General features: G+C 36.9%; 2 protein-coding genes across 9 annotated transcripts; one reads left to right on the top strand and one right to left on the bottom strand.

Moving 5' to 3' along the window:
• Positions 1-18,954: 18,954 nt before the first annotated feature.
• Positions 18,955-113,064, bottom strand: B4GALT5 (beta-1,4-galactosyltransferase 5). Of its 8 annotated transcripts, XM_074210222.1 has the most exons (13): positions 60,909-74,684; positions 47,285-47,368; positions 46,712-46,786; positions 43,761-43,847; positions 43,532-43,583; positions 38,305-38,439; positions 29,916-30,029; positions 28,660-28,784; positions 27,429-27,545; positions 25,689-25,876; positions 24,651-24,773; positions 23,118-23,219; positions 18,956-22,438 (listed from the first exon to the last, which is right to left on the bottom strand). In XM_074210222.1, exons 3-13 carry the CDS (start codon positions 46,718-46,720, stop codon positions 22,291-22,293), a joined length of 1,200 nt encoding a protein of 399 aa, XP_074066323.1. In that variant the 5' UTR covers positions 46,721-46,786; positions 47,285-47,368; positions 60,909-74,684; the 3' UTR covers positions 18,956-22,290. The 8 variants fall into 8 exon arrangements, with proteins under 8 accessions (XP_074066321.1, XP_074066323.1, XP_074066322.1 ...); XM_074210221.1 differs by lacking the exon at positions 60,909-74,684 and having other exon boundaries at positions 47,285-50,336; XM_074210226.1 differs by lacking the exon at positions 60,909-74,684 and having other exon boundaries at positions 18,959-22,438; positions 43,761-45,904; positions 47,285-50,328.
• LOC141489180 (uncharacterized) lies at positions 100,407-118,769 on the top strand. Its single transcript, XM_074189986.1, has 3 exons — positions 100,407-101,311; positions 102,876-102,958; positions 107,566-118,769. The coding sequence occupies exon 1, from the start codon at positions 100,407-100,409 to the stop codon at positions 101,154-101,156; it is 750 nt and encodes a 249-aa protein (XP_074046087.1). The 3' UTR covers positions 101,157-101,311; positions 102,876-102,958; positions 107,566-118,769.
• Positions 118,770-142,453: the final 23,684 nt, after the last annotated feature.

Here is a 142,453-nt window from a genome sequence, read left to right on the forward strand (position 1 = left end):
AAGATTAAAGTACAAAGACTCGGCTGGAAAAATAATTTCCTCTGGAAAAGCAAACCACCTCTCTTTCCCTGCTTCTAGGTTCTCCCAAATTATCCATTAGATCAATTTTTCCCAAACACAGTATGTCTCTCTTATTACAGTCTTAAGATGGTATGGCACAACTGCACTATCCTGCCCACTGTCTCCAGAATCAGATATGTCCCTCATCCTGGAATTCAAGACCCCCTGTTGTTCGGTCCTTTCCACCCATATTCTACATGGACCATCTGAACCAATCATATTAGTCTGCTTTGGATTTCTCCAGTCCTGTTCCTGCATTATTTTTTAAATGTTATTTTATTTTTTACATGCAAAGATATTTTTCAATATTCATTTTTGTGAGATTTCGAGTTTCACTTTTTTCTACCTTCCCCCTTTTCATCCCCCCTCTCCAAGACTGTGAATAATCTGATATAGGTTATATATGTACAAACATGTAAATCCTGTTCCTTTTACCATCATTTATTAGGTGCTTACTATGTGTCAGATACCAGTACTAAAAGCTGGAGGTACAAATATAGTAAAAAAGATAGTCCCTGTTCTCAAAGAATTTACATTCTAATGGAGGAAGACAATATGTAAAAGAGATGCTGAAAATCTGTGGAGCCAAGTCCAGAGAGTCAGAAATGGAGGTAAGGAGAGGAATGTTTGCCTGGGTCTTTGCCTTCCTCAAAATGCAGGTTCTGGGAGAACTCACAAACGGAAGAAGATGCAGGGACAGAGGAATGTTCCAGGTCACAAGAATTGAAGGTTACAAAATTATTGTAAATGATCATCAATAAAGAGTCAACTATAGACAAAATAAGGAATAAAACTTTACCATAAGCCCTTAGCATTCAACAAAATAGAACTTCAGCTCCTTCATCCATCCTTCCCAGTCCTTCCATTCATTCATTCATTCTTGCTCTGGTTTCAATATTCTTTCTTAGAAAGGAGAAAGGGAGAATGGGTAGGTGGATGGGTTGACTGATTGAATGAATGAAAAAGTATTTAGCTTACTAAGTGCTAGGCTGAACTGGAGATACAACTATAAAAACAAAGCAATCCTTGCTCTCAAGGAACTTATCATTCTAATGGGGGGAGGGGGAGGCCACAGAAGGATGAACAGTAGCTAGGGAAGGTACTTTCATCTGGAAAATTATGGGGACAAGGTGAGCCAAAGGGGATGGGTGAGGAGTGCCATCAGGGAACATACTGACACTCTCCAATGACAGTGTAAATTTGATCAGTATTCATGACTGGAGACATGGAAAGGGTGACATGGAGGAAGAGCAGGGAGCAGGTGATAGACCAGGCTGTGGAAGAGATGGCCTGAGAGTAAGGAATGAAATGGTGAATTGAAGCATGGAAGTCTGAAGTCACTAATCAGAATGGCAGAGACCTGGGGCAGAAATTTCTCCTGGATGTTACTTAATCACTAGACTCTGTCCTTTTCCCTTTATTCCCTTTCTCCCTTATCTCTCCAATATTCATTTGCTTTGGATCTTTAACCATGGATAGGCCACATTGCCTGCTTCATTCTTTTCTATCTCTAAGCAAATGAAAAATATCAGAAGACACAGTAGGCCAACTAGATTTCTCCAAATTTATAATAGTTAGAGTTTTGGCTGCTCTACAATAATCACTTGATCTTTCCCTGTCTGGCTCTAATACACCCCTCAAAAGAGACATTCCTTCCTCCTTCCTTACTTTCCTAAATTTTCCTTAATTTCTATTCCCTCTCCCAGCAGATGACTTCCCTTTTTATTTCATAAAAACCTTGACTATGCTGAATTCCCTAATTTCCCCTATATTATACTCAAAATCCTTCATAGAGGAGCAGCTAGGTGGCACAGTGGATAGAACACCAGCCCTGGAGTCAGGAGGACCTAAGTTCAAATCCGACCTCATTTAATAATTACCTAGCTGTGTGGCCTTGGGCAAGTCACTTAACCCTATTGCCTTAAATAAAATAAGAAATTTTTAAAACCCCTCATACCACCCCACACCCACATAAATATCCACATTCTTTCTCTTTTGTTCTAGCCTTTGAAGAAGAGGTTGTTCTACTCATTACCAGGAGAATAAATCACCCCACATCATTTAAAGTAACTAAAAAAAAATATTCAAGTCCTTATTCTTCAATCAGGTGAGGACAGTTTTACTGAATGAATTGATAAAAGGCATTAAAGTAATGTTCTCCCTATTACACCCTATAAATCTTCTATAAACAGTGAGCTGGTTCAGAAGCCAGGATCTGAGTGTCTGGAAGAAAGAGAAGTCCCAGCCAAGAGAGAAAATCTTTGGAGAGTGGAGTAGAGCCCCTCTGAGGATTGGAGGATCTGAACTTCTCCTTGGTGTCCTATCCCAGAGTTCCCTGAATAGCAGTGACTGGCTGAAGGGTCTGCATCTTCTGAGGATGTAACTGAGAACTGAGGAGTAACAAAGAAAAAGCAACTTTGGGGCTATACAAGGGACCTTTCAGAAAGCTATACTATATCTAGGGGGAATTTTGAGAAAATTCAGAAAGGGAGAAATGGACTTCCAATAATTAAAAATTAGCCCTTTGCCACATAAAGCTAAGACTGAGGCTACTTTCCTAGAATCCTATATGTATGTATTGTGGGAGATTTTGTCAGAGGTTTTTGGTGGGAAGGGAATATTTTGTACCAGCTGTTCTTACCTTAGTAAATACTCATTGCCAAAAGCTCATAAAATCAGGCTGGCTCATTGATATCAATTGATAATCCTGGAATGTGGGGGCTTTGTGAGCATTTTATACACATACAAACACACACACACACACACACACACACACACACACACACACACACACATGCATTTATGTTGTTTTTTTCTTTCTTGAAGATGACCATGACATTAGGGAAGTGATAAGCACATGAACTGGATCTGAGTGAGAGGGTGCAGTGCTAAGTCACCAACCTCACTTTCTCCAAAGCTAACTGGGTTCAGGACCAGATATGGATCAGGATGATTGGAGCTGACCCTGGATGTGAGGTAATCAAGGTTAAGTTACTTGCCCAAGGTCACACAGCTAGTGTGAGAACTCAGGTCCTCTTGACTCTGGGGCTGGTGCTCTGTCCACTGCACCACCTAGGTGTGTCTTACAAGTAAGTGTGTGGATCAATGTGTGTATAATGACTATACATATATAATATATATTTATATATTTATATTTATATATATAAAAGATTCATAACTAGGTCAACTGTTTTTTTTTTCTCTCCTCCTATCTTCATTATCTATCTGCTTCTTTCTACTTTCTACAAAAAATGATGAGGGCTACACTTTCCTTAAAAAAAAAATCTTCACTTCATCCTCACATCTCCCTAAACTATCATCCTACAGCTTTTCCTTTACACATTCAAATTGCTCAGCCAGAATCATCAACACCCTCAACCCCCAATCTCTTACCACCCACTCATTTCTCAACCTCTAGCAATGTAATCTGGTTTCTACTATAGTGAAACCTCTCTCTGAGGCCACTAAGGATCTCTGAACTGTTAAATCACATCTAAATCTACCTTTATTCAGACATTCATCCACTTTAGTCTCTCTACAAATACTGACAATGTCAATTCTTCCCTGCTCTTGCTCTATTCTTTTTTTTCTCCTTTTCCTCCTCTCATGTGCTTCCTCCTCTCTTCTCTCTTCCTCCTCCTCCTCCTCTTCCTTTTCCTTCTCCTCTTCCTCTTGCATACACTCTGTTCCCTTGACTTCCATAAAAACATTCTTGTGATTGTCCTATCTATGTGATAATGGGCAAAGTCAAGCCACTGGTCAAAATATAGTTTGAGTGATCCCTATATTTTAACTTTGTTCACCCTTTGGATACTGTACTCAGCCAGACTGCAGGAGAGGGCAAGGTTCACTTCTCTATAGCCTACAGACCAATACCATTATCAAATTAATCTCTTACCATAGGACTACTCCCATCACCTTACTCTACGTCTACTATAGTCTATAAAGCAGTGTTTGGATTTAGTGTTTGATTCTTTGAAGTACTAAGAAACACCTTTTCATCTTATTTCCTGATTTTGCCTTTTATTGAGTTGCTCAAGACCTAACCACCAACCAGAACAGGATTTTCTTTTTAACAGTAACATCCCCTCAGTCATTATCGTTACAATGTCTACCTCCTGTGCCTAAACATGTTGTTCTTCCAAAATTCTATTTGTGTCCTTTTATTTTTTCTTCCTTCAGTCTCTGCCTAGGTACTCTGAGGCAGCTGAATGATTCTTGGAGTAGAATGTTGCCTTTAAGAGTCAGAATATCTGAGTTCAAATCCTAACTTGGGATACTTGATAGTTGTGTGATCCCAAGCAAATCATTTAAGTTTTCTCATCTCTAAAATGGAAATAATAATAGAACAATGACTTAAAGTGACCTTGTCCCCATTCCCAGACCCAAGAATTGCCTGAGACTGACCAGAATTCCTTACTCTCAGCCTTAGATTATTTTGTAAATGTCCCAAACTCTCCCCTCTGGGGATACTCTAGCTTTCTCTACTTTCAGTTATTATGCAAGCAACTTATTGAGTGAAACCTAGAGATATCCCCCCCCCCCCCGCATTTGCAGCCTTGCCTTTCTGAGAATTGTACACACAACCCTCCCCTTTAGTACCCTAGAATAACTGTTTCTGACATCCCTCTGGGTACCCTAGTACTTACTGTGCATCACCCTGAGCTGCAACTCATTTGCCCCAATTAAGGATCTTAATTTTTGCAATATTGCTTGGCCTCTCTAATCCAGATTGATAATACCTATTATTATTATTATTATTATGATTATTGTGATCAATAACACATAAAGTGCTTTGTAAACCTTAAATCACAATATAAATGCCAACTTTATTTTGTCCCTTTCCAAGTTCATTTCTTTTTTTAAAAAATACATCCAGTTCTGCTTAATTCACTTTGCATCATTTTATAGAGGTATGTCAAGTAGTCAACAAGGATTTTTTAAACACTTCTTATGTACCAGCAACTATGCTAAAGTCTGGGAATACAAATAAAAGTAGAAAGACAGTGCTTACATTGAATGGGGGAAGGTGACCCTGAAAAAGAGGTGATGAAGAGAAGAAAACATCCAGAGAGTCAGGGGGTCATCCTGTACAGAAATGAAAGTTTGAGTGCTGTTCCTCCCCCTCAGGTTGCAGGTGAGACCCAGAGGGAGGAATGAGAGAAGTTTGCCACAGTAAGGCAAATGGAACATCTGCTGGAGAGGAGTGCTGTGGAGCTAAGGTCTGAAGGTCAGAGGTCCACTCGGTCCTTGAGGCCCATTCTCTACCTTTCCCAAGAAGCTAGCTGAGGCAGCAATTAGTCAGAGGTTCCCAGCCTACTAGATGAGTGAGTCAACCGTCATTTTCAAACTGAGTTGTGCTGTCTTTGCAGAAACTTTCTGGAGGAACAAAGTCTTGATCTACTCATTTCTTAGAATTCTTGGATCACAGCTGCCTAAGTATTATGTGCAAACTGCAGGGTTCTAGGAAAACAATGGGTATAGATAGCCCTACAGCTAATTTTTAAAAATTGTGTATTATTATATTATTTTTGTTTACTTTTATTGATTCAATATTAAAGGTGAAATGCTATCTGCAATTAAACATGTTTTACCTGTTCCAATGAGCAGTTGATTCCATTATGCTGAGGTCTTATGATTAGGGTTCAGGGAACAAAGCCAAGTTAAGGAAAGAGGTGGGGTTGGCCACAGAGTTCAAGAGGTAGATTATAATTCCTTAAATCCCCTAGATTGTACCTGAAAGAGGTACAAAGATAGAAAGTCTCTGTCTCTCTGAGAATAATTTGTTATTGTTCAGGAGTTTTCAGTCAAGTCTGACTGACTCTCTGTAAGGCTTTTTTGGCAAAGATACTGGAGTGGTTTGCCTTCTCCCCCCCCCCCCCCCCCCCAGATCATTTTACAGAAAAGGAAACAGAAGCAAACAGGATTAAGTGACTTGCCCAGGGTCACACAGCTAATGTCAGAAGTCCGATTTGAACTTTAGAAGATGTCTTCCTGACTCCAGGTCTGGCACTCTATCTGTTGTACCACCTATATGCTCCTTTAATATATATTAAGTTTAATATAGGTAGTTTCAACATTGCCCTGCTTTTTCTTTGTCTCTGTTAAACGGAAATTTAGGTTTGCCTGGGTCAAATGTTAGGCACAATTTAGTGACTTTGGTAGTTTCTAAAGTATTTCTCTTAAAATTTTAGCTTTCTAATGTGAAAATTTTCCCTATTGAGGGAGTGGGTAGAGGACCTAATTCATTGTTCACTTTGATAGAAATAAATTATATCCAACATTATCCTTTACTTTTTTTTTTCCACTTGGGAAGCAGAACTCTACTTTAGCATAGAGTTAGAAGTCAAGAAATAGGCTGGCAACTAAGCAAATAGTAGGAAAAAATTCTGACCACAGAAAGTTACTATGTTGCTAACAAATACCAAAACACATTTAGAAGACAAAAGTCAAACTCCCTGCATCTAAAGCCTCAAAGAAAACTAAGAATTGGTTTCAGGCCATGCAAGAGCTCAAAAATGAATGTTAAAAATTATGTTTACATGTAAATGGAAAAAATCAAATACTATTTTTAAAAATTGCTTGTACATATCCTAGTAAATTTGCTCCATTAGGGAGTGTGTGTTACTTTCATAGAAGTATTTAAGTTCATAGGTATTATATATTTTTAAGTATTATATATTTAATTATCAATACTATTATATTTATATATATTTAAATATCAATACTATTATATATTAAGTTAGAGCTGGAAAAGACCTTAGAAGCCATCAAGTTCAACCCCCATGTTTTACAGAAGAACCTGAGAAATATAAAGTCCAAGAGAATTGCTAAGGTTTTCATAGCTAACATCTGTGACAGGATTTTAACTCAAGTTTTCCTTACTTGAAGTTGTCAAGATACTAGGAGACACTGTGCTTTCCAGAGCTAAGGCCCAGCAATAACACCAATCCCTTGTGCTCACCCTCTGGATGATCTCAGCTACAGTAAAACCCCAGAATGGGGACTTTTGATTTCTTTATTTCTCTAGGAATCCTGGCCCAACTGCTGGGACTGCAAAGCAATCAATCCCATCTCCTGAAACTGAACAATCCCTGGTCTTATAGGTGCTAAGTAAACTGAACCAGGTGCTCCACTACTTCTCCAGACACACTAACTCTGGTTCTGTACCCTGCTGAATGATCACAGGGTTCAATGACCCTTAAGACTTGAGACAATCACAAGGCTCAGTGGTTAATAATTTAGAGATGGTTCCCACAGGACCAAGAATGCCTCTTTTGTCTCCAATATGTCTTCAGTGGGAAATATTTATTCAAAATTCAAGAATGTATGGGGTAATACCTTTTTTGTGGTTTTGATGCTTAAAAAACCCTAGCCTTGCCATAAGCCGTAAGCCTTCCTTCTCAGTTGCAAACTTTTTCCTCACTTTGAAATTAATTGTTTAATTACTGACTCTCTTGTCTCCAGTCTACTTTGTTTAGTTCTGGCAGTCTCAGTCCAGTTGAAAAAAATCCAGCACTCATTACTTCACACTTTCTCCTTTGAATATTTCATATAGATAGATAGATAATAGATTTACTAAAAATATTTTCCCAATCATTTTTTTAACTTTAGAGATACTGCTTTATGCTGCACAAATTCATTTGTCTAATAATCAAATTCAACAATTTTGTCTGATACTTTTATTTCATTTGATAAAAATATTCTTCCTTTTCATGACTGAGGAAATTTTTTCTTTTTATTGGTAAATTTTGTTTTAATGAAAAAAGAAAAAGCCTTTGTTGTTGATTCTTCATTTTAAAAGAAAACCAGTGACATCAGCAGGATGATGTCTTGACTTGCAAGTGAATTGGATTTAAGTGAGGCAGAATTGTGCAGTCAGCCTCACCCTCTCCTCCAGTCATCAGAGACCAGTGGCAAGACAAAAATCAAGCTTAATCCAACAAAAATGACATGCAAAGGGTGAATCCAGATGTGGATGGGAAAAGGAAGGCCATTTGCATTAGCTTTGTATTGATTGCCTCTTATGTTATGGTGAAATAATATTCCATTATATTCAAAACTACTCACCTTTGGGGTGATTGATACTAGGTATACACTAGGTATAAACAGACAAAAATAAACCAACCCCAGCCCTCCAAAGGTTTATGGTGCATTCAGTTTCCCTTCTCCCTCCTTGCAACTTTCTGAGACAATGAATATATCTTTCAAACTTTGAAATGCTACATAAAAGCTTATTATTGTTATTATTATTATTATTACTATTCTGCTTTTTTAAAAAATAGTGCTTCTATTACAAGTTTTGTTTATCCAGATGCTTTCTTCTTGTCAAAAACATCCTTACCTAATATCATTGGATCAAAAGATTTAAACTCTCTTCTAAATTTCACTGTTGCATTTAAGTCATTGATTGTCTAAATGTTATGTGGATATAATTTTGAAGGTCTTATACAATTTAGTGCTTAAGCTGTAATTTTTTTCATGGTGATCTTATTCTAAATGCTTGTCACCAGAACTGAAATATGTAATGATCAAATGTCCCATGAAATAATGTTTTTTGTTGCCTTTAGACATAAAATAAGCCCAATTCTTAACTCCTTTTTTGTCTGTCCAAGTTATGAACTATACTAATTGTGAACAATACTTTCATTTAGCTGAGATTTCTTTCCTCTAATTTCATAAAACTGTAAAGACTGAAATGATTCAATTCCTGTGGAAGTAATGGTCTCCCCTTAGTCACTGGAAATTTTAGAGTACCTAAAACTAAACTAAGATGTATTAGGTGTGGGGCATTGTATACATATTTTCAGTTTTTTTTTTTCTAATTTAATTATCAATTTTGTCACTTGTTCTTTTTTTCTTTCTTAATTTTTTTTGTTATATAAAATAGTTCTCTGGGAGAAGGAAGAGAAAGGATCCAGGGGAAAATTTTGGTGATATGTTTAAAAAATTGGTATTCAATACAACTTATTTTTCAAAATAAAGGTTTTAGCCAAAAAAAGGGATGATCCTGAGCATCCTGTGCCCTCTTTCCCACCAGTCTTCCCATCATTTACAGAAATGGAAGGGGGCTGCATAGGACTGAAAGCCATTTTATAGTTTTCTATGTTTCATGGGTCCCAGTGATCAATGAATTCATCCCTGAATGGCTAGTCTACAACTGGTGATGAGTTTCTTCAGAAAGCAGAATGACTATTGTTAGGATCACACCTATTGCCTTTTCTAGAATGGTAAAATCTGGCAGAATCTATGTTCTTCTGTTGGGTGTCTGAGGATCACCTTCAAACCACGAAGAGGCATCAGAGGAAGACTTTGTAGAGGTAACAGGAATACTTTCTTTTCTTTTGGATTTTTTTTTGCAAGGCAATCGGATTAAGTTACTTGCCTTAAATCACACAGCTAATTAAGTGTCTGAAACTAGATTTGAACTGCTCCAGAGTCAGTGCTCTATCCATTGTGCCTCCTAGTTGCCCCAAAATACTTTAAGAAATAAATTAATAGGTCAAAGGCATAGTAAACACTGAATATAGAATATGAAATTGCTTCTACTTAAAAGAGACAGGATAAAAACTAATTTTGATGTAGAAATCCTTTTTGAATTAGCACTTCATGTAGTCAGATCACAACTTAATGGAGCAAAGAACAGAAATAGCAAAAACCCAGAAGAACAATAGAAAAGATGTAATTGGAAAAGATATTATTGAAACAACCAATTCTAAACTAATTAAGCAAATTACTAAAAATTTTTAAATGGATAATGAATGGGAAATAGAAATGGCATCAACACCAATTATAGTAATTTTGTCCAAAAGTTGAACTGGTGTAAATTAATTAGATCTAAGGATGAAGCCTAGCCATTCAGGGATGAATTCATTGATCACTGGGACCCATGAAACATAGAAAACTATAAAATGGCTTTCAGTCCTATGCAGCCCCCTTCCATTTCTGTAATGATGGGACAACTGGTGGCAAAGAGGGCACAGGATGCTCAGAATCACACCATTTTTAGACTATAAACCTTTATTTTGAATGTAAATTAACAAGGAAACAAAAAAAAATGCCTTAGCAACTACAACTAGCTTGCCAAATGGCAAGAGATGAAGGCAACACTCATTTAGAATATAAACTCAACTTGCTTGTAAAAGCTTACAAAAGATGTTGAATACTTAAGAACGATGTGAAATCTCATGAAGCAGAGAAAAGTAGGAAAATATGACACAGATTGAAACAGTCGATAGGCAGGTGTTTCCAGCATTGTTTTATAATTTGGAGAGTCGACAAAAAATGGTGACTGAACTCTAGTAGCTTCCATTCTACCATGAGAGACATGATGTACATCTAAGTATATAAAAGATATAAACAAAACAAACACAAGCCCTCTTGGAGGAAAGATACTTGTTTCTGAAAAATCAAGAAACACCTTGAAAGATGGGGCATTTGAGTTGAGACTAGAAGGGAACCAGGTATTCCAAAGGACTGAGAGAAACAGGAAGAACATGGCAGATTCGCCAGTATCATAATCAATCCAGCACTGAGTTCATGGATCAAACAACAAAAAAAGGTTCATGTATCATTGGGTGCCTAGGTGTGCAGGGGAACAACATGTGGTATCCCCTATGTGGAGAGATATGCCCTCATAGAGCTCAGTCATATTCTGCAGGTCCCACTCAGGTTGCTATTACCTTGTCCACTGGGTTTCTTTATTTAGTTCCCTTTCTAATTGTATTGCACTACTTCCTTCCCTCCTTCCCCCCCCCCCCAAAATGTCACAAAGACAAAGCAAGTGAATGTAGCAAAAGGAATTTTATTCTAATGAGTTCAATAATAACAGTTCCAGATTCGGGAACTGAAAATGAAGTCAGTAGAGCTGAGTGAGGTTAACAAGGAAGCAGAAACAGGGCTCTGAAGGAAAGATGAAACCACCTTTGGTCCTAGGCCAAAACTGTGGGTTTGAATACAAGCCTCAGTTCCCTAAATACACAGGCACACCTAGCTTATTTGTTACTGGGGAGGGGAGGGGGGAAGAAACCATAAAAAGACTGGTTTCCTGGGTCACTAACAGAGTAATGGCATGGAATTTAGGGTAGGGCATCAGCCTTCAATGAACATCATTTTGACAAGGAAATTTTCATCAGTCCCCACCCAGTGGCTACAGGATTCACACTCCCTTACTCCACCTTCTCTTTATCAATCCCAAATTTTTATTATCAGTGCTGTCATTCTACATTGTAGTCAGAAAGCTAAATATGAGAGCCAGCTCTCAATCTATTTAGTTGTACACTCAGGTAAATCATAATCTCTTCAAACTTCAGTTATCTATAAAATGGGTGTATTCGCCCCATTGACATCTTAGAAAATTAGAATTACATATTGATATACATATGTATATCATTTTATAACCAAAATCCTACCTAATACTTAGTATGCTTCCAAAAATAAACTCTCATAAGGTAGGAGTTATAGGTAATATGAGTGTGGTGTCTAGATTCAGTGGCTTCTTAATCCCTAGTTAATTCATGAAATTCCTATGATTTTTTCAGCAGTACTTGGGAGGAGCAATGCAGTAGAATGCAAATAGTGCTAGATTCTGGTTCAGATTCTGATTTAATACTGTGTGACTTTAGGCAAATCAATTCTCCCTATCCAAACTTGTTTAATCAGCTGAAAAATAAGGATGATGTTGCTTACATTACCTACCTTACTGGGCCATTCAAGCATTAGCTGTTCTACCTACCAACTCCTCCTCAACTCTTTCTTTTTGCATGTCTACACATCAATTCAATCAATTCAATCTTCTTCCAAGAAGTCTTCTTTTATCTTTATAATCCCTTTCTTATTCAGACTTCACATAATACTTTGCCTTTCTCCAAGTGACTATACCAAAGGAACTGCTTTCTAAACTTTGTCCTAGTATGGATTTGAGTCACCATTATTTTTATCCATTTTTCCTGACTCAACTCTGGAAGGACAGAATGTAAAATCCTAGAGAGCAGTCACGGTTTTTTTTGTCTTTTTATCCTTCTCACAATACTTGGTGTATAGGTGGTTTTTATGAGATTGCTTGCTTGATCACATAATACAGACCAAATGACCTTCTAACTTGATTCTTCCTAAACTTTTTTTTTTAGGTTTTTGCAAGACAAATGGGGTGAAGTGGCTTGCCCAAGGCCACACAGCTAGGTAATTATTAAGTGTGTGAGGCCGGATTTGAACCCAGGTACTCCTGACTCCAGGGCCGGTGTTCTATCCACTGCGCCACCTAGCTGCCCCCTAACTTGATTCTTTAAGGAATTAAAATTGTATTCACTCTCACACTGACTGGCTCATAGCTACAATAGCTGTGATGTCTTACCTCTGTGGTTTTATTCCCCCATTGTACCTGGGAACTGGACCTTAGCCAGTTTTCAGTAAATCCTAAATGACCTGAAGAGAGAACTTCTGGGCTGGGCCCCCAAGATACATCCCTACCTATTAAATGAGACCCAGTTTCCATCATCTAGATGTCTATCACCAAGTATTAGAATTAATACTTGTGGTTTGGATCAACCTAACAGGTCCCACCCTGCTTTTGTTGATTCTGCCCTCCAGGAAGACACCCAAAGTATACTGCCTAGGAAGAGACCTAGTGACCATAATAAGCATGGGCTAAGAAAGTATTATAAACTCCTAGAGGTCTACTAATGGCCAGAAGAGATCTAGAACCTCATGTCTTACTTAGGCCTTACATCAGATAGAAGCTGGCAAGAATTGGTACAACTCCGCATAATAGATGAGTAGCAGCTCATTTTTCCATGCCACTTGATAAGTTACCCTTCTTCAGAATTCTGAATTGGGTAGCTTATTTTTATCCCTATGTTACAGATAAGGGCATTGAGGCTTAGACAAGGACTCAGTTGCAAAGCTAATAATTAGCATGAATGGAACTCACATCCAAGTTCCCAGATTCCAAGACCAGAACTTTACTAGACCCCACCCCTTACAACACAGCATTTTGTTTCAGCAAGTAGACAAGATACTTTAAAAATTCCATGGAAATTTAATGCTAGAAGATATTTTAATCCAGCAGCAGTCTTTCTCATTTTATAGAGGAAGAAATGGAAACCCAAAGATGCTAAGCTCTAATAGGTCAGTGACAGACCTGGGACTCAAACCCAAGTCCTGTGACTCCAAGTTTATGAAAACAAGAAAGATGTGTTTGGGCAAGTTATTGCAAATAACCCGCTTGCAGGTCAGGAGAATGGTAAAGGGACAGAGTTCGAGAAGCCAAATCAATTGGAGTAAGAAAAGGCTGGCTAAACCAGGAGACCTGAATTAATCCAGGTAGGTCCCATGGAAAAGCATTGAACTTCACAGCTTAGATCATTGTTTCAAAATATGTTAACTAGATGTCTGTAATTCCATCAAAAATCACAGCTAGGTGGCAAAGTGGATAGAGCACTAGCTTTGACGTCAAGAAGACCCATGTTCAAATTTGACCTCAGATATCTACTAGCTATATAACTTGGACAAGTTACTTAACTACTGTCTGCCTCAGTTTCTTCAATTGTAAAATGGGGTTGTTGTGACTATCAAGAGAGAAGATATTTTTAAAGTGCTAACCACAGTTCCTGGAATATAATACACACTATGTAAATGCTAGAAAAGCTATTTATTATTTATTATTATTATTATTACTCACATTTGGAAAGTACTTCAAAAATTAACAAAACTTTTGTTATTCCCACCTCTATTGAAAAGAAACTGAAGCTCAGAGAGACTAAAAGACCTACCCCCAAATCATTTGAGATATTGAGTGGCCCAGCTGGGACTAGAGCAGGTTCTCCTGAATCCTGTTATAAATTTCGAGCACCTTGAGAACAGGGATTATTTCCTTTTTATTTTTATTTTAGTTTTTTTCAAGGAAAATGGAGTTAAGTGGCTTGCCCAAGGCCACACAGCTAGGTATTTATTAAGTGTCTGAGGCCAGATTTGAACTCAGGTGCTCCCGACTCCAGGGCTGGTGCTCTATCCACTGCACCATCTAGCTGCCCCTTTCCTTTTTATTTTTGTATTCCCCATGTTTTATAATGTGAAATGTAGCAGGTGCTTAATAAGTGCTTGTCTACTATCAATTGCCACTACAGAAGGTGGCTGCTCCTCCAGGTTAATACAAGCAAGCTCTACTTTTTAAAAGAATGAGGAGTCCAGATATGGAAGGCAAGAATTGCACTTAGTCTTTTGCCATCTGAAAGTGGAGGTGACTCTGACTTGGATCATTTCACCTCTCAATCTTAGTTTCCCCTCATCTGTAAAGTGGGGATAGAAGTACACTCCCTTGCTTCATAGTAACTCATTTTTGAGTCAGTGCCGAAGGTTGGAAGATCTATTTCACCGTTGAGGAAATGGAGGACCAGACATGAGAAATTGGTCAATGTGGAGCCAGGAGTAAAAGCTAGATCTCTTGCCTCCCAGATCACTGTTTTATCTACTTTACCAAATCTGTCTTTCTCTTTTCTTATTTGGAGTAGGGAGACGAATGATGAAATGGGGATCAGAAAACCTGACTCATATTGACTATGCAATGGATAAGGCATTAAATCTATTTAATATGTAAAATAAAAACAATAATGCCTGCACAATTTACTGCACAGAATTATGAGAAAAGCCATTTAAAAAACCTTAAAGTTATTATGAGTTATTTGTGAATTCGGAAGCTCTGCTAATAACTGGCATCTTCCCAAAGCCCTTGAGGCTTCATAAATAATAATAACTTATGTTGCAGCTGCAGAGGAAAAAAAAATCTGCAAATTGTATTTGAAAGGAAATTCATATGGACACTCCATTAGTTTTTATCAGATCATCTTTTGGGGGGAGGGGTGTTGAAAGGCAGTGGGGTTAAGTGACTTGCCCAAGGATACACAGCTAGGTAATTATTAAGTGTCTGAGGCCGCATTTGAACTCAGGTCCTCCTGATTCCAGGGCCAGTGCTTGATTCACTGCTTCACCTAGCTGCTCCATCAGATCATCTTTTAATAACACCACTAAAAAGCTACCTTAGGCAAGAAAGTTGACTGTTCCCCAAGCTTAATCAAATTCTATTCATAAATCATTTCTACAACATAAGTGATGGAGGTTTAAAGAATTGTACAAGGATGTTTGTGGTGCCATGAATTGGTCTAATCATTCTAGAAAGAAATTTAGAAATATACTCAAAAAACCATAAGGAATCTGTGAACCAATGATGCCACTACTAGGTCTATTCCTCAAAGAGATAAAATAAAAAGAGTCCATATGTACCAAAAAACATTCATAGCTTTTTGTGGTGACAAGGAACTGGAAATTAAGGAATCCATAAAGAAATGGCTAAACAAATTATGATGTATGAATTGATTCTACATCCTAAGAAATGATGAGAGACTGTTTTAGACAAACCTGGGAAGACTTATGAACTGAGGTAAAGGGAGAAGAACCACAAAACCCAGAAAACTATACATTAAGAAAAACAACCAAGAAAAACTTTAAAACAGTAACCAATGATTAGTCAAGATTTCCAGAGTACCAGGAATCAAACACTCTGAACACTTCCTGACAATTAGGTGATAAACTCATGATGCAGAATGAGATATAAATCATTTTGAAAATGATCAATTAAATGTTTTGCTTGACTATGCATATTTAATAATAATAATAATATTTGGGGGTGGCTAGGTGGTGCAGTGGATAGAGCACAGGCCCTGGAGTCAGGAGTACCTGAGTCAAATCAGGACTCACACTTAATAATTACCTAGCTGTGTGGCCTTGGGCAAGGCACTTAACCCCATTTGCCTTGCAAAAACCCCCCTAAACAACAACAACAATAATAGTATATTATTAATAATATTGATATATTATATAATTGATTTATAATAATATAATAATATTTGTTCTTTTCTTCCAATTGTGTTGTAAGGGAGGACTTAAGGAGGAGAGGGCCTAGAGACTTACAAAAAACAACTAGTAAGAAAAGAGAGTTATTTGGTTCTTTTTGTGGTAATAAGGTACTGGAAACTAAGGGTATGGTCATGAATTAGGGAATGACTGAAAAGCTACAGCATATGATGGTATAATACTGTTTTAAGAAATGATGAGGGGGATGATTTCAGAGAAACTTGAAAAGACTTAAATGAAATGATACAAATAGAATAGAATAATTTCCCCAGTAACAATAATCTTGTAAAGGCCACTAACTTAGAAAGAATTAGGAACTGATCAGCACAATGACAAACCACAATTTTGGAGGACTCTTGATGATACATGCCCACCTCCTATCCACTTCCAAAGAGGTATGATGGACACCAAGCACCAATGAGACATTTGGTTTTGGTTGTGATTATTATAGGAATTGGATTTTCTTGACTACATACAGATGGTTTGTAACAGGTTAAAGAAAAAAAGCTATTGAAACATTTAAAATAAAAGCACAAAAGAGAAGGAAGATTAGCAGGGAGCAAAACAAAGACTTTGAAATATATGATGAATTTATTTTATTCTTAGATGGAGAAGAAAACAAAACATGGCAAACTTTAAAAGGTATAAGTTTTTTTCTGTTCTGTAGATAGAAATACTCTTGATTTTTGATATTTAAATTTCAAAGGAAAAACAAACAAAAAGAACCATACAAGAAAGTGAAAAATCTTGGTATTTTGTTTAACCCTGTATATTTTAAAGTGTTAGGTCTATAGAAGCAGATGAAGACAATGGAAATAATTAAAACTTTTTAAAGAGTAATCCTGGACATCCCTTTGTACTTTAGCCCTTTCATGACTATCTTGTGTTGATGTTCACAACTCTAACTATTCTCATAGTTCATATGATCAATAGGGAATAAGAAATAAGGAAATACTTTAAGGAAACTGAGCAATGAGAGAGGTGAAGTGAAGGTAACACCAAAGAGAGTTCCATTTGCCCAAGGTCACACAGATTGAGTAGCTGGGCATGATCCAGGTCTCCTGTTTCCTAGTATTACAGTGTGTCTTTCTCCTCCCCTATGGAGGAAGGGCAGGTGGTTAAATTCCCTTCATAAACCAGAACACATTTTATGATTCATGTTTGATTCCTATTTATCTTCACAGGGAGTGCCAGAAGCAAGGACAAACCATACAGAAAAGGTTATACCATTTGTGCAATGTCTTGAAGCAGCTGGGGGCAGACTGCTTTCTCTAGCATTAATTCCTTCTTGCATCACACCCTCAAATTTATTTCCCGTAGCCCTAAGGCAGAAAGGTCTTTCCTCTTTCCGCCTCCTCATTCCTACAGTAGAGCTTGGGCTTCTGCCAAAGGAAGAGTGTAGGTGGCCTTAGAAAAATGAGGCAGCAGCAGTAGAATTACCAGGTGGCCAAAGAAGGAAGGGGGAAGGGCAGTGATTTTCCCAAAAGCACAGATTACACAGATAGGCAGAGACAATGTATTTTACTGAAATAAACCCAAGTTCCAGAGCCAGTTGGTCTACCATTGCTATGTGTATGACTCTGGGGAAGCCATTACCTCCTTCTTCCTATCCCGTCAGCCTCATTTTATTAAGTTTTTGAATCTGTAAATATATTGATAGAAATCAAGGGCAAATGAATCTCTCTATAAGACAAGCCAACTGGAAAGCAAAAGTGATTGCAGGGGCCCTAAATACAAGCTAATAATTGTGCAAAATATTTTTCACTATATGTGGTGAATGGCAGAACAGAATCTAATTCTTAAACTGGACTAATTGTGCCAAAAACAAAGAGGCATTTCAAAAAATATTACACGAATCACAGAATAACAGGGCTATACGAAATCTTAGTCCTTTCTCCTCATTTTGTAGAGAAGGAAATTGGGGAAAAGAGAAGGAAATAACAAGTCATCCAGAAAATTTATAAGAAATCCCAGATGAGTATCCAAGTCTCTTGATTCCCAATATAGGAGACTGGGTTTCCCAAGTCCTTTATTCTAAACCATCTTCCTGGCAAATAATATCATCACACCCCATTCAGCTTTGAAAAACAATCCCTATTCATATTTTTTATTTTAGGATTTTTTGCAAGGCAAACAGGGTTAAGTGGCTTGCCCAAGGCCACACGGCTAGGTAATCATTAAGTGTCTGAGACTGGATTTGAACCCAGGTACTCCTGACTCCAGGGCCGGTGCTTTATCCACTACGCCACCTAGCCGCCCCCCTATTCATATTTGAACTGGTGGTTCAGTTAACTCGAGAGGAGGAACAAGCTTTCTGACTGACCCAGAAAAGAAAAGGCAAATACCCTACATTAGGACTTTTCTCACTAACAATATTCACAAAGATCTAGGGGGAGGGGCAGCTAGGTGGTGAATTGGATAGAGCACCGGCCCTGGAGTCAGGAGTACCTGGGTTCAAATCCGGCCTCAGACACTTAATGATTACCTAGCCGTGTGGCCTTGGGCAAGCCACTTAACCCCACTGCCATTTTGTTGAGAGGAAAAAAAAAGATCTAGGTGGAAGGAGTTCAAGTGGAGATCCAAGTTCGAATCCTGCCTTAGACAGTGAGCAAATTCCCTTAGACTCTTTCAAACCTCGATTTCCCCATTTGTAAAAGGAGATATCAGGGTGGTTATGAGGGTTAGATGAAACAACATACATAAAGCATTATATAAATGCTGATTTTTCTGTTTTTTATTATTATAAGGTGCCCCAGAGTAATAACTTTTCTAGTTAGTCATCACTAATCAGCAAGTCCTCTTCTCCCTCCCACATCCTCCCCAAATGAAAAAAAGTAAAACCCAAATTCTAAGCAGCAAATAAGCAAAGCAACCTCCCTACCCTGGCTGTGGGTACAAAAAACATCTCTCATGCTGCCCCCTGAATCCATCAATTCTCTAGATAAAATTTTTTGAAATCATCTTGTTCAATTCCTCTCATTTTTCAGAGAACAGAATGGAGACCCAGAGAAAGAAACTTCAAAAATCATACCTATTGTCAGTGGTGACACCAAGGGCTGGAATAGGGATCTCTGGTTTTCCACTATAGCAGTCTGCCTCTGGAGTCAGGAAATAGCTCCATGCAGATCAGTGCCTGGTTCATGGTAAGTACTTAAATGTTGACTATACTACTCAAGGTCTACTCGTCTCTTCATCTTAAAGAGTTCTGGATGTGGTGGACCAACTCCAACAAAAGGAGACAGGATGAATGTTGTGTGGCCTACACAATGGAGACAAAGCTCAATTCAGGGATCCCAAAGAGTAGGGAAAGAGATGGAATTCTGCAAAGAAAATAATAATACTAGACAAAAAGCCAGATCCGCACAGAAAGTGATGACACCAAAGTCTCATTCTTGAGTGTGTACTTTTTTTTTACTGAAAAAATCATTCATAAATTAACATACAAAAATGTACAAACACATGAGTAAATAAGATAATGACAAAGGACTACTTTTGTGAAAAGTGTGTGGTCTGTTGTTTATTTTTTTAAAACATCTTTAAAGTTCAGTGCAAAAATGTACCCCTGGAACCTCTTAAAAACATAAAGGGCAAGTTCAAAAAACCTAGTGATGGACAAAAGTGACCTACATTTTAATGCCATCTGAAATGGTAACTATAGATAAGTCATATTTGGAGCTCCTGCTCAGCTGTAATCAGTGGAAGAACCTTTGGCAAGGATTCTAAACCAACTTAGAATCAATAATTTTTAGCCAATAGAATACCCATATAAATCTATAACAGGGCAAAGGTTGGAGGGTAGGGAAGAGACTTCCGTTTTTCATATGTCCCTTTCCTCTTCAGTCTCCTGAAGGAGGAACTCATCATGGGCCATGTAGAATTCCAGCTGCCAAAACTTCTACAAGATGATTTTGGATTTTACTGGGTTGGCAGCTTGTGTTTATGAAATGAGCCTTTCTTTTACACCAATAACAAAACATGCACTTGCCTGTATGTTTTTGTTTGTTTGTTTTAAACAATCACATTCAGTCTTACTTTTAACTTATGGGATAAATGAATAAACAATGCAACATTAAGAGATTCTGCCTTTAAAAAAAAATCTGTGATTGCAAATGAATACAAGTGATTCTATTTTATGCAATTCAGAGTGTGTCTCAATCTATTCCCCTTCAACCCCTCTCCCATTCAAGTGAACCTTTTGGACCAGAGTTGTCTGTCCCAGATGGTAAATGTTCTCAAAACAGAGTTTTGCTACTAACACAAATCAGTTTAAAAATAATTCACCACACAGAGGATATCTAAATTAAAAAGCTGAAACGCAAATCAATCCAAAATATCCTGAACCATCACTTTAGATACAATGCTTATACTTCCAATTCTTAAAAGGAGAGTGTAGGGTCAATTTTAAAAGGGTCTTTGCATTTTTTGAGGGGGAGGGGTGGATGGGAACAAAATCAAATCTTTATTGCTATAGGTTCTATGAACAAAAATCCTGTGTATAATGTTCCCTCATATAGTTGTTATAAAGCACGTGTGTTCAAAATACTTAAAAAAACGACAGTTTATCAGCTTTCTCAAGAACAGTTTTCTGCACTCTCATATGAGCTGATAAGAACAACAACCTATAATACCACATTTTCTAGATACCAATTGAGTCCCCAAGAGACAAAGAAACAAAAACCACCAGTCTTGGCCAATCACACCCACAGTCCACAAGTGGGGATCATAAGTCCATGGAACCAAACACATGCAACAATGGAAAAAAGAATTCTCACACACATATACAATTATGTAAACCATAAAAGTTATGGAAGAAGGCAAACTAAGGCAAATAAAGAAAAGGAAAACATGAAATACTCTTCAGAGAGGATTTCTGATCATAATATACAAATACACTTTATGTTAAAAAATAATAAATCTGGTGCTTTCCAGAACAGACATTTGGGAGATTTTTTTTCAGGTTCTACAGAAATTGGTGAGTTGTACACAAAGAATATTTAAAAGGCACCAACCAAAATGGAATTTGGAATCAGTGCTTAAAAAAATAGGAGATAAGAAGAGAGTACTTTCATTCTGATATTTCAAATGCTTTCTTTGACTGTTAGTAAATATTCTCCTTTTAGTTGTGCTTTGCTCAGTGACATATTTGTGTTATCCACTCCCTGGCTGAATTTTAAAACTCCAGATCTTTGTTAATGATGAAATAACCAAAGCAACTCTTTTGAAAAGAAAAAGAGCAAAGTAAAGAATAATCACTGAAGCCATTAGTAATTTAGGAATAAGCTTGAATGGCTAGATGATTTCTGGAAAGCCCAAACATTTCTGATAGAGCAAACATAGGTAATGATGTCAAAGAGAGTCTGGGGCACTCAAACAATTTTTTTGTGAGGGATCTGGCTCTGGGCAGGGACAGTCATGTTTCACACCCTCCAGGGGTGAGGGGGAAAGTGATTAAGAAAGGGCACCAGAATAAGAGTCAACATCAAAAGTCAGGGCCAGGAAGGGGAAAGAGAGGAGACACCAGCTACAAAAGATATGAAACAGACAAATCGGATATTTTGTTCCTTTTTGAAATGTCTCCTCAAAGAGCCAGAATTTCAGTGATAAGAGACACACTGCAACTACATTTAATTTAAGCCTGGCACCTGTCAACTAAATAAGTGATTGAATATGTAAACTCTCTGTTTGAATCCAAGTTAACAGTAAAATTAAATTAAAAAAGAAGAGGCAATTTACATGGCATATTTACACTTTCACTTCTTCAAGAAGTGATAGTAATATATCTCTATGTACCCTCCCCTCCCCGCCCCCCAAAGTAATTAAAAAATAAAACAAAAACACCACAAATGTAGCAGGATGGATAAGGAGTGGTTCATTTGCTCTTCCATAAAGGCAGCTGCCCTAGTAGTGGGATTGGTTTCTTGTTTCCAAAAGCAAAGAAGATGAAGATGTCATTCAGAAGAACAAGCTCCGTGGCAGGACGATGGCCATGTTTGATCACAGTTCTGGTCCTGGAGATTGTGGCTGAGATAGGACACAGGGATTGGAGGGGTGGAAGAGTTGTGGTGGAGAGAAGAGCAGCAGGACAAACCACCATCATTGGAAAATAGAAAGCAAGTCCTGATGAGTGAGGCTCTCAAACTTGCTATACAATCAAATTGAGCCTGGCAAATGAAGACATCTTGTGCGTGCATTTTGCAATATTATTCTTCAAACCCTGTGATCCTTCATTAGCCTGTGTATTCCTGTTCTCTTCCTGTGCAGATTCACAAAATGTCTCACCAGGCTGTCTTGGTGATGGGTAAAGAAAACTTATCTTCTCTCCTCTTAATATTCGTTCACCTGAGCCAGCTCTGGTGTCAAGTTTACAGTTATATTTTTATACAAGGCGTCATATGTGATGTTTGCAAAGTAGTTCAAGTTATTGAGGCCATCCAGAGCCTGTCTTTCCTTTGATTTCCTCAGTAGTGCATATCTATTCAAGGACAAAACAAACACCAACATGCTTAGTCCTAAATTTAGTCTACTACCTCTTCTCTACAGAAGTATGTCTCTGGAGAAGGGGAATAGAGAAGCAGTAGCACATGTAACAGAAAACTCAAAAAATGGGATCCAATCAAGGGTACCATTTCAATTTGATTTGAGGATGCCATAATGATTCTGACCAAAGAGATTTGTTATGAGGCAGGCTGAGGTATGGAAAGACCTTTACTAAAGTGAACCCTGTTAATTTTCAAAAGCTTGTAGAACAGATGGCCAAACGTAAGAAACGGAATTACTATCTTTCTTTTTTTTAGGTTTTTTTAACAAGGCAAACAGGGTTAAGTGGCTTGCCCAAGGCCACAAAACTAGGTAATTATTAAATGTCTGAGACCAGATTTGAACCCAGGTACTCCTGACTCCAGGGCCAGTGCTTTATCCACTGCGCCACCTAGCCTCCCCAATTACTATCTTTCTTGAAAGATTTCACTGTCAACTTTCATTGGCAGTCTGACATATTCAAGCCAGTGTTCCACTTTAAAAAAATGCAAGTAGAATCAGAGTATTGGGGGACAGTTGCTATTACATGTCTCTTAGAGGCAGGAGTGAATTGAGGTCTTTAGGGACAGATAGTATTGAGATGATCTTGTGATAAACAAAGAAATTAAACTTACCTCCCTAGAAACTGCACTTCCCCTCGATGGTGGTGAGGAATAGATTTATACTTTCCAGTATCACCTTCTGGACGGCTCACTGAGTAACCTGCATTCTGTACTCTGAAAGACAAAGAGGACTGAATGTTAAATTACTAGAGATTTTTAGGAGAAGAGGAGGAAAGCGGGGAGGAGAAAAGAAAGAGGAAGAAGAGACACAGAGAAAAAGAATTCAAATCATAATTAAGTGGCTAAAAAAAGGTTCCACTGTCCATTTCAGCTTTGAACAATTCAAGATTCATGGGTCTGGTAAATCCCAAAGAATCTCAAAATCCCTGTCACTAAACTTTAATGTTTATTTATGATTACAATGTGCCCCATATTACTAATGACTATAATAATAAAATCAGATATTAGTCTTTTCAATTTGAATGTCTAGTTTTAAGGATCTTGAAAATGTGAAAGCTACTACTCTTTTGTTAGGACTAATCAACCTCCATGACTTTGTAGTTTCCTAAAATGTAGAACTGGAAGGGACCTCTCAATCCTAGATATCAAACTTCCCTGACTTAAACCAGTCTGATTCTAAGTTACAGAATTAAACATAAACAGCCATTCACAAATTCACAAGATAATTTGATCTAGCAGATAATATTAGCAGCTTACATGTGGTTTAGAATTTACAAAGTGAATGCCTAATAGTCCTATGAACTAATTAATAAGCTCAGTAAGTTTGAAATGTGTTGCTATTCATTTTACAAGTAAGGAAAAGGTATCTGACACAGGGATGTAATGTAGCTCTTAGTGGGAGGCAGGAAGATCTGGCTTCAAATTCTCCCTCTTACTAGTTGTAGTGGTCTAGGCAAATCAACCTCCAATATAACTCAGTTACTTTCCCTAGAAAGATCTACAAGGCTATTGCTTTGTGTTTTCACTTTAGGAAATTTCCTAAGCTAATGAAAAAATATATTCATTTGTATACAAATAAGGAAATTGGGCTTAGAGAGATTAAAGTTGTCCAAGTATATCCACAGAAAGGAATAAACAAATTAAAGTCAGGATTTGAATCCAGGTTTTTTGATATCTAGCATTCTCCTCACACCATACTATCTCCTCTGGGTCATTAAGTATAATATAAGACTGTTTAAAAAAAATAAACATTTAATCTTTTGTGGAACAGCCATCTGAGCTGGGTATATTAAGTTCTAGGTTGCCACAAAAGTTTGCTGTCTATGAATATTTTATAAGTGCCTTAGTTCATCTTGTGAAATAAATTAATTTTTTACATTTTCCATTTCTCATACATTTTCTGTGAGCTCCTTGAGGGCAAGCACATTATCTGTGCTTTATACTTCTCCCAGTGCTGAGTGCAAGGGAAACAAAAGAGGTGTCTAATGATCTAATATTTGCCACTTTTTGGTAAAAACAAAACCTTTCCAAATCTCTATGTCCAAAGAAGTAAATAATCATTTAGCAGAAACAGGAAAGCTAGGTTGCAAGGCCCACATGATCAACCAAGATAGAATCTGTGATAGTCACCAAAAGAAACAATACCTGTTCCAAAGGTCATCATCTTCTCCACCCCAGCCCCAGAACGCATTAGGAAAGCCATTAATTTTCTGAAATTGCTCTACTGTTAAGCCACTCACTCCACCAAAAAATTCATTATAAGGAAGCCTGGAAGAGAAATCAATTTATTAATCTTATGTACTTTTAGTTAATCAGTCACTTTTTTTCCCAGAGCAGGAATGTTCTCAGGTGTCCATCTGATTCCACCCACAAAAATGTTTCTTGGGATGCTCTCTTGAGCTACACAATGAGTGGTCAAGTCAAAATTTTCTCTTATGCACCTGTTACCTCTTCCCCTGCACTCTTCATGTTAAACTAAGAGAAAATTTGGTACCATCCACTGAATATCGCCTTCTCCCCACCATCCTAATCCACAGCCAGTTCCCAGTGATCTTATCTCCACAATACTGTTCACATTTAGTCTCCCTTACCTCCATTTCCTCCATTCTTCCCTCTCTTCCCTCCAATCCCTCCCCACTAAGCTAAGCTGTCATTATTATCTGTCTAGATTACTGCAATAGTCTCTGAATGGATCATCCTACTGCTGCCAATAGGATCATCACTCACTCCACTGCTCAAAAAGCTGACCATCTCTGGAGTAAAGCAAAATGGCCTTTCCTGGAATTCAAAGGCTTCTAAACCCAGCACACGAGTTTATTTTCATATAACTAACTTAAACGCACTCTACACATCAGCCAAATCAAACTACTCTCTCTTCCTCTGACTATATCCTACGCTTTCTGATCATACTGTTCCGTGTCTAGATTACCCTCTCCATATATCTTAAATTCCATCCTTTGAAGACTGACTCTAGTGCAAACTCCTTCATGAAACCTTTTATTCTCCCTTTAACCTAACAACATAGTCTTTCTAGTGCATTTTTAATGTATTATTGTATAATTAACGTCATATGCATTTGTGCCTAACTATGCGTCCATCAGGGCAGGAAGCAGATCTTAATGATCATTTCTGAAATCCTCCCCGACTGATAAGAACAGTAGGTGTATTTAAATGGATACTCACAGATACATATACTTATCCAGCTTGGTGGCAAAGTGTCTTGGCATTTGTCCACATCCATAATAATTACGATCATTTTCTGGTATATGATCCACATCATGAAAAATCAAACAATCCCAATTCAAGTCTCTCATTGCTTCCCGAAAGCCAACATTAAAAAGCATAGCACGATTGAAGGGTTGAGTACCAGCCTGTAAAGTCAAGTTTCATTTTTCAGTGAACTCTCAGAATACAAACATGACTTCCCCAGTTCTGTCTAGGGAAAAACATATCCAGCATAAGCACCGCACTCCCTAACTTATTTACTGAGAGACCTAGAACAAGATACTTGACTTTATCTCCTCAATTATCTGAGCTACAAATTAAGAATAATAATACCTATTCTACCTACATCACAGGGCTGTAAAAATCAAACAATATGATAGGCACAGTTTCAAGAGTACAGAAAATTCTACAAATGTAAATTACAATGAACCATCCCCTTATTAACATCTGGCACTTGGCATTCACTCTCTTCAGTATAAGTCTAATGGGGGAGGACAGACATAGGATGGCTGAGTGCTGCAAATATGAGCCCTGCAAGAGTTTGTTTCATTCCTTTCATAAGAAAATCTTTGAAAGTCATCAATAAAACTGACAAATTTTAGGTCTTAATAGCACAGAGACAGAACCCTAACAGAATAAGGGAAATATAGTTTTGTTAATAAATGGTTAATAGTGAAATAAGAATTTTCTTATGATTACTTCTTCCTTCAAGATGTCTCCATTATGATAGCACCACCTATTATGAATCAGGAAATTATAATGCAAATACAGGATGGGTTGGAATAATTTGTTCTTAAGCAGATTGTTTGCTTTTTGTAAGGCAATGGGTTTGAGTGACTTGTGCAAGTTCACACAGCTAGGTAATTATGAAGTGTCTTGAGGCCAGAGGATTTGAACGAAGGTCCTCCTGACCGCAGCACCAGTACTTTATCCACTGAGCCACCTAGCTGCCCCATATTCTTAAGCAGATTGACCTGAAACTCCGTTGAGCATTGTTTGAATAAGGAAAATATGTATTAGGAAGTAGGCTTTCAACCCCATGGAATCTTCTTTTGGGATCAATCTGGGGTCATAGAATAGGTTTTTCTGAAGAGAGAGGGAAGCTGTGCTTATTTATATCTGCTTAATCAATTAATTGTTTATCTGAATCCCCAGACTCCCAGTGGCCTATTACATTGACTTTGAACACCTCCTGAAATACATATACACCATTCATTCCATTTACAGATTCTAGAACACTAAATTACCTTAGAGATCCAATCTAAGGGCTACAGATGAAAAGAATAAGGCCCAGAAAGAAGAGACTTGTTTAAGGGCCTAAAGTTACATCTAGAACCAGGTCATCTGGTTCTAAGCACAGTTACTCTCTCCATACTGTAAGAACTCCTATCGCCTTAGAGCAGCTCCCAGAAATATGTGCTTAGAGAAACCACCCAAAGTAACAAAGAACAGTCCTTTAAGCCCAACATCATACAAGAAGCTATTGTTCCTGAATCACAGTTATATGACACTAGGCAAACAAAGCATCTATCTCCTACTTGGAGACTTACCATCACTGAGCAACAGAAACTAGTTAGCTATGGAACATCCAGCTTCCCTAGCACTCTCATGATTCAATGTTAAGGCTTAGGTTCTCTTGTCTCTTCACTTGTGGAAAGAGAAGGGCACAGTTTACCAACAAAAGCAGAACCCACTTACTTGTTCAATAACATAGAATGCAAACTGCAGACGCTGGCGTTGTAGCATAGGAATCAGGTGTCGGAAAAGAACAGGGAGATGCTCATAACGGTTTCGGAATGGGATAAGGATTGCCACCTGTAAAGAGATCGAGATAAGAGTCCATACAGTTAACCCACAGCTCACTGGCCAGCTCTGCTTGGAAAAAGGGTGGGAGTCAGTGACCTGCCTCTAGTATAGCTCAACTCAATTCAAACACTTAGTAAGGAAAGGTCTGTTCCATGACTGGTGTTAAAATTTATGAAAAAGAAAATAAGAGAAGTTCCTAACTTTATGGAGCTGAGAGGCAATCCCTAGGAAAGGACTTGAACCCTTTCTAAATTTTAAGTGAATTTCAATACTGGTAGATCAGCTCTAGAACCTAAACTGATTTCATTCCACCTATGATGTAGCTTAGGACAATCTTTTCCCCTAAGTTTCTAATACTCTCCACCAGCCATCTCTATGTCTAGGTCAAAACAACATACTAATTTTTCTCTGGAACCTATGACTTGAATACAGGGAACCACTGTCAAACTGACATTTTAAAATGGTGGGGAAAAACAAATCCCAAAATTCTAGTGCAAAGTCATCAAACAAACTTCTCTGGTTGTGAACAAGCCAGATCATCTCACTGTTCTTTAGATTCTTTCCCATTACTAGTGTCCTATTCCCAGGAGATGACCATCATCATTCCCTGAATCTCTGAAAAGTCAAAATTCTCCTGGGCATACACAGATCACAAGGTAATATTTTCATAGGAAGTCTGACATTTGTCTTACACCAAGTGGGGCAAAATCTAAGCAAGTCAAATTTCTTTGCACAAAAAAGATCATTGGTCAAAAAAGTCTTGCCCTAGAACTAGTCTATTAAAACCACTCTATTTCTGTTCTTGGATCATTTGCAATTAAGTGAATTAATAAATATATTATAGTTGGTCAGACAGGAACTATTGATTGGATGTAGGAGACCTGAGTTCAAATCCCATCTATGACATGTACAAACTTTATGTGATTATCTCTGAGTCACAGTTTCTTTAAGGGAAAAAAAAATGGGGATAATAATACTCAGTTACCAATTAAGATAGTTGTAAGGAAAATATAAACTTAAAGCATCAAGAAATGAAAAATATATTACTATTATCAGGGGTACCCACATTATAATTGAATTCCTTGGACTGCTTTACCTACTGGTAACCTGGATTCTAGTTTACCTTCCAACGAGGCATGCAATCACTGGGCTTCCAATGACCTCCAAGTTTGATGGCAGGGTCTCTAGAGAAGAATTCATGGATGTCATCCATTCTGATTTCACTCATGTTTATATCTATTGGACCCTCTGAGGGCAGAAAAAGAAAGGATTGAGAATTCAGAAAGTCCACATGCTACTATACTACTCTGCAGATGTTCAAAAGTGTTCCAAGAGCTTAAAAATGCTGGAAATCCCATCCTCTCATTTCCAGCTCAGCATGCGTCAGTTTAACCTCTGGTTACATCTCCCACAGGGTCATGACTGAGGTAAACCCCATACAGCAGTTGAAAATGATTGCTCAATTTTCCTTTTGTACTAGAACCAGGCAAATCAAATTTTCTCTGTCATGGAGAGTTGCTAGGAACCCTGCACAGAGTCATCCAATTATGACTATCTGCAGAAAAAAGTAGTGAAAAATAAGTAATAATCTAGCAGTTGAGGCAAAAGTCGTGCCCATTTAATATAGGACCGAGTTACACTCCCAAAGAAAGTATAGGTGCAGAGTTTCTGGTGTTATATTCTAGTGAGCACTGAGTTCAAGGCACCATGTATCAAACCTGGGCTCACTATATTACATTTTTTTGTGTGGAAAAAGTAGGGCTGCCTGGCAAATTGGGAAAAAGAATGAAGACTATAAAAAGCCTGAGTCTAATACTTGAACTGCACCCCCTGCAAAATTCCAACCCAACCTAACAGCTAACCAAGGAGAAAGAAATACCCTGGTGGATAATACAGGTATGGAGCCTAATGAATGACAATGTGTGTGGCTTAAGTAGAAAATAAAATAGGTGGCAAACAAATTCTGGTAGTTCTGGTAGTTTCAACCAAAGCTGACTGGCTTGGAGGAAGTCTGAGAAAGGCCCACCAGTCGGTCATCACATGATTATTTTCTAGACCCAGTAACTCATACAAACCATTCACTACATCCCCCCCATCCCCAATCTTTGCTGAATACTTTAAGGATTTATTATTTCAGAAAGAGAGAAGACAAAAGTATAAACAAAATCTGTTAGTCACTTAATCAACTGGTTTTGTTCGATTGCTTTTCCTTATTATAATAGAGGGTCTATGGACAAGGGGGTTTGGGGAATTATCTGGGATGTAAAAAAAACAAAAGAAGAATTGATAGTTTTTCAAGAGAAATTTGCTTAAAGAATCAAATATAGGGAAGCCTAACACTGGCAGAAACATGCGAAGTTAAGATAGGGCATTACTCACTCATAGAAGGGAGTCTTTCAGGGCAGGTATGGTTTGCAAAGTATGTAAAATCTTCAGGGAGAAAAGTTGTGGTTTGCAGGAAGGTTTCACTGTGATTCAAGTCAAGAGGATAATCTTGGGAGAGGAGATAGTTAAAAAAAAAATTCAGATAAGAAATTTTAGTTATCTTGTACCTTTTTCATACCAAGCTAAGGTAAACTGTTTTCTTTAGATAGGATTCTAAGCAGAAGAAGAGATTTACTCAAAACAGGTAACATTTGTAATTTATCAGATGACAAAAGAGTTAACCAGTTAGCTGGTAATAGTTGAAATCATTTTAAACATATTCATCACTTGCACAAGAATGATTGTCAGTCATCCATAGCAGAGGATATAACCAATCCTACCAGTTACTTTTATTACCTAAATTGTCTCTTGCCCACAAACTACTGTTTTGTTTTGAAAGATTCAACTTAATTTCTTCTGATCTGAACCTTACTGTTGCATGAAAAATAAATGGTTTCCTGCCCTTTAGTACCACACTTATAACATGAATGTGATGAGAAGTGCAATGAAGAAAGCTTCTCTATTAAGTATCTGCCACTAAACCCTCCTATACATGTGCTATATTGCTCAATCAGATTGTGAGCACCTTGAGATTAGGCACAGTCTTTTTTTTTTCCTATTTGTATTCCCCAGAATTTAGCTAAATTCTTCCCATATAGTAAACTGGTAGTAAATTTTGATTTATTCATTCATTCACTGACTCAGTAGCCCAAAGGCCAGCTTCTTTATGAATCTCTGCTGATACTCCCTAGCAAAAATGACCTTTCCCCCCCCCTCAGACTGTGCATGACAGTTTTTGGTTTCTCTCTTAAATTCTTGTTTTTTATTTTATATTATAGACATATGTTTAAGTTATACTTCTCTCACTAGGCTATAAGCTCTGTGTCTTATTTATTTTGGTATCTGTGACCAGCATTAGCACAGACCTACAAAGAGATGTACTTTTAAAGCACTAATTAATGTTGATAATGTTGATTATTTCAACTCACCACTACCTACTTCACAACTGCTAAGGGAAATGGGAAAAATTCAGACTACTTGGAAAAGAATTTTAATATGGACAAGTTAAAGGGGCCAGGGGATTTTATACCCCTCACTACATCCTGGGATAGCAAGGCACTGTCTAGCCCAGAGACAAGCATTCATTCCAAATCTGGTAGAGAATGATTCATAAAGCATTCCCCTGAATGAATTCCCTGAAAGGGAAGGAAGGACTATTTGCACACCATCCTCTTGACAATTTTTAGTCATTATATTCTAGATTCCTAAGTCATAAAGCTCACAGTCCACATAATAATTTTTAACTCCAACTATTATTTTGATGTAATACAGAACATCCCTGCTTTTGTTTATTTTTTAATTGATTTTGTGATTCATACTTAAACCAGTTATTTTTTCAATTCAATTCTATTGAAACATTAAGTTCTTTTTTTTTTTTTTTTAGGTTTTTTGCTAGGCAATGGGATTAAGTGGCTTGCCCAAGGCCACACAGCTAGGTAATTAATAAGTGTCTGAGGTCACATTTGAACTCAGGTCTTCCTGACTCCAGGGCCAGTGCTACATACACTACGCCATCTAGCTGCCCCCAAACATTAAGTTCTTAAAGTGAGAGAGAAGAAAAATAAAGATTCTTAGTCTCTTCCTCCAATGACCTTACAACAATTCATAGGAGGAAAGGAAGCACTAATACGTATAATTGTCCTGATAAAGTATACAGTATAAAGTATTATCATTCCTATTTTATGGGGCAGAAACTGACTCAGAGAAAGGTTAAGTCTAGGGTCACATAAGTGGTATCCTCAGACAGATCTCTCCAGATTTCATTACACCATCACATGGTCTCCTAATTGAGTAGGAAGAGAGGCATACATGCATCAAGGCAGGGGAGATAGAGAGTCAGGGCAACCAGAGTCCAGTCCCAACTCCTATACACATTGCCTATTAAGCTTGGGGCAAGCCAGAACCTCTCAGGGCTCCAGGCAACTCTCCCAAACTATAAATTGCAAAACAGGTTTTAAGATGCCTGGACAAAAAAAAATGAGGGAAAACAAGAAAAAGATAAAGAGAATACAAGTCACAGTGGGAGAAATACAAAGTGCCAGGCAACCATGTGAGGGAGAAATCACTTTCAGTGGAGTGAACAGAGAAGTTTTTATGGATTTAAGGAAAATTGAGGAGGCAGTTTTCTTTAGAAAGTAATGCAGTTCCTATAATTACATTTTGTTTATGTAAGACAAATCATCTAATGTGAAAAAATAAAGTAGTAAACATTTCCAGGAACAAACTAATCAACAGAACGCAGGGGTTTCTAAGCTTCACAGCTTTAAAACCTACAGAAGTAGGGAAAAAAGAGCCCCAATTTCTCCTAAGAACCTCTGGGCAATTAACACCTGTAGGGTTTTAGGACTGGGTTTAGATGAAAATCCCCATATTGAATAAATCTACTTCAGACAAAATCCTTAGTGCTGGAAGAAGCCCATGGAGGATAACTAGGCCATAAATCCCCTCTGCTGGGGGACTGCATCTTTGGACAATTGTCCAGGCTCTATTTCAAGTCCTCCAGTTAGAGACTGTCTCTCAAAGCTGCCTTGCTAACTGATGAGCAGCTCTAATGGATAAGGAAATCCTTAGGTGGAATTGCTATCTGCCTTCTGGAAACCCTCTCAAATTCTAAGCTCACTTCACTAGGACAAAGAAGAGCAAGGCTAATTTCATTTTCATCTAAATCTTCCATATGAATCCTTCCCACATTGAGGGGGAAGAAGAATTAAGTGTTCATTGATCACACTGTAAAGTAGCTCCTTTGTACATGGTTAATTGGTGGTAGGCCTACACACCTCCCACTCCAGTAGCAAAAAACTGTCAGGGAATTAAATGTCAGAGAATTCAGTAGCACATCTCCAAAAGTAGCACTTATCTCATTTTTGTATCCCCACACCAAGCAAGTTACCTAGAATATAGTAAGATCTGAATAAATTATTTGCTGTTGAATTTTTAAAATCAGCTCTCTTCTTCTCTTTAGTAGTATCTTGCATTCACTGCAGGAGCAACCTTTTGAAAGAAGGCAAGATTTCTGAACTTCTAGATTGGGATTTTTCTTCCCCCTCCCCCAAATAAGTCATGGTACTCTCCCAGAAAGGCAGAAGGTAGTTGTTTCTGTACTTTTCGAGTGCTGAGAAAAGGCAACTTCACCTAAAAAAACTACACAAATATTAACACTATGTTGCTAATGTTAATATTCTTACACAACTGCCTCTCACTCAACCTTACTCTATGCCAAGACTGTCTTCCCTGAGTTTACTTCCTCTTAAAATAACATGAAATAAATCTGTTTTGGCAACTATTCCTTCTAATGTCTTACTTAAAACAAGAGAATGTTCAATGGCTTACGGCAAATGAGGATTCAAAGACCACCATCTCTCCTCAGATGACAATGGAGACAGTCCATGGCCCCAAAGCCTTGGGAAAAGCACTATCCCCTAAATTATCAGACTTACACCATTCTTATCAACTTCCAACTATCTGTCCTTCAACAAGTCTAGCAAATAGGAAGGTACATTGAGGGTCAGACAGGAGGCAACATGTGCCAGGCAAGTCAGATCACACCAATACCTTGTCTACCATCTCACTTTTTTTGGGGGGGGAAGGGTGAGTGGCAAGGGGTTGGTTTTTGCAAGGCAATGAGGTTAAGTGACTTGCCCAAGGTCACACAGCTAAGTAATTATTAAGTGTCTGAGATCAAATATTTGAACTCAGGTCTTCCTGACTCCAGGGCAAGTGCCATCTAGCTGCCTCTACCATCTCACTTTGAAATATGATGGAGGCAACTCAGGATCCTGCACCTAAAACTTTGAAAAGGCAATGTTCCCAGCCCAATGTCTGCAGCCATCATCCTGGGAAGCACCCTCTATGCCCTATGGACATGTAGTCTGGCAATGGCTCCTTCAGGCAGTTGCTCTAGCTATATCTATGAAGAGCCACAAAATAATGTTCACACCACCAAGTCTATGGCACTCTCAAATGATGCTTTACTACTGGAGCTGATCCTATGTGTCATCCAAACCTTCCAGATATATTGTCTTCTCCACTAGAATGTGTGTTCCTAGAGAATGTCTTACTTTCCTTACTGTATCTTCATTATTTAGTACAGTACTTAACACTAATAAGCACTTAATAATTTAATAATTCATTCAAATGCAAACAATTTCATTTCAGAATAAGATGCCCAAAGAATAAAAATTACAAAATATCAGACCTGGAAGGAACTAGAAAAACATCTTATTTTTAAAGATAAGGAAAATCTATCATAAAAGTGGAGAAGGTGATTTGGCCAAGATAACAGTCTATTAGTGCCCCCAGGGTTCCTGAATCTTAATTCACTGCTCTTCCCATGAGCAAACATTTAACTGCCTTAATGATTTTTTTAAGACTGCTTCCTAATCTAAAAACAGGTTAATGAACAACAAAAAAAGTTACTGGGACCAATAAAAAGCAATTGATAAGAAAAGACAAGGAGAAGAATATGCTTAGAATTTGAAACCATCCATGTACAAGAAGATTTCCTTAATGTCAGTAGAAGAAAACTATTAACTACATAAGAAAATACTATTGGGAAAAGTCATAAAACTATGGTCATTGTTCCATTACAAAAATTTAATATACACTATCTCCCCTCAGTTGGACCCCTTACTGCTTATCAATTCTTCTCAGATCCTATAACATCTATGTTCAATCTCTTCTACTCTCAAACCCCTAACTCTAGACTTGCTCTCATTTTCCTCCTACTACTTTACTAAGAAAGTCAAGGCCATCTGTTGGCTGTAACTTCATTCCTACTTGCTCTTTTCTAGGGCTATTCCTATGTCCAGGTTTTCTGTCAAGCATTCAGAAAGTTGTTCTAGGATGAAAGGAGTGGTGGGTACTGAGAAGGGATATTAGCAAACAAAGCTGGAAAAGGTAGTTTATTATTTTGCACAGATTGGAGCATAAGTTTTTCTAAACAAAGGAATGAAAGAGACCCCTAACTTTGATACTCAACAATTTGGTATGAAAGGTATCTTTCATATGAGGATTTCTAAATCTCATAAACCAAAAAAATTACAATAATAGTAGGTCACGCAGTAGAGCCTGTAAAGACAAATGGCTTGGGGGGGGGGGGGGCAGCTAGATGGCACAGTGGATAAAGCATCAGCCTGGAGTCAGGAGGACCTGAGTTTAAATCCAGACTCAGATACTTAATAATTGCCTAGCTGTGTGACCTTGGCCAAGTCACTTAAACCAGTGCCTTGCAAAAATTAAAAAAAGACAAAAAAGACAAAAGGCTTAACTTTCAGAGGTGGGGTTTATATATGCACACATACATGAGGTCAAGTTAAGTATCCTCAATTGTTTTCTTATCTTCATATCGTGTATTAGTCTGGACTTGCAGATCATCTTTTAAGAGTGCTCACTGTGGGCTAGGTGGCGCCATGGATAAAGCACCAGCCCTAGAGTCAGGAGTACCTGGGCTCAAATCCCGTTTCAGACACTTGATAATTACCTAAGCTGTGTGGCCTTGGGCTAGCCACTTCACCCCGTTTGCCTTGCAAAAACCTTAAAAAAAAAAAGTGCTCACTGGAAGAAGTACCTTCTTAATCACATGTACAAGTTTCATAATAGTCTAAGATTTTCTGATTTTAAATATATATATACCATTGCCCCTACTACCACGCCTCTCTGTGCTCCAAGTCTTGTAAGACTACCAGATCTTCTAATTTCTTAAATTAGAAAAGTTATGCCCAGTACTTTGCAAACCTTATACCACTATGTAAATGCTAGCTATTATTACTGGCTACATCATTTCAATTACATGATAAATAGAAAAATTATACAAAGAACAAAGCATGTGTGGATATTTTGGGTTGTGTGTGTCTGTGTGTGTGTGTGTGTGTGTGTGTGCGCGCGCGCGTGTGTGTGTGTGGCTAAGAAAGAAAGAGAATAAGCTCAATAAATCATTAGGAAGATGGTGGTATCTTCTATAGTAACAGAACTCAAAAGAGGAGAAAGGTTTTTTTTAGCTGTTTTTTTTTTTGGGAGGCAAACGGGGTGAAGTGGCTTGCCCAAGGCCACACAGCTTAGGTAATTGAGTGTCTGAGACGGGATTTGAACCCAGGTACTCCTGACTCCAGGGCTGGTGCTTTATCCACTGCGCCACCTAGATGCCCTGAGGAGAAAGTTTTAAAAGAAAGATATTTTGGACATGTTGAGTTTGAGATGCCTATAGAGCATCCAGTTCAAATGTCTAGTAGGCAATTAGATGTGCTCAGAAGGGAAAAAAGGCTGGCCTTATAGATTTGAGAAGTATTAGCACAAAGATAATTAAACACATGAGATTACTGAGGAAGATAATATATAGAGCAAGAGAAAGAAAAAAGAGGCCATGACAGAGCTTTGGGGGATACTCAAGGAGAATGACAAGGATGAAGATGAATGACAAAAATAGTCAAACAAGTTGAAAGAGGGAGCAGCATTACAAAAACCTGGAGAGAAGAGGGTATTTGAAAGGGGAAGATGAGCAAGAATGGCAAGTCGTATATAGAGAGAGGATAGAGCGCCCTGGAGACAGCAGAGAGTACCTGAGTTCAAATCTGGTCTCAAACTCTTAATAGCTGTGTGACTCTGGGTCTTAAATCACTTAAACCATGATTGCCTCCAAAAACCCACCACCACCACCACCACCACCACCACCACCACCACCACCACCATCAAATATCAAAAACTCTGGAGAAAGCAATTTCAGTTGAATGATGAGACTGGGAGCTAGAATTGAGAGAATTTTAGAAAAAAATGAGAAAAAACCAAAGTGGAGAACATTGAATAGAGATGACTTTTTCCAGGAGTCTGGCAGAACAAGAAAGGAGAGATATGGTTTGACAGCAGGGAAGATTTCTGAGGATAGATGAAAACATGAACATATTTACAGGCAGCAGAGAAGCCAGTAGATAGGAAAAGATTAAAGATCAGAGACAGTAGAAATGGCAATGGGGACAATCCACAAGAAACATTCTTTTCTTTCCATGTTCCACACTTTACTCACAAAGGTCAGAGAAGACACACCTCAAAGATACAATAAGCAATGTGTCTGAATGGGGTTTTCTTGTCCAATGATTCCTATTATGTTAAGAGATACATATTTCAGATCCTGGTAACTCTAGGTCCATTCCTTACACTGCTGACCTTTTTGTCCTTAGTCTCCTCTATTTGGTAATGCAAGATATCTGAAAATAACATGTGTCTGCTCTGAAAACCCTAGATCATAATTCACCATGTCCCCATGTGCACTGATCTCCATATCTACACTCCTGTGCATAATAAGCTCTGAGTAAAGTATACTTTTCACTACATTTATAATATAAGAAGCTTAGAAGACAAGCACCCTAGATTTCATCACTGATTCACAATGAGTAATATTGGACATGATATTTAATGTCAACTCTGTATTAGTTTCTGGCATGGGGCCCCCCTTCCTCGGAGTGGCAGGGAATGTGGACTCCAATTAATGTAACTACGCGGAAGGAAGTAGTTTTTTTTATTCCACTATTTAGGTTATTTCTCAAAATTAAAAAGCTAGCATTAGTTAGAAACTAACAAGAAGGCAAGCTGCAACCTTCAATAAGCAAGAGGTACACAAATTTTCTAGAGTGAACATTCAGTTCAACATTTATTTGTTGCTAGTCAGTTGCTTTTTTTCAGTTGTGTCCAAATCTTTGTGATCCCACTTAAGATTTTCTTGTCAGAAATACTGGTCATTTTCTCCTCCAGTTCAGTTTTAACAGATGAAAAAACTGAGATAGAGTTAAATGAATTGTCTGGGGTCATGCAGCTAGTAAATGTGTTTAGTTAGATTTGAACTCAAAAAGACGGGTCTTTCTGATCCCAGGTCATAGCGTGCGTGTATGCGTGCATGCGTGCATGCATGTGTATGTGTATGTAAATGTGTGCTAGGTACTGAGTTAGTTGTTGAAAATACAAAGGTAAAAAACCAAATTCTGCCTTCAAGGAACATATATTCTAAAGGGACAACAAATATATCAATAAGTAATATAAAAGAGATTTAGAGTAAAAATCAAGTAATTGCAGTTGGGGGACTAACAACTAGAGATAACAGGCCTTGTGTTGAAGGTTGCACTTGAGTTAAGGCCCAAAAGGGAGCTAGAGATTTCAAGAGGAACAGGAGAGAGAAGTCATTTTTGTTACAGTCTCAAAAGACACTCAATATAGCAGCCCTATTGCAGAATTGCTTTCATATATCAAAGGCTCCTTTCTCAATCTACTTTAATACAACAGCTTCTTACTGAAAATGTACCTGAATCATTTACACTGCTATTCCTCCTGGCATATGCACTCCGAACCACCTGCTCATACACCTGAGCTCCTATTGTTCTCATATTGTCTCGGATCAGGATGCCTTGGGCTTGCATCATGAAGAGGTAGGTGTTTACTGTTAAAAAACAGAGGAAAAAAAAAAAAAGAAAATAAGTTAGTTCAAGGGTAGACATTAAAACTTCACTTTTAGTTTCATTTTAATCATCGATAAGTTCCTCTTCCAGCTCTCTAAAATTCCGAGTCTATGTGCTGAGACAGTGGGTGTCAGTTATTGCTAGGCTGCTATCTGGGTTCTGAGGAAGTTCTGAAAATATCTGGGATAAAAACCAGATTTTTGAAAATATGTTCCACTCTACCTTTAAAATGACTATGCCCACTATCTCTGATTTTAACATTTTGATGATCTGAGGGCAAGTATAAAAGTAAGCAATGACATCTAAAATTTAGAATGAGCTGGGTCTGCTCCCTGAGGAAAGCTCCTGATCAAGTTAACTGTAGAATTTTTCACTTTATGGCTAAAGCAACTTCCAAATGGAATCTTTTCTAAATGTTTGCTTTACTACTAAGGGTATTATGCCACCATCCTTCCAGTAACCCAAGTTTGCAAACAAGTTTTTGACTCTTTTCTTTCTCCAATGCCCCGTATCACATGGACTGTTAAATTTCAAGTTTAACGTCTTGGCAATATTACTTACATGTATCTCGCATCTGGTTCCTTCTTTCTTCTTATGTAACTACTAATAACCTAGATGAAGCACTTTCTATCTCTTGTCTTAAAAGATTACTTAGGTGTACTCCGTATATAACTTCTAAGTATAAAGGAATTTGTCATCTAACCACAGCACTCTTTTGCTACCAACTTTCCTGGCTCCCTATTTCTTCCCCCTATCTGCCCCAGAAACAACTTCTTCAAACAAAAATTCAATAATCAAGAAAAAACAAAACAACAACCAAAAAAAGGAAAAAACCCAAACCTGTACAATGTAACTCCTACCTACTTCACCAGATTTATTTCATGTTACTCTTCACATATACTATCCTGGCCAAATTGGTCAAAGAACCTTTCCCTGAACTCAGCATTTCACCTCCTGTTTCTGTGATTTTGCACAAGCTATCTTTTTTTTTAAGTTTTTACAAGGCAAATGGGGTTAAGTGACTTGCCCAAGGCCACACAGCTAGGTAATTATTAAATGTCTGAGACGGGATTTGAACCCAGGTACTACTGACTCCAGGGCCAGTGCTTTATCTACTGCGCCACCTAGCCACCCCTACAAGTTATCTTCCATGGAAGAGGACACTCCTTCCTTAATTCTTCCTCAATGAATCCCTAGACTCATTCAACACTCAGTTCCAAAGTGCGAGAGCTATTTATAGACTTTTGCCAGTGTTCCCCCCCACAATTGCTAGCATGGAGTTCCTCTAGAAGTTAATTTGTAATACATATCTTTATATAAATTGAATCTCCCCCTCCACCCCCTCCCTAACAAAACATAAGCTTCTTAAGGGTGGGGACTATTTTGGTTTTTGTCTTTGTATACTCAGCACTTAGCACTACCTCTTTGAGAAAGGCAGATACTTAAATAAATGTATGAAAGGTAAGGAAAACATAAAGGATTTCCAGGGAAAGTGGACTGAAGGGCAAAAATTTTTTATAAAGTCATAGTTGCTAAGCAGTTAGATGATATCTAAATGCAAAGATCATTTCAACTTTCATTTTGCTTTTATTTTCTTGGGAAAAAAAGGGATAATGGAGACTTAGTTGATAGCCCAGGTAAATAAGAAAGGAGCAAAACACTACCCATTTAAAAGCAACAGAATGAGGTGAATGCAACCTCAGGCTCTGAAAGAATGAGCAGATGTGACTGCTAGGAGTCAAGGTCAGTGAGCTCAGCAAGAACTGTGAATGATGAGGAAGGTGCCGTAAGAACAGAGAATATCCTAATTTTCAAAAAAGGAATTATGTTGTAATCTGCAAACTATTGGTCATCAAGTCTGCATTCAATTAATGTAAAGTTTCAAAAACATAGAGTTTAAGAAATAATTTGTGAACACCTAGAAAAAAGTCTCTTTCACCTCTCTCTTTCAATGACTTTCATTGCCTGCTGCTGCCACATATACCCATATCTCCCCCTTCCAAAAAAAAAACCCAACCAAAAAACAATTGTACCCTCACTTCATTATACTACACTTTCATATGTCAAACTCCTAAAATAAAGCAAACTATTCTATCTCCACTGTCTCATTCACTTCTCAAATCTGTGAAATCTGACTTCTGACCTCACTCAACTGAAACTACATTTTCCAAAATTAATAATAAACTTTTAATTAACAAATCTGAAAACTCTCAATCTTTATTCTTGACCTCTTTGACACAGCTGACTAATCTTTTCAACAAGATAATCTCTCCTTTCTGGGTTTTCATGAACCTGCTTTCTTTTGATGTTCATTCTACCCATCTGCCCTGTTCTCAGTCTCTGCTACTGATCATCATCTTACCTCCCTTTGTTCCAATTTCTCTTTTCTTTTTCTTTTTTTAGTTTTTGCAAGGCAATGGGGTTAAGTGGCTTGCTCAAGGCCACACAGCTAGGTACTTATTAAGTGTCTGAGGCTGGATTTGAACTCAGGTACTCCTGACTCCAGGGCCAGTGCTCTATCCACTGCGCCACCTAGCTGCCCCTTGACTTCCCTTTTCTTTTTTCTATATACTCTCTTCTTGGTGACTTTATCATGGTTCTAAGTATCAGCACCAAGAATATTACTCCCAGATTTATATAGCCAGCCTTAAGTCTTTCTTCTGAACTCCAGTCCCCCATCCACAAACTCATTCTTCTTCTGAACTTTCCTTTTTTTGGTTGAGCGCACCATCATCCTTCCAAATCATTCAGGTTCACAACCTCTTTTTCACACTCAAATTATTCTTTCCTTCAGTTGTCATATGCAATCAGCAATTGTTAAGTCCTGTCAAGTCTACCAAAGACCTCTCCAATCTTTCCCTAGGTTTACTCACAAAGTTGCCATCCTGTTTCATCTCGTTACCTCTTTTTACCATTAGAATAGCCTTCTAATTGTCTTCCTTTCTCTAATATCTTCAATCCTTTATGAAAGTGCCAAAGTAATATTGCTAAAGTTCAGCCCCCCACCTGAGCTTTAAACTATGATGACTTCTTGTTACTTCTGGGATAAAAATAAAATCTGGTTCCAGTCTACCTTTGCAGCTTTATTATAAATTATTTCCTATAAGCGGTAATTAGTTTTCATTTCCACACAGGAAGCAGTAAAAAAGGAAGCTGATGCTATATAAAAGAGAAAACATGAAATTAGAAAAGGAATGTTGAGTGAATGAATGAATAAACCAGTGCCAGTCTAAGTATCAGATCCACATGTCTGTGTTATACATCCAGAAGACCCTTAAGGGTCTGGTGCAGAATTGTTGGGAAGAGGAGATTTGATCAGGAGGAGAGACTCACTTTGGAAGGGGCCAGGCACTTTAGATAAGGTTGTGACTTCTGTAAGTAACCAACCAATGGGAACCAGGGGAGACATTTGCATTTCAGTACAAGGAATAAAAAGCTGAGTTTGTGTGCTCCAAGTGTGTGCCTACTTTAGGGATACATTCTCAAGAATGAGACAATAAAGAATTCTCTTTGCTTCACTAATGGCGGTTCTGGGTTCTTGATAAGGTACTTGTTTCTTACATACCCCTTCAGCCACTGAATAGTCTACTAAGTATTCTTAGCACATTGTTTGGCAGAAAGTGTAAAATAAATACATGTTGACTTGGCTTTGAACATCTGCCATTCTTCACACAGTACACCTTCAATTTTCATATCTATGCAGACACTTTATTCCCCAAGTCTAGAATATACTTTTTTCTTCACCATTGCCTCTTAGAATTCTCACTTTCCTTCAAAGCTCACCTCAACAGTCACTTGATATAAGGTCTTCCATGCCCCTTCCAGCTGCTAGCATCTACCCTCACACCACACAAATTATCCTGCATTTATTTTCTGCCTTTTGTGTGTGTATACAAATACACATACACATACACATGTTTACACATATACATACAAACATACGCATTTTCTTCAACAGAGTGTAGACGAGAGAGTAGGAATTATTTAATTTTTATTTTTGCATTTCCAAATCTAGCACATAGAAGTGGCTTGCACAAAAGGAACATTTAATTGCAGATGATTAATTAAAGCAATAATTACAAAGACTCATCTACATTTTTTCCAGTTGATCACCTGGTGTTTAGAGGACTAGTAATCTGATAGATAACAAAATACATAGATGGCAAGTTTATCAAATTTTTAGATGACACAAATCTTGGAGGGATGGCTAACACAACAGAAAAAGAATTCAAAAATACATCACACCCAATTTGGATCAAGGTACAACATGGAAACAAAGTAAAGACTGACGGAGTGCTATCTGTGGGGTGGGGGTGGGGGAGGGAAGCAAGATTGGGGGAAAATTGTAAAACTCAAATAATATCTTTAATTAAAAAAAGAACATAAAAAAATTCAAAAATATTTGAACAAGTTTGAACATCTAGCTGAAAAGATGAAATTTAACAGGGATAAAAATAAAATCATATAGATGTAAGAATTCCAAAAGCTTAAATAGAGAAAGTACACACATAAAATAGCTCAACTGAAAAATATATGGTAGTCTTAATGGCCTACAAACAAAATGAGTCAAAAACAGTATAAACAGATATAGCAGAAAGAAAACATTGGGGCGGCTAGGTGGCACAATGGATAGAGCACCGGCCCTAGAGTCAGGAGGAATACCTGAGTTCAAATCCAGCCTCAGACACAATAATTACCTAGCTGTGTGGCCTTGGGCAAGTCACTTAACCCCATTTGCCTTGCAAAAAACTAAAAAAAAAATTAATAATTCAGGAAGACCTGATAATTCTTGTCAAGTATTTAAAGAAATTCCACATGAAGAGAGAAAACAGCAGAGTGAACTATCATGGTATATGACTGCCCTTAAGAAATGACAATTGTGATGCCAGAGAAATATGTAAAGAACTACATGAACTGATGGAAGGAAACAGAACTAAGAGAACAGTAAGTGTACATATAAATAATGATTATGAAAATGTGAATGGAAAGTCAATGTTGCAAAATTATAAAGAATAAGTGTGGGGAGGCTAGGTGGAGCAGTGGATAAAGCACTGGCCCTGGAGTCAGGAGTACCTGGGTTCAAATCCTGGGCAAGCCACTTAACAGCCATTTGCCTTGCAAAAATCTAAAAAAAAAAAAAAAAAATAAGTGTATCTTAGATAAGATAAGAGAAATTATTATCACCCCACTCCTTTACAACTTCAGAAGGGCTACAAGTGTTGCACATTACACAAATTTTCAGACTTTTTTTTTAATGTACTGATGGGTCAGTGAATTGCTTAGGGAGATGTAAAAGGATTACCTTGCCACATGATGGTCCAATTGAAGTTATGTAACATAAACTGCTTGGGATTTTCCCCAGCTTTATCCAGAAGCATGTGAGTGAAGCCTGAGAATGGTGGAAATAATTTAAGGCTGGAGTTTGACAGCAAATTTTTGATCAGATACAGGGCCAAGGGACTCATGGTAAGTAGAGCTGAACTGATTTACCAATGAGTCAGCATGGAAAAGGAGAGTCTAGTAGGGATCATGGCCCTATGAGAGGGAGAGGGAATGGAAATTGATATGACTGATGAAATTGTTTGGAGTTACAAAAGTGATCCACAGAAGCTAATTAACAGTGTCAAAGAAGAAGGATTAAAAAGTTTGGCAATTAAGAGATCATTGATCACTTTAGAGATAATAGTTTTAGTGGAATATGAGATAGGAAATCAGAATGCAGAATTCAGTAGAGAATGAGTGGAGGTTTCCCCAAAGATTTTAGCCAGGAAAGGAAAGGATGATATAGAAGGATAGTTCCCAATAAGAGCTTTTTGTTTTTTAGAATGAAGGAAACATGGATTTGTGTGTAGGCATTAAGGACACAGTTGATAAGAGAAATACAAAGAGATACATGATTGGATTTTGCCCTTAAGGACCTTACAGAGTTAGAGGAGAAATCTGTCTCTTAGACACCTTGCCTTCTATATGTGCCCTTCAGATATGCATGGCAAATTGAAAAAAAAATTTATTGATTTTTTTTCCCTAGTCACAGACCTTTGAAACTCATTCTTTTCTTCTATCCTCTGCAGTCTTCTAGAACTAAATAATAACAAAATCACCATATTTAGTTTTAAGTTTTCAGTCTTTTCAGATTCGTCCTAGCTTTTATCAGTTTGGATAGATTTTGATTTGGGGGTGTTTTGTGTAATTTTTTGGGGAGACTGCTTTCAACATGAAAGGATTCTCAGGCACAGCTTGTGGGAAATGACTATACTTTGATTTCTTAAGCTGATGTTCCTGTCTTTCATAATAAATCTAGAATCTGCACGTAAGTCCAGAATGTCCCAGTGCCAATAGCACGTCAGCACAGATTTTTAAGTGCATTAACCTTGAAAATGATTAGTGGGAGCAGCAATGTTGAGGAAACAAGAAGACAGGGAAGTTTGTTTCAGAGAGAAAAGAAGTTTGAAGACTAGTTCAAGGACTTGCTTCTCAAGGTTATCAGACTGCTGTTTGTGTTACAGGAGTGGGAGAGGGTCAAATATTTATAGTTACTATAGTGGTCCAAATATAGGCTATATTCCTCCCCCCATTGTGACTTTTATAAATCTTAACTGTAGGATATAATTTTCACCCATAGTGCTCTTACCAACCACAACCTTTCAAAGATATTTCACATTGAACAATATTTTGGGGTAATCTAATACTGATAATATTGTAGCTTTCTTATGCAACAAATATACATTGAGTTACAGGTATGTATCCAGACAACTCTATGTGACCTGTTGAGAAAGCATGTAAGACTAGCCTCCAGGAGTTTTCATATGACAACTAAGCAATATGACAAGTCCACATATAGAAATCTCTGAAAAAAAAAAACCTGGAAGTCATTCAACAAGAGCTCCCTCTTCTCTTCTGTTCTTTCACTCACATTACTCAGATGCCTTCTGCAACTATCTCTTTCACCTGTTTGAAATGACCTCTTTGGCCATGGCAAACCTATCTTTATATACAAGTGATCTCATTACATTCTGTCTTCTCAAGCAAACTGCCCCTGCTATCATCCCAATTTGTATATTGGCTGCTTTCCAAGTGGCTACAAACAAGCTGATGTCTCCTCCATCCTCAAAAAACTAAAATAATAAAAAAAATTAAAAATTGGTTTTCCCCCCTTTATGTTCTGATTCTTCTTTTACTACATGATTAATACGGTAATATGTTTAACATAATTATACATATATAACCTCTATTAGATTACTCTCTGTCAAAGGGGTGGAAAGGAGGGGAGAAAAATGTGAAACTCAAAACCTTACCAAAAAAAATCAATGTTGAAAACTGTCTTTGTATGTAGTTGGAAAAATAAAAAATAAAAAATAACGAAAGGAAGAAGTTCAGAAGCAAGCACAGCAACGTGGTTCAGCCCTCAAGAAAACAGCAGGCTCAGTTTCTAGCAGCTAGCCCAACCTGCGGAGAAATAAGCAGGGCCAGAATCCAGACCAAAGGTAAACAAACTGTTAATAAACTAGCAAAGCTTCCCAGATTACTGACAAGGGCAGCTAAGTTCAGTAGCAGTCTATTGCCAATCAGACAGAAAACTAGGTCAGAAACTTTAGAGCTCTAGGGGGACCAGCAATCACTTTGTTCACCTTGGGAGCACTAATGTTTGCAGGTCTTCAGCCCATCCCCAAAGCTCCTGGAATAACTAACATACAATATCCCAACATGAATAGGAATAAATGCACATCTTCCTTCCAGAAATGCTAGAGTTCAGTCCTAGACATCAAGTCTAAAGTCAGAGAGTAGGAAGAATGAGTAAACAAAACAAAATAAGAATTTAAAAATAAAAAGTTAAATTTTTTTTTTAGAAAAACATGATAGTATTAGAGGAACAAATTGGAAAATAAATGAGAAGTATAGAAGAATGGGAATTAATAACTTAGCAGAAGAGGAAGAAGAAAACTTTGTCCTCAATCCCTGGAAATTAGAATAGATCAAATAGAAATCAATGACACCATAAGAAGAAAGATGAAGAAAGAAAAAAAAAAGGAAGAAGAAGAAAGGAGGAGGAGGAGGAGGAGGAGGGTGTTAGATATCTCACAGCAAAAACACTGATCTGGAAAACGGATTGAGGAGGAAAACTTTAGATTATCTGAATTATCTAGACATCATAGTTTTAGAAATCATAAAAGAAAACTGCCCAAAACTTTTAAAACTCCCTGGAACTTTATAGGCAAAACCTAGAGCTTCTGTATCAGAAAAAAAAAAAAATACCGAAAGCATCCAGAAAGGCAGAATTCGAATTCCCAAGAATCACAGAGATGATCACAGATGTTTTAACAGCCAACACTGTAAAAGAGCAGAGATAATGGAATGCAGTATTTCAGAAATATAGGGGCTTACAACCAAGAATAGTCTAAGCATATGCAACTAGGAAAAAAATGGACTTTTCATGAAATACACAACTTTCATGTTTTTCTAATGAAAAGACTAGATCTGGGAAGAAACCCTGATTTTTCAAACAGAATGAAGAGAAAATAAAGAAGTAAAAATGAATGAACTAAAGGACTAAATATTACATATTCAAAAATGGGGAAATTTATACATGTGTCCCTTTTGAATCCTCTCATCATCAGGGATCACAGAGGACGTCTAAATAGAAAAAAGACTGATTAAGAAAAAATAAAGCATAATCACAAAAATATTCTTCAACAATCTTTCTTCCTTTTATAATACTACTGTAAATTTCTCTCCTAGTCCCCTTCTACTTAAACACACACACACACACACACAATAAATATGAGTAGTCAAACAAATCCACAATGACCATATCCAAAAAAAGTTTACCTTATTTTATACCTATTGTTTCATATTTATTTTCAAATCCCCAGAGCCTTGTCCATGAAAGATACTTAATAAGTCTTTGTTGAACTGAAAAGAATGAGATGTTTCCCCCCTTAGTTCCAATTCTTCTTTCACATCATGACTAATGTGGAAATGTTAAATGACTGTATATGCACAACTTATATCAGATTGCTCACTGCCATGTCAAGGAGTTGTGGGGGTAGGGGGGAGAGGGTGATAGAAAAATGTGGAACTCAAAAGCTTTGCAAAAGGATAAATATTGAAAATTCTCTTTACACATAAATGGGGAAAAATAAAAATAAATTTTGAATTTAAAAAATGAAATCTTTTAGATGCAATAAGAAATTCAAAGAAATGCCAGAATCAGAAGGAACCCTAAAAATCCACAAGTTTAACCGTTTTATTTTTATAGACAAAGAACTGAGGTGGAGAAAATGAAAATGACTTGTCATACAGACATATAGCTAACAGAGTGGCAGTGCCAGTAAGGAAGAATGACTTGCCCTGAAAGAACTTAGGAGGAAATGATTAAAATATTTCTGTAAGAGGAATAGCAATAACGGTTGGGTTTTTCCTATTTTTGGCTAGGTTTAAGTATTCTAGTTGCTAATGTCTGTTCTAATTGCACAATGCTTGGCATATAGAAATGTTCCAAGAATTTGAATATAATTATTACATGCACACACCCACATGTCAAAACGTTCAGATTACAGTAACCAGATATAGGCAGAGTTTCCCAGAGGTCTGACAAATTAAATAATCTGCCCAGAATCACAGTGTCATTATATGTCAAAGGCTATTCACTGTAATACTGCCTCATAAAAGCATAAATGATCATTTTTTCATCTACTGCCAAAAGGCTTTACAGGCAATTTTTAAATAATCATCACAATAACAATATTTACATGGCATTTCCTAATGTGCCAGGCACTGTGCATCAAGCCCTTTACAATTATTTCATCTAATTTTTACAACAACCCGTCAAGATTATCATCCCATTTTACAGATGAAGAAACTGAGGCAAACAGAGGTTAAGCAACTTGTTTCCAAGATCATATTGCTAGTGTCTGAGGTTTGAACTCAGGTCTAAATATTGCCCTTTGCTGCCATCTCTCTAGTTGGTAAGAGAACCAAATGTTTGATGGTTCAGGGCAATTGGGGGTGGGGATCTTTTGGTCTTATTGTAGTGATAGTTTATTCTATTTTTAAACTCTTCAGAAAATGGTGACAATGATCCATAGCTGTATTCAAATTCATTTCCCATTTGGGAGAGCCATTTTTATTTATATTAATTCAGGCTCGAATCACCTCAATTACATAGTGTAGCTTTCTCATTTTTATCCTTTAATGTAATACTGATTTTGATCTCTGTTCCAACAAGCTAGTAGTCTGACTTTCATGGGTAAGTTGATTGGGAAATAATTCCCACAGAGAAAGAAGCCTTCATTTTTTTTTTTTGGTGATACTATTCAATGCTCATCATGTCCAGTCACCCCTAACTCTCTTAAGAAGTATTCAAGACATATTTTTGAGACTTCTATAAGGTCTACAAGCCTTTATTTTTCTGCTTCAGAACTCCCTCCCTCCACATAAATCACAATTCATCCATAAACTTATGAATCTAGAAAGAAGTGTCCAAAGTTTCAAGAGGTTGAATGTCTTGCCAGTGATCATAAAGCCAGTAAGAGCCAGAGGAAGGATTTGAATTCAGGTCTTACAGATTATCTTTCCACTGGTCTTTGTAATTTCTTACTTCCAAAAAACATGGGTCAACTTTGCACTGTTACCAAGTATGAAAGTGTGTATTGTTTTATTTTGGAGGGTTTCTGTAGTTTTATATTGAATTTATCTATTCCCTTAAATTCTGCAACAGAGGTTGGTACATGGACCAGTCTAACCGAAGGCCATTTTTGCATATAATCTTCATTACTGCAATACAAGATAAACAATGATCTCATGAAATTATGTTGTTGCCTTTGGATACATAATAAAAGCAACCCTGATAACTTTTATTTACTTCTTCTTGAAGAACTTAAGTACCATTCTTCGCATTTACAAATTGCTTCCTATTCTTTCTGGTTTCATATATATATAAGAAGAATGTTTAGATTGATATGATTTATCTAAAGAAGAGTGGTCAAAAGATACAAAATGGGTAGTGTCTCAAAGCAAAGATGATCAAAGCCAAAAATGATAAATGCTACAGGTTCTATGAGAAGGAAGACAGGCACATTAAGGAACTATAGTCAGAGCTGTAAATTGGTCCAAACATCCCTGAAAGCAATGTGGAAACAATTCTTTTAAAACAAAAACATCATTAAACTATATATATCCTTTGATTCTCATGATAACATAATTGGGGATACAATCAAGGAAGTCAAAGATGTATGAAAGGCCTCAAATATGCAAAAAAGCATTTATAGCAGCAATTTCTGCGGTAGCAAAGAGCTGTAAGCAAAATGGATAGGTACCAGGCAATTAGAGAATTGAGAAGATTATTGTATCATAAGGAACTATGAATAAGAAGAATTCAGAGAGCTTGGGAAGATCAAAATGAACTAATGATGAAATAGTGATGAACTAATACAAAATAAGTAGAACTAAGAAAATTTATATAATGTAAGGGGAAAAAAATGACAAAAGACATCAGAACTCTGATCAATGTAATGAAACAATTTCTGAGGAGACAGATAATAGATTAAAAGGATCTTAGAGTTCATCAAATATAATTTCTTCATTTTGTGGATGAAGAAATGGAGGTTCAAAGAGGTTCTACAACTTGCCTAGGGTCACATACTTAGCAAATATTGAATTAATTAACAAAATCATTTATTAAGTGTCTGGCAGGTGTTTGATACAAAGAAAGTGAATGAAATAATCTCTATTCTAAAGGAAGAGAACAAGATAGAGGTGAGAAGGTTGTCGGTATAATGTAATGAGAAAAGACCAGTTTGCCGGGATAACAGAGTCTTAAGAAGGGGAGTAATTTTTTTTTTTTAGATTTTTGGCAAGGCAATGGGGTTAAGTGGCTTGCCCAGGGCCACACGGCTAGGTAATTATTAAGTGTCTGAAGCCGGATATGAACTCAGGTACTCCTGACTCCAGGGCCAGTGCTCTATCCACTGTGCCACTTAGCTGCCCCGAGTAATTTTTTTAAGAAAGGTTTTTTTTGAGTTTTACAATATTTGCCCCATTCTTGTTTCCCTCCCCCACCCCCACAGAAGGCATTCTATTAGTCTTTACATTAGTTCCATGGTATACACTGATCTCAGCTGAATGTGATAAAAGAGAGATCATATTATCAAGAAGAAAAATAAAGTATAAGAGATAGCAAAATTACATAATAAGATAAAGGTTTTGTTTTTTTTTCCCTAAATTGAAGGTAATAGTCTTTGGTCTTTGTTCAAACTCCACAATTCTCTGGATACAAGTGGTATTCTCCATTGTAGATAGCCCAAAATTGTCCCTGGTTGTTGCACTGATAGAATGAGCAAGTCCAGGGCGGCTAGGTGGCACAGTGGTTAGAGCACTGGCCCTGGAGTCAGGAGTACCTGAGTTCAAATGTGACCTCAAACACTTAATAATTACCTAGCCGTGTGGCCCTGGGCAAGCCACTTAACCCCACTGCCTTGCAAAAACTTAAAAAAAAAAAAAGGAATGATCAAGTCCATCAAGGTTGATCATCACCCCCCTGTTGCTGTTAAGGTGAACAGTGTTTTTCTAGTTTTGCTCATCTCACTCAGCATCAGTTCGTGCAAATCCCTCCAGGCTTCCCTGAATTCCCATCCCTCCTGGTTTCTAATAGAACAATAGTGTGCCATGACATACATATACCACAGTTTGTTAAGCCATTCCCCAACTGAAGAACACTCACTTAATTTCCAATTCTTTGCCACTACAAACAGGGCTGCTATGAATATTTTTGTACAAGTGATATCTTACAGAAGGGGAGTAATTTTCTTTCTTTTTTTAATGTTTTTATTTTTAAAGATTTTATTTGAGTTTTACAATTTTTCTCCCAATCTTACCCCCCCCATGGAAAGCAATCTGTCAGTCAGTCTTTATTTTGTTTCCATGTTGTACATTGATCCAAATTGAGTGTGATGAGAGAGAAATCATATCCTTAAGGAGGAAACAAAAAGTATAAGAGATAACAAGATCAGACAATAAGATATCCGGTTTTTTTCCTCTGAAATTAAAGGGAATAATCCCTGAACATTGTTCAAACTCCACGGCTCTTTATCTGGATACAGATGGTATTCTCCATCGCAGACAGCCCAAAATTGTCCCTGACTGTTGCACTGATAGAACAAGCAAGTCCATCAAGGTTGAACATCACCCCCGTGTTGCTGTTAGGGTGTACAGTGGTTTTTCTGGTTCTGCTCATCTCACTCAGCATCAGTTCATGCAAAACCCTCCAGGCTTCCCTAAATTCCCATCCCTCTTGGTTTCTAATAGAACAATAGTGTTCCATGACATATCTATACCATAGTTTGCTAAGCCATTCCCCAACTGAAGGACATTTACTTGATTTCCAATTCTTTTCCACCACAAACAGGGCTGCTATGGATATTTTTGTACAAGTGATGTTTTTACCCTTTTTCATCATCTCCTCAGGGTACAGACCTGGTAGTGGTATTGCTAGATCAAAGGGTATGCTCATTTTTGTTGCCCTTTGGGCATAGTTTCAAATTTCTCTAGAAGGGGAGTAATTTTCAATGAGAATATAAAATATAATTTGAGACAAGATTGTGAAAGGCTTAAAAAACTGAACAAAAATTTTGGTCATAATGAAAGCCAATGGAATGCCACACAGTCAGTGTTAAACTTCAAAAAAAAATCACATTGGCAACTATATGACAGATAGGATAAACTGAAATAGGGAGAGAGACCTGAAGCCTAATTTCTCAATTAGGAGGTCCTAACAATAATCTAGGTGAGAGTTAATAAGAACCTGAATTTAAAAGCAATAGCTGGTCTAATGCAACAGATGCTTGTGAGAGTAAGTCATGATGTGGCAACTGACTGAATATGGAGGGAGAGGAGGGTTCAGGAAAGTGAGGAGTTAAGAAATAGTGATGAGGTTACAATCATGTGGTACAGAAAAAAGTTTGTTAGAGTAGGAGGTTGGGGGGGGTGGAAAGAAATGTCTGTTATACACTTGGTAAACTCAATATGGCTCTGGGACATTAAACTTAAATATCCAAAAAGGGTAAGTATCTGAAGTAGGACTTAGATTTAAGTTCTAAAGAGCTAGATAAAAGTATCTTAAATGATTTATCATTATTTTATTCATTAGTCTTGTTTTCCTCACTAAGGAGACCTCAGTTTCATTCTCAGCAAAATGGATTTATCTCTAATGTCTCTTCTGGTTCTGCCATTCTGATTCTTTCAAGGATTAAAGATGAAAAAAGGTTTTGCAGGAGCCAGAAACAGTCATTTGAAACTGAGCAGTTTTATAAAAAACAGTTTGGGGATAATGCCCAAACTCTGAAAAACAATTAAGATATTCAAGAACTCCAGAATGATAGACACTTGTGAGGTTCAATGCCATAAAAATAAAAGTATGTTAGCTATTTTATAACAGACTTGGACTTAACATTTTCTAAGAAACATGCAATTATTATTCACAAATCTGGTATCTAACATGAAGGTCATTTACCACTATAATTCGAATGAGAACAAAACAGATTCAGGTTCACACTTTTACAAACATAAAAATTTCATCCTGTTGCCAAAGTGCTTTAGGGAAAATGTCCAAGCCTGGAATGCTTCCTGGGCAGGGTCCTGAGTCTAGATAGGGTCAAATCCCTTCAAGCACTCTCTGGTAACACTAAACAACATTTCTCCCTATCCCACCACCCCCTTCTTTTACAAGACAAGACTTCATGTGGAAGCTTACACTTATTAAAACTCTGTGTCTCTGCATAATCAGGTGATACAACCTTCACAATACATCAAAATAAAGGCTTCTGACTCATAAGATTTCTTCAGAAATTTAAACAGAGATGATAAAACGTGGTATTTATTATGAGGGAAATGACCTTTACATTGAAACAAAGGAAAAAAGAAATTAAAGTTTTATATGGTTTTTATAAAATACTCTCTGAAAATGCATGTTATTAACATTAGTTAGATTTATAAGTAATTTGAAATGTAGTTAAGGATTATTGATAACTAAGGAAGCAGAATATGCCAAGCCTCTGCTAGGGTCAGAGGTAAAGACACACTAGTTTCTTTCAAGCTCAATTATGAGGCCCCAAGTGATATTAAAAGTAGGCACTATCAATGATCCACTGATATTCTATTGGTACAGCTATGAATAGGTTCTGCTTTTCTGGAAAACAATTTGGAAATATGTTAAAAAAAAAAAAGTTACTAGGGCAGTGGATGGAGTACCAGCCTTGGAGTCAGAAGTACCTGAGTTCAAATCCGACCTCAGACACTTAATAATTACCTAGCTGTGTGGCCTTGGGCAAGTCACTTAACCCCACTGCCTTGAAAAAAACCCTAAAAAAAAGAAAAAAGTTACTAAAATGTTCAAACCTTTTGATCCAATAATAACACAATCTGGAATAAAACCCAGAGGAAGTCAAGGACTTAAAAAGGAAAAGGACCCACATATTCAAAAATATTCCACTATTTGTAAAACCTTAAAACAAAGTGCCCATCAATTGGGAGGCTGGTTGACTAAAATGCAATATTATTGCACCTTTGAAAATCTATGAAAATAAGGAACTAAAACATATAAGTTGAAGTACAGTGAAGTAAGAAAAACCAAGAGAATTTTTTTATTTGTTTTTATATTTATATTTAAGTTGTAGATATATATATATATATATACACACACCTCTCATTATACACATAACCATAAGTTTTGCCTCTTTCTTTTCTCTGAAGAAGTATTAATGACAGATCAGAAACAGCATATTTTATTTAAGGATGTGACCATATGCAGTTGTGAACTGCCACCCAGCCACATGGGAATTTTTGTCTCTTTTTAAATATATGCAAGTTTCCAAGAAATCCTAGCTTTATCTATCTAAAATGTACCCTAATAGACCCTTTTTTCTCTAATCTCTCCTTCACATTTTCAGCCACATTCTTTCCAGAAGGTACACTCCCCTGCAGCACCTATCTCTCCAGAATTTACTCCCCAAACTCTATCTAACACTTGGTCAATTTTATTAGAACAGTCAAAGGCACTGTGATCATCGTAGTTTCTTTAAGCTTGAACATTCTAAGTTTCTCTTACTCAGTCCAAAATCCCAATATATTATCCTAGGCACTTATGAGTTTAACAGTTAACTTCAGTCTTGCTGCTAATACCCAATTGAAAAGATTATTATTCTCTATGTCCTGAGCAGATTACACACAATCAGATCTTAGTCTAAAAGATTTTAACAGATAATCTATCTAGTTTGTAGGAATTAAAGTCTTCAAAAGACAAAATCCCATTCTTGGATATTAACACCACATTGTGGACCTAGCAGAAATCAAATTAATAAAAATATTACAGTCACTTCCCTGTATCATGCCTGGCCTATGGTCTATAATCTAAGGAGTATGAACTATACAATCTCTAAAATGATCCCTTTGTAGGATTATGAGTAAGCAATCTAGGGAAAAATACATAGAGCAGTATACTTAGTACAACACTTAGGTTAGTTAAAATAAACAGCAAGGGGGACATACAAGTGACACTTCTAATAAACATTTTATTAAAAACACATAATCTCAAATGCCATTAAATTCCACTCTAGAGTCTGTATATTTCATGATAAATCAAAGGGTACAATTTTCAGTTGAGGAAGGAACCATTTTTTCAATATTCAATTTTCAATACTTCCAGCTTGAAATTTCTTAAGTCATAGGATTTAGAGTTAGAAGGAACCTTAGAAAAACCCTGATTATGCAAAATTTAAAAGTTTTTGCTCCAATGAAACCAAAACAAATAAAAATAGGAGAATATTAACTGGGAAAAGTCTTTGTAAGTTTCTCTAATAAAGATTTCATACTCAAGATATCTAAGGAACAGATTCAAATTAATAAGAATAAGAGTCATTTCCCAATATATAAAGTCAAAGGATATAGAAAAACAGTTTTCAAAGAAAAAAATCTAAGTTACCATTAACTATGAAAAAAATTCTCCTAATTACTGATGATTAGATAAATGTAATTTAAAACAAAGAAGACAAAAAAGGAAAATAGAGGGGTTTCAGTAAAACAGGTACATGAATACAATTTTTTAAAAAATTCTAAATTGTAAATTTAAATCAAAATTCTACAATTCTAAATATTTTCAGTTCCAAACTCTCTCATCTCTCCTCCCTCATCCTTTGAAAAGTGAAGTAAAACAAAAGTATGTACAATCATGCAAAGCAAATTCCTGTATGAAAGAAAGAAGCAAGATATATGTTTCATCTGCAATCTGAATTCATCACTTCTCTTCTGAAAGTGGATAGCAAATTTCATCACAAATCTTCTGGAACTGAGGTTAATCATCATGATAATCAGTTACTGAGACTTTCAATGTTGCTTATCTTTCTTTGTTGTTACTGTATAAATTGTTCTAATTCTGCTTATTTCATTTTGGATCAGTCTCAAAGTATTTTTCTGAAACCATCCCCTTCATCACTCTTTACAGCATAACAATATTCTATCATATTCATATACCATAATTTGTTCAGCCATTCCCTAACTGATTAACATCCCTTCAGTTTCCAATTCTTGGTGACCACAAGAAGAGTTGCCATAAATATTTTTGTACACATGAGTCTTTTCCTCTTTGTTCTCTTTGGTGTATAGACCTAGTAGAGGTAAAGTTGAATCAAAGATCAGTTTTAATAGATTTTGGGGTATAATTCCAAATTTCTTTTCAGAATGACTAGACCATTTCACAGCTCCATCAATAGCATACCTATCTACCCACAGTTCCTCCAGCATTTACCATTTTCCTTTTTCTTCAAAGTAATCCATCTGATAGGTATGAATTGGTACCACAGAGTTATTTTAATATGATTATAAGTAGTAATTTAAAGCATTTTTTATATGGCTGCTTGGATAAAATTTTCAAAGGAGTTTTAGATGGCCATTGTAAGAAAACCCTAAATTAAAAGTACTCCATTTTGGAAACAGGAGATTTTAGTTTAGATCACCTCAGAGCTATTATGTCCTTGTGCTGAGCAAATAAATCACTTTACTTTTCTGGGCTTCAATTCTCCCATCTGTAAAACTAAGGGGTCAGACCAGAAATCCTCTGATTCCAAATTTTGTTTCTTCTACCACATCAGGACATCTATAAAGGCATGAAAATCTGCAAACATATACCAGTGGAAAGAAAATCTGAATTGGTAAATGACAAATCTTTTAGTACCAGGGAATTTTGACTGAAGTTACTTTATAAAGCTTCTAGTCCAGCCCCTTTGTGGTTCATATAAGGAAATCTCAGTCCCAAAGAGATTGAATGAATTGTATGATGAGAGTTAGCAGAATTTTCTTAAACAGCTGACAGTTGTTAAAAAAAAAAGATAAGTGACTTAATTTTCATGACAAACTGACTGTAATCAATAAAAACATGGCAAAGTAGTGCTAGGAACTGGGACCAAAAAAACTGCATTTATGCTAAATCAGTTAAGCATTAAATTCACTTGAACCCAAACTCAAATGTCTACCTTTTATTTTCTATCCAGGGGCTGACTTGAAGCCAGGAAAACTTGGGTTTGGTTTTCTTTGTGATCCTAAACATTTGATTTTATTAGGCAATTAAGAGTCTTATTACGACATTTTGCCTCACTTCTTACATTTACTGACATATGTCAATGGCTCAGAGACTTAACTGCAAAGGTTATGTCTTTTTTTTTTTTTAGGTTTTTGCAAGGCAAATGGGGTTAAGTGGCTTGCCCAAGGCCACACAGCTAGGCAATTATTAAGTTTCTGAGACCGGATTTGAACCCAGGTACTCCTGACTCCAAGGCCGGTGCTTTATCCACTGCCACCTAGCCGCCCCAAAGGTTATGTCTTACAAGAGGAATTTTTCTCATTCAGGAGTTCCCAATACCAATGAAATCACAGATCTAATTCTTATCCCAATCCTTTTCCATTTAGGACCCTAGAACTGGTTTGAGTTGTGGCACCTATCAATAATATCTCTATTTGGCTCACCAAAAGAGAAAAATTATAATTTTCTAGGCTAAAAGCCAGTCCAGGAAATGATCAATTTCCCCTGGCTACCATATAGCCTGACACCATGGAGCTAAGAACTGAAATATACAGTTAAGTCAAAAATATTTAGAACTGGAAATCATATGCAAAGAAATGTAATGAGAATTTAATTACAATATACTAATAGATTTGGCATTTTATTTAAAATTATTAACAAGGCTACCAGAGGGAGTAAGTTTATCAAGGGATATAAATCCTAGCTGTACCTTCTAGTCCGCCTGGAGTCCAATTAACTGACTATTGCTAAGCCCAGAAGTCTCCTACTCCCAAGCTCTGTTGCTATTCGGCTCTGAAGATTTACTAACAAATATCTCTACCTAAATGCCTACCAGAATGATGAGGATGATGATGAGGATGATGATGATGAGGAGGAGGATGATGATGATGATGATAATAATAATAATAATAATAATAATCAGCTTACACATATAATGCTTTTCCTTACAGCAACATCAACTATTATTAGCTATAGATAAGCTACCAAAAGCTCAGAAAGATTAAGTGATTTGCCTAAAGGTCAAATAGATAATATATGAGACGACAAAGACTGAACAAACTGCCTTCAAGTCCACGGTGTATATATGTCATTACATTATCAAAGAAAATAAAAAAGTGGAAGATTAAAAGTTAGTGAGACTAGGAAAATTACTAATGAGTGGTTGTGTGATCCAACTATTATGGGAAAAAAATTTGAAATTATGCACCCCAATCAAAAAAAGTATGAAAAAGGTTCATGCTCTTTGACCCAATAATGCAATTACTAAATTGTACCCTAATAAGGTAATATAACAAAGATGTTCAAAAGTTATTCATAGCAGTATTATTTGTAAAAGCCTCTTAACTGCCTAATCTCAATCAAAAAAGTTCATGCCCTTTGACCCATAATGCAACTATTAAGTTGTACCTTAATAAGGTAATATAACCAAGATGTTCAAAAGTTATTCATAGCAGTATTATTTGTAAAAAAAAGGACTCTTAATTGCCTAATCTCATGTATTTACTCAATTCTGATCTTCATGGAAAGATGAGATACTCTTCTTTGTGGGGTTTTTGTTTGATTTTTTTGCAAAGCAGTGGGGTATCTTGCCCAAGGTCAAACAGCTAGGTAATTATTAAGTCTGAAGCTGGATTTGGATTCAGGTCCTCCTGATTCCAGGGCCACTACTCCATCCACTGCATCACCTTTGTGGATTTTCTTGATGCTGCTCTCAATGCTCCTTATTAGTTCTTCTACTGGCTCATTATTCCTTCACCATCATGCCAATAACTGTGGGCATCCTTCAAGGCTCTGTCTTGGGCCTCTTTTTTTACTTCCCCCTCCAATCTAGACTGTCACTTTATGATTTCATCAAATTGTGCACATAGGAGACTCGAAAGGAAAGATACTAGAACTTTAGAAAAATGTTTTTCAGACAAAATTTATCAATATTTTAAAAACAAAAAAATCTAACCTAACATCTTATCAATTTTATCTATTTTATTTTACTTAGCAGACCTTCCCTTACAGTAAATATTAAAAACAGTTCAATAAAACCAACTAACTTTATTTATTATCCACCAAGTTTGAAAATACAGATAACACTCTATATACATAATCCCCTACTTTTTTCATGAGGTCAATCAACAAGCATTTCTTAGGTCCTATGTATTATGGAGGTACATTTTTCTCAACGTTTCTTCAAACCCTTTCTTAAGTCATTAAACAGAATTCAGTTTCCTTTTCTTGTTCTTTCCTTTCACAGTGTGGTAATTAACTGTGTAGGTGGCTTCCTTAACCCATAAATAGGCTCAGGGAAGGTTCTATGATGTATTTAATGTCACAAAGAGAGTAAGAACTAAATTTGAACCCAGGTCAGCTGACTCCAAATTCGGTGTTGTTTCTAGGGCATCATGTATAGTGTCTTGGATTTTTGTATCTGCCATACTCAAAAAAGTACCAGGATTACAGTTCAATACTTAATTAAAGAACAGTAGGCAGCTTATGTCCAATTTCCTACTCTGAAACCAATTTTTAAAGAAAAAAAGTTATAAAATGAGAAGTATTTTGATTGATTCCTATTCAAAAGAGGAAAAAGTAAAAACTTATACTGGTCACAGCAGGTTATAGAACACAGATTTTTAATATTAATCTGAGAACTTGAAAAGTATTTTGACAACTGTATTTCCAAATACTTGGTTTTCTTTGTGATCCTAAACATTTGACTTTATGCACTTTAAAGATTCTTCTGAAAAGGGTATCAATAGACCTCACTAGGCTAGTGAGAGCCCAGGCCTCAGAAGGGTTTTGAAGAAGCTCTATTCTCATAAAAGGTTGATATGTGGACTTGAATTCTGATCCCAGTTATGGCACAAATTCACTTTGAAGCTGTGGGCAAATCTCTTCCTTTCTTTATCACCATGCCCAGAACCTTTTTTAGGAAGGGCTCAGGCCAGCTAGCCTTCATTCTCTGATCTTTATCCATGGAACATTATTCAGAATGCAGTTACCTTCTTCCTGCATCCTTGCAGCCTCCTTCCTCCCATTAATGAGCTCTCTCCTCTGAACCTCTTTATGAGAAAGGGCCCAGATCAATGATCATCCTTCATTCTCTGGACTTCAACTGTATGCCCCTTTGTGAGTACTTCCTTTTTATGTGTTGTATTTTCCTAACAGAAAGTAAGTTTCCTGAGAGCAGGGACTATGTGGGGTTTTTTTTCTTTTTGTCTGATACTTAGAAATAAATGCATTTTCTTTTTTTATCTGGTCCGTAATTCCCTAATACGTAAAACAAGGTCCTCCTAGTTTGGATACTCTGTGAACCTAAGTTAATAAAAGAGAGTGGGTCCCAAAGAATGAAAATGACTCTCAGTGAGGTACTGCTAATTTTACTGGTTCCAATGTTCTTCTACTTTAAATAATGGGATGGCCAACTCATTTCATTGAACTGGGTCCAATGTAGCAATAAGGAGAAGAGTTAAAATAAATTAAATCAGCACTGATTTGCTTTGCCTTTCCAAAAGAGAAAAAGATCTTCAAGAAAAAATATCACTCCCCAAACACATCACAGCACAGAATTCATAAACAACTAGTCCTTTGCATTGTTCACAAGCTCCCTTAAACCTGTAATTTATATAATGAGACAGCTTTCAAAGACATACTAAGTTTTCACAAGAAAAGTGGCATAAAAAGACAAAATGATTGGGAAGAAAGTGACAGGTTATGTAGTAAAAAGCATAGGATAGAAGTACAGCCCAAGCTTCACATTGATAGCCATGAAATAGTAAATATGTTACAGGAAGGCTTCCATTACATTGGAATCCAATATGGAGAATTGATGGAAGAAAGATAGTATCTGCAAAGTATGAAAATATTTCAATTTAAAGAGATGGAAGGAGTGCTTACCCCAGTGAGATCATGGATCCATTGAACTATCAAGGTTTTTGTTGTTATGTATCTCCCACATTGAATTATAAGTAGTTGGAGAAATGAGTCTGTCATACCCATCTCTGTAGTCTTAATATCTTTGTACACCTAAAAAAGTGACTTTTAAAAGTTTATTGCAATTAACTGTAGCATCATTTACAACAAGGTCATGCCTATGACCATGACAAATCATTCTATTACAGTTATTAGTCAAAAATCCTTGATCACCTTCTCATCTAAAATCAACAGTTCCTTCTCTTCCTTCTACCTTAGGAGTTGACTGACATTTTAAGGAATACTTAGCATTTATTTCTTGTGGGACTTGGCATTGTTACTTCTCTTTTTTTACATAGATTCTATCTCCACTATCCACATTTTTTGTTTCCAATCATGTGACACTCAAATGTTGATTGATGGTGATTAAAGGCATGTTCCAAAGTCATTAATAACAAGTGGGGAAAATGAAGAATTTGCTTCAATTTAATAGATTTCCAATTCCTGTGCTTCATATAACTTACAATGGAAAATGCATGTTTCTTTCCTTCATGGAGTTTTAATAGTTTAAATATCTTTAAACAGCTTTTGAGATAACCTTGTACAGTTGAGTTCCATTTATGTATACAAGCTTTATGAACCTTTTAAGTGCAAAGTACAATACAGAATATGGACAACTAATTTAAATAGCCTTTTTCAACTATTTCACATTCTCAGAATCTTTATTTACAGCTTATTCTTTTTTTTCCAAGGCAATGAGGGTTAAAGTGCCTTGCCCAAGATCACACAGCTAGTAAATATCAAGTGACTGAGGCTGAATTTGAACTCAGGTCTTCCTGTCAGTAGCCTAGGATTAATTTTCTAGCCTTCCTTTTTCAATTTGTATTAAAATGGAGTCAACAGTTTTATTACATAGGGATTATTTTCAGCACTATTCCATGTACAATGGATAAAGCTGTGGTAGTTTTCCACTTAAAAGGTTTCTATCTTAATAACAAATAACTTTTGCCTCAATGTTTTCAACCAAAAAAATCTTTTTTTGGAAACGAGTTGGTTTCTAAAAAAGCTATTTTTTGTTTGTAGTATTGCCATTTTTCTCTTCATCAATTATATTTATCACTGTAATATCAATTTTCCATTTTTGAGATGAGGAAAAACATCACTAAACTCAGAACCTGTCAACCCAACAGTCAAAGACACTAAGTTATATCTGATAGATATTAACCATTATCTGAGACTTCACTTTAACCTTTACTCTAATGGATTTTAGTCCTCTACCTTATGACCTTAATCTCATAAGGAATGAACTCATCCAAAATTACCTAAAAAATAAACATTCAGGGGCAGCTAGGTAGCAGTGGATAAAGCACCGGCCCTGGAGTCAGAAGTACCTGAGTTCAAATTTGACCTCAGACACTTAATAATTACCTAGCTGTGTGGCCTTGGGCAAGCCAGTTAACCCCATTTGCTCACAAGCTCCCTTAAACCTGTAATTTATATAATGAGACAGCAAAAAAAAGTAAATAAAATAAAATAAAATAAACATTCAAATAGTTAAGATTTGCAAAATGTTTTACTATTTCATCTGATCTTCACCAAAATCCCTGTAAAGTAGGTTCTAATATTTTCATTTTACAAATGAGGAATCTGAAACTAAGTTAAATGACTTGAAGACTGGATCAGAACTCTATCCACTGTACCACTAAACTTAAAAAAATCTACAACACTAGTTTAGAAGTGATCAGCAGACATTACAACATGAAAAGATGCTTGTTAAGTGTGAAGGCTATAATAATTTTCACTAAAATGCCTCCCCCCCCACACATAACTTTACCTCTTTTCTGGAAGTCTCTCTTCAGATTAAACAGCTAGTTTAGCATTCTTATATATCCATTTTAAATTGGGTAATAAGATTATCCCTTGATTAAAGACATCCTTTAGCATAGCATAATCCACCAAAATCTTGTTAGCTGAAAAGCAAAGTATTTAACTATTTGCTGTCAATGGTGTTTTCTTTCATTAGTAAAAAAGAAATAAAGTTGCCAAATGGACTAAAAAGATAAAAGAGAGAATCTTACTATTTGTATGTGACAGACAATCTCTCTGGGCTTCAATTTTCTCCTCTTCAAGATAAAGGGTTAGACTAAATGAACCTTATGGTTCGTAAACAGCTGTAAATTCTATGAATCATATGAAGAAACAGGGCCATGACTATTTGAACAGAATTAGAAAATAGGATTTTAATAAAATAAAGATACAAGAGAATATTTATACAGTGCTTTAAGATTTTAAAAAATTGATTTCCCTTCAACAATCCTCTAAAGTAGGTAATGGAAGTATTATACCCATCTGATAGAACAGGAAACTGAGATTCAGGAACATGAAAACTTTCTTGGGGGGGGGGGACAGCTAGGTGGTGTAGTAGATGGAGTGGAGGTTCCATCAGGAGAATGAAGGACCTGAGATCAAATTCAGCTTCGGACACTTAATATTATGACCTAGTTGTGTGACCTTGGGCAGGTCACTTAACCCCACTACCTTGCAAAAACAAAAAAAAACTTTCTGAAGGGTATATAAATACCAAATTTGAGAAATAATAATTCCCCTTTATAAAGTAGTTCACTCCCCAGAAAAGGGGAGGGGGAACAAAATTCTCACATGATTATATGCCTCCTTTTACAAGGGAACTTTTAAAAATAAGGCATTTACTATAACAACAACAAAACAAATCTTTATAAAGTACTTTCAGGTCTATAAAAGGATATATACACACATCTATATCTACAGTTAAGTATACAGCTATAAATTTATCTTTATAACTACCTCATAACATAGGCACTATTATTATCCCCATTTTATGATGAAGAATCTGAGGCTGAAAAAGTTAAGTGATTTTCTCAGGGGTCCCTCAGCTAGTGAGGATGAGACAGGATTAGAACTCCCCACCCCATACCATGTTGAACATACCACCTATTATGCAACCCAGGATTTGAAAAAAAATCTAAAATCACCAAATTCAATCCAACAAATATTTATTCAATACCTATTATGTGGTTAGGTATAGAGAATACAAACAAAAGAAAGACATAACACTGCTCTCAAGAAGTCTACCATCCAGAAGCAGAGAAGTCAATTCTGACATTAAATACTGGAAGAATCTCAAAAATTCTCAGTACAAAAAGTGTATACTACACAATCCAATACAAAACATTAGAACTAGAAGGAATGTGACCCTGAACCCTAGAATGTTATGGGTTAGAAAAGTCATAGATTGTTCATTTTACAGGAAAATGAGATCCAAAAGTTAAGTGATATACCTCAAGGTGATCTAGCTAATGACAGAAGAAGTACTTAGCACCCAAATTTCTTGACTCCTAAACAAATGCAAAAAAATAAAAATAATTTTTTAAAGATATAAATAAAAAGCTCACAAAGAAACCAAATTTAGATAAATTGCTTGCAGATTATCAGTATAGTGCACCATTTAAAATACTGAATTTCACCTTCCCCAAATAACTTGCTTAAGTAACTTTGCCATAATTTGAGAGTAATTCTCATTTTGGGGTATGTATAAACTGTTCTAATAAAGATAAAATGTAAACTGTAAAACACTATATACACGTGAGATACTGTCATCATATGGAACAATGGAGAGAGGTATCATGGATTAGTGGATAAAGGCCTAGTGCTAAAATCAACAATACCCAGATTCAAGCCCTGCCTCTAGCACATACTGTGTGACCACAGCAAGTCATTTAATTGCTTAGGCAATGCTCCAAGACTATAAGCTACAGCTACTCAGCTGCATCACACCAGACTAAGTCCCCACACTAACGAAATCAAAAGTCAGAATAATCCTCTCCCCCGCCCCAAACAATGGTGTTTCTTAGAAAAAAATACCTAACATTATTGTTTTGTATTGACTGAGAAAAGTCATAGATTCAGAAAAATAAAGATTCTTGACCCCACAGAAAACATCAAGGAAATCTGAAAGGCAAAATGGTATGCTGAGTCCTTACAAAACTGGTCAAATAAGGTCACAGTCAATTTGCATTTAGCCATCTGCATTGCACTTGGACAAATGTAAACTTGGCATTAAACAGCAATCTATGTAAGTGAAATAAAGTTCAAAACAGTAAAAAACTGAACAATTTTGTTGGGATCCTATGAACCAAAAGGTAAAAATTCTTATAAAAAAAAAACAAGAAATAAATTGTTTGATTCAAAGTGCAAAAAGATATATAGATATATATAGATATATATATCTATATATATAAAACCTTAGTATATCTTTCACATTATATTTTGATCATTTACAGAGTTTTACATATTTCTATGTTCTGGATTAGCGACTATGTATGGTCCTACTACCATATTCAATTTTTCTGGGGCTCAGTTTGTAAAATGAGAGAGTTGGACTACATCACAACTAAGGTTCTTTTTAATTCTACATCTATGAACTATGAATGCAAGTCTAAATTCTTGGTCTATTCAAGGGAAGTACATATTCTATTCCAGACTTCCCAAGCTGTTAAGACTTTTGATCTTATTTCTAAAGATGAAATGTGTGTCTAATAGCCTAGGGAAATTAGGAGAGGCTCTTCACCAGAAAGTTGGTAATCAGTTAATGAATATTTTTGGCCAAGACAAACTCATCTTAGAGCATCTATACTTTCTGAAAAAACTGATTACACAACTAGAGAATCGAGGCTGTAGATGTCATCTAGGGCAACACCTCCCCCACCACCCCTTTCCCCAGTTCAGTAATATAAGGAAACTGAAGCTCAGTGAAGTAGTGACTTATCCAAGGTCACAGAACTAGTACGCATAAGAGGTAGGATTTGAACCCAGGTCCTCTAAATCAAAAGAGTTCTTTCCATTGTACCATAATGTCAACTGAAGGTCAAAATGTATTTATTGAGTACTAATCATCACACACTTTGCTAAACTCTGGAGATCTCAGAAAGGAAATGGGGGTGGGTCCTCCTTGGAGTTTATTTTTCTCCCTCTTTTTTTTCTTTGTGGGAAATGTGAGAAGTCTGGTTTCCTTGCAGACTCCCTCTCTGTTGTCTTGACTAGAAATCCAGCATTTGGAGCCAGTACTTGCAACACAGCAGCAGAATACATTACTAGCGAAGTTTATAAAATGTTATCACTTAGAAGAGAACATTAGGAATCATGGAATAGACTTCAAACTCATTTTACATATGAGGAAACTGAAGTTCAGAGAGAAATGATTTCTCCTTTCTAGTATCTACTACATATAGGTTCAAAGGATTTGAAAACTGAAAGAAATTTGAGGAATAAGTAACTTCTTTATTTTACAGGCAGGGGAACTGACATTCTCAAGGTGAAAAAGAGAACGCTGAAAGAAAATAAATTGAATCATTCAGCTTTATGTTTAATAATAATATGGATAAATAATATTTATATAAATTATAGACAGAGCTAGAAGACTCCTTAGAGGTAATCTAGTTCAAATCCCTTGTTTCACAAATGAGCTTTTGGGGCAGCTGCTTCTAGTGGAAGAAAGCAGGAGACTTCAATTTTGAGTAAATTTCTTTCCACTTGTACCACCCATCACATTCTAATCTTTATTACACAAGGTAATAAGGTTATCTCCCCTCCTTCCTCTTCCCCAGTACCTGAAACAGCACTCAATAAATGATTGAAATGCTTATGGAAAGAAATATAAAATTAGAAGGTTGGTCTAGAAATATCTGCATCTTCTAGCTATAAAACCTGTTAGACTCTGAAATGTTACCTCACATGGGTCTAAGATCTAAAAGTAGACTGTCATTCCAATATCAATGCTGTGTGCTATATTATATTGAATAAAGAAAGGCAATGGTAAAAGACATCATGGGGACTGGCTAGAATCCCAGTGTTTAATGAGCAAATCCAGATTGAGTCCCTTCCTGTAAAAAAAAGGAAAACATCACTAAGGTCCAAAAGATCAACATGAGAATAGAGTCAAGCCCAACAACTGGCAAAAAAAGGTGAACAGATTTAATTCAATACCAATAACAACTCTAAAGAATCTACAAAAGTATTAAGATTTTAGGCTAGCCCTGGGATAACTGATAGCTTGCTTTCAAAAGTAATGGCACTCCTCACAAATCTGTCCAGAAACAAATTCAAGATCTATTATAATTTGATGTCAACAACCAAGCTCTAAATTTAAAAAGGACGTTTCCAGCTAATCAAAGATCACTTGAAGAAAAAGGTTAAGGGAGAAGCAATCATCCTTTGAATTTGCAACTACTGCCAAAGAATTTTAAAGGAGGGGCTTGCTGCAGAAAGCAAGTGTATGATGATTGCCAGCACTTGAACACTGCAGAGAGATTTCTCCACTTTGCTGCCTGTGAGGCTGCAGCTGTAACAACCTTCTCTGACTCAGCACCTAAGAGGAATGATGGGAAGGAAATGTCGTTTAAAAAAAAAGAAAAAGTCATACATTATTAATAAGAATTCTGGCACTGAAGCAGCATGAGTTGGAAAACAGTAAAAAAAAAAAAGTCTGCAGAGAAGAAGAGTAGCAGTTTAAATCATCTCTAGTATCACATAGTTCCAAAACTCATATTCAAAACCATTTTCCTTTCACTACCCTTTTCTCTCCTTAATCCAGTCTATCTTTTTCAATACTTTTTTTCATTTTTCTAACCTATTTGTTTCTTTCATATTCAGGGCTAGTTCTTTACACTTGATTTGTATTGACAGCGATCTGATTAGCCTACCTACAGGGAATGAATTTGTGACCATTAGACAACTGGGTACTTTCTCTGTAACTTGCAGCCCCTGATGCATTGCCTAGAGTACTAGGACATTAAGTGACTTGCCCAGAGTCACATGGCCCATATGTTTCGATGGTAGGCACTTGAAACCAGGTCTTTCTCCTAATCTGAGTCTAACTCATGGCCAACTGCCCATCCCTTATACCTTATTACACTCTAGAAGCAAGAAGAGTGGTGAAATCCTCATGTCTACCATTAAGAATGGCATACTGGAATATAAGTTCAATTCTGGAAACCATATTATAGGAAAGACATTAATAATCGAGTGTTCTGAGGACAGCAATCTAGAAAATGAGGGGTCTAAACCTCATCAAGTCATACAATGAAGTAAGAATGTGTACCCAGAAGAAAAGGTCATTGGGGAGGAGAGGGGGAATTGCTGTACATAGACAAGGGGACTTCTTTCAAACTCAAAGGTTAATACCTCCTTTAAAGAGGTATGGTATGGCCCCAGAGGGTAGAAACTGCAGAGACATATTCAAGGCTTAACTTTTTAAACCAGTTATAGCAAGGGATTGAGCCTTCACTGGGATTCTTCAATCAAGTCTGAATAAGCACATGTTGAATGAGGGAGAATTTATTTATGAAAGAAATGGACTAGATAGATAGATGGACTGAATAAGCATGTGTTGAATGAGAGAGAATTTATTTATGAAAGAAATGGACTGGATAGAGATAGATGGACTCTGAAGTCCAACTCTGCAATTATGGCTTAAGAAGAAACCTGAACTTTAGTCTAGGTCTCCATTTTCCATTCTGTAAAATGACAGTGTTGGAAAAACTCTGCTTGCCTCCAAGGTTAAGAGTCATGGGACAAAGATAAAGCACGAATGTGACTCAAATGAAGGATGAGCTGAAATCTCAGAATTCAACTCCATGCTCTAGTTGTAAACTAGATTCTGAAAACTCTTCTGTGACTTGGGAACATCATTGAAAATCTCTACATATTTGGAATATTTACATACATACATACTTATACATATATAAATAATAAAGCCTCACAAAAAGCAAAAGTATAAAATTTTCTAATAGTCAGTTCACGTTTAAAAACATATTCTAGTTTTCAAATTTATTTTTTTGCTAAATAGTAGGCAGATTAAAACCACTATCTCAAGAAACACAACAAGTTACATATACAATATTCTTATTATATGGTAAGTCAAGGCCTTATTTGGCACAAAATAATATGCCCCTACTGTTATAGAAATAAAGATGTTGCTCCTTACAAAGCCTCATAAAAAGTCAGGTTATTTGATCATTTATAGGATTGTATTTATCTTCAGGTTACCTGAAAAGCATTTTAAGAAAAAATTCAATAATGTTCTCCAACACACATACTTTCAATTTCAAAACAAAAATGAACAATGAACAAAGGTATGGTCAGACACACATTGCTTCACTTTTTTCAATTATAACATCTGGGGTCTTGAAAATCTCTCCTTCGAGACATTTTTTGCCCAACAGGAAATATATCATCATCTAAGGCATAATAGTTTTAGTAATAATCACAGAGACTCTGATGAAGAGAGGAAACTTTTGAAGATTGGTTTTGGTAGGAGAATCATTTTGTTCCACAGTCTTCAAAGTGCACAACTGAAATTGTCAATTAAAATATGAATTAAGAATAAGTTACAGATGCAAAACTTATCATGTCTTAAAAGACTGAAAATAAAGCATCTGAAAGCAAGATATGTCATTTTTCCCAATAAAACCAAATTCTGTAACATTGGAAATTTCGATGCTATCAAGTAGAAGCAGTCTTCATAATTAAGGAATCTGACAAAAATTTGCTTCATAAAACTTAAGGAATTGGGGCGGCTTAGAGCACTGGCCATGAGTTAGGAGGACCTCAGACACTTAATTATCTATCTAGCTGTGTGACCTTAGGCAAATCACTTAACCCCACTGCCTTGCTAAAAAAACCTTAAAAGAATTTACAAAATCACTAATTTATTCTAAGAAATATAGAAAAGAGGATCTTGTGCAGCCATTCTGTCATTACAGTTACTATCACTTGCAACAATATTTAACAATAACAACATTTTGTGACTACTGAAACTTCCAAATTTGACTAACAAGTGACTGACTCATTATCTAACATTACTTAACAGTCTATTTAGCTAACACAATCTTTACCAGGTAAAGGGCTGATATAGATATTTCAAAATGATAAAAGATTAAGGTAAAGGGTTGATAAATATTTTGTGAGCTTGCAATGGGTTTATTCTTGCTACATAGTTTAAATGATAATAAAGGATTTTTGGCTGTTTGGGGTGGGGGAGGAGATAAAAAGTCAAAAGAGAATTAATTACTTTGAATATAAAGATAGCTTTACATATAAGAAGGAGGGAAGGAAGGGGGGAAAAGGAGGAAAGGGGGAAGGAAGGGAAGGAGGAGCTAAGTAACTAAGGCACTGAGTCTAAAGTGAGGAAGATCTGAGTTCAAATTTGATCTAAAACATTTATTAGTTATTATGAAACCAAGCAATCATTTAAACTCAGTCTCCTTCAGTTTCCTCATCTGAATGAGGATATCTAAATGAGGATAATAGTACCATGTACCTCCCAGGGTTGTTGCAAAAATAAAATAATGACATTTGAAAAATGCTTTGCTATATTAAGTGCTAGTCATTATTATTATTATTACATTACTAGAAACATTTAAATGTTTAGAAAATATTTGTAAGATTTAGGGATTGTTATTCAAAAAGTGAGGAGAGAGAAGATGGAAGAAGGCAGTTCTGAACTGATCAGCAGTTTAGTGATCAAGGACAATCGTAAGAGATCTGTTACAGAAAATGACATCAACATTCAGACAAAGTCTGAATTCAGAGTAAAGCATATTCACTTTTTAAAACTTCTTTTATATTTTTCTTTCTTTCTGGGGTCCCCCCCGACTCCAATTCTAAATTCTCTTTCACAACATGACTAATATGGAAATATATTATGCATGATTATACATGTATAACCTATATCAGATTATTCACTACCATGGGAAGAAGGGAGGGAAGGAGGAGAAGTTGAAAAACTCAAAAACTTGCAAAAGGATAAATGTTGAAAACTACCTTGGCATGTAATTAGGAAAAAATAAAATAAAATGGAAAAAAATTCCTCCACTGAACCTAAAAAAGAAAAAGTCAGGAGACAAAGTGTCAACGAAAAAATATGCTGTACATGGATATCCGGAAACCTGGTTCTACACTAATTAATTCACTATGTGAACCTTTTGCAAGTCATTTCAAATGTCTAAATCAGTTTCCTTGTCTATAGAATTCATTCATTTGAAACAAGTGATTTCTAAGATACTTCCTCCCCACCTCTCTTCTGGCTCTAACTGAACCTTTGCAATTCAAACATATCACAGTGGGTGAAATCTTAAGCCATTCTTTAAAATTTTCTATTTCAATGCATCTTCTTTAGAATTTCCCCCTCATCAGAAGTTATTTCTCTCCTCCTCCAGACTCAGCTTTTTTGTTATATGCACTATGATTTAATTTATATCATGACACTTATGTATAAACTTTCTTTGTGACTGGATTCCAAACTCCATGTAATAGAAGAACTGCTGCTTACTTCAGTATTCCTCAGAACAGATACACAGGTGAAATAATAATTGATAAATGCTTCATTTAAAATAATATTTTTTGTTATAAGTATTTATGGCAGTACTGCATATTATAAAATGTCAATGTTTTGCCTTTTTCACAGTATTACTTTTTCTTTTTAAAATGTAACTTAAAAAGTTTTATTTTGTTGCCATTATTATTATTACCATAATACATTCAGGGCCACATTCTAGCTTAAAAAAAAAAAAAACAAAAGGAAAAAACCTACCATTTCATAACGGAAGTCTCAGTGGGAAACTGAGATTTAGGTGATTGAAATTCACTTTGTATCAGACTATCCTACAACATAACTAGTCCAACAAAATAAAGCCTGTCTAACCAAAAGCATTTTACATGGAATTGAACTCTTCCCAAATAGAGTTAATCTTACTTATTAGCTATATGACTTTGATGGAATCACTGAAACCTAAGTTTCAATTTCTTCATCTGTAGAGAATATTTGTAGTATCTACCTTACCTAATTGTTTTAAGAAAAAAATTAGAATTATATTATACTACTATATGAAAATTAATTGTTTTTAAATTTTGTATTACAAACTTTTGTTTTTGAATTGCCTTCATTTTCCAACATGGCTCCCTCACAAAATGCCAATTCTTAAAATATACTTAAATACACTTAAAGTAGTGCTCCACATATAGAATACTCTATCTTTGAAAAAAAGAGAGAGATACATTTTCATATTTCCTCTGCAGGGACAAGTCTGAACACTAGAATTGCACAAAGTTCCACTAAGATTGTTTACTTATTATTTTTCTCCATTTCAAATTTTTCCTGATTCTCCCTGTTTCACTTTGCATCAGTTCAGAAAGTCTTCATATCCTTCTTAACAATCCTCATTTTCTCATTTTCTTACAGGGCAATAATATTTTCTTACCAATTGTCAAATGCTGGTCTCTAAGAACTGGTAAAAAAGCTATGGAAAAGGGGCGGCTAGGTGACATAGTGGATAAAGCACCAGCCTTGGAGTCAGGAGTACCTGGGTTCAAATCCGGTCTCAGACACTTAATAATTACCTAGCTGCGTGGCCTTGGGCAAGCCACTTAACTCCATTGCCTTGCAAAAACCTAAAAAAAAAAAAAAAGCTAAGGAAAATTTAGTGCTTAATAAATGTTTGTAATTACTTATCAAGTAAAATCCAGGGTTTAGACCACTTTCATTAAAAAATCATCCCATAGTAAAACTGGACTAACTTCCTAAGGTCAAGATCTACATAGGTAGATCTCATTGACTATTTTAACATGCTAACAAGATAGATCTTTTCAGGGTTCCTCAAACTACCTCCATTTAAAATACCAGTGAAAAGTATCCTAGAATGCAAAAGCAATGACCTTGTTACCTATTCACTTTCACCTCAAATCCTAGAAGCTTTGTGTATATTAGTTCAGCATTAAACAGCTATCTGGCTAGGATAGGAAGGTACTTCTATTATTATTATACTACTTGTGTGAACTTAAAAGAAGACTGAAAAATCTCCTGTAAAATAAGTCCTGTTAAAAAAGCAACTGTGGTATAATGGAAAGCACATAATACTAGTACAGATAACCCAAAATCCTGTCACAGAATCCAAATTATAAGGGTCCTCAGGGGCTACCAATCCAACTCAAACTTGAATAAGAAAGAATCACGTCTGTCATATACCTGATGATGATTATACTAGCTATGTTACCCTGGTTCCCTATTCTAAGGTTTAGTTTCAATGGGAGTAAGACATTACCTATCTCATAGGGTCATTTGATGTCATTTTAAGACTCAAAGGAAACAGTGTCTACATAAAGAATATAAAAATGTCACCTATCATTCTCATTTTACTTCACAGCACTTAACACAGTATCATTTGTAATCAATAGTCAATATCTAGTGCTGACCCAAATGTTTGTAACTCTTGAGGAACTCTACAGGGAAGCTAAATTGAAGGTTAGAAAACTTGTATTCAAGGCCTGACTCTGCTCCTTTCTATTGTGACTTTGGGCAAATCATTTACCATACCCATGTCCCAGTCTTAGCACACAGTATGGCACCGGGGAGTCATTTAATAAATGCTTGGCTTCCCTTCCCTGGTTTTTCAATGCAACTATCAAGAGTTTCATTCTAAATTTTCAGGCCAATCTTCTTTTAAAAAGGCACGATTACAGATCTATACTTAATGGACAAGAAAAGCTTGTTCAACTTAATAATACTAAGATGACAGAGTGAAAATAGATATAATTTCTATAGAGACCATAATTTTTACATAAAGAAATAAAATCAGATAATTCCTTAAGCCTTGGCAGGCATCTTACAAGGACTGTTTTCATCCTAAGTCACAAGAACATAGTACAATCACTAACCTTTATGGGAGAGAGGCATTATGTTTTTTCTGGCAGGAACACTGACTGACCTTAGGAGTCAGAAACTAAGTGTGGTAATCCAGAAGATCTATGTTGTTGTTGTTGTTGTTTTATGGGGACTAAACTATCACAGGGAAGGCTGTCCTTGATACATTACCTCCTCTCTTCATCATAAGACTATTTTCATGAAAAAAACCTCCAGCCTTGATTGGTACCACTTATCTACCTGTGATAAAGTCAATCAGATTGGCAGGGTTAAAGCCCTTCTCTTTCATATATAACTTCTAGCTCTCCATAGTTCTGAGCACCCCAATTCTGTGCAGCTGTCTAGGTCTGTCTGCATAGAACTAGGACTTATAAGAAGGATCTGACATTACCTAGGCACTAAATCAGAATATGGGTCAATCACCTCTGAAATAATTTTTGATTCTTTCTGCTCCTATCCTGGTATTTCTTCTGTCTAATTACTAATATGATTATATCTCTACAATACAACTGGGATAGGGTTGCATCCTTTATTTTTTATTTCATGCTCTTTTTTTTCAGATTAAGACAAAAACCTTCCATCATGTGAATTATTATGTCAAATAAAGACTATTGCTTTTAGTATCATTAGTCAATTTGTTTCAGCGAAGGAAATCTCTAACAGTCCTCAAAAATTAGTGTTGCAAAAACATTTATTAAGCACCTAATTAAATGCAAAGCACCATGCTAGATGCTAAAAGACAAAAAAAGTAAAAATGTTCTACTCACAATGATCATATATTTATATTCATAATGTATATATACAAAGCAGTTTCAAGAGGAAACAACTACTAAAAATTGAAGAGAAGGCCTCATGGAAGAGGCCTACATCATTAGTCTAACCTAGGGTTTCCTAAACTATTTCTATAGAATCCATGATTATGAGAAAATTCATGTACTAGTTAAGATTTTACTTTTAAAGTAAGAAATTATGAATCTAAAATACTTGTGATTACAATACAATTAATATTAAAACATTCTTATTTCCCCATTTTACTTTTACTTTAAAAGGGCAGCTAGGTGGCTCAGTGGATACAGCACAGGCCCTGCAGTCAGGAGTACCTGAGTTCAAATTTGGGCTCAGACACTTAATAATTACCTAGCTGTGTGGCCTTGGGCAAGCCACTTAACCTAACCCCATTTGCCTTTCACAAAAAAAACCCTAAAGAGTAATGGGGCAGCTAGGTGTCGAAGTGGATAGGACACTGGCCCTAGAGTCAGGAGGACCTGAGTTCAAATCCAATCTCAGACACATAATAATTACCTAGCTGTGACCTTGGGCAAGTAGCTTAACCCTAATGCCTTGCCAAAAAAAAAAAAAAAACAACTAACTTAAAAAAAAAAGAGTAGATTCTATACCCCCAGATTATCTCTTAGGGTTTTGAATACCACTATGGGTTGTAATTTTCCATAAAGATAAGAGGCTTATTCTGCTCTAAAATTTCATAAATCCTTTCTCTGAGGTGAGAAATACTGCATATACCATCAAACCAAACCAAAAGCAATATATAGGTTCTAACTATACATTTCATGCTCAAAGATATTTTGTTGCCACTTTAGATGAAAATTGATGGCTTGATCTATTAGTCACATTATTAAAGTAAGAGAAGTCCAGTCAAAGTGCTACTTCAAAATTCAAACATTAGAAACTAAAACTCTCCCCTCCTAATAATCCAAAGCTATAAAGAATTTTGAGTAAAATGGGACTTTTCCACAAGAAGACCATACTTTCTATCCCATTCAAAATCTCTCATCAATCCAACTAGCTCACCCTTAAATCTTTTCCGTTCTACTTACGTTCATCAACATGAATCAAAGCTACTCTTTCCTTAAGAAGCAAAATATCACTAGAAGCTTTGTAATTAGGAAGAACCTTGGGTACACTGGAAGGAAGGCAGCTGTGGTAAAGTAAGCACTTACTGAGTGGGGTGGACCAGCGGTCAGAACACCTGAAGATAAAAACCTTTTTTATGACTCCGGATGACTCCTGCTCAGGCCCTAAAATACCTTATTTGCCAAATAAAAGAGCTGAATAGATTATATCTAAGTCTAAAGTTCCTTTAGAACCAAAATCATGAATGGTATCTTTTGGATTTCATATTTATCTAAAAAAAGTTTTCAATCCAAATTTTCAGAGAGAAGGCAGTTCATGTACACATACACACACGCACTCACTATATATAATGCTCCTGAATCCCAGATACTTTCTTTTAGATCTATTACCCAGGTGAGTAGTAATACTTCAGGCACAGTTCCAATAATAAAATAATGCATGTGGCAGTATCTCTGATGGGAAATGACATTTTACTTCTCTTTTTTCCCCAATTACCATTCTCAAAAGTATTTTAGAAGTTCAAAATTCCTCCCTGAAAACATAAGAAACCTAAAGTGTTCTAGGAACAATAATCAAGTACTTCAACTCTTTAAGAACCACTGTGCTTAGTACTGCTGAAAATCAAAATATGACTGAAGACAACAGTCCCTATCCATAAGAAGTTTACAATCAAAATAGGGAAACAAACTGATCATAAAGATTCATTAAGATTTTGAGCTGGAGGGGGCAGCTAGGTGGTGCAGTGGATAGAGCACCAGCCCTGGAGTCAGGAGTACCTCAGTTAAAATCTGTCCTCAGACACTTAATAGTTACCTAGCTGTCTGGCCTTGCGTAAGCCACTTAACCCCATTGCCTAGCAAAAACTAAAAAAAAACTTAAAAAAAGGATTTTGAGCTAGAAAGGGACTTTTGAGGATATCTGCTTCAACTGAGCTTAATCAAGAGGGGCAGATAATTTGACCAAGGTCACAAAGGATATTCAACTAACATATATGATACACCATATGTCTCACAGGGAGATACAATAAATAGATTAAACACTGTCCCTGCCTTCTTCAAGTAAATAATCATGCACAGGGAACTTAGGAAAACACAAAAACATTACTATAATACAAAGTAGCATGTTAACTGGATAAGAGAAGTGTAAACAAAGTGCTATATGGGGGGGGGGATCAAGAAAGGATTCTGAAGAAAACTGACAACAGAGATGGAATTAAATAGGAATAAAGGGGTATAATTCCAGGTCTAAGGTATAAGCTGAGCACTACAATTTTTTTAAAAAGCAGAAAATTTGGGGAAAGAAGCAAATAATAATGCAATGGAAGTATAGAATAGCATTCATTAGATTATAGAAGGTCTTAAATCATAAACTAAAAAGGTTCAACTTTTCACAAAACAGAACTATTAAAAGGACTTATGAACAGCAGAATAACATGCATGAGGGAGAATAATTTGGCAGCCTCATGAAAGATGAAATGAAAGAAGCTTAAAAAGTAGTTAAGAATAAATGTCAATTGTCCATACAAAATCTCATGTCCATACAAAACCTCTGATGAATAAGGTTGTTGGAATGTATTCCCTTTCAGACTGGGAAAACTCTAAATTATGATTGTCAAAATCAAACTTGGAGTTCCTTTTCTTAGTTCCAGCTCTTCAAAAACATCTAGGAACCAAGTTTTTAATTCTCGTTTTTTTGTCAGATAAGATCACTGGGGAATTGCTCAGAAAACAGGAAAAGATTAAGAAATAGTTTGCATAAGAGTCAGAAACAGAAATTTTTCTTATGGATTTCTCTAAACAGAAATAGGATGCGGGAAAAACTCCATAACTTCCTAATCCAAATCATGTTTCAGAATCAAAGAAGAAACCAACCATCTAATCCAACTCTTCATTTTATAAAGAGGGGGAAAATAAGGTCTAGAGGGTAAAGATGACTTGCCAAATGACTTAGATTCAAGTTTCAGACCTGCCCCTGAGTCCAACACTGTCTATTTTAGAAGCAGAAACATGGCTGAGATTTCACTAATGATTCTGGTAAAGGACTCTGAAAAGCATGGAAGTGCCTTTTTTAAAAAAATTATTTTTTTAAGGCAATGGGGTTGTGACTTTTTTTTTTTAGGTTTTTGCCAGGCAAATGGGGTTAAAGTGGCTTGCCCAAGGCCACACAGCTAGGTAATTATTAAGTGTCTGAGACAGGATTTGAACCCAGGTACTCCTGACTCCAAGGCCTGTGCTTTATCTACTTCGCCACCTAACGGCCCCAATGGGGTTGTGACTTGCCAAAGTCACATAGCTAGGTAATTAAGAGTCTGAGGCTACATTTGAACTCAGTCCTCCTGACTCCAGAGCAGGTGCTCTGTTCACTGAGCCATCTAGCTGCCCCAAGTGCCTATTTTAAAAAAATTAAATGTATAAAGGGTGAGGCAAGGTGTGTCATATGTCTATGTTTGAAAAAAAAAAAGTGGATGACCTTAGCAATGGCCGAGAAATGTAAGCAGACCAACCCAACCCACCTTCTGTTTTTATAATAGCTTAAGTTGGGTTTTTTTTTTATCTTTTACAACACGTTCACATTTAAAATATTCTCATTTGATTCTTATAGCAGCTCTGGGAGGTATGCAAGGTAGGAAATCTGCGTACCCTCTGAATAAGTGCAAAATCTGACTAAGTAAACAACAGATCCAGGGCTTGAAATCCAGAAGTCTGATCAGAATAGAGAGGGCATTCAAAGTCATGTGAAATGACTCATATGTACAAAAATATAGATAGCAGTTTAAGGATGAGTAAACAAACAAAAAACTGAATACTAATAAACTATCCATTAATTGAGGAATGTCTGAAGAAAATAAGAGTATATGAATGTAATGGAAGACTATTGTGATATAAAAAAATTACAATAGGAATGGCTTCAGAGAAAGCTAGAAAGACTTATATGAACTGTTACATAATGAAGAGACAAGAACCAGAACAATTTAAAGAATAACAACACTGTAAAGATAACTTTTGAAAGACCTGGGAACTCTGTCACAAGTCCAGAAGAACTGAAACTTGTTACTCCACCTCCTGAGAAGTGATAAACTCAGGGTATAGATTTTTTAGAGATGAACAATTTAATTTTTTTCACTTGATTGTTCCCATTTTGTTACAATATGACTTTTTCCTTTCTTTAAAGTAAGGAAGGATGGAAAAGAGATTTTTGTTTACTGAAAAAAATGTATAATTTTTAAAAATTACTGAGGCGATTAGGGAGCCAACTTGAGACCAATTGGCTGATGGCAAGGAATGCCCAAATGACAAGAGATTATGCTGACCCTTGAAAGATGAAGTTGAATAAAACAAGTAGCACTACTAAATGCCAGATATGGTGTGCTAAATGCTAAATAAGAAAAAGGCAGTCCCTGTCCTCAAAGAATTTGCAATCTAATTAGGGAAAACAATACACAAGAGAAAGCTGAACAGAGTGGAGTACACAGGGTATCCAGAAGGGATGTTGGGGAAATGAAATAGTAGACTGGAAAATTCTAAGCCTCCTAAGGAAGGGAAATATTGGGAAACATAGCAAAACAGTACCAAAGTAATATTTTTCTTTGGTGGAAAACAAGAAGAATATTTTATCTAGTCAGCACATTTCATAATTGTGAACAAATTGGGATTGCTTTATACAACACTGTAAAGACAACTTCAAAACTTTCATTAATGTAATCATCAACCACAATTCTATAATATATAACAATTATGAAGCTATGGACCTCCAAAACAAAAAGATGATGGACTCAGGATGCAGAATGAGGAAGACTTTTGTTTTTGAATATGACTGATGCAGGAATTTATTTTTCCTGATCATGGATCTGTTACAAGGGTTTGTTTTTCTTCTTTCCCTCCCTCCATAATAAGGGATGTGGGCGAGAAAATTGACTTTACGAAGTAGAGAAGTTTAGCCAGCAGAAGACAAACCTTGCAGGAGATACCACAATCATTAATACTGTAATTTTTAAAGGTCTAGCAAATGGAAAAGGGAATAGCTTTGTTCTATTTGGTCCCAAAAGGCAGAAGCAGAAAGACCAACAGTTGAAAGATGTTGGCATGATCTCTGAGGTACCATCTCACACCTCTCAGATTGGCCAATATGATCAGAAAGGATAATGATCAATGTTGGAAGAGATGTGGGAAATCTGGGACACTAATACATTGTTGATGGAGTTGTGAACTGATCCAATCTTTCTGCAGAGCAATTTGGAATTATGCCCAAAAGGCAATAAAAATGTGCATACCACACTACTGGGGCTATCTCCTGAAGAGATCATGAAAAAAGGTGACAATCCCACATGCACAAAACTATTCATAGAAGCTCTGTTTGTAAGGGCAAAGAATTGGAAATTGAGGGGATGCCCGTTGGTATATGTATGTGATGGAACATTATTGTTCTATTAGAAATCATGAGAGACAGGATTTCAGAAAAGCCTGGAAAGACTTGCATGTGTTACATAATTTTGATATTTGTTTTCTTTCTTCCTTTTGAATATGATTCTTCTCTCACAACACATTCAATTTTGGATCTATGCTTATCATGGATGCAAATGTAAATAAAGCCTATAGCAGATTGTCCTCTGTTTGGGGAGAAAAAAATTGCAAAACTCAAAACCTTGGGGGGGAAAATGATTGGTAGAAACTACCATAGCACATAATTGGAAAACAAAATATTTGTATAATAAAAAAGATTTTGGCTTGATATAAGAAAGAACTTCTTAATAAGAGCCATAAAAAAGGATTAAACTATCTTGGGAATAGTGAGTTCTACAGCTCTTTAAGTCTTCAAAATAATGGCTGAATGTTTACTTGCTGGAGATATAGTTGTTGAGATGGATTCTTGATTAAGAATGAAATGGATCAGATCTGTTCTTTCAGATGCCCCTTCCAACTCTTGAGACTCTAATGTCCCTTGATTCCAACTCGACAGATTCCCCCCCATTATATAGTTCTGCCTTCCCTTAAATTTTTCAATAATAAGCTCTAATTAAAAATTCCTCAGTCATTCATATTTTAGACTTTACTTACAGTAAAAAAAGTACCTAAGGAAAACACTGCATCAGCCTGAACATAGTCTTTAGTAAGGTCTATATATGTATATTTGTCCAATATAGAACTAGAATAAGTTAACTCATCCAATATCCTTGTTTTACTGAGAGGGAAATTAAGGTAAGTTAATTGAATTCATAAATGGTATTTGAATTGAATCAATAAATGAATAAAGAAAAAAGCACTAATTAATCACTTACCATGTGTCAAACATTGGGCTAAGTCCTGGGAATATAAATAAATACAAACAAGTAAGATAAACCTGGTCCTCCAGAGTCTAGATCCTAATGAGGGGAAACAACATAAATAGGGGAGTAAGATTACAAGGAGGCAAGGGAGAGGGCAACATGGCCAACTGGATAAGATAAGGCAAAAGATCCACAAACAATACCTAGGGCTTCAGGATTGAGAATGTACCAGGGAAGAGAACAACATGGAGAAGAGAAAATAAGAAAATGGGATAATATGCCAAGAGAGGAGTAAGATCACACACAAGTAATGTCAGAGAAAGGATTTGAACTCCCATTCTCTAATTCCAGAGTCAGTTCTCTTTCCAGGGTACAACAGAAGTTAAACTACAAAGCCCTAATGGGCCTCTGAATAATCTAAAACAGAGATAAGGGCTTTTCCACTGATAGGAATGTGCATATTCAAATAAGGTAATTGATACATATGATGTTTAATGAAAACTTCAGATACTTGATTCGTTAAAATAATTTTCAGGCATGAGAGTAAATGGACTTAACAGTATTGACAGGTCCCACCTGAGTTATCTCTACATTAGTGAAGTGTGCCTTGTTTAAAGATATCTCAGAGCTCTCATTCCAAAGACAAGGCAAACACTACCAAGAATAATCCCTACAATAAACAACTGTATTTATTGATAGTGGAGAGAGCACTTTCCATGAAAAGATTTTACTGTTTATTGCTGCTCACCAGATTATTCTAGCATAAACACAAACTACTTATCAAATTGCTCCCATGTCAGGAAAGTCACTTCCCTCATTCCATATGGCTCAGAAACAGAATAGTCCAAAGAGTAAGACTAGTAACATTTTTCTGTCCATGTTGAACATTATTAATTCTCTTTAATTTTTTTTAAAATTTTATTTAAGGCAATGGGGTTGTGACTTACCCAAGGTCACACAGCTGGGCAATTTTTAAGGGTCTGAGGCCGAATTTGAACTTTGATCCTCCTAACTCTATCCACTGCACCATCCAGCTGCCCTGAACATGATTAATACTAAAATGCTTTCTACTAAAAAGCCTGAATAAATATTGTACTTAATAAGGGTTGTTATAAACTCACACAAAATAAAAAATTATCCTGCAAATACACATACACAATAATAAAAAAATTGTTTAGAAAGAGGCATAAACAGGGGCGGCTAGGTGGTGTAGTGAATAGAGCAGCGGCCTTGGAGTCAGGAGTACCTGGGTTCAAATCCTGTCTCAGACACTTAATAATTACCTAGCTGTGTGGCCTTGGGCAAGCCACTTAACCCCATTTGCCTTGCAAAAACCTTTAAAAAAAAAAAAGGCATAAACATCCAGAGAAAGAACTGTGGAATTTGAACAAAGATCAAGGACTATTAACTTTAATTAAAAAAAAACTTGATATCTTACTGTCTGATCTTGCTATCTCTTATACTTTATGTTTCTTCCTTAAGGATATGATTTCTCTCTCATCACATTCAATTTGGATCAATGTATACCATGGAAACAATGTAAAGACTGGCAAATTGCCTTCTGTTGGGGTGGGTGGGTGGAGGGAGGTGATTAAGATTGGGGGGAAATTGTAAAACTCAAAATAAATAATGTCTTTAAAAAGAGGAGGCATAAACAATATTTCAAATTAGATCAGCAGTATGTCCCTGTTTAGAGGTTTGTTATTTATTATTGCTGAGAAGTGTTGTTTTCTCATGGCCAGAGGTTGACACAGATTCTCAAAGGTGGCATTTGGGTTTGGAGTTGTCTCAGCTTCAGCTAATGGAAACAGTGTAAAACTAAGTCACAGGCTTTGATAAAAAGCTCAGGGACACAAGCAAGCAAGCTCTGTGCTCTAACTACAAAGGTCCATTCTTGGGAGTGTCAAGAGACTTGAGTATACCCAAGCCATAAGCACCTGCGCCCTCTAACTCAGCAGTGCTGCCCCGGCTGCTAGAAAAACATCAAAAGTTCAGAGCAGAAGTTCCCAGAGGAATCCCCCATTACCATTCTTAGCCAGTCTTCCAGGTTAAAAAAGCACTGGATTCTAATTAAGAATAGAGTTAACTAGGATAACTAGAATTCTTTTAGAAATTTTGTTTTGGTATCCAGAGAAAGAACTGTGGAGTTTGAACAAAGACCAAGGACTATTATTAACTTTAATTTAGGAAAAAAAAACATCTTATTGTTTGATCTTGCTATCTCTTATACTGTATCTTTCTGCCTTAAGGATATGATTTCTTTCTCATCACATTCAATTTGGATCAATGTATACTATGGAAACAATGTAAAGACTGGCAAATTACCTTCTGTGGGGGGTGGAGGGAGGTAATTAAGATTGGGGGAAAATTGTAAAATTCAAATAAAATCATTAAAAAAAGAAATTTTATTTTGAAAAAATATATTTTATAAAAATTATTGATGAAATATTTCTGCCTTTTCTTTCCCCTATTTATTCTCTTGTAAGAGGTTTCCCAGTGTAAGAAAATTATGCAAAAGATCAGCAGGAAATTTGCATCTACAGATATAAACTGATCTACAAACAACTCTCAATCACCCAAAAACTAAATTTCCAAATCAGCCAAAGGCTATATACACTTGATAGCTTAATAATAGCTAGCCCACTACTAGTACTAATTCAGACAGATATACCTACCTGTCACAACAGAACTGCTGAACAGGAATTAATCTAAAAAGTGGCGATCTATTATTCAGAGCTCATCTAACCAAAGTCATTATAACTCTGCTCCACCTCCCATATGTGAGTGTTCTCCAGGGATATGTTCTCAACTCTCTACTTGGCTCTACTAATTAAGCATTCATTAAAACAACCACTATGAAACAGGTTTGATAGAATCGGCTAAGGATACAAAGATGTTTACATTTACCCCCTCTTCTTATCTCAATCATTTTCCATGGCTTTAAATATCATCTCTAAGCATTAACTCCCCAAATGACAAGGTTGTTCCTTCCTAAACTGCAGTCCCACATTTCCAACTTCCTACTAGACATTTCCACAAGGATGTCCCAAAGACATCTCAAACTCATCATATCCAAACCAGAACTAATTCAACTTACTCTCAAGACTATCCCCCCCTCCTCCTATATTCCCTGGCTTTTGTCAAGAATGTCACCATTCTTCAAAGGATATGCAAAGGCAATTTATAGATGAAGAAATCAAAACGATCCATAGGCATATGAAAAATTGCTCTAAATCACTATTAGAGAAATTCAAATTAAAGCATCTCTGAAGTACCACTTCACACCTCTCAGACTGGCCAATATGACTAGAAAGAACAATGATCAATGTTGGAAGGGATGTGGGAAATCTAGGACACTAATACATTGTTGGTGGAGTTATGAAGTCATTCAGCCTTTCTGGAGAGCAATTTGGAATTATGCCCAAAGGGCAACAAAACTGTGCATATCCTTTGATCCAGCAATACCACTACTGGGTCTATACCCTTAAGAGATTATGAAAAAGGGTAAAAACATCACTTGTACAAAAATATTCAAAGTAGCCCTGTTTGTGGTGGCAAAGAATTGGAAACTGAGTTAATGTCCATCAATTGGGAAATGGCTAAACAAACTAGAACACTACTGTTCTATTAGAAACCAGGAGACTTAACTTCATTGCCTTGCAAAAACCTTTTTTAAAAAAAGGAAAAAGAAACCAGAAGAGATGGGAATTCAGGGAAGCCTGGAGGAATTTGCATGAACTGATGCTGAGCAGGATGAGCAGAACCAGAAAAACACTGTACACCCTAAGAGCAACATGGGGGCAATGATCACCAGAAAAACACCGTATACCCTAAGAACATGGGGGCGATGATCAACCTTGATGAACTCGCTCATTCCATCAGTGCAACAATCAGGGACAATTTTGGGCTGTCTGCAAAGGAGAATACCATCTGTATCCAGAGAAAGAATTGTGGACTTTGAACAAAGACCAAAGACTAGTACCTTCAATTTTTGGGGAAAAAAAGTTATCTTATGTAATTTTGCTATCTCTTATACTTTATTGTTCTTCCTTAAAGATATAGTTTCTCTCTCATCACATTAACAGAGATCAATGTATACCATGGAAACAATGTAAAGACTAAAAGATTGTCTTCTGAGGGGGGGTGGGGGGGAGGGAAGCGAGATTAGGGGTAAAATTGTAAAATTCAAAATAAATAAATAAATTTAAAATTTAAAAAAAATTGGGGGGGGGGGAGAATGTCACCATTCTTCCTAGAGTCTTTGAATCCTATGGTTCTAAACCTAGGAATCTTCCTCAACACTCACCCCTCTATATCTAGTCACCAGGTCTTGTTAATTCCACCAATAATTCTCCTATCTATTCCCTTTTCTGTTCGTACCACAACACTAGCTCAGACCTCCATCTGATCAATATTCACCTGGTCTACTCCAATAGTCTCCCAACTCCAATCCACCCTCCACAAATTGATGTTCCTAAAGTGCAGATCTAACCATGTTACTAACCTTTCAATGTCTCTGAGTGGAATATTCCTAATAAAACCATTTGAGGGTTAATATTCCTAGTGAAGTCCTCTCAGGGTTAAGAAATATTAAAAGAATTATCATTCTTAAACTATTTCTAGAAGAAAGCCCCTTGTATTCCAAACAAGTGGTTCACTCTCCTAACTTTGATAAGACTACTTCTACTGACTACTAGAAAGATAGCAGAGTTTTCCCAAGAGAAAAATCTTGTATTCCAAAGAAGTTCATAAGACTCCTCTTGTTTGATGATAAGTAGACTGTCCCTAGACCTTGTGTTCCAAGACAAGTTACATTACTTCACTAAGATAGTTATAATCCTGAAGGTTATCTTCACCATCTGGATGGTGAGGTAATATTTTATGAAAACTGTTCATTCTTTTCTTTGTTGCTGGGATAGATTTTCACAAGGAGAATTAACTCTGAAGACTAACCAATGAGTCGACAAGAGAGGGACAATAGAGAGGAGGAGGGGGGGATCACATTAGGCCATATAATCTTGCTTGACTGCAATTAAGGGCAGCTCATTGATCTCTACTACCTTTGTGAGACTTGGAGTGTGCCCTTTTCTTTTTGCTCAGCTCAGGGGAGTCTCTATATTTTTTTAAAGTGGATTTTTATCCCACACAGCTCTTCATTGTCCTTAAGAAAATAATCTTCTATTTGGCCTTTGACAATATGGCTCCACCCTATTATTTCCAGGCTGATTACACATTACTTCCTCTTCTGTTTTCCATAGAAAATGCTCCATTTTCAGCCTCCATGTTTTAGCACATGCTGGCTCCTCACACCTGAAATGTTCCTCCTCTCACTTTCCCTTTTCTTGGAACCCTTGGGTCCAGTTCAAGTACCAGCTTCTTCAAGATTCCATTCCTCAATCTCCACAGTAAGTGCTTAATACATGTTTGATGATTGAGGCTTACTGTGGATACAAGGTTTTTGAATCCAAATACAATGCAAAAGGAAAAAAGTTCAATTATCTCTACTATTCCCAAAGTCAGTGGTTGAACTGGAAGTATGTATGAAAGGATGTATTAAAGATGCTATCATGGGAAAAGATGAAGGAGGCTTAAAGACAATAGGTATAGCACTCACCTAATAAAAAGAATTCAAAGGGTCACAAATGAATGAGGCTGAAAGGTCAAATTTGGTGGGGGAGAATGATTCTAGCAGAAAATGAGAGATAAACATTCATGAACATGGTATCTGATTCGGGGGTCAAAATACGTGCCCTCTAATCTCTGGAAGAGATTTTTAAGTACATGCACCTAAATCACTGTACCTCTGAATACTGTAATACCACCAAGACTGACAACCCAGGAATTTCAAGGCAACCAACAATGAAATAAAAAAGCAAATCCATACCAAAACCATACCACTTCCTCCCACTTCCACATGCAAAAATCTGCACAATGAAGGAAACTCCTGTCAGCCCCATCCAGATCATGAAACTAAAGGATACCGTCACAGCAGCAATCAGAGCAACTCTTTTTCTGATAAAAGTTTTTACAGCAAAGGTAATCTTTGGTGGGAAAAGAAAAATAATTAAAATGGTCTCTTTCTTCTATTGAAGGTCTAAAAACAAGAAATCTAGCTCCTTATAAAAAAAAATATGTATATTACTTCCCCATTACACCTAAGTGGATTTCAAGATTCAAGAAGCTTCCTTTCCTTGTCTTTATTCAGCAGATATCAAAGGCCAAGAAAAACTTGCTTTATTTAATGTTCCAGACAAAAGTCATCAGATATACTAAGAATCAAAAAGCTTACAACCCTACTAACAATTAACAATGACAACACCAGAGACTTGTATTAATCATTCTCTAATGAAAAATCTGAAACCAAGTTTCCTAAAATACGAAAAAAACACCATGACCTCCCATCCTCCCTCAAAAAAGCTGTATAACTCAACTGCATCAAGTTTTTCACCCCCAAAACTTGCATTTGATATTAAACATTCACTTGTGACCATAAGATGGGTAGGAGAAAAGGCAATCAGTATTTAGCCAGAGAAATATACCACAAACTTATACTTCATTTATCTACATTTTCATTCACCCACATTCAAATCTCAAAATACTTAGTATTTACTCTTTAGTCCAGTGCCACAGGAAGTACTATAAATCATACTTAAATTTTAATTAACAATTGTATATACACTTAAGCTTTTCAAGATTGGCTGAATCCATGACAATTTGCATGGTAGAACTTTAAAACATGCAAATAAGCTGTCACATCTCAGGACCACTGCTCCTTCCACTATTATTAGTTAGTCATTCTCTGATCCAGGAGCTGACCTCTCCTATTCTTCTGTCCCAGCAGGAGCCTTAAACCAGGACCACTCCTTAAAATTCTTCTCTGCAGGGGCAGCTAGGTGGCACAGTGGATAGAGCACCAGCCCTGAAGTCAGGAGGACCGGAGTTCAAATTGAACCTCAGACATTTAATTAATTACCTAGCTGTGTGGCCTTAGGCAAGCCACTTAACCCCATTGCCTTGCAAAAAAAAAAAAAAAAAAAAGAAAGATACTTCTCTGCCTTCAGATTCCAAGTGCAGTGGCACTTCCTCCATAAAGCCTGCCCTGAACACCACCAGCTCAAAATGATCTCTCACAGCTTCAAATATAGCACAGCACTTATCACATTTATCTTCGTACTTATCACAGTCTATCTTTTATCATACTTAGTGATGGACATGGCTCATCACCTTCAGCAGATCATAAGTGACTTGAAAAGAAATCTGCCATTTTTCATCTCTGTATTTCCAATGCAGAGCTTAGTATCCGTTTGCTGAACTGAAAAGAAATGAAATGAAATGCTTCTCAACCACAAGCCCTTCATTGCAAGGTGTAAAAGGGGAGGAGAGACTCTTGAAATCTGTAAACCTCCTTCTTATATGACCAATAAATAACCATAATCATTCTTTCCCCTTTTATAGCAGAGTATCAATGGTAGTGCTCACCATAGCTAAAAGATGCCACAATGTGGAGGGTAAAGTCACTCCTACCTTATATAAGAGTAAGCCTGGAAAAGGCACAGGCAAAAGTCAGTCTCTGCATTCCCAAGCCACCTTTCTTTTTTAAAAACCTCACCTTCTCAGGCATTCATTTAACAAGTGTCTGTTGTGTGTAGGACATTCAGTGTTCCAGGAAATGTTTCAAAAAGATACTTCCTGAACATTAGTCTAACAAAGGAAGACAGGACATAAACAAGAATTACTATAAAACAAACACAATTGCCATTGTGCAGAACATAAAAAGATATAAAACAATTTCTGTGAGGCTGGAGAAAAAAAAATTTGAATTAGTAAGAGTAAGAGAAATATTGAAGAGGAAGAAATTACATTTGACCTGGGTATAGCTTTAGACCTGAACAGACTGTAGTTCATCTAGTCCAGCTCCTTCATTTTACATAAGAAGAAACTAAAACAGAGAGGGACAAGTAATTTTGCTCAGTCACACAAATAGTAAGTTGCAAGATTCTTCTCTTTCAAGAGAGATTTCAAGAGAACTTCCCTTCTTGTTACTGTCCTCTTCATGCTCTACCCTCCAACTAAACTTCTCTTTTCTACAAATAAGTCCTTAGTTTTCCCAACTTTCCTATTCCCTATGTCTGAAATATTCTCTTTATTACATCTCTTCATCTGCTTAAGTTCATTAACAAATGCCAACATCAATTTGACATGAAGGAGTTACCTGATTCCCAGTTGGTAATGAATGATTCTCTTCCCTTTCCCCTTTTTCTCCCCCTTACAGTTCTTTGTTCCACATCTCGATTGTGTAATCTTATATTACAGCTTACTTGTGACTTACTTTCCTAATTAGAGCCTTCGCTGCAGAAGAGGGCAGAGATTGAATTTTATATAAGGATAAACCCTAAGATTACCAAGTAACTGCACACAGTAGGTGTTTAATTTTTAAAAATTATTATCTTTAACCAGATTTAATGCTTGTCCTTCATTCTCATGACACCAGGGAGGTGATGCCATGACAAGCATGTGAATTGGATTTAAGTGAGGAGGGAGCTTGTGCTAAATCACCAGACTCACTTTCTCCTTCAATCATCTGGATCCAGTGGCCAGATATGAATCAGGACAACTGGAGATGGCTCTGGATGGGAGGCCATCAGGGTGAAGTGACATGCCCAAAGTCACAAACATAGGACAAGTGGAGTGACTGAGGCCAAATTCAAACTCCCATCTCCCTGACTTCAAGGCCAGTGCCTCTATACTCAGATTTGTACAGTCAACCACAACCATTAATGTCAACCATAATTAGAAACAAAACCAATGAAGATAATTCAGTTTCTAAGTTTTCCTGGTCCATAACAAAAGTTTTCCAAAGTGATTTTTGTTAAATTGAGTTAAATAGAAACTGTTTCAATTTGCCAGTAAAAAGTGAAATCAGATAAACAAGAGGTTTCTTTTTTCTTAATAATAGATTCTATATTATAAAACCCTGTGAATACCAGTTGTCTTTACATGCAAGCAAAGTTGACTAATAAAAAAATGAAATTCAATGTCATTCACATAAACAGATAAATCAGATTAAATACATTTGCAATCAAAACTAAAGAGTCTTCCCCTCCCCAAAAGGCAAAGGGAAATAAATTCCCCACAGCTGAGTAAAAACTTAACAGGTATTACACACTCTACATTTATGTTTCTTCATTCTTTAGTTATCTTTTCATTTCCTGCTTGTCATGGCATCATCTTCCTGATGCTGTGGTCTTCTTCGGGAAAGAAGGACAAACATTACCAACTAACTAAAATTATCATTATCAACTAAAATTTTTCACAATCAAAAACCAGTCTACCAAAGCTATACCTATAGTCTATCTTTACTTATCACCTGAAAATGAGTTTGTCTTACTCATAGGCTAACTGTGGAGAAGTAAGTGAAAGTAATAGAGAATTTTGATAAAAGAAAATTGCCATATTCTATGTGGATTACCATCTTTTCAAGTAATGATAATAGAATACTTTAATTACTAAAATTCAGAATCATGCTTCAGATCATCATTTGGGATATGATAAAACAGAAGTGTTAGTTAATACAGCTTTCTTGTTGACAGAGTTCAATTAAACTTTTTTTTAAAAAATCCACCAGCCTCATTAGGTCTCCCTTGCATAAGGGAAGTTTTTCAGTACTTCACAAATTACTGGTTTAATGAATATTGACCTCTACTCATGAAAATCAAAATCTCCTCTAGTCCCTTAAACAGACTTCCTAATCCACTGTACCTCCAAAAAAATTATCATCTAATGTCAAACCTTCTGGTTATTGATGAATCATCCACACTACATTTCTCAGATTATATGCAAAAATCTTTCCACCACCCTATCAAGACATGCCAGAGTTTTCATCCACCCATTGATATAAAGCATTTGAAAATTCAGGGTCATTTCTACTCTTTGAGGAGGTACTGTCTATTATTAGTCTGTATTATTATTATTTTTTTAGGTTTTTGCAAGGCAAATGGGATTAAGAGGCTTGCCCAAGGCAGCACAGCTAGGTAATTATTAAGTGTCTGAGGCCGGATTTGAACTCAGGTACTCCTGACTTCAGGGCCAGTACTCTATCCACTGCGTCACCTGGCTGCCCCTTAGTCTTATTTATTAGTATTATCTATTAGTAATAATAGCACTTTACATTTATTATTTGGCATTATAATTGATCCTTGAAACAATCTTAAAAAGTAGTGAAAGATATAAGCTCCAATGAGGTTAAGTGTCTTGTCTATTCAATAATAGACATGAAGCTACCAGCAGGCAGCTCAAACCAGGTCTTCTGACTTGAAACCCATTATAATGGGCTTTTAGTTATAGTTAAATGTAAGGCAAAACAGTTTTTTTTTCCCAAAAACTCTTGTATATTTTAATCAATTAGGAAGCATTTTCATCCACACTAGCAATCTGATTTTCTAACATGTCTCTTTGGCTTTCACGAAAAGGCCAAAGCACAAAGATGCAAATTCGTAAGTAGAATAGCAACCAAAGATTGAATGTTTTCTATTAGTCATGCTAAACAAAATGAACATCACCAATCACCAACCAGTGTAGAGACAAGTCGTAAATTTCAATAACATCTTTTAACTGATGATTTTGGAAGCATTCTTTAATTTAAAGCATTCATAGTAATCATAATGTCTATAAGGAAAGTACTTCTAAATAGCAGATATAGATAGACTATTATGGTAATATTACTTAACTACACATTTTTAACCCATTCAAATAACTTGTTTTCTCAATGAGGGAGAAGAAAGGAGAGAATTCAGAACTCAAAAGTTTAAAATATGAATGCTAAAATTTGTTTTTATATGTAACTGGGGAAAAATAAAATAAAAAATAAAGTGTAAATAGCAAATTCAGTCACCATTTAAAAGATAGAGAAATATAAAACTGCAATTAAATTTATCCAAGCATTTCATAAGAAAAGTACAAAACCTACAACTAATCCCCTGATCTAACTAGGGCACACTCCTCTAAGTGAGATCTCATCTATGATTTCTGTTGAGCTAGAACAAGTTGTCTTTTTTTTTTTAAAGGTAGGATTAGCTAACCTCTATACCCAAAAATACAGATTTAGAGAGAAGAACCTTGCGAGGGCATCAGAGCCCAAACCAAGATCTTGTACTAAGACTTTAACAAACAGAAGCAAATATTAATAGGGATTACTAATAAAAGACTGATCTGCAAGACAAATCTAAAACAATCTAGTTCCAGATGACCTTTCCTGACTTCTTTAACATATCATTCTTCACATCATTTGCTTCCCATTCTGAAAACAGGCTCAACACCTCTCTGCCTGAGAATTCCCAGTTTCCAAAGCTCAGTTCACATGCTACCACTACCTAAAAAAAAGGTCTTTCCTGATCACCTCAGTTGTTAGGCCCTTCCAAAATTGCTGTGCATATATTCTGTACTCATTTATGTACATGCTGATTCCCTTGAAGGAATATAAAAAGTTAATGGTACACAAGACCGTTCAATACATAAAAGACAGGAAGAATTTTAATAAATTGTATACTTATCTCTATATAAAGAATAAAAATAACAAATACAACCAAAAGTCTCCCTCCAGTAAATATGATCAAAGAATATTTTAAAATATGGATTTCAAAATAATTACAAACTAGAAATAACCATATGAAAATGTTCCAAATTATTAATGGTTACAAATAAGTAAAGATGACAAAAATTGAGAATTGTCAATGTTGGGGGGATTGTAGGGAGAAAGGGCTACTATGCATATTAGGTGGTCTGCGAAGTAGTTCAGGAAATGTTTGATGAATTAAAGAAAAGCAATTGTTACCCTTTGATCCAGCAATCCCATTCTAGGCATATACTCCAAGACATACATCCAAATAATCACAGTGGCACTTTTTTGTGGTAGTGTGAGAAAAAAACCTAAAAACAATGGGTGACTATCAACTAAAGAATGGCTGGAAACGCTGTGGTATACACAAATGTTCTAGAATGGTAGTAAGAAATAACAAATAGTAAGAATTTGAATTAATATGGAAAGATCTGAATGCTACTTTTAGTCCAATCTATAAAAAACTGTTAGGTGAGATTGCTACAATAGGAACCTTTTCTTACCTCTAGTGGAAAAAGTCTCCAACTTTGAGCCATAAGGCAGTTCACATCTTACCTTTGAAGCCTACTTAGTTGAGTGAACATAAGTAAAATAACCCAAACTAGAAAAATGCACTAAAGGAATACAACTATAAATGAAATATTACAAACAGGAAGCAACTGAAAAGGAACTGGGCAATTGAGAAAAACCACTAACTCCCAAGAATAGGATAAAGAAACCTACCTCACTCCTTGCTCTAAGAAGAAAAGCCAGGGACTACTATGGCAGAATGCCATCTAATCTTGATAGTTCACTGCTGAGATGTGTTCTCTTAACTGCTTTTCTTTATCATAAGGGACATTTGAACACTAAAGATTGAGAAAAGGAGCATTTCCAGAAATGACTGCAATGCAAAACCAAAAGTTATCAATTAAACTTCTAGTTTCAAAAATAAGTGATATTTTATTATTATTAGGAGCACTTGTAGTCATTGCCAGGAAACTGGAATCAAAATTATTTTTGAAAGACTAAAAACTTTACAATATGAATTCCTTTCTATAAAATAGAGATTTTTTTTATCATGAACCTTTTTGGGAATCAGGTGAAGCCTATGGACCCCTTCTGAGAATTATTTTTGTTGCCTACATTCATAATGAAAAGAAATGCTAAACTTCAGTTAGAGGTTAGTAAAAATAAAGTTGTAATATTTCCCCCCACCAAGTTCATGGAATCCCCTCAACCCTAGGTTAAGAATCCTGCTCCAGGACATAACACTGGACATTTATACAGTTCTTAAGGTTTACAAAGTACTTTCCTCACAATAACTGTGTGAGGCAAACAGCACAATTATGATTTCCATTTTACAGATGAGGAAACTGAGTTACTTGCTTAGGTTCACTCAACTAAGTAGGCTTCAAAGCTAACTTGTGAACTTCTGCCTTATGGCTCAAAGTCTGGGCCTTTTTCCACTTACAGGTAAGAAAAGGTTCCTGTTGTGGCAATCTCACCTAACAGTTTTTTATAGATTGGGCTAAAAGGAGCATGAGCTACATAATAAAAGCAATTCACATTAACATGTTGTTTTACAGTTTCTACATTGCTTATATAGAGCATTGGACTCATGAAGACAGAAATCTCATCTCTAATACTTTCAAGTTATATGTAAGGGTAAGAAATCTAACAAAACCTCTGTGTTGCATATTTCTCCTTTGTAAAATGAGGAAGGTTAAATTCCATGCCTTCTAAGGTCTCTTCGAGCTGATCTTAAGATTCCTCCAAATAATATGTAAAGTACCACAAAAACTCTGTGAGCATCAAGCATTTAACTAACGTTTGTTAAATGTTCGATGAATTTAACTGAAGCATGGTACAAAGAATTCTTAAAAATGACTGTACTTATGTTATAGGGTTTTGGGGGTTGGGTTTTTTGTGGGGGGGTTGTGGGTTTTGTTTTGTTTGTTTTTTTTTAGTTTTTGCAAGGCAATGGGGTTAATTGGCTTGCCCAAGGCCACAGAGCTAGGTAATTATTAAGTGTCTGAGGCTGGATTTGAACTCAGGTACTCCTGACTCCAGGGCAGGCACTCTATCCACTGCACCGCCTAGCCATCCATTCAGCTTTTGTTTAAAAAAAAGGGGGGGGGGTTAAAAAATCATGGAGGAGAGGACACAGAAGTCCTCCCAACTCAAAAAGGTCAAACTACTAGATCTTATGTCATTCTTGGTCTACTTTTTTTTTAAATGTCTAATTCTTGAACATGATCAGGAAAATCCATTTCCCAAACATGATCAAAGAAAAAAAATGAAGACTTTAAAATTTTACCAATTCTTCTTTTCTATTACTTGCTGATTAATGAAAAAGTACTTACCTTACCATTGTTGCTTGCTTGCCTTGAGAGAGAATGGGTAAGAGAAAGTGATGTGAAAGTAGGGGATGTGAAGTAGATCAAAACTACATATAGGCAACACTTCCTCTGGATGTAGCTTAACTTCCTCCTCATGTCATGTGAGAATAACATTTGTCCTCCTTATATCACAGTTATTGTGAGAAAACCACTTTACAACTATAATAGACAATATGTAAATTTATCTATTATTAGTCAGTCAATAATCTTTTATCACATGCTTATCATGCTATATGGATATATGGTATGTTCAAGGTCTAGTACCTCGGGTGTGAGGGTTTGCCAAGACCTTTTCAGGGTTCCACATTCATCTCTGGCTTCCATCTAGCATTCAATTCTCACCTGTGGTTCTAAGAAGTTATATAGTATGTACATTGGTCATACTCCGGTAAAACTGTCTTAGCAGACAGGATAAACCAGACAGAGGGTAACCAACAAGTCTCAAACCTGCCAGTGAGTTAGTGGAATATCTAATCTAAGCATGTGAAGACCCCCCTCTTCCATTCTCCCCCTCCCCCCACCCCCATTGGATGAATGAGAACACACTGTTCCAAGAGTCATGAGAGAGGCTGAATGGGGCACACCATGGAGTGCTTAGAGTTTGGTCAGACATCAAAAGATGCCAAGGTCATCCATTTGTTGGATGTTGTGGTCCTGACTTTTGTTTTGCCCCAGTTCAATGAATCTGGAAGAGAGAGTGAGGCCAATGCCCAACTTTGTTCAATTCTACCTCATTTAAATCCAACTCCCTCAGGAGGTAAGCTGTCACCCTGTGCTGTCACTGGTCTTCAAAAATGAAGGTCAAAAACAACAGCAACTGTATTCCAGCGATACTAAGAATGGCAAAATATAATCATAGAAATTATTAATAATGTTTGTCCTTCATTCCTGAAGAAGACCACAACATCAGAGAGGTGGTACCATAACAAGCACATGAACTGGATATGGGTGAGAGGGATGCTGTGCTAAGTCATCAGGTCTCACTTTCTCCCCTGGAATCATCAGGGTCCAACAGCCAGATATGGATCAGGATGACTGGAGATGGCCCTGGATGAGAAGCATTTAGGGCTAAGTGACTTGCCCAAGGTCACACAGCTAGTAAATGTCTGATGCTGGATTTGAACTCCCATCCTCCTGACTCCAAAGCCAGTGCTTTATCCACTATGCCATCTAGCTGCCCTATAGAAACTATTATATATGAACAAGTGATATTTAGTCTAAATCAATGATCAACAGAGGGAAAGCATTAGAATGAAAAGGGATATATTATCATCATCATCATCATTATTATCATGTATCTCATATTCATGTATAAAGGAGTGTGTTTCAAGGGAAGGCTAAAGATGAGAATTAGGCCATTAATGGTCTGATGGTAGTTTTCTTTATAATTGGAAAATATATTTCAGGGAACCTCCTCCCAAACAAAGACTAGACAGTCTTTCAACCTCTAGCTCTGGTAACCAGGTGAGAAGATGGCAACACCCTGTCTCTAATAACTGCTTACCCAAGCTAACAATAAAGGTATAGAAAGGGAAATTTGAGAGGAGGCAGCACTCTAAATTATTCAAAGTGATTCCCAGGCTTGAGCAAACAATGAATTCACAGGATCAGCAGGTGGTGAGAGTATGTTCTTTCCAGCTCAGGCTTTTTGGAATAAAGATTCTGTGATGCGAGACCACAAGGTAAAATTAACATCCAGCTTTACCTGAAAAACTGAGGGTAGAGCAGAGCTGAAGTCCAATCTCTGAGGCTGAGCAAAAATGAAGAATTAAAGTGAAAGAGTTACTTAAAAAAATTTTTTTTTAAGTTGCTTTAGCAAAACTAAAGGGATCTACCCACCTAAAGCACCTAAGAGTAGACATTCCAAAGTCTTAAGGTGTTCTTTCTTGGCACTAGCCAAAACAGATTTCTTTCAATTTCCAGTTCAAAGAATCAAAAAAATACACTTCTGAGCAGAAACAGTTTTTGACTTCTCACCCCCAAAGGAAAAATTATACCCAAGTGTGATTTTCTTCCCCAGTCATCTCCATGAAAGACTGCTAATTATGAAGTCCAAATGATTATGTCCAGAGAGAATATGAAAACACTTCTGCTGATGGTGTCACAGGCATGTCAGCTAATTTAAGCAATTTTAATATATGGAAAAAAAACTAAATTTACTAAAAAAAATTTAGAAGACAAATTTTACTAAAGGAGTCACCCCTAGTTCCCATAGGTTTTTAAGAAATCTCTTCTATGCGTCATCTTTTTAATTTCCCCTTCTCTCAAACCCCATTGTCCTTACAGTCTATGATACAATTTAGTACTTAGGTATCATTAATTTTCCTGTTTCCAACTTGATTATTGGGCAAATCACTTAAATCCTTTAGGTTTGTTTTCCTATTCTTAAGTAAAAAAAGGAAACTGAAATAACAAATCCACTATCTCTTCAAGATCTAATAATGTTAGCTACCCTAGAATTCTTTTATAGAAAAACTCACCTACTTTTATTCAATAAAAAAAATTTACCTACAACTTTCCAGGGATCTATTGCAGAAGTCAAGATACCCCTGCGTGAAAGGAAACTGTCAGTTAGCAAAGAATAACTGCCCACTGAGCCACATGGTCTACAATGGGATGGTGGTAATTTACAGCATGTCTTTTATTCAGATCATGGTGGGGGGTAAACTCTGTCATTACTTCCCCAATGCAAACACCTCATCCATTGGCTTCAAATCATGCTTTAACTCTGCTCCAATTTTATCAATCACTTTTAAGTGCTTCCTTGATCATAGATTTGTCTTCCTTACTAATTTCCAGTTAAGAATATTCATTCCTATTGGCAAGGTGTGTCCAACCCACTTTTTCTTAGTATAAAAATTAAAAAAAAGCTTTTCATAAGCAAGTAATCAGGAATTTAGCAATTTGCCTTGAGACCTCTAAGGAATTTCCACTCTCCCAGAATTCAGCAGAGACTAGAAAGGAAGGAACCCTTTTTCCTAATTCCCTCAACACACTCATACCTAATGAACTACCTCTAAATTTGTAGATTTCCAACTAAAAGAGACCTCAGAGATCAGCTACTTAATCCCACTATTAAATTTTATGATGAAAATTGGAGCAAAGGCTATATGCTAGCCAATTCATGAGGCCCAGAACTGAAACTGATACTGTTTGGACATCTACTTTCATGGATCATCCATTTCTAGCACAAATTCCCCTAGAAAAGGAATTTCAATTCAAATCCAAGCACATTATTTTTCAAAATAGCTTTACACGAAATAGGTAACTTCTGGTAAAAGAAAAAAAAAACCATTCATTTAGTTTTACAATCTAAACTGATTCTGTACTGGCATGACTGAAACAAAGTTGGCAGGGACAAGTTTTTTTGATGCAAAAATATTTCATTTCCTGCTCTCCCAAAAAGTTGGTAAACTAAACCATTGAAGCTTTTAAGGAATATTTTTTTATCTCCCCCCCCCCAAATATGGCTCCCAAGTTCCCTGACTTCACCTTTGTCCAAATCACTTAAATCCTTTAGGTATGTTTTCTTATTCTTTAGTTAAAAAAAGGAAACTGAAATAACAAATCCACTATCAAAGTCACTCCAGAGAATTTTCAGCTTCCCAACAAACCATCAGCATAATTCCTATTATCTGAATAGTCCACCTAGATTAATCCTTCATTACCACAAACATCTCTATCAGACTTTAGATAGTAATTCGTTCTACCCATCTTATCTCCTATTGCATTTTAAGTGTCTCTTTTTAAACAAAATAGGATTCCCAATCAACTGTTTTAATTAGGCTAATCCAAATACCAGAACCTCAAATACAGGTCACATTGCACATAAAAGTTGAAGAAATCTAAGTGCTGCATACTTCCCTTTGTAATAAATTTCACTTGATTACTAGAGTGAATAGTATCAAATGGGATACTGAAACCTACTCTCAACTAGTATTACTTATTACTCAGCAATTCTTGTTCAGCAAACATTCTTATCACTTTTTCCCGTCCCTTCCCCCTCTTCTAAAACCTGAGACTTTGGATACTCTTCCATACAAAAAAAAAGCATTTTTTCACATAAAAATGACAAATTGTCATCTACTTTATTTCTTTAAAAGCACAAGAGCTAAAACACACACATAAACATCTCTAATGGAATCTCCAGTTGATAATATGAAACACCAATATTAACTATGAAGTGAAATATGTTTATTTTATTCCAAAGTCGAGTGGGGGAAGAACCCTCTGCTTTGCCGGAAATTCCTCTGTTCAGCTAGTTCAGTGTTTGATAATTCAATAAAGGATGGCACCAGATTCCATAGTCCTAAAAATAACACGTCTCTATAGCTAAAAGGTTTAGCTATATAATAAGTAAAGGTTAATTCCCAACCTCGTCCGCAACTCTGTTTTCCCCATCTTACGGTTTCCACAGTAGTTCTTACTAAGTAAATAGTTCACAAAGTCAACTCCAACCCTTTACTCAGAGTTGACAAGACTAATCTCTTGTGTCCACAAATCCACATCCCAGGAAAGTTGCTATTTTAAGGGTCCTAGATCTTTTCTCAAGGACGAGCTTCTTGCAACAAAAGGCTTTCATTCTTTTCTAATAAATTTACATTTGGTTTACAGCGTAGATCTCTCTAAAGACAAAGTTTTCAGCCCCAAAAGCAATGGGGCAAGAGGAAGGCTCTTCTCACCTTCGGCTCCCCCTAAGGCTTTCCTCCAGGCCCAGGAGCACCTCCTCTCGGCGGTCCAGGCCCCAGTCCACCTCCACCAGGAGCCCGGCAGACACCCAGCGGCGCCCCTAACCCCGGCCCGAGGGGGCAGCCCCCCGCCCCGCGCCGGCCGTCTGTCCAGGTGCCCGCAAGTGCGCGTCCCGGAGAGCGGAGCGCGGACCGGGCAAGCCGCGGCCTCTCCGGACACGAGGGGGATGGGTGCCCTTGCGGGAGGGCAGGAAGCGGCCGGCCCGGGGCAAGGTGCTCGGGCTGTTCCAGAGGCGTCGGGATGCGGCCGGGCCCGAGGTGGGTGCGCGGGGGCCGGGGCGGGAAGGAGAGTGGGACGGAGAGGAAGCGGAGAGGGGGCGCCGGGGGTCGGGGAGGGGGCAGGAAAGGAGGGCGGGGGGCGGCGGGGGCTGAGCCGGGGAAGGGAAGATGGAAGCGAGGGGAAGGAGCAGCACCCGCCTCACAGGGGGAGAGTGAGGGGGCGCGCGGGACGGGGAGAGGGGCGGCGGGGCCGAGGCAAAGGGCGGGAGTCCGGGGCCGGGGCCGGGGCCGGGGCGAGCCGGGGCCGGGGCGAGCCGGGGCCGGCGGCGCGGGGAGCGCCCGAGACCAGCCGGCCGGGGCGGCCCGGGGCGGGCGGGGACGGAGCCGGGCTCCACACGCGGCGCGGGCTTCCCGGGCGCAGAACGCGGAGCAGCCCGTTGGCGCGTCTCCCCGGCGGAGCGGGGGCCGGGGCCGGGGGCCGGACGAGCGGGGGCCGGCGGGGCTGTTACCTAGGAGACGCGCCGAGCCGCCTCCGGGCCTTACCTATGCCGGGCGCCACATAGACGAAGTAGAGGAAGGTGGAGGACAGCGAGAAGAAGAAGAGCGCGGCGAGCAGCGAGCGGCGCGGGAGCCGCAGTCCCCGCCGGCTCCGCATGGTGCAGCCGGCCCGAGCGGCGCCGGGCCGGGCCGGGCCGGGCGGCGGGTGTGGGCGGACGGGCCGCGCCGCGGCTCACATCGGGGCCGCCTCCTCGCCCTCCGCCTCAGCTCCGGCCTCCGCCGCCTCCTGGCCGCTCCGCGCCCCCGCCGCCGGCCGCCGCGGGCCGGGCCACATGAACGGGGCGGGGGCCCGAGCCGCCCCGGAGCGAGCGCAGCGGCGAGGGCGGGGCCGGGGCGGGCCGGGGGCAGGCCCCTGGAGGCACCGTCGCCAAATCGCCCCTGCCCCGCTCCGGTCCGCCTGGAGCCCCGACTGCGGCACGCCGGCGTCCCCCGGCGATTCCTCCCCCGCCCTTCCGGCCCTCCCCTCCCCCTCCCGCCGCCGGGATCTAGGGAGCGTCGCTCAAGTGCTGTCCTCGAGCTCGGGCGCCCCCCACCCTACCCCTCCGCCAAGGGGCCGTCTACAAAGTTCACTCCTGTTCCTCGCCCACTGCGGCACTCGGGGCCCAGCCCCGGAGGCTGCCTTCAGCCCCATCCTCTGGGTCCGAGGACCCGGGCCGGGGGGCGGGGGGTGGGGGGGATCTTCTAAACAGAAAGTCCTAAGCCTATTGCGAATCGTCCCCGGCTCTTCCGCACTCCCCCTTCTCTTCCCGCGATCGGTGGGGGGCAGCCAGGGACCGTCACCAAATTACCAGCCGCGGACGACCCGACCCTCCCGGAGGATGCGAGCTCCGCAGACCCCGGCTTAGAACCGAGCAAAGCGTGTCAGTGCAAGGCCAAGGTCACACTAAACACAGGCAGAAACTCAAGAGCAGAGCTGGATCAGACAGTGCCCCGAGCCACCGGAGCCACCAGCAATGGCCACCTCTGAAAAAGTGTGCGGACTTCTAGGCACTCCGCCGCAGTGAGTAGCAGAGCTTTGTGATGAGCCTGCTGTCAATTTTAACTTTGGCGATCAATATGGCATTTCAAATATACATTTGTGCATTGCCTAATAGGGCAATGACACGAAAAACCTGACTAGAAATAGAGAACACTCGAAGCTCAGTGATGGTAAGCAGCCTACTATGCAGCCGGGTGTAAAAGGCGATCTCCGCTATCTGGGAGCTCAGTCTAATGAGAAGCAGAAACATGAACATAACTGTACAAACAAGCTCTGGGCAAAATAAGAAATAATAAACAGAAGGCACTTACACATTGTTGTTTAAGGCAAAAGGCCAACACTGAGTTCCAAGTCGATTTACTAATTGCAAGGCCTTGGGCAAGTTATTTCACAAGTGCTTTATCTGTAAAGTGAGAGAGATAATACAATCTTCCAAAGCCCAAGTTGTATAGGTAAAATGAGATGATGTGCTCTGTAAGTTTACTAGAAATGAGAGATACTACTTTTATAAAGTATATTTTCTCAAAATTCTTGCAGATCTATTATCTTATTAGATTCTTAAAACAACCCTGAGAGGCTGGTGGTATTATGCTTACTTGACAGATGAGTAAACTAAAATAAAATTACTGTGATCTAACAGGGAACAGACTTTCCCTGAACATAAAGGCATCACTTGGCCTCTCAAGCAGTGGAATTAGAAGAGAAACACCAGAACCACAGAAAGGATACTGTGGTATAATTAGGAATTCTAATTGTTACTGCCTCACTGAGTCAACCTCACAGAAGGAACTTTCAGCTTTTTTTTTCAGCTTTTTTTTAAGTTTTTTTGCAAGGCAAATGGGGTGAAGTGGCTTGCCCAAAGCCACAAAGCTAGGTAATTATTAAGTGTCTGAAGCTGGATTTGAACCTAGGTACTCCTGACTCCAGGGCCGGTGCTTTATCCACTGTGCCACCTAGCCACCCCCAGAAGGAACATTCTATCTGAACCTGGATTAGCTTTCCCATCTATAATAAGAAAATGTCATATTAAATGATTTTTAACTCTAACATTTTTTGTTCTAAGGTCCATTTCAGAATACCATTTCTGGTATTCTGAGTTTTAAGTTCCTTCCTCTAAAGTCAGTACTATGGGGTGGCTAGGTGGCACAGTGGATAAAGCACCGGCCCTGGAGTCAGCCTCAGACACTTAATAATTACCTAGCTTTGTGGCCTTGGGCAAGCCACTTCACCCCATTTGCCTTGCAAAAACCTAAAAAAAATAAATAAATAAAGTCAGTACTAACATTCTATGATCTATTTTCTTTTTTTTTTTGAAAGAAGAAAAAAATTTATTGAAATGTCAAGGTAAATTTTCCAGATAAAACAATACGTGAATACTTGCACACATAAACACATTTGAGTAGATATATGACATAACAAAGAATAGACAAGTCACTGAAAGTTGCATATAAAATAAAAATCATAAAAAATTGAAAATGGACAAACCAAAATTACTGATGATCAGTTAACAGTATCATAAAGGGCTCTGGTCTTTCTTCCTGCTCTAATGACATTCTATGGACTCACTCTTTTCTTTGCTCCCCAGATGGGTGATGCTATGCTCATCGAATTTCTGGAGGCTTCTCATAGTACAAGCCAGGCTTGTTCACAAAGGCCAATGACTTCCAGGCAAGTTTGATCATCTTTATTTTTTGCTATCACTATCAGCACTAATAGACTTGTTGAGGAAAGAGAGATTTTTCCTAATTTGGGCTCATATCACTTTGAATAGAAGATGGACTCAGAAGGATAGGCTCCTCTTAGAATTAAATAGGGCAAGAAATGTTCCCAGTCTTTTCCTAAAACTTTTCTTACATTTGGACCTCACATTGAATACTTCACCTCTCTCAAGCACTTAGCATGCAATATTACATAATATTTAGTTAGCAGTGCTGATATCTTAAGATTGTAACTAGATTTTTAAAGGAACACATATTGCTTGCCAGCAATGAGCCAATCTGGGAATGAAAGTACAAAGAATGGAATACTCCCTATTCAAAAAGACCTTACATGCTAAGGGAGAGATGTGTTTGTGCTTATGTAATAGGCTTTAAAATACATATATTCATGTATGTGTATTGTATACCATAAATATAAATAAGTATAAATATATACAAAGAAGTCAAATACAAGGTAATTTGGAAGGAAAGGAGATAGCTAAGTGACTTACTGGATAAAATATTGGACCTGGGATCAGGAAAACCTGAGTTAAATATAGTCTTCAGCACAATAGCTGGGCAAGAAGGAAATGGAAAACCCTGTCTTTGCCAATGAGAGTATGGACAGTCTTGGAACATATTGGCATGCTATGCTCCACGGTGCCTCAAAGTGTTGGACGTGACCAAACAACAAATATTTGCATACAAATATATTTGGGCAGCTAGATGGCTCAGTGGATGGAGCACAGGGTCTGGAGTCAGAAAGACCAGAGTCATGATTGTACATGTGTAACCTATATCAGATTACTCACTGTCATGAAGAAGAAGGAGGAAGATAGAAAAATGTGGAATTCAAAAGCTTACAAAAAGGTGAATGTTGACAACTATCTTCTCATGTAACTGAAAAAAATAAAATATTCAAAAAGACCAGAGCCTTACACTTAGTTGTATGACCTTGAGCAAGTCACTAAACCCCTGCCTGTATAAAACTAAAGAAGAAAATGGCAAATTAATCCAATTTGCCAAGAAAACCCCATAGAAAATTGGTCCATGAGGTCATGAAAAGTTGAACAGGACTGAATGATTGAACAACAAATTTGGGAGGGATAGCCATAAACAGTTGAAAGAATGAAGAAAAGCTTCATGGTGTCTGAACTGCATTTCAAAGTGAGAAGAGAAGGAGAGAGGCAGGCTCTAATGCAAAAGCAGGGAGACAATTGTCAGTTGTGGAGAACAAAGAGCAGGCCATTTTGTGTAGATTAAAAAATGTTACAGGGGAGTAATGATCAAGGAGACTAGAAAGAAAGGTTAGGGCTAGCTTGTGAAGGACTTTAAAAAGCAAAGTTTATTTTATCATTATAGCTGCTGGAGTGGTTGGGTAAGGGAATAAGATTGTCAGATTTGCACTTCAGGAAAATTACCTTGGTAGCAGTGTGTGAGCTGGACTGGACAGGGAGAGAAGTCTTAGGGAGAGCAATTAGCCGCAATATTTCAGGTAAGATGTATTGAGGGTAGCTCTATGAGTGGAAAGAAGTTAAAAGATATTGAAGGTAGAAACAGCAATATTTGAAAAAAATTGAAGGCAAGGATGTCATTTCATAATAGCTATTATAATATAATGTTTTAATATATTGATAATAATTATTATAATAAAAGCATTTTATGTATATATATTATATATATATATACATATGTATACACACATAATCATTTTATTCTCACACCAGTGCTGTGAGGTAGGTGTTATTTTTAAATATTTTACAGAAGAGGAAACTGAGACTGAAAGCAATTAAATGACCTATCCAGGATCACTCCATGGATATTTGGGGGAAGATTCAAATTTTAGTCTTCAAAGTCCATCACTCCACCACAACATCACCTGGTCTCTTAGACCTAGCCAGATGTCCTGCAATAGGAAGCCCTTAAGGAATGTTTATTGAATGAATCTGGCAAAAATACACAATTCTGAAATGAAAATCTATAAAATATAGATATATACTATAGCTATCTGACCTCAGACACTAGCTATGTTTGATATGATAATATAGAATATTACATAGACATAATAATATGAAATAATAACTGATCCACATCTCTTGTCCAACCTTTGTCACCTTGTGCCATAATAGAGTATAGGATAGTGAAAAATCCTGGATTTGGAATCAAAATTCTCAGCATTGATGTTATTAACTATGCAACATTGTACATTCTATTTATCTTTTTAAACTTCAGTCTCCTAATTTTGAAAATAGGATTTTTCCACTCAAATCTCCCTCCTATTTCTCATTGAAGTAAAGGAATAACTGAGTTCTTAAAGGTTCTGCCAACAGTTTTCAAGTTCGGGAAGCCCAACCAAACTAAAAAGGCTTCCAAAATGACCCTATCAATCATGTGTCTCCACAGTCTATTTAGCCAGTCAAAAGGCAGAGAACCTCATATCCTCCACCCCATCCTTCAAGAGACTATCAAATATTTTGCTCCTCAATTGAAATTTTTTTCCAACTTGAGATACCATATTTCTAAGATATGAAATTATTTGATGCCCAGAGGTAATATCAAATTGATGAGACCATAGACTTTTTGAACTATTGAAAATGAGCATAATAATCCCTGCACTTCCTACACCACTGTATTTTGATGAGAAAGGCATTTTGTAAACTTCTGATTTACAGTGTTTCCAGAAGAGGTTGAGACATGAGCAGAGCCTTAAAAATGGGGTATTACTTAGATGTAAACCCAAAGAGGTAAGAGGAAAAACAAAAAATACAAATCTATAAAAATATTTAGAGCAATTCTTTTTGTGAGTAAAAAAAATCAGGAACTAAGGAGATGACTATAAATTAGGGAATGGCTCAGATACTATGGTATATGACATAATAAAATATCATTGTGCTGTAAGAAGAACTGAGCAGATTGATTTGAGCTGACGCAAAGGGAAGTGAGTAGAACCAGAAGAATTTATGCAACTATAACAGCATTATAAAACTATATAAAGTTTTGAATGGCTTTAGAATTCTGATCAATGCCACAACCATCCTCCAGAGGACTGATGATGAGACATGTTACCCATCTCCTAATAGAGAAGTGATAGAAGCAGTAGAAAGAATGAGACATATACTTTTGGGGCATGACCATGTAGAAATTTGTTTTGCTTGACTCTGCATATTTGTTTATAAAAGTTTTATTTCTTCCTCCCCAACTCTAACCCCCAATTGGGAAAGCGGAAGGGAACAAAAATAAATTTTTATTCATTGAGAAAAACAAAATAAAAATGTTTTAAAGATTAATGGAAGGAAAAGGATAGGGCACATAAGGCAAAGATAGTATGACACAAAACTTAAAAACAGAATGAAGGTAGAATTTTTAGAGACCAATGAGGAGATTGCCCTGATTAGGTAAGTAGCTTGTGTTAGAAAAAAAGAAGGGAAATAGAATGTGGTTAGATTTTAATAATGTTTGTCCTTCATTCTCAAAGAAGACCAGGTCAGATCTTAGAAAGCCTTGAATATGCTTAGGAGTTTATACTTTATCCTTTTGAATTGGGGAGATTTCCAAGCAGGATAGGAAAATGATGACAGGGAAGTTACAGAATCCTTGCTCTTAAGAAGGCATGCTCTATAGATGGAAATGAAGACACCAAAAGAAGGGAGACCAATTAGAAGACTGTTAACAAGACTCCAAGTAGAAAGTAAAAAAGGGCCTAGAATAGAATAAAACTTTTACCCCACATAAGCACCTGCCTATACTCATCAACACAGATAATCACGCCGACAGAAAACATTGTCATCAACTAGATACTTAAATAAAGGGGTCCATAGTAAAGAACGGTTACCTTTAAAATTGTAAAAAATGTAAAAATAACAGTATACATTGTGGATTAGGCAAAAAATCAGCTTTGAGGTTCTGCTCCAGGATTATAATGCAAATGGAAAAAAACAAGAAACAACAAACAAAAACCAGGATGACTGTATAATAAGGACCAAGTCTAAACTTGTAGAAAATACAAGAAATATAAGAAAAATGTATTTCCTTTTTTTGGAAAGTTGGAAGACTATGGGTAAGGAACATTATATTATACTATCGATTTCATTTGGGGTTTTTTTTGTTTGTATTATTTTTTTTTTTAGATTTTTCAAGGCAATGGGGTTAAGTGGCTCGCCCAAAGCCACACAGCTAGGTAATTATTAAGTGTCTGAGGTCAGATTTGAACCCAGGTACTCCTGACTCCAAGGCCGCGCTGCTCTATCCACTGCGCCACCTAGCCGCCCCTTGTTTGTATTTTTATTAGTCAGTTTGGGGGGGGTTGGGGTTTTTTTAGTGTTATTTAGTTTTGCTGGACTGTTTTGTTCCTCTCCTTCCCTTTTTACAATGAGTAGAGAAAGGGAAGGAATAGTTTTGTATAACAGGCAGACTAGTCAATGAGAGCCTATTCCTCATAATGTGCATGGTATCTTCTGGCTGGTACCAGCCCATTTAAAGTATGGTAGTCAGGTTGACATTTGGAAGATAACGCAGCCTGACCACATGTCTGTGGTCTGTGCTTCTTTCTCCATTGTATTTATTCTTCACTGATCTTAGGTGAATTTCCTCTGAGAGGAAATGGAAGAACTAACAAGTCATCTAACAACTGACTGAGTCTGTCAGCAACTGACATAGTTCAACGAGGAGCCAGCTATGAAGAGCTCTGCTGTTGCGTGACCCAACCAGAAGTGAATTGACTTAGTAGCCAATATTTTACTCTTTAAAAGCAAGACAATACCTCACCCAGCAGTAAAATTAGTGGGGACCCTAAGAAGAGAAAAAAAGAACTGGGCGGGATGTTTTATAAAAACCTCTTTAATTTTTGAACAGTCTACAGAAGGGAGAGTGGGCTCCTAGTTTAGAATGCTTCATGTTACTCCTTGCTATAACTTCTCTCTTTAAAAATTGCTTGTTATCAATATATTAAAACTGACAATAGGGAGATATCAATTGGTTATTGACATTGGAGAAAACATACCAGACTAGAAAACTACTTCAACCACTTAGAGCTAACCTGAAGGTAGAAGTACTAACAGTGCTTGAGGTTCGACCTTGAGATATATATTAATTACATTTAATTATATTGTGTTGTATTATGTTACGTTGTTATGTTACATGCTATGGTATAAATTATCCTATTATAGTCTAAATGTGGTTTGGGAGGGCATGATCTGCACACTTGGAAAGAATGTGATTTAAAGAAGCAGCCAGGAGGCACAATGGATATCATGTTGAACTTGGAGTCAGGAAGACCTGAGTTCAAATGTAGCCTCAGATACTTTCTAGCTATGTGACCTTGGGCAAGTCACTAAATCTATTTTGCCTCATTTTCCCAAATTGTAAACTGGAGATACTAACAGTACCCACTTCCCAGGATTGGTGTGAGGATCAAACGAGATAATAGTTATAAAAGTTCCTGGAATAAAGAAGACATTAAATAAATGCTTATTTTCTTTTCCCCTTCTGTTCCCCTACTAAGATCCCTTCCAAATCTGACTTTCTATGATTTTGATTATGAGGTTTCTTCCTGCTCTATCATTCTAGGAACTTAAAGACAGCCAGGTGCTGTAATTCATCAAGAATTTAACTTGGAGTAAAAAAAAAAAAATCTGAGTTGAACACCTATCTCAGGCACTTCCTAATTATATGAACTGGGAAAGTTTCTTAAACTTTCTCAGCCTCAGGAAGTTACTGAACCTCTCTCAGCCTCAAGAAAGTTACTTAACCTCTCCTAGCTTCAGGCATTGCGAGAATCAAATAAAATAAAGCTTATGAAGTACTATATAAGTGAAGTACCATACAAACTATTTTTATTCTATTATGAGATCTCTTCTAGTGGTATCTTTTGCTTCTATAACAATAATCTTAGATGACTTAGCCAACCTGATGTGATTAAGGAGAAGATAACAAAGGTTTCCATGGTGGGGTCTGTGGTATGATGGAAGGATTCTAGTGTTCAGCCTCTGCTTCCTGTCCTCAATGCCGAATTCATGCAAATGGAGCAGCAGTGACTTTCAAATACTGGAATAGGGATCTATTGCAAAGCTTTGGATAGAAAAGTAGTATCACTTCTGAGGGATGATATGGTCTTAAAATATCACCTGTTCTGGCCACCAGACTGGCGCCAGGGCCAACCCTTACAGCACAGGGATTCATTTTGTTAAGAAAACTCTGCTGTTCACAGGTGTCTGGGATGAATCAGAAATTGCCATAATGTCATAATGTAAGAGAACAACAGCTGTTCCTTCTCTTTCTTTCATGCCAATCTCCTGTTCTCCTACTCATTCCTCCAGGCCCCAAGAGAAGAGTTAACCAGCAAGGAAGAAAGATTAGGCTTCTCTAACTTCTACTTTTATGTACAGGAATTAAAGGACTGCTGTTTCTACTGGAGAAATAGGAATTAAGGTATTAAAATAAAAGAGAAAATTCATGGTCAGTCAATTCAAAAGTCCTTATCAAGCCCTTGCTATAGTAAAAAGTAGTAACTTAGATTTCTATAGTTTGTAAAAGGCTTTCCTTATTGTTACAGAAAAAGCAGTCCGAGGGTTCTTTTCTCCATTTTACACTTGAAGATACTGAGACTCAGGCAAAGCAATATGTCCAGTCACAAAACTCAAATATTAGAATAGACATTTGAATTCAAGGCTCCTGACTCTCAATTCAACACTTTCTACTATACCAAATTACCTCTAAATGTCCAAAACTTAGGGGAGTACTGAACAAATACAGTATATTCACTCCCTTTGTTGATCTTTGAGAGTACCCTGATGTAGGCACTCTTTCCACTGAAACAATCATAATCATCCCTGCCTTTTCATCTTATATCCACATCCTTCCCAAAGCTTTGGAGGGACGTCTCTGGGCTCTTTTCAGATTTTGAGGGTCCCAATACAGTACTAAAGTTGTATATCTGTTATCACACTAGATTAGAGGTTGTTAACATGAACTTTCCAAGTCTATAAGGAGATTTCAGAGGGTCTGTGAACTTAAATGGGGAGAAAAATCACTTCTTTGTTTTTGCTAACAAATAACTGAACTTGACCATTTCCTTCTATTATAATTGTAAGCAAGTAAGCATTCTGGGGAATCCTTAGGCTTCCCCAAATTGCCAAAGGGTTCCATGTCATACACACAAAAAGGTATATATTTTATAATCTTGATACATTACTTAAGAGTCAAATTTTCTAACCCTCTCACAAAACAGATAAGGCTCTGAAGCCCAAGGAACTTAAGTAACTTGTATAAAGTAGTCACACAAGTAGGAAAAGTCAAAAGTAAAATTTGAACCCAGACCCTCTGACCCCCACCATCCCCATTCCCATTCTGCACTGATTCAGGGTTCTTTTGTTTGTATCACACTGTTTCCTTCTATTCAAATCAGCTTCAAATTTCTTGCCCATCTACAGATTATTCAAGATATATGTCCCAATACAGTAATTCAACTAGCCAACCACAAACACCATGGTTGGGACAAGAGATATTATTGTAACATTCTTCATTCTCTTCCTTTTTTGTTGAAACTTGTGAATCTCATTGAAAAGATAATGTTCTATGTAATAGACTTTTTGTCCATTCAAACAGAGTATTATAAAGAAAATCAAAATGATATGCCAAATGAGGCAAAGGGAAGAAAATAGAATCAGAACAATACATGTGAACTATTATATAAAAATGTAAGCCTTAGGGGCGGTTAGGTGGCACAGTAGATAGAGCACTGGCCTTGGAGTCAGGAGTACCTGAGTTCAAATCCGACTTCAGACACTTGATAATTACCTAGCCATGTGGCCTTGGGCAAGCCACTTAACCCCATTGCCTTGAAAAAATCCAAAAAAAAAAAAAGCAAGCCTTGGGCTTTGAGAGATGCCAAGCAAACTATTATTATTTTGTTAAGTAATTTTGTTAAATTTGTCAATTTTATTATATTGTTACATTGAGATTATTTGAATGATAGTAAAATAGTCTTTTAGTCTTTCACATTCAGTACTCAAGAGAGCTCTCAAAATGGAGCAGGGCAAAAGCTATTCAAAGGATTCTAGGGCAATAGTTGTTACTTGTCCTTTGCTCTCAAAGAAGACTGACAAAAGGGAAGTGATGCCATGATGTGTACAAGAATTGGTTCTAGTACTGTGCTAAGTCACCAGCCTCACTTTCTCCTCTGGAGTCATCTGGGTCCAGGGGCCAGACATGGATCAGGACAACTGGAGGTGACTCTGGATGTGAAACAATCAGGGTTAGGTGATTTGCCCAAGATCACACATAGATTAACTGACAATCTCCATTCCCTTCCTCACAGGCTGGGCTGGGCTGGGCTGGTCAGGTCAGGTCTAGGTAGGGCAGGGTAGGGCCCGGGGAGAAAAGTGAGATCTTGATCAGAACAGTGTTTTATTACCTACAGCTTTCCACAAAGAACCTTGCACAACAAGCATAAGGAACTGTATCAAGTACCCGAGGTCAAATTTGAACTCGGGTTCCTCCTAACTCCAGAACTGGTGCTCTCTCTCCATTGCACCACCTAGTTGCTTTCAAACAGGATGGTTCAATGGAAAGAGCATTGGTTATGGAGTCCAAGGACCTGAGTTTAAATCTCAAATTATTATTTACTTTCTAGGTAGCTTTCAGTAAGTCACTTACCCTCCCTGTACCTCAGTCTCCTCATCTTTAAAATGAGGGGACCAGATTTTAAAGGATTCTGAGTTCCCTTCTACAACTGTGATCCTATGATCTTTTTCCTTTCCATAGCCTTGCTAGGGCAGTTAAGTGGATAGAGTACTTGCCCTAGAGTCAGGAGGACTAGAGTTCAAATTTGGCCTCAAATACTTAATACTTACTAGCTGTGTAACCTTGGGCAAGTCACTTAACCCCATTGCCCTACCAAAAAAAAGACTCTTGCTGCAGGAATTTGGGGGAGTATGCTGACAGAATTAGTCTTGACTCAATCAGTCAATCACTACAGGTCATGTTCTCTCTCTGGGTTGCAACTTTTTCCTCTTTCAAAGGAAGGGATTAAATTAGATCTCTATTTTTATTGTTGCTGTTTCCATCCTCTTTTTTAAAGGATCCACTGAAATGAAAAGCTTCAGCAATCTTGTTGGTTCTGTGAAGTCCCTTCTCGCCTCCCAACACCTGGAGTTGCCTTAAATTTGCACTACACAGACATGGACTTCTGTTAAATCTGAGAAGTGAAGGATTCTTTGAGTTTACATGGGGTATCTTGGTAAAGAAGGATCACATGTGAAAAGGACTTAGTTTGATTTGAGTCCAGCCCAAGTACTGTTTGCCCTAGTGTTTTCCTCCACTTAGGGTTGGAGTGACATGCTCAGGTCTGGAGCAGCCTTCTTCTTTTTCAACCTCTCCGTGCACCACATGACTATAGAGCAAACTGGAGTCACCTTCATAAAACCCAACCTGTATTCTTGATAAGCAATCATTTGTTTGATGATTCAGCCTATATAGGAGTTTAGGTGACCTTTACACAGTGTTTTGCAGAGGCCAAGAAGAGAGAACTTATGTGCCTGTAGAGAAAGTAAGAAGATGAAGTCTTAATATCCTGCCAAGCCTTAACATTCTATCTTTCCATCAGAGCAATATCCAGGAAGAAATAGGTAACACTCTTGTCTTTGGTATATAAAGCTGGAGTGGGAAGAAAAATATATAAAATATGTAGTGACTGTCCCAAATATTCCAGGACATTAGGATGGAACATTAGGGAGGAATGAGTTGTCATCTTTTTGCCCTTGCATAAAATTAACTGGGCATCTGGGTGGCATAAATATATAGAGCATGGGACATGGAGTCAGGAAGACCTGAGTTCTATCCAGCCTTGGACACTTACCAGCAGTATAATCCCAGGCAAGTCAGATAATCCTCTTTGCTTCAGTTTCCTCACTTGTAAAAAGAGCTGAAGAAGGGAATGGCAAAGTACTCCTGTATTTTACCAAGAAAACCCCAAATGGGGTCAACAGAGAGTCAGAAGCAACTGAAATGATTGAAGAATAACAGTTTTGAAGACTGTAAATTTTCTGATTTGTTCCAGTAGTTCAGTTCTTTCTTTTTTATAAATTGTTGCAGTTGCCTTTGTAGAAAGCAGTAGTCTGACAAACACTAGATGGATCACTTCTGGTAAAAGCAAGATATAGTTCCTGGGGCACCCAGATAACCCAAATAATGTCAGTTAATCTCCCTTCTCTTCCTCACAGGCTGGGCTGGGCTGGTCTGGTCTGGTCAGGTCTAGGCAGGGCAGGACAGGGCCAGGCAAAAAGTGAGATGTTGATCAGAACAGTGTTTTATTACCTACTGCTGTCCACAAAGAACCTTGCATAACAAATATAAGGAACTGGGCATGGGTCTCTACCCAAGAACAAAGATAAAGGAGACAGCCAGTGCTCTGGGCTTCTTGACCATGGTCAGAGAAGCAGGGCTAGACCTTTGCTAACTTGAGTTGACCAAATTTTGTTTCTGATGGACCAACCCCCTTTCTGTCCCCTTTGCTATGTCTTTGGGATAGCTCCATATATGTTTCCTCCACCATCAAAACCAATTCTCCACATAGGAATTGATAAATTCATTCACACTAAATTGTCAATGATGGATATAATTTTCTTTTTAAATAAAGCCTTGAACTAAAGGAATGATGTTCCAATTGCAGTTTTGGACTTCAACTTGTACATTGAGGAGGGAATATTTTTTGACTAACGGGCAATATTTCAAGTGGACCTTCACTGTATGTGCTTCTGAGATGAGTACATGCTACAGAAAAGAATACACTTGTAAAGAGAAGATGTTACTCTTTATCTCTCTCCCATCTGGCCTTTATCTCTGTCTGAAGTCAGCTTTCTGGAAGAGATTTGAAGGAATTTTTCTCTCCCATTCTTAGCTGTATTAAAACTTGATAAGTTGAAGCTGCTTAGGATCAGGGAAGGGAAAGTGAGACCCGAGTTCTCCTCTACCTTGGAACAAGTTCATGTTATATTAGTTGCTCTTAGGTAGACCCTCCCCTTCCTAGATATCATGCCAGAGCACTAGGCAAGATAGGTACTTAGAATACAGGTTAGCAGTTTGGACTTTATAAAGTCCCTTCTTTTGACAAGCTATGTTCTATGTTCTAAGCTATTGACTATCTGTGTGTCCTTGGGAAAATTATTAAATCTCTGGGACTCAGTTTATTCATCTGCAAAATGAGAGGGCTGGACTCAATCCCTAAACTTCCAATTCTAAATCTATAAGGCTGTGGGGCAGCTAGGTGATGCAGTAGATAGAGCACTGGCCTTGGAGTCAGGAGTACCTGAGTTCAAATCCAACTTCAGACACTTAATTATTACCTAGCCGTGTGGCCTTGGGCAAGCCACTTAACCCCATTTGCCTTGCAAAAAAAAAAACAAACAAAAAAATAAAAATAAATCTATAAGGCTGTTACCTTGTTTGTAAAAAATTTTTTTTATTATTTTGTCCTTCATTTTGGAAGAGGGTCATGAAATGTGATGCCATGACAAATCCATAAATTGGATTTGAGTGAAGGGAGTGTTATGCTAAGTCACCAGTCTCATTTTCTCCTCCCAAATCCTCTGAGTTCAATGACCAGATATGAATGGAAATTGGACTCAGGTTCTCCTGACTTCAAGGGCTAGTGCTCTATCCACTGAACGACTTTTATAAAGTGGGTAGATGAGACTGGAACGCTAAGGCTCTTGCAGCTCAAACTCTGATATTACCTGAATGTTCTTTCTACCATTGACCAAATATATTCTATGTTCTAAGGCTCTTTCTAGCCCTAATGTTCTAAGTTTTATGATTATTCGATTGTTTACTTAAAATGTAAACATTTTAAGGATATAGTGTCTTCCATGCCTTTGTGTATCATTCCAGTCCAGCACAATGCTCTGCTTATATCAGGTATTGAAAATAGTTGAATTGATCCCAAGAAAAAAGATTCTATCTTTTTATTTATTTATTTATTTGTTTGTTTGTTTATTAGATTTTTCAAGTCAATGGGGTTAAGTGGCTTGCCCAAGGTCACACGGCTAGGTAATTATTAAGTGTCTGAGGCCGGATTTGAACTCAGGTACTCCTGACTCCAAGGCCCTCTATCCACTGTGCCACCTAGCTGCCCTTCTATATTTTTATTGATAGTTTATTTTTCCAAATACATGATATGAAAGTTTTTCAATATTCATCCACTTGCATTTTTATAAGTTGCACATTTTTCTTCCACCTCTCTTTGCCCCCCCCAGTGAAGAACAGTCTAGTCAACATTGTTCATATTCATCTGTATTTAACATGTTTACATATTAGTCATTTTGTGTATGAGGAATTAAGACTAAGGAAAAAAAGAAAACCATGGGATATGAAGGAAAAACTTAAGATAAAATTTTAAAAAGTGAATATAGTATTCATTCAGATTCTGGTTTGGTTTTTTTTGGGTTTTTTTTTTGGTTTTGATTTGTTTTGATCTGAATGCAAATAGCATTGTCCATTAACATGTCTCCCAAGATCGTCCTAGCTCTCTGAACTGCTGAGAGGAACTGTATCCATTTTAGTTGATCAACTCACAGTGTTGTTGTTAATATCTACAATGTTCTCCTTGCTCAGCAAGTTCATGTAATTCTTCCCATGTCTCTCTAGAGTCTGACCATTCATGGTTTCTTATAGAACAGCAGTATTCCATAACATTCATATGCTATAACTTATTCAACCATTCCCCAATTGATGGACAACCCTTCAATTTCCAATTCTTTGCTATTACAAAAAGAGTGCTACAAATATTTTGAGACATGTGGAACTTTTCCCATTAGTTTTTATTTTTGGATATATGAGCATAGTATCAGTATTGTTGGGTCAAAGGGTATGATCAGTTTTATTGCTCTTTGACCATATTGCTTTCCAGAATGCGTGGATTAATTCGCAATTCTATCAACAATGCATAAATGTCCTAATCCTCCCACAACCTTTCCAATATTATTTATTTTCCCTTTTTGTCATTTTAGCTAATCTGATAGGTGTGAGGTGGAAATTCATAGTTGTTTTAATTTGCCTTTCTCTAATCAATAATGATTTGGAACATTTTTTCACATGATTATCTATATATAGTTTTAATTTCTTCATTTGAAAACTGCCTGTTCCTATCCTTTGACCATTTATCTTTTGGTGGGGGGGGGGAGGGTTTCAAGGCAATGGGGTTAAGTGATTTGCCCAAGATCACACAGCTAGGCAATTAGTAAGTGTCTGAGACTAGATTTGAACTCTGGACCTCCTGACTCTAGGGCTGATGCTCTATTCACTGCACCACTTAGCTGTCCCCTTTGACCATTTATCAATTGGGGAATGACTTATAATCTTAACATTTTGATTCAATTCTCTCTATATATATTTTAGAAGTGAGACCTTTATGAGAAGCCCCAGTTTTGAAAATTGTTTCCCATCTTTCTGTTTTCCTTCTAATCTTAGCAGCATTGGTTTTATTAGTGCAAAAACTTTTTAATCTATTATAGTCAAAATCATCCATCTTGTGTTTTAGAATGTACTCTCTTGTTTGGTCATAAATTTCTATACTATCTCTTGAAAGAAAACATGAGCAGGAAGATTTCAGGAAAACATGGACTACATGAACTGATACTGAGTGAAGTGAGCAGAACCGGGAGAACATTGTACACAGTAACAGCCACTGTGTGAAGATCAACTATGATAGATTTAGTTTTTCTGAGCAATACAGTGATTAAAGACAATTCTAAAAGACATGAGATGGAAAATGCCATCCATATCTAGAGAAAGAACTATGGAATCTGAATATAGATCAAAGTATACTATTTTTTGCTTTTGTTTATTTTCTTTTTTTCTTCTTGTTCTGATTCTTCTTTCACAACATGACTAATATAGAAAATGTTTAACATGTTTGCATATGTATAAACTATGTCAGATTATTCACTGTCATGAAGGAGAAAAACATGGAACTCAAAAATCTTACAAAAGAAGAATATTGAAAACCATTGTTATATGTAATTGGGAAAAAATTAAATTAAAATTAAAATAAAATAAAAGACTTACAATATAATAGAATGAACACATGATTTGAAGCTGGGAGACATCTGAGCTTGAATCCTATCTCAGATACTTGCTACCCGTGAACCTGTTTTCTCCTCTGCAAAGATATTTTCTCTTCATATTGCTATTATGAAGAAAACACTTTGGAAAATCTATTGCTTTCCACATGTGGATTAATCAAATCAATTGGGGAGTGGGTAAACAAATTGTTCTATATAAATGTGATAGAATAATAATAATACTGTGACTTTGGAAACAGTAAAGAAGTGTTTGGAGAAACATTGGCAGTTGAATATAAACTGATACAAAGTAAAGTAAGAAGAACTAGGAAAATAAAATGCCCAGCATCACACTTGGCATTCTCTCTATGTAACTTCCTCCTAATGTAGTATACAGTGACTTTTGGGATAATATCCAATGCATATTAACATACAATGACAACAACAATTCAGGTAGAAAGAATAACAACAACAAAATAAAAAATGTTGTGTAATTATAAATATCAAGCATGGCCCTAAAGAAGAGATTTGAAAATGCTACACTTTTTCCTATTTGTAGAAGCTAGGATCTATGGGTGTGAAGTACAATATTAATATTTGTGTAATCTCTGTATAAAAGGGGTCCTTGACACCTTTCTGGGCCCTGAGAAACTCCTCATAAATATAAATTTGGCTAGGTACCTTTGGGTCTGAGAATAATCAGACAGGACCCAAATGCTTGACTCTGGAATCATGAAATATACCATAAATTTGTCTGACACACACAAAGCACTCTTGTTAACCTAATCATTTTGCTGTGTCTGTAAGATTCTTCCTTCCTCCCAAGACTGCCTCCTCTTCCTCCAGATGCAGCAGGAACCATATGATAAAAAATTCAACTCCCTTAAACCTGTGGAAAACCCATGAGTACATGACTCCCTCTGTCTCGGGTAACTTGTTGAGACATAACACAAGGACCCTCACCCTCTTCCGAACTAGTCTAGCCCCATATCTACACTAGGCCATATGTTTGCATATGTTTGCAATAGTATGACAAGGAAATATATCTAACTCTATTTCTGCTTCTGTATCCTGCTTGCTTACAATGCCCACCCCCCTCAAAATACTATAAAAACTTGGTTCTCTGGACACTTGGTACTATACCATTTGAGGGAAAATGTAACTGCATAGTCAGGTAATAAATCTCCAAAACTTAACAAATTTTGGTCTCTGTCTCGCACTTTGGGTTCAACAGGTATAGAATACTATTGCTGTCAGACTTGGCTAACACATCAATCAGTTTTGCTAATTGTATTTTTTCCCTTTATATTCTTTGTTTCAAATAAGATCTCTGGGTAGGGTGATATATATGGAAATAAAAGAATAAACGTGGTATTAAAAAAGATTGGTTTTAAAAAATGAAATTATTATTAAAAATTTAGTATGTTTTTGCTAGTTATTCCTCCATGATTCTCTTAATAAGTTCTACCTTAGTAGAGAGTTCTCACAAGTTGCTGCAATTGAAAAAAAAATTTTCCCTACTTACAAAATTTTTTTCAGTCTGTCTCTACAAATAATTTAGGCAATATCCCCCATAACCCAAACATAGTCATTACTGGGCACTTATTCAAAGCCTTTCCAACTGGGTAAGTCCCTTCAGAATTTCCAAGAGTCTGATAAAATTTTCAGACTAGGAAAAGAGGTATATGAGGATCATCTTAATGGAGGCTATGAGTTCATTGCCATATATAGTTCTATTTTTACCAGGACAGGAGGCCTCATTGAGCCTTGCTCTGCTCTGCTGGAAAAAAAAAAAGCCCTGTACTTTGAGGGGGCTTTCCAGAGAGCAGAAAAAGGAGCTAGATATTTAGTATCCTGAGAACTGACTAAAGTAAAGAGGATATTAGTGGTTTAGTTTTTCAGTCCTGTGGGACTTCACAAACCCTTTTGAGGTTTTCTTGGCAAAGATACTGAAGTGGTTTTCCATTTATTTCTCCAGTTCATTTTATAGAGAAGGAAACTGAGGCAAGCAGGATTAAGTGAATTGCCCATTGTCACATGGCTACTAAGTGTCTGAGACTAGATTTGAACTCAGATCTTCCTGACTCCAGGTCTGGCGCCCTACTCACTGTACCACCTAACTGTCCATAGAATACTGGAGGTAGGAGAAATTTCTAGAGTGGCCTCTTTGTCAGTATTACTTCAGCATTCCACAGATTCTTTTATTGAGCAACTAGAAGTTGATCATAGGACTCCCCCCTAATAATGAAGCCTCCTCCCCAATGAAGGCCTGTTTAGTAAGAATGAACATAGCTTATTCAATGCTTATAGGCATTGTGCTGAGTGTTACAATTATCTCCTTCATTCTTTATAATAACATTTTCATGTAGTTACTATTATTATGCTGATTTTAAGGTTGAGGAAACTTAAGAGGTTAAGTGACTTGCCTAGGATCATACAGCTACTAAGTGTCCAAGGTGGTATTTGAACTCAGGAGTTCTGGACCTCAGGCACAGTGTTCTATTCACTCTGCCATCTTAGCCAACCCTAGTAGTTTATCATTAACTATGGAATAAGCAATGGATCTGAAGTCTCAGGGCCTGTATTCACATTCCAGCTCTATCTCTAACTACCTACTTAATTATGTGACCTTAAGCAAGTGAGTTGTTGTTTCTGGGTAGGGCGATATATATATATATATATATATATATACATACATATATGTGTGTGTGTGTATTTTTTCCATATATATTTCCATATATATAATACATATATGGAAATAAAAGTGGTATTAAAAGATTGATTTTTAAATGAAATGATTATTATTAAAAATTTGCAAAATGAGGGAGTTGATCAAGATGACCTCTGAAATCTCTTCTAGTTCTAAATCTTTATCTTATGACTCAAAATTGTAAGTGCTTTCAATGGGCAATTCCCCACCCCCAGTCCTCATGTAAAAAATCACCACTCTAACATCCGTAAGTGGTAGTCATCTAGTTATCATTTAAACATTCCAATGACGTGGGGCTCATTTTCCACTTGAAACAACTGGTTCCATTATTAAGCAGTCTCAACTGTTAAGGAATTCTGAGATGAAATTTACCTTCCCCCCCCCCACTTGGTTTTAGTTCTGCCCTCAGGAAAGGACAAACCCTACCACTTTTCCAAACTTCCTCCCCCCCCCCCACTTATTAGAGGCACCACTATTCTTTTTTTTAAAGGTTTTTGCAAGGCAAGTGGCTTGCCCAAGGCCACTAGATAATTATTAAGTGTCTGAGGCTGGATTTGAACTCTGGTATTCCAGGGCTGGTGCTCTATCCACTGCACCACCTAAGCTGCCCCATCACAATTCTTGACTTCCCAGATTCATAACTTTGGCATTAAGCTTACTGCTTACTTTCCCTCTCATATCTAACCAGGTGACAGATGTTACTGTTTCTACCTTCATATCTCTAATATCTGATCCTTTCTGTCTTCTAATGTAGCCACCACCTTAGCTCAGGCCATTGTTACCCATTCATCCAGATTATTTCAACAACCTTCTCATTATCTCAGCCTGGAGTCCCTCTCCACTTCTGTCCATCCTAAATACTACTACTAAGGTAGTACATCCTAAATGCAGATGTGACTATTTCACTTCCTTTCTCAATAAATACCAGTGGTTTCCCCATTATCTCTTAAAACATAAATTCCTCTGTTTGACTTTTTAAATCCTTTATAACTTGAATCCAATATATCTTTACCATCTCATATGTTATTTCCATTCTTGCATTCTTCAGTCCAACCAGATGGACCTTCTTTACCTTTCTTTATTTTGCTAGTGACTAATCTCCAGGTCTGAAATAAAAGACTCAGCCTCACAGAACCCCTCTATTCCTTCTAGACACAGCTCAGGCATCACCTTTCTGATCCCCTCTAACTTCTAATTCAGAGTTCTCTCAACTGCTTTGCATTTATTTGAATTTATTGACTTGATTTTATACACATATGTTTATATTTGCTTATTGTCAAGCCCTTTAGAAAGTAAGTTCCTAAAGAGAAAGGATTGCTTCATTTTCTATAATTAGATTCACATTAGTTAAAACAATACCTAGTTACATAGTAGATAGTTAATGATTGCTGACTGATTAATTGGAGCAATTCTAGACAAATGAGCTCCCTTTCTTCTATAATAGCTCTTCACAAATAAGACTGGGATTATAACCATGTTGACTTTAGGCAAATCACTTATTTTTCTATGTATCAATTTCTTCATCTTTAAAATGGACAGGTAGTAAAATAAGATCAGATTAGAAAAATTGGAATAGTGGATTTCAAAATTCCCTTTCAGTTCTAAATTCCATGATTCTATAACCTTATAGTCCATCTAAATCATATCTCTTCCATCCTAAATATAACCTTCCTTCAGCCATTGCTCATGTAACACATTCTCAGATCTCATTACAATCCTGGTATGTTTACTTCCTTCTGATTTTCTTCTTTACCAGTGGTTTTCAAAGTGAAGATCATGACACAAAACCAAAGGAACTATTTTGACTCAAGAGATAGATAATTTACTAATCAGTGGGTGGGAAGAGGAATTGAGTGCCAGATAACCAATGTGGAGACTTGTCTCCAACATAATTACTGCTTCAGTAGTGTTCAACTCTTTGGGACCCCGTTATGGTTTGCCATTTCTTTCTCCAGCTCCTTTTACAGATGAGGAAACTGAGGCAAACAGGATTAAATGATTTGTCCAGGTTCACACAGCTAGCAAATGTCTTAGGTAAGATTTGAACTCAGAAAAACTAATCTTCCTGTCTCCAGACCCAGAATTCTATCCACTGAGCCAATTAACTGCCTTATATAATTACACCACCCATTTCAACATTCTGCTCTTAGCTCCTTAATGGAGCTGTTCTTCCATGGATTCCTGTTGTCAGCTCCTCAGGGTAGGAAGAATAATCTAAAGCCTTGGCCACAGGGAAATTCACATACAACCCTCCCATATACATGCACTATCCCCACATGCTCTCCAGAATCACCTCAGCTAAGCTCTATACTTTGGTATAGAACAAGTGACAAATAAGTAAGCACATCCACCTTCCATCCTTTTACTCCCTTTCACAAACACTCCTCATTTTTTGGTAGGGCAAGGGTGACTAGCACAAGATAAGCAAACATGAATGGGAGTTACAGTATTTTTACCTTTTGAACTTCTCTATTTCTGTAAAAATACCATCAGTCTTTTGGTTTCCCAGGGTTGCAGCCTTCTTCTCCTTCTCTTTCCCTTCAATTCACTCAATTAAAACTGCTTACTTCAAAAGTTATCAGTGATCCTTTAATTGCCAGTTGATGATCATTTCTCAGTCTAAATTCTTCTTTTGACTTATCTGCCTCATTTTCACTGTTGACCACATTTACTTTATTTGGGGTCATATATTTAGAACCAGAAGGGAATTAAGAGACCAACTCCCTTATTGTACAAATGAGGAAACTGATGCTCAAAAGGGTTAATTGCAGCATCACACTGCTATTATGATATATAAACAAACAAATATTTTTTTCTGATGAGATACATTGTCAGAAAGGTGGAGATCCCTGTTCCTTCAATATATATCATTGAACTTCTATTTGTTACTTATCACTAGGAGGAAATCTGAATGTAAGGGATTTGTTAACACCCCACAATGTGTCCAGATAAGTAGATTCAACTGCAGTATCAATCCCACAGGGTTCTTCTTTGGTGTAAGACTACATAACCCCAGAAAAAACCCCCACAGATATACATTTCCCATTCTCTTCCCTTAACTAATCTGCCCAACCTTTGTTTGGGAAAATACCAGGGTCAGTCTTCCAGTTACCAACTGGGTCCCCCCATCCTCAGTCACTTTAGCCTGGCTTCCTGGAAGATTCTGTGGTAGGTTCATTAAAGTTTTCTTCTACACTAACCTTTCCAGCTGGCTTCAGAGTAGAGATGATAACCAGAGGGAGTGATAGACTTATGTAACAAAATGGAAAGTGGTGGTGGTAGTACGATTAACCGACTGGATACAAACCAACTGAAAATAAAAATCAAGCCCAAGCTTCCTGGAAATAGAGGGTCTGGGAGCAGTCAGGGAAGGCTCTTCTCTTTAAGGAAAACAATTGAATGTCACTGTGTAATCAAGTACTTGGAGTCTCACAGAGAAATACCTTCTGCAAGCCTCACAGAGCAGTGTCTGTAAGTGACTGCTACAGCTTTAGTGGAAGAAAAAGGAATTGGATCCTCTTTCAACAAGGCCATCCGAGGAGATGTTTTTCTCAGTCTCTCCTCTTGAACTAGTCCCATTAGAGAGCATCAAAAAACACAAAATGGCAGAGCTGGGAGGGAACTTAGAATACAGCATGTCGGAGCTGAAAGGGTACTTAGAACTCAAAATGTTGGAACTGGTAAAGGATTTTAGAACCTAGAACATCAAGGCCAGAATAGGCCTTAGAACATAGAATTTTTGAATTAGAAGGATAGCCTAGTAGCAGAGAAAAAAAGGAGTGCTAGCAGACTTAAAGTCACCCACCATCACCAACAAGCTGTGACATTAGAAAAGTCATTTATCCTGAGCATCAGTTTCTCAATTTTTTTTTGGAGGCAATCAGGGTTAAGTAATTTATCCAGAGTCACATAGCTAGTAAATGTCTAAATCTGCATTTGAACTCACATCCTCTGAACTCCAGGAATGGTACTCTCTTCACTTACTATTTAGCTTCTTCCAGTTCCTCATTTATTAAAAAAAAAGAAGCTAATTCTTGCAATTTAATTTAATATTGTATATAAAATGCTTTATAAATCATAAATTTTATTAGTTAATTACAAATAAAATTGTCTGAGAGGGAAAATCATAACAAATTAGGGGGCCTGGGCAAACTTCCCAGTGAAGGTGCATTTGAATCACTTCTAAAAATCAAACAAGAAGGAAGGAAACAAGCATTTATTAAAGTGCCTATTATGTTCAAGGTTATGAGGTGTTAGGTACTATTACCTTTCTTATGTGTTATATTTAATTTTTGATAAATATGTAACATTGTTTTATACAGATGTTTAACTAACCAACCCATCATCTAATGAATAAGGACAAACAACAATCTCTGTGAATAGTTGTGGGAGCTGCTCCACTGGGGACCCAGTGGGCAACACAATTTCTTTCTTCCATCTTTCCTTCCTCCCTCCCTCTCTTCCTTCTTTTGTCCCACCCTGACTTCCTCTCTTCCTTCCTTTTCTTCCTCTCTCTCTTTCTTTCACTTTTTTTCTCTCTCTCTTCTTTCCCTTCTCTTTCCTTTCTTCTGTCCACATAGGGTATTATACCCTAACCTGTGGATGCTCTGCCCAAAGGAATACAAAATTTTGTGGAAGAAATCTCCCAAGATATTATGGAGTTTATTGCTAGATTTCTTTCTTAAGAACCTGCCTTAAACCCAATTCACTCTGGCTCTCAATGATTTGTCTACTGCAGGCCCCAAACCAAACCCTACTTGGCCATTGTTTGGGTACTGATTGACTCAGAGTGAATGAAAGTAACAATTATTTCTGTTTTGGTCAGAAACCCTGAGAGTCTTCCACTCCCAAATTTTTTGGAGGGGGGAGGTGGGGAGGAGGGGTACTGGTAAAAGTGGTTATTTTCTACCTCATTTCTTGCCTAGTCTTAATCACTGAATGGGTATTACTTCAGTCAAACTGAGACTAGGTAAAGATCCTAGCTTAAAAAGGTTTCACATCTAAAGGCCATTTCCAGTCATCCTGATCCATATCTAGCCACTGGACCCAGATGGCTACAGAGGAGAGAGTGAGGCTAATGATTTTGTATGACTCTCCCTCACTTAAATCCAATTCACTTGCATGTCATGGCATCACCTCCCTGATGTCATGGTCCTCTTTGAGAATGAAGGCCACTGTGCTAAGTGCTTTACAAATATTATCTCATATGGTCATCACAGAAATTCTAGAAGGTAAATATTATTATTATCATCCCTGAAGCCAGTATCTGAGACCAGATTTAAACTTAGTACTTCCTGACTCAAAGTCCAGCTCTCTATCCAATAAACCATATAGCCACCTCTGATGACTCAAAAAGTGTGATGGAGGACATTCCAAGCAAGGAGAATAATCTAACCCAGGTGTGGTGATTAAGAGTACCAGGACATTCTCTGAATTTAGAAAGTCATAAATAACACTTGACAAGAGAAGATGTGGAAAACAGCAATATAAGATAAAGCAGGAAAGATATAGTGGTGCCAGATGATGAAGGAAGTTTGAATTTTCCTTGGTGGAGAGCAGGGAATACCTGAAGAGATTCCTGTGAAGGTGTTAAAACTAATTCTTTGCATGAAGTTTAGTCTATCAAGTCAAGGTCAAATTAGAAGGGAGAGAGAGAGCAGAGGCAGGAAGATCTGTTAGGGAGTCTACTTACCACAATAGTCTAGGTTGGCTATAATGACCCTTGACAGTTTCATCTTTGTAGATTTCATTTTCTTTCTAAAGAAAGGAGAGCTTGATGAAATGATTTCCAAGGTCTCTTTAGACTTCACATTCTATGGTTCTATGATAAAACAGAGAATATTAATACGGAAAAAACCTTAGATCACAGGATGTTATGATAGGAAAGGACTTTCAGGATCATACAATTCAATTCCTTAATTTTACAGATGAGCACTATGAGATTCAACAAGAATCATGACATGTGACTCATCACTAGGTTAGTCAACAGTTATAATTTTTTTTTTATCTTGGTAACTCATGAAGACCATGTACTAAGACAGAAATAGAGTGTACTCTATTGCCAGTATACTCACATTTATGAAACCACAGATCTTTCTGTGAGAATGAAACCCCATATTTAGGTCATTTAATGGAAGTGTCAACTTATTAAGCTGTTTCATTTCATATATGTGAAGTGAATTTTCGGAGTTCAGGAGTTGTGGCTTTTGTCTTTCCTGTTCCAATACCTAATTCCAACACTGAACACAGGAATATTTGTAGGATGTCTCAAAAATCTTGGTGCAGTTTTAAACAATTAAAATTTTGAGCTATATGGAAATTTTTGGGATACCCTTTGTGTGCAAATATGTGTTGAACACATGTATATGCATGCGTGTCTCTACATGTGTGCATTTATGTGTATCTCTTAGGCCCTCAGCCATACGATCCTTTAAGTTATGCTTAGGTTTATTGTACTTTTGGAGTTTTTATCTATTCAAATGATCATTTTTGAGCCCCCATCTAATGAATTTGGGACAGGCTAAACCAGATGATTTAATAGATTGAAACAAAAAGCATTTAATAGGGGTGGCTAGGTGGTGCAGTGGATAAAGCACCAGCCCTGGAGTCAGGAGTACCTGGGTTCAAATCCGGTCTCAGACACTTAATAATTACCTAGCTGTGTGAAATTTGGGCAAGCCACTTAACCCCATTTGCCTCGAAAAAAACTAACCCCCCCCCAAAAAAACAGAAGCATTTAATAAAGTAGTATAATTAAATAAATAACAAAGAATTAGATAGGACATTAAGCATTTATGGTATCCATTCTCAAATAGTTACCAACCCACAGGTCTCCTGGGAACACTAGCTAACTGCCCAAATTACCCCTCTAACTCACTAATGCCAGAAAGTTAGAGAGAGCACTGGACCTAGAGCCAGGAAGACCTGAGTTCAAATGTGATCTCATACTTCTTAACTTGTGTCCCTGGGAAAGTCACTACACTTGTTTGCCTTTATCTCTGCCAAGAGAACCCCAAATGGAGTCATAAAGACTCTAAAATGACTGAACAACAACAAAAACTCCCTAACACTGTGAGAGTCAGTCACAGAAGGATGACTAGCAGATGAAGCAAGGTCTATCTTATCTTTTCCCTTCCTACCTTTAAGCAGCAGAAGGCTCACAAGTGCTACTTTCTCAGAACAGCAACCAGAGAAACACTAAAACCTCAAGCCACAATTCTCACTTTCATCACCGAGGTCTGAAGAGGTTACTAGAACTCAGGTATTCATCCTATTTTTCAGATGAGAATACTAAGGGCCTTAAAGGGGATTATTTGTCCAAGGCTATACTACTGTTAAATGACTAAGCATGAACTTTGACTTCAAGATCAGTCTTCTATACACAATACCCAGGTTTCTTTACACGGTACCCTACTATCTTCCCTCCTCCTTCTATAGTGATGTCTCCTACACTAAAATGAGTTCATGGTGAAGCTAAAAGAAATTAGGTCTCTGCTTCCAACCTTATGCCTCCTTTTCATTTTGAAGCATGGCAGAAGGCAGAGTATAAGTCAAACTTTTTCACATATCCAGAATCCACAGGATATAACTGAATTATAGTAAAGAAAGCTTATTGCTATTTACATGGATCAACATGGTTCCTGAAAAACTGTTTGCATAACATTTCTCAGAAATAGAGTTTACAACTTTCTAAAGCTTTTGCACTTATATGACTGGGTTGGGTTTGATCAGTTCATTTTTCTTTTTTTAAAAAAAAGTGTTACTATAACCAAGATCAAAAGAAATGTAGTAAATTGGGAAACAATCTTTACAACTAATGATTCTGACAAAGGACTGATTTCTAAAATATACAGAGAACTGAGTCATATTTTTAAAACAAAAGGCCATTCCCCAATTGACAAATGGTCAAAGGACATGCAAAGGCAATTTACAGATGAGATCAAAGCAATCCATAGCCATATGAAAAATTGCTCTAAATCATTAATTATTAGAGAAATGCAAATTAAAGCTTCTCTAAGGTACCATCTCACACCTCTCAGACTGGCCAATATGACCAGAAAGGATAATGATCATCGTTGGAAGGGTTGTGGGAAATCTGGGACACTATTACACTGTTGGTGGAGCTGTGAACTCATCCAACCTTTCTGGAGAGAAATTTGGAACTACACCCAAAGGACAACAAAAATGAGCATACCCTTTGACCCAGCAATACCACTACTGAGTCTACACCCTGAAGAGATGATGAAAAAGGGTAAAAACATCACTTGTACAAAAATATTCATAGCAGCCCTGTTTGTGGTGGCAAAGAATTGGAAATCCAGTAAATGTCCTTCAATTGGGGAATGGCTTAGCAAACTGTGGTATATGTATGTCATGGAACACTGTTATTCTATTAGAAACCAGGAGGGATGGGAATTCATGGAAGCCTGGAGAGATTTGCATGAACTGATGCTGAGTGAGATGAGCAGAACCAGAAAAAACACTGTACACCCTAACAGCAACATGGGGATGATGTTCAACCATGAAGGACTCGCTTATTCCATCATTGCAACAATTGGGGACAATTTGGGGCTGTCTGCAATGGAGAATACCATCTGTATCCAGATAAAGAGCCATGGAGTTTGAATAAAGTTCCTTTAACTTAGGAAAAGAAACCAAATATCTTATTGTCTGATCTTGTTATCTCTTAGACTTTTTGTCTCTTCCTTAAGGATATGATTTCTCTCATCACACCCAATTTGGATCAAGGTACAACATGGAAACAAAATAAAGACTGACAGAGTGCTTTCCATGGGGGAGGGGAAGTAAGATTGGGGGGGAAATTGTAAAACTCAAATAATACCTTTAATTAAAAAAAGTGTTAGAAGAAAACTTTCTTACTCATTTAGTGAACACCATAAATAACTATAGATGCACAGAGGCAGCTAGGTTGCACAATGGATAGAGCACTGGCCCTGAAGTCAGAAGGACCTGAGTTCAAATCCACCCTCAAACACTTAAAAATTACCTAACTATGTGGTCTTGGGCAAGTCACTTAACCCCACTGTCTTACAAAACAAAATCCAAAAAATAACTATAGATGCACAGAATCTCAGAGCAGGGAGGGACCTGGGAACCCAGGACATAGAATACTAGAATTGAAAAAGATTTTAGAATATAGAATCTAAGAAGTACAAAAAGACTTACAAATTTAAGTTATTAGAGCAAAATGAGACTTTAGAATAGAGAACAAAGAATATCAGAGCTACCAGAGGCTTTATAACACAGGACATAGACTGACAGAATTTCTATATTTATTAACACTTTAGGTTCATGGTTCTATTTGTCTGATCCTGTGAAGTGAATAAGCTGTGGGGTTTGTTGTTTTGTTTGTTTTCCTTTTTTATCTTCCTAACCAAACAGTGAACACTTGGGTAGAATGAAATTCACCCTGGAAGTTTCTCAGTTTTGAAGACTAGAATGACATCACTATGTTCAAGACAAAGCTGATCAGCTCCATATGAGTTTGGAATGCTCTTCCACAGGTTGGGCACAAATAATCCATGTGAACACCTATCTAATACTTAGTTCTCTCTATTTATTTGGGCAGCTGTGGTGGACAGAGTTCCTAACTTAATCTTTTTGAGTTTAAATGTGACCTCAAATACTTATTAGCTGTGTGACCCTGGATCAATCACTTAATCCTGTTCAGTTTTCTCATCTGTAAAATGAACTGGAGAAGGAAATGACATGCCACTCCAATATCTTTTTTGATTTAATATTTTATTTCATTTACATATAAATTTTTTTAACATTCTTTATTTTTAAACTCTGAGTTCTAAATTCACTTCTTTCCTTCTTCTCTTCCCTCAGCCCTTATTGAGAAATCAGACAACACTTCAGTGTATTGACCAAGATAACCCCAAAAAGGGCCACAAAAAACAACTTTTTTGTTTATAGATGGGGAAACTGAGGCCCAGAGAAAGAAGTGACATGAAAAAAATCACACAAGACTAGAACTCAGAACTCCTGAAGAGGACCAAAAAGGTTTATTTGAGAGTGTTATATAAAAAATTAGACAGACTCCAGTAGGTTTGCAAATCTTACTCTCTCTATCTGCTAGAACCTAAGGGGGCTATATTATCCCACCATTAACAGAAGTTTATTAACATTCAACTCAGGTCATTGTCCTGGGAATCTGAGGATGTAAAACATACCAGTAATTAGTTTATTAATATCTAATTTAATTAAATAATTATTTTTTTCAATTATTTTTTATGCTCCTCCTGTAATTTAGTACTGATAAAACTATGACCATCCTATGTTCTGGTTATAAAGCAGAGATGTTTTTTATAAAGTTCCTGGGAGACTGGCAGGAGAGGCGAGGCAGGAAGAAAAAAGTATCGACCTACTTTGTGTGCCGAGCACCATGTTAAGGGTTTTTCAAATATTCTCTTTTTTAATTCTTCAACAAGGTAAAAAAACAAAGTAAATAGCTCAGTGATCTGCCCAGAGTCACTAAATGTCAGTAAATGTCAGGCTGAATTTGAACTCAGGTCTTCTTGACTTCAAGGCCAGTGCTCTACCCATCACTCACCTAGCTACCCATTTGATGGGCAATACTCCCAAGTATGACCAGAACCAACTTGAAGTGTAATTTAATATTTAATTAATTAAATGTAATTTAATATTTAACAAAATAAATGGATAATATTAATTTGTGGCTTTCTTTTTGTTTCCTTTTTTTTTTGGAGGCAAGAGGGTTTCAGTGACTTGTCTAGGATCACGCAAGTAGTATTTATCTGAGGATAGATCTGAAACTCAGGTTGTCCTGACTCCAGAGTCAGTTGTAACCCTTCATTTGTGGTTTTCTAAATCAATATATGTCCTCAGAGATCCTTATATTTGGTTTAGTGGCCCCAGTTTCTACTTGAGTTTGACAATCTTGATCTAATATATTGGATCTAGTCCATGTTTTAGCTCCTCACCCACAAAAATACACAAGTTAATACAGGACCTATGCTACCTATTACTACTGAGAATGCAACTATGATGGACTAGTCATGTTGTTAGAATGCCAGAAGTATGCTTGCCAAAAAGGCTATTCTATGGAGAATTGACATAGGGCAAATGCTCATAAGGGAATCAGAAGAAGTGATACAAGGACACCCTGAAGGTCTCTCTTAAGAACTTTGGAATTGATTGTACAGCATGAGAGACAATGGAACAGGACTGCCCAGCATGGCGTGCCCCTCATCAGTGAGGGTGCTAAGCTCCATGAGAATGGCAGAATTGAAGCAGTTCAAAGGAAATGTGACATACATAAGTTTACAATACCCATCCCAGGTGTTCACATGGATTTTTTGTGCCTGACCTGTGGAAGAGCATTCCAAGCTCATATTGGGCTGATCAGCCACAGTCAGACACACTGTCATTTGTCTCGAACATAGTGATGTCATTTTGGTCTTCAAGATTGCAAGAAACTTCCAGGATGAATTTTACTCTACCCAAGAGTTCACTGTTTAGTTAGGAAGATAAAAAAAGCAAAACAAACAAACCAACCACACAGCTTATTCACTTCACAGGATCAGACAAATAGAACTATGAACCTAAAGCACTAATAAATATAGAATCACAGAATCATAGAACATAAACCACTGAATGTCAGAACTAGAAAGCTTTTTAAAACTACAACACAGAATTTCAGGGAAAAAAGGGGCCTTAGAAAATAGAATATAAGATGTCCAAACTAGAAGATTACTTTAAAAAAAAAAATTCAGATTGTTGAAATTAAAAAGAGCCTTAGAGCATGACTATATAGAATGATAAAGTTGGGAAGAGTTTTTATGACATACAATCTAGAAGTGAAAGGAATCTAAAATCACATTTGCAAGTGAAAAAAAGTAGTGAACAAGTTGAAATAGTATACAATCTAGTTAAATCTAAGGGACAGAATAGAGAGTATAACAGTTCAGAGAAGAGAGACAGATATATGAGCCCTTTTCTATATTAAAGCAACTTTATCTCAGGGAAATTTTTAACCTAATATAAGGATTGGACTAAATGATCTCAAAGGTCCCTTTCAAGTTCTGTGACAGGAGAATTCACATGGGATCAGAGCAGTAGAGGAAGGAGCCTTAAATGTGGGAAATTATTGGATTTAGAATAAGGAGGAATAAGGGAAGGAAAACCTTTCAAGGATAAAGGAGGGAGCAATTTCAGCCCTTTCCTTCCCCTAGCCAATGTCATCACAACAAAGAGTTCATAAAAGAAGTAATGAACTTTATATTGTTATCTCATTTGATTTGCAAAATAACTTTATTATGTGGAAACTATTATTATCTTGCTTTTACATATATATGGAAAATGAGACTCAGAGAGGTTGTGACTTATCCAGAGTCAAATAATTTCACCTAGTTAATTAATCAGATTGTCAAAACAGTCAAATAGTCAATTTCAGAGGCAATAATTGAGTCCTGTTCTCTCCCAAATTCAAGTTTAGCTATACAGCTTGGTTCACATTGCATATTTCCATTTGATTGGCATCAATTACCATATTTTATATAACTTTGAATAGAATGAATCAAGTGCCCTCAATGAAATCACAGGATTTTGTATTCATACTAAAAAGGACTTAGCTGTATTACATTGACTATAGATACAATTATAACATTTAGAATCCCTAGGGACCTTTAATATGATAGATGGTCTTCAAAGTCAAAACAAGGCATATTAGGCAATAGAGAGTCAAGGGTTTAGGAAAGGAAAGATTCAAAAATAAGTTTGAGAAGAAAATTTACCTGCCTTCTTTTAGTGAAGAATCCAGACTTTCTGTATCCTTTTGGATCTACAACACCTCAATGCCTCTCTGTAAGAGATGATGATGAAATTCAAGTCATGGTGCTATTGTAGTTCATCTAAAATGAGGCAAGAATCAATATTAACAACCATGAAGGGAGGCATCATTACAGGAAGGAGCCTCAGTGGCTTACAATGAGTGTGAAAAGCAGTTGTTTTTTATTCTGGTCAGAAACTTTAAGGGTCTTTCCCTTGCAGATTAATATTTTTGTTATGGTATATTAATATATTTTTTGTCTCAATTCTTTGTTCTTCAGTTGTTTAGTTTTATTGGACTCTTCATGACCCCACATAGACCATAGCAAGCCAAGCTTTTTTATTTTCTATCTCTTGAAGTATGCCCAAGTTTCCATCTCATCTTCTGTTTTCTCCTTTTTCTTTTGCCTTTGAAGGTGAGTTTGATTTTATAAATTATTTAATATATTTTAACCTTCAGATTTTGTCTTAATAAGGAACAAGCATTAATCTGCAGTTTGACCTCAAGAAAGAGCAAACAGAATTAGGTTGACATACATGTTTATAAATATTTCTTTAAGTTTGATGATTACTTGAGCATGCATGGGTGGCCCTAGCTGGAGGGCCAGACTCCCAAAATGGAGTCCTAAACTGGGGTTTTTATATATTTTGACTTTCAAAAGATGGGATCTGAAAAGCCACCTCCAGTTTGTCCAGTAAAAGAAGAGAACGGTTCCCAATTTAGGACAGGGAGGCAATTTAGGATGGAGCAGAGGAACTGGATTTTAGACTTCCATAAAAAGGAGTGCCTTATCATATTAAAGACCTCCACAAAAGCAATGTGAATTTTTCTCCCTCTAGGAGGTCAGCACACCCAGCAACCCTTGATACTATAGTATTTTTTTATTAGAGGTTCACACCTTTAATTTTTCCTAATATCAGAATCCTTTTCAGTCATCCTGTTCCTACTATATCAAACCACTGGGTTCATATGATTCTGGAAGAGATATTGAGAAAGTCATGATATTATATACTTGATATCATGGTCTTCTTTGAGGACGAAGCAATAACAACAACAGATGTCTTTTCCAATGAGTCCTGTCTTCTCATTATTTGGCTGAAGTATTTAAGTTTCAGTCTCAGTATTTGACCTTTTCTTTAATTATTGACCTATTTAATCTCCTTTCTGTCCCAGGATTATCAGGTTTTCTCTGTGCTACAATTTGAAAATGTGGATTCTGTGTCACTCTACTTTCCTTATAGTCCAACTGTCATAGCCAAACATTACTACTGGAAAAACCATAGTTTTAACCATACTGACCTTTGTTGGAAAGTTGATGTCCCTGCCTTTTAATATTTGTCATAATTTTTCTTCCAAAGAGCGCCTTATAATTTCATGGTTGCAATAACTATCTACAGTTGCTGTCTGTTTCTAATAATCTTTGAACCCAACAATATAAAATTTCACACTGTTTCCATTTCTTCTCCCTCTATTTCTCAGGAAGTAGGGGACCACCTGCCAGGATCTTAGGGGGGTTTTTTGGTTAAGTTTCAAGCCAATTTTTACATTCTCCTCTTTTACCCTCATTAAGTGGTTTCTTAATTCTTCTTACCTAGCCTTTAGTCATTGAATGGGCATTACCTAAGACAAAATGAGAACTTAACTTAAAAAAGCCAAAGTCTTCCCCTGCTCTGGGACCATTGCATGTCAGTCTTTTCCAATATATTGGTTAGTTTTACTCTTTAAAAATTTCTTTGATTGTTTTTATTTTCTTATATTGCTTTTTTATGTGTTGGTTTTGTTTTTGTTCTTGTTATTTTTGTGGAGAATGTAAGGGTCCTGGCTTCTTTGATCATTTTACTCTGATGTTTTGGATCAGTCTCATATCTTAGACCATAGTTGAATGTCACAACTGAGAGGGAATATAGAACACACAATGTCAGAGATGAAAAGGTCTTTAGAAAGATGCTTGAGAACCTTGAGAACTCAGAATCTAGAATGTTAAGTGGTGGAAGGGACCTTAGAACAAAAATTGGCAAAACTAGAGAGACAATAAATAAGTCTATGAAACTGGGAGCTATTGGATCAATGAACTTTGTTTCTTAGGATCAGAGAAACCCAGGAAAGATTATTGTGTCTTCATGTTCTACATCCAAGCAACCTCTTATTCCCCTAATCCACTTTTCCAAAGCCTTGTAAGCAATGATCCCAAATATAAATTTTCTTCTATGTCTATATAATAGTTTTCTAGGAATGATTCAGGTTCTTTCCTAGTCCTTTGCATTCATATTCAGGATCTGGTTTTAAAGTTAGGATAGTCTATCCATTTTTCATAAAGAATAAGAGCAATCCACAATGCTTTCCTTTTACTCATCTTTGAGGAAATACCTTGGGTTTATACATACCTCTGTCATACAAATTTTGAATTTGCTGTATTAGCTAATGTCAGTGAAATGAATTTGAAGTCCTAGAATGTTAGAACTGCAAGGTTCTGTAGAACATAGTGTGTTAGAACTGGGATTGTTCTTGTTGTTGAGTAATGTTCAATCAATTCTTTGTGACTCAGTGGACCTGCTGTACATGGGGTTTTCAAGGCAAAGATATTTGGAACAATTTGTCATTTCCTGCTCCAGTTTTATGCTGGGAGGGCTGTTAAGTGATTTTCCCAGGGTCACACAGTAAATATCAGAAGTCAGATTTGAATTTTAGTCTTTCTTTAGACTTTTTAGGCACAGCACTTTAGACTTTAGACTTTTAGGCACAGCACACTCTATCATTGAGTCACCTAGTTGCCCCTGAATAGCCTTCAGATGTTATCTAATACAGGAATTTTTAACCTGTGGTCCAGAGGTCCCATAGATTTCTGAAAATCCATGACCGTGGATGGGGAAAAGACTACATTTTTATTGTTATCACTAGCATTTCCTTTGAGAATGAATTTTTAAAAAATGGTTCTGAAAAAGTGGTCCATAGGTCCATAGTCCATCAGATTGCCAAAGGGGTCCACAAAACAATCCTCTTCACTTTTCAGGTGAAGAAACCAACTCAGAGAAAGGTAGAAATTTGCCCAAGGTCACATAGTTATTAAATGGTAGAGTTGGATCTGAACCACTTTTGAATAAGACTTTCAAAACGAGCTTTGTGATAAGACCCACATCACCTACAAGGAAGAGAAGGACTGAGATGACCCTGGGTTACTGGAAAAAGTGAAGAAAAATTCTTAGCAATAAATGGAAATCCAAACTGAGGAATTTCCATCCCTGAAGGTTAAGTCTGGACACAGGGTGAGCCCAAGGTGAGATTTTTAAAATATTAAGTTTATCTTTTCTACTGTTTGTCCTTTCTGCTCCCCCTTCCCTTCCATTAGAGCTCCTTCTCCTCGGGCACCCAGAGTTCTTTGTTTCTCTCTTATTAGGGATCAAATAAAAAATTCAGTCATAACACTATACTTAGTGTATTAGGGCTTTTAAAGTCAGCATTGATAAATTGAAGGGATCAAAAAGAAATTTCAGTAGCACAAATGTAGGGGAGAGTCTCACTGGATAGAGTTGTTTCATATACATATAAATGTATGATACATATATTTATGTATTACACATATTAAGATGTTTAAAAAGTTTGAGAGACATAGTTTTGGGATAATTTAGTATTTTCTTATTAATGCTACCATTTTACTATCAAAAGAAGTTAATGGCCCTCTTGTATTCCAAAGACCTCTCCTGGAACCCATTATATATACATATATATATATATATATATATGTATATATGTATATATACACACACACACACACACATATATATATATATATATATATATATATATATATATATATATATATATATATATATATGCTGATCTACCCTTGGAAGTGTGTGTGTTCCTGAGGGTAATAATCAATTCTAATTGGTTAACAAGTAAGGAAAGAATTAATATTACAGTGAGAGGATTGAGTTTTATTTTAATGAGGGTCATGAGTTATGTGACACTGAGTATCTAAATCTAGGTCAAAGAGATTTCTCAATTTCCATATCACCCGTCTGACAAAAATGAGAACCCACAGTTTGCCAGACATGTCTGTGCAAACAAAATGAACAGGAATCCATCCATTGGCTTAAACTTAGAATTTCTTTACTGGCTGATTAGATCTTAACTTGTCCAAGATATTTTAATTGATTACTGAATGGGGAAGTAGAAAAGAGGAAGAACCAGGGTCCTAATTCAATAATTAATTGTTAATATGTGAAAGAAATAATCATTTTTATCAATACACATTCACTAATACATATATCCTCAAACACACATATGTGTATTTATTTGTGTATATAAAATGGAGAGAGAGAGAGAGAGAGAGAGAGAGAGAGAGAGAGAGAGAGAGAGAGAAAGAGAGAGACTTTTTAAAGGATATTTATTTAGGATTTAGAAGACAAATCTGACTTTATTTTGACAGAATTGTTTGTTTTTGCCACTATCTTCTTATTTTAACTATTAGAGATGACTTGTATCCTTTGGTTAATTAAAGTAGATTATATGATTATAAAATTGAAAGATTTCTTAGGTATCTAAGGAATGAGATTTTTACACCCTTAAGTTTGTTAACTCATAAAAGTATTTAATAATTGTCACTGTTAATAATTTTTCCTTATCTTCAATCTATATTTCTTTTTTTTATTTTTTTTAAGGCAATGGGGTTAAGTGGCTTGCCCTAGGCCACACAGCTAGGTAATTATTAAGTGTCTGAGGTCAGATTTGAACTCAGGTACTCCTGACACCAAGACCAGTACTCTATCCACTGAGCCACCTAGCCACCCTAATCTATATTTCTAACTTTATTTTTTCTTAATTTTTCTTTATGGGGAACCAAGAGCAAATTAGCAGGGGCCCTGAGTAAGCATAAGTGTCCTTGGAGCCAACCACTTTCTGTCACTTTCTAGCAGATCAGTAGCATAGTATAGTGGCTAGATAGCTGGTGAATAAGAGATGGATTCCTATCTCATCTATGTTTCTTGTTACCTATGTGAACCTAGGCAAGTCTCTTCCCATCTCTGTTCCTCTATAAAAGTGGGAATAATAACATCTTACTACCTTTAACATGGAATTACTGTGAAATAAAATCATGTCAAGATATGTCCAACACTTGGTAAACTTTAAAGCAATATTTAAATGTTAGTTATTATTAACTGTGTAACAGAGACATGGCTTTCTTTCTTTGGGTTTCACCTTCCTCATCTGTAAAATGAGTTATGTTACATAATTTCTGAAATCTCTTTCAGTTCTAGCATTCCGTTTTCCCCATCAACTAAAATACCTTCCTTTTATATATCTATGATTTAGGTGTCTTCCCCAGTTCTTTTTTTTCTGTAAAGCCTGGTTTATTTCATATCATCTAGGCTGGTGGTGCAGAAGCCATTCATTGACCAATTCTATTACAAATGATCATGAGACCCTTGACTCACTCCATTTGTGATCACAGCCCTTTCAGTATGCCTTAGGCAGGAGGTTGGAATGGATGACCATTTGAACCTGTCACCAAATTGATGCCATTTTAGTGTGGATGCTAAGTTTCATTAGCATAACACTGTAGCTCAGAACTCCTAAGATTCCTTGGTAGCTGGAATGACAAACCTGTGCTACCACATATATCCCCTAAATCATTTCTTAATGTGTTTTATCAAGGCTTTTTTTTTACACCATAGTTTGACACTGATGTTTGACATAAGTAACCTATTTCCTTTTTTCTACCAAAAGAAACAAGGTATGTTTTGTCATCTATTCTTTGGAATCAATATTGGTCATTATATTTGTCACATTTAACTATCTTTTGGTGGGGTAACTAGATGGCACAGTGGATAGAGTACTGGGCTTGGAGTCTGGAGGACAGAGTTCAAATCCAGCTTCAGACACTTGATACTCACTAGCTGTGTGACTTTGAGCAAGTCACTTAACCTAGATTCACTCTTCCCCAGGGCCATTTCCAGTTGTCCTGATTCATATTTCTGGGGGAGAAAGTGAGTCTGGTAACCTAGCACAGCACCCCCTCACTCAAATCCAATTCATGTGCTTGTCATGGCATCACCTTCCTGATGTCATGGTACTCTTTGAGAATGAAGAACAACTATCTTTTGGTGTTGGTTTCATTTACACTATTGTCAACATATATAGATGAGATAGAGATAGAGATAGAGATAGAGATAGAGATAGAGATAGAGATAGAGATAGATAGATATAGATAGATTTAGATTATAGTTCTTTCGGTTTTGCTAATATTTTCATTCTGCTTTAGTTCATACACGCCTTCCCATTTTTCTTTGAATTCCTGAGATTCAATGTATAGTACAATGATTTTCAATTACACTACTTTACCACAATTTATTCAAACATTGACAAATTAATTGGCATACAATTTGATTACAGTTTTTATTCCCCCAAGTAGAACTTCTATGAATATTTTGGCATATATTAAACTTTCTTTCTGGTTTTTGATTCCTTGTCATAGGTGCCCAGTAGTTACCCCATTCATTTCTTCAAGAAACATTTATTAAGATTTATTTAAGTTACAAACATAAAATGATAACCCCAATGCTTTAAAAGTTTGCAAAGAGAAGCAGGAAAACTAACTACAACAATGTCAGTGAAGAGAATAACGATAAATATTGGGGCTTGGCCAACATTGTTTAATGATCAACTTTGATAGAATTAGTTCTTCTCAACAGTGCAGTGAACAAAGACAATTCTAAAAGACTGTGCTACAAAATGTATCTGCATCCAGAAGAAAAGCTATGTCGTCTGAATGCAGACCAAAGTAGACTATTTTCACTTTGTAAAACTTGTTTTGTGTTTTTTCTTTTTCTCAAGGTTTTTCCCTTTAGTTCTGATTCTTTCATAATATGACTAATATGGAAATATGTTAAACATGATTGTACATATATACCCTATGATGGTGTTTATCCTTCATTCTTTTTTTTTTTTAGATTTTTCAAGTCAATGGGTCTTAAGTGGCTTGCCCAAGGCCACACAGCTAGGTAATCATTAAGTGTCTGAGACTGGATTTGAACCCAGGTACTCCTGACTCCAGGGCTTGGTGCTTTATCCACTACTCCACCTAGCTGCCCAAGGTTGTTAGTTTTGCTGAGAAACTTTTTTTCCCTCTTTTTTTAAATTTTGTGTTATAATAAATAATAGCTCTTTGGGTAGCAGAGAGAGGAAGAACATTAGAAAATGAAGGAGAAACAATACCAAGTTACCAATAAAATATAAATAAATAATTGTATAAAAATTTTGCAAGACCCTTTCTTTCAAAAATACCTTGAGATAGGGGCAGCTAGGTGGCACAGTGGATCGAGCCCTGGAGTCAAGAGTACCTGAGTCCAAATGCGGCCTCAGACACTTAATTACCTACCTGTGTGGCTTTGCGCAAGCCACTTTAACCCCATCGCCTTGCAAAAAAAAAAATACCTTGAGATAGATAAAGCAATTATTATGATCCCCATTTTATAGAAGGGGGAGAAGTGACTTACTCAAAATCTTGCAATTAATTTGTCAGAGCTGGGACCAGAGACTGGGTCCCTAATTTCAAGTCAAATGAACTGCCCCTTTCCTGCCCTTAATCAGCCAACAGATATTAATTAAAAACCTACTTTCTTAAAGATAGCTGTGCTATCTTCTGGAGATATTCTGGAGAAAGTCGCAAAATTTTATAAAGTACCAATCCTCAAAGAGATTACAATCTACTGAGGGAAACTCTTCCCATGTGAGTAGATTGAAAATATAAACAAAGTAAATTAAAAGTAATTTGTAAGGGCAATTAGGTGGCACAGTGTCTAGAGCACTGACCTTGGAGTCAGGAGGACCTGAAATCAAATCAGACCTCAGACACTTAATAATTACCTAGCTGTGTGAACTTGGGCAAGTCACTTAATCTCATTGCCTTGTAAAAATCAAATAATGATGATGATGATGATGATGATGATGATGATGATGATGATGATAAATTGTGGGGGAAGAAAAGGCATTAGCAGCAGTTAGAATAAAGAAAGACTTCAAGTAGATATAGATCTTTGATCTGAGCTTTGAAGTAATTGAGGGATTCTAAAAAGGGGAAGAAAGTTTGGAGTGCATTTGATAACCTGGATAAAGGCTCTGAGAGAGATGGAATACTCTATGTCAGGAAAAATAAATTCATTTTGAGAACATATTGTCTACAAAGGTTAGTAAGAAGGAATGTCAGGAAAGATAGGCTTATGTCAGATTGTGGAGGGTTTTTTAAATGTCAAACAGAGGAGTTTGTACTTAAGGAGCTTAGACTTTATTAAGCAAGATAAGACAAATTGATCTAATAGAAAGATCCCTGGATTTGGAGTCAGAGGGCCTGAATTAATTTATTTTAAATTTATTGTTTATTTATTTTTAGCATTATTTTCTTTTTAAATTTTGAGTACCAAATTCTTTCCCTCCCTCCATCTGTCTCCCACTCTCTCAAGAAGACAAACAATATATAATAAATTATACATGTGAAATCATTCAACACATATTTCCATATTAACTTTTTTTTAAAGCATGAAAAACAAAGAAAGTGAGAAAATTATACTTCAATCTGCACTCAGAGCTCATTATCATCTCTGTGGAACTAGATAGAATTTTTTCATCATGTGTCTTTTGGAATTGTCTTGGATCATTGTATTGATCAGAGTAGTCAAGTCTTTCACAGTTGAATATCATCACAACATTACTTTTACTGTGCAGAATGTTCTCTTGGTTCTTTTTACTTCTCTTTGCATCAGTTCATATAAATTTGGTCCTATTTTTCTGAAACCACCACTCTTATCATTTTCCACAGCATAATAGTATTCCATCACAATCAAATGCAGTAACTGGTTCAACTACTTCCCAATTGATAAGCATTCCTTCAATTTCCATTTTTTGTCACCAGAAAAAGAACTGCTATAAATATTTTTGTATATATAGATCATTTTCTTTTTTCTTTTCCTTTGATCTCTTTGCAAAAGAGACCTAGGCACAGCTAGATAGAGCAGTGGATAGAGCACTGGCCCAGGAGTCAGAAGGACCTGAGTTCAAATTTGACCTCAGATATGTAATAATTACCTAGCTATGTGACCTTGGGCAAGTCACTTAACCCCATTGCCTTAAATGAAATTAAAAAAAGAGAGATTTAGTAGTAGCATTAATGACTCAAAAGGTATACATAGGGTAGAAAATACCAAATGCTAAATGGCATCTAAATTGTTCTCAAGAATGGTTGAACCAGGGGTGGCTAGGTGGCACAGTGGATAGAGCACCAGTCCTGGAGTTAAGAGTACCTGAGTTCAAATCTGATTTGAGACACTTAATAATTAGCTAGCTGTGTGGCCTTGAGCAAGCCACTTAACCCCATTTGCCTTGCAAAAACCTAAAAAGAAAGGGGGGGAGGCAGCTAGGTGGTGTAGTGGATAAAGAACCGGCCCTGGAGTCAGGAGTACCTGGGTTCAAATCCAGTCTCAGACACTTAATGATTACCTAGCTGTGTGGCCTTGGGCAAGCCACTTAACCCCGTTTGCCTTACAAAAAAAAAACAACTTAAAAAAAGATAAAATAAGAATGGTTGAACCAGCACAATATTCTACTAACAATTCATTGGGGTATCAATTTTCCCCTCATTCTCTTCAATGATTGTCATTTCTGATGGGCTGAGTTGGTAGCTCAGAGACATTTTACTTTGCCTTTCTCTAATCAATAGTGATTTAAAACATTTTTTTATGTGACTATAGAGATGGCTTTGATTTCTTCTTCTGAAAATTGCCTATTTATATCTTCTCACTATTTATCAATTGAGGATGGCTCTTATTTTATATAATTGACTCAGTTCCATACTCAGTATGTTTTTGAGAAATGAGACCTTTATCAGAGAAACTT

Source organism: Macrotis lagotis, chromosome 1, assembly GCF_037893015.1.
Source record: "Macrotis lagotis isolate mMagLag1 chromosome 1, bilby.v1.9.chrom.fasta, whole genome shotgun sequence".
Classification (NCBI taxonomy): Eukaryota; Metazoa; Chordata; class Mammalia; order Peramelemorphia; family Peramelidae; genus Macrotis; species Macrotis lagotis.

Bases quoted from the DNA above. Each gene is read 5' to 3' on its own strand.
- LOC141489180 (XM_074189986.1), top strand. From the start codon at position 100,407: ATGGTGCAGCCGGCCCGAGCGGCGCCGGGCCGGGCCGGGCCGGGCGGC.
- B4GALT5 (XM_074210220.1), bottom strand. From the start codon at position 100,408: ATGCGGAGCCGGCGGGGACTGCGGCTCCCGCGCCGCTCGCTGCTCGCC. The intron at 30,030-38,304 runs GTACATTTTCAG...TCCTCTCCCAAG, and splicing joins TAGCAGTGTAAATGATTCAG to ATTATCCTCTTGACTTGAAT. The intron at 28,785-29,915 runs GTGAGTAATGCC...TTCTGCCCTCAG, and splicing joins TGAAAGACTCCCTTCTATGA to AGGGTCCAATAGATATAAAC.